We start from the raw sequence: 144,179 nt of genomic DNA, 5'->3' as shown, positions 1-144,179 counted from the left end.
TGTATGGTAAAGTCAGATCATTCGCAATTTATTGATTTCAGTTGAATTCAGTACAGCTATTTTGTATTTCAATTTGACAGTATTTTTCAAGAATAGAACATGCTATGTCATTTGGCTCTGGAAATTTTACATTTGAGAATTTATGGTGAATTAAAATTCAAATGAAAAAGAGGCTATCTCTCTATGTCTCTCTAAATGTCTGATACTAAGGAAGTGGATAAGCAAATTACAGTACACTCATCCACAAAAATATTATGTAGAAATTAAGGCAATAATTATAGGAGACATAGGAAGTGTGAGTAATGACAAGACAGAAAACAAGAGGCCAAGTACAATGTTGCATTTCTGCTGTGATTGTAACAATGTAAATATCAAGTGTGCAAATGGGAAAGTCTAGAAAAGAAAAAAATGAAGATGGTTGTGTTAGCGTGATGGGATCAGAGGTAATTTGTTTTTCCTCTTTGCTGGATTTTCTTTAATTTGTCATATTGCTTCTACAATTTAAGGGGGAAAAGTGGGTAAATGTTGATGTGTCTATAAGTATATATTACAGATAATCTAAAAAGTAGAGAGGAAAAGTAAAAACATATAAGGTAGGACAAATGCCAGTACCAGCGCCTTATGAAACAGCAGTTTCTAAAATAACAGGACTTTTTTTTTTTGGTGCAAAAGATCCAAACATTCAGAGAAAAATACCTTGGAGAAAATGGTTCTGCAGACACACTTGTGTTTTTTTATCTTTATGGGTAAGGGAAAAGAAAAGATCTTTGAAAAAGTAACAATATATTTCTGAATTTTGCCTTTCCAACTGGGCTTAGGTTTCTCTGAAGAATATCAAAAACAACTTTGCCAGACAAAAGCTTGAGACAATCAACATCGCCCTCAGGACTTGTTAACAAACGGCCCAGTTGAGGGAAGTCAACATTTTAGGTTCAGACTAGAACATTTCCACCAGAGAAGGCTCCCATGAGGTGCAGAATCCTGCCCTAAGTACAGACATGCAAGGGTCTTTGATGTTGGGCTAAGTTTTGCAAATAGGTTGGGAACCACTGAAGAACTGTGATAGGCTGGGAATTGCATTACCAAAAGAGACTTCATTTCATGTGCATTCATGCCCAGAATGAAAAATTAAAGGAATAATACAGGCATTTCAGATGAAAAAAAAGAAAGATTTGCAATATCCAAATAATTTAGATAGTGAGTTATTTGCTTAAATTACTAGCATAATCACCTAAAATAATTTTTAGTGTGTGCATAGTCATGGTCTGTGTTGTTCATTTCAATGTACAAATGCAACTGTCTAATTTGAAAGCCAAATCCAACAGCTTTCAAAGCTACCCTTCTCCCAGATCCATCCCCTCTTCATTGTCTGTACACTCGGCCATGACGCTGAACTTCTATGTACTCACTAACCAGAACGTAACCCTTTGATATCAGAGGAGGAAAAATAATGACAAGAACCACTGACTGAGTTCGTTTTTACTACAGCAATGTTTGGCCTTTCTAAGGCATTTTCGTCAGGATGGCTTATGTTCACATGGCAGTTATTTACAAACAATCACAAAATTGTTGATAGAGGTGAGAGTACCTTCATCTAGTGGCTAAGAGTCCGAGAGGTGAAAGAAAACATGGTGTGCACTGGCTTCCTTAAGAAAATAATGTGACATATCTTGTAAATTTGCAAACTCCTAAAAATGTCTAGATTCTTCTGTAACTAGGAAAAAACCCCAAATCTTCAGAAAAATAATTTCTTTGAATTTTCTGTTCTAAAATAACGAGTTCACTTAGTTAGTGTTCTTCCAAATGCTTTTAGACGGAGAATCATGTCTTCACACAAAATCTTATGTGAAAGTCTCGCATATGTAAGAAACGAAATCTTGTTGATTACTTAATATCCGTTGGGAAATTCAGAGCTCCCTCATTTCTATGCCCAGAAACACCTCTGTAGAAATTCCAGAGTTCCCAATATCACACAGTGTAAAGATTACTGAACCTGACTCTATTCCTCCAGCAGGTAGAAAGCAGAATAATCTTAATCGTTTACATTTGTTTTGGAAAGTGATTTGAAGTTGCCCCTACAGGTGAGTTAGCACCCATCCAAAGTAAATCTTCAAGAATCCTTTTATACGTAACTGTCAAAAATTGTTTTATTTTCAAAAATAGCTTAAATTCATTTTCATCTTTTAGATCGTGAAGAGTATTCGTTTCATCAAAAAGAGGACTACTTAATCTTTTGACATATTTTCCAATGTTTTATCTCTCTGGAAGGAAGGAAGGAAGAAAAAAGAGAGGAAGGAAGGAACGGGAAAGGAAAAAGCAAGCAAGAAAGAAAGGGTTCAGGACCAAATAATTCATCTTCAAGTCTTTGAGATTTTTTTCTATTAGTTCCTGCTTGTACAAATCTTCAATATTTTCTCTCAAAATACGAGCTCTTCTGACAGCCCTCTGCGCTGTAAGGTCACTTTAACAGGTGCCTTTCTCTTCTATTTCCCGGTGAGAGACGTCAGAAGTGAGTTCTGATACCTCCCTATTAAGGGCAGGGCTCATTGAAAACCAACGTGCCATCCGGACGCAACCTGAATTGCAACATGATTATCATTTCTGAGAGGGTATCTGTTCTAAATACATGATGTTCTCTTTATTAAGCATAAGGGACAAGACTCCAATTGAAGCATCTCAAGAGAATGTGCTCCTATTGGACTCCCTTTCCTTTCCCCATCCCTGTCTTCCTGTGCAAATTAAAATGTGTCTCATTTATCTCAGACTTCAGAAATGAAGTTTAGTCTATCTGCCCTTGTGTGCCTGTGTAAAGATTTTCCTTATATTGTTCCATTCCAAATAAGTCTTTTCAAATGTTCTTGACACTTTTACCTTGTCTGGTTAAATAATTGTGATAAGAGATACTTTAATTTTTGTTTATTCTAATACAAGCACCCCTAGGCATGAAAGAAAATCATGTCAAAACACTTGTTAACCTTCCCCTGCCATAGGGACAGTAATTTAGAAAGATAAATTGTGCACCATGTGAAGTTTTTTTTCCACTCATTTTTATGAGAAGCTTTGCAGGAATTTGGGACGTGGGGTAGAAAATGTAGTCTCTGGCCAAGATTTCAGGGTTTTTTTCCTCCAGAGATTCTTTTGTGGGTAGGGTGGGTATATTTCCTGAGTGTAAACAAAACCATGTTAGATACAAGCAAGTTTGCTGATGACTAAATATAAATTTTGGAAATAATCCTTGATCATTAAAAAATGTTTTAAACCTTTGGCAAATTTTGATCGGTGAGTCAGAGGCTTCTTGTCCTCCTCTACTGGAGTAAGAGGGCAGCTCTTTGCTCAGCGATTATTCCTACTAGCACCAAAAAAAAATTACCCACTAGAAAACATTCAAAATATGCAATTGCATCTGGCTTGGTCCTCTTGAATCAATAAAAGTTATTCTTCTACTCACTGAACCTAGAAAATTTTCACATGCTTGGGTAATGATGCTACAGAAATGTTTAATTACCACTCTCCCCCTGACCTGAAGCTGTTCACGAGGTTTTGCAAAGAAAAAGAGACTCAAAAAGTCAGCAAGCATTGGTCTATGATATCTTTCCAATGTGGAGATCATATAACACTATACAGAAAGGATCTCTGTCTCCAGCCAGTGACACTTTGATGAAAACCTACACATGAGGATCACTTACTTTTTTCACAAGGACAAGTAAACATTGGCAATTTACTTATCCAAGTAACAATGTGTAGGTACAAGACAAGAAGTTTGATCTCATCAGTCTTTTGGTACATACCTGTAGGAAAATTGGACAGAGTTAAAGCACGGCACTGGGGGGCCGGCCCGTGGCGCGGTGGTTAAGTGCGCACGTTTTGCTTCAGCAGCCCGGGGTTCACCGGTTTGGATCCTGGGTGCGGACGTGGCACTGCTTGGCACGCCATGCTGTGGTAGGCATCCCACATATAAAGTAGAGGAAGATGTGCACGGATGTTAGCTCAGGGCCAGGCTTCCTCACCAAAAAGAGGAGGATTGGCAGTAGTTAGCTCGGGGCTCATCTTCCTCCAAAAAAAAAACAAAAGCACAGCACTGGAATGAGATGCCACGGGAAAATATTCAATTATTTACAATGTGGGTATTAGGGATACAGTTCGTATTTTTCACCGAAATTTCAGTGATTGTTTGGAAGACAATAAGACTGGCATGGTATCCATCAGCAATAATTATAGGTGATCTTGGCTCCCCAGAGTGTATGATGTGGTTTTTAGCTTTCAGCTTTTGGTTTTTAATTAGTTAATTATTTTGTTCAGAGAAGCACATAACTTCCCTTTGTATTATGTGAAAAAGTGAATGATTAAAAGAAGGGCTCTTCAATGAAATGAAGTAGGGCACTGATCAATTAAAAAAGAGCATTTTTATACTGTAAAGATAAACAGAACACTGAGTGTAGTTTTAGAAATTGGACTTTTCGATGTCTCCTCTTAGTATTTAAACCAAATTGGCGTTTTCCTTTATAAGGATACTCTATCCTATATTTTCTTCATGCTTTAGTGGCTCCAGTTTTGTCCATAGGTTATTTTATTTGACCCTGTGTGGTAGACAGAATAATGCTCGCTACCAAAGATATCCACATCCTAATCTCCCAAACGAGTGAATTTGTCACTTCTTGTGGTGGCACAATGGACTTGGCAATCTTTTTTTTTTTTTTGAGGAAGATTAGCCCTGAGCTAACTGCCACCAATCCTCCTCTTTTTGCTGAGGAAGACTGGCCCTGAGCTAACATCATGCCCATCTTCCTCTACTTTTTTATATGTGGGACACCTGCCACAGCATGATGTGCCAAGTGGTGCCATGTCCGAACCTGGGATCCGAACCGGCGAACCCTGAGCCGCCAAAGCAGAACGTGCACACTTAACCGTTGCGCCACAGGGCTGGCCCCAAGTTGGGAATCTTAAGATGGGAAAATTACCAGGGATTATTTGGGTGAGCCCAATGCAATCACAATGGTCCTTGTAAGACAGAGGCAAGAGGAGTCAAAGTCAGAAAAGGCAATGTGACAGAGGAAAGAGAGAGAGATTTGAAAATGCTACGCTGCAGGCTTTGAAGACAGGAAGGGACTGAGCTGAGGAATTCAGGTGGCCTCTTGAGGTGGAAAAGGCAAGGAAAGGCATTCTCCGCTAGAGATTCTAGCAAGCACACAGCCCTGTCAGTGCTTTGAGTTTAGTCCAGTAAGGCCAGTTTTGGACATATGACCTCTAAAAATGTAAGAAAATAAATTTGTGTTACTTTAAGCCACTAAGACTGTAGTAGATTATTACAGCAGCAATAGAAAACTAATGTATGTATTAATAATTCTGAGATTTGAAAAGGTGAGACATTAGCTCCACTTTACAGAAATGTCATGATTTTTCCAGCATCATACATACATAATATGGCAGAGCTGGAAGCAGAAACCCAGGTTTTATGACATCAAGTCCAGTGCTTTTGTTCTTCTAGAATTTAGATTAGTTATTTTACAATATTTATTAGGCAGCTCTGTATTAGCTCCTGATTGCTGATGTAACAAATTATTGCAAACAATATGCCTTAAAACAACACAAATTTATCCTCTTACAGTTCTGGAGATCAGATATCCAGCATGGGTTTCACTGAGCCAGGATCAAGGTGTCAGCGGGTCTGCATTCCTTCTGGAAGATCTAGGGGAGAATCTGTTTCCTAGACTTTTCTAGTTTCTAGAGGCCACCTGCATTCCTTGATTTATGGCCCCTTCCTCCATCTTCAAGCCAACAATGTAGCTTATGCAAATCTCTATTTTACTAGGAGTCCTGTTTCTTTGTCACAATGTCTTTCTTGATTTTGGCCCTCTTACCTCTCTCTTATAAGGACCCTTGTGATTATATTGGGCCTTTAGAGATAATCCAGGATAATTTCCCCATCTCAAGATTATTAATTTAATCACATATGAAAGTCCCCTTCCATGTGAGGGCACATTCACAGGTTCTGGGGATTGGGATATGGACGTCATTGGGGAGCCATTATTCTGTCCAGCAGGGTCTCCTATGGATCAAATAATTTCTGACAATAAATTAAAATGCCCAAGACTGATGAGAAATATTGCACAGTTAAGAGATATAGTCTGATTTATGTCTTAAAAAAATCTCTGACTCTTTGAATAAAATACAGTGGAGATGGGGAAAAAGAGAAGGATGGAAACAGCCGTCTAATCAGAGGGATTGGTGAGAAAGTCTCTATCTTATTTTTCCTTGTCAGTTGTTGGCTTGAAAAACTAGATGAGTAATAATACCATTTAAAAAATTGAGAAAAACTGGATGAGTAGCATGTTTTGGTTTAGTTGGGGCTGGAGGGGAGAATTAAGAATTCGTTTCAAACATGTACAATTTGAGATTTCTATTAGGCATACAAGAAAAGCTGTCAAATCAGCAGGTGGACAAGTGGATCTGAGTCAGGGTAGTGGAAGGAGTGAAAATTGAGGAATTTGGAAAGCAGTGTATGGATAGTATTTCAATCCATGAGAATTGATGACGCTCAAAGAGTGAGTGAAGATAAATAGAAGAGATCCAAAGGCTTATGTTTGCAGATTGCAAAATCAAGAAGTCTGAGGGAAAAGAAGGCAATGGCAAATGAAACAGAGCAGGAGATATGAGGAAAGCCCAGAGAGAGTAGTGTCCAGGAAAATAAATGAATGCAGTATGTAAAAGGAAGGGATAACCAGTGATACCAAATGTCTCTGCTAGGCAACACATCAGACAAGGACATTCTCACCAACACATATGCATTCTATCTATGAGTTCTACCTTTAAAATATATCAGTCCTAACTTTAAAATATATCTAAATTTGACTTTCTACCACCTCCACTGTTTTGTACCACATTCTGTTACCCTCACTTTGAATTCAAATCATCATCCTAGCTTCTCTTAGGGCTACCAGTGGGGTTTCCAGACCCTTGTTATTCTCTTTAAGATCTGCTAGAATATTTGTATTGTATCCAGTCACTTTTTTGAAATGATTTACTCTAAGATTTTTCCGTTATTTTTAAAAATTTTCTTTGGATATATAATGATTCATTTATTCATTCATTCAACAATTACTTATCAAGCACATTCCATGAGCCAAGCACTGTTTTAGTTACTAAGGATATAGCATTGAACAAAACAGATAAAAATATCTACCACCTTGGGGATAATATATTATTTTGTGGGAGAAGACAGACTCTATTTACATATAAATATATATGTAAATGAAATACTATATTTAAAAAAATTGTAAGTTCTGTGGAGGAAAGTAAACAGCCAAATAGATAATTGTGTCTCTTCCTGTCTAATAAATATGATTTTAGTTACTTTTTCCGTTATATTGTCTTGGCAGGAAAAAAATAAACCTAAAATGCCATCAGGTATCTTTAACCTGTTTATTATTTTAGTGATTATGCTGATTTAAGAGAGGGCGTGGAGGGAGGAATGAATTCCTGGAGTAACAGAGGCCAACTGACAGAACCAAATTTCCAAGATGGATAGCAAAGACAGTGTCCCTTAAAATGTTTTGTCCTAAATATCATGGTGTCCTTAGGAATGAAATAGTTGGGAAGCCTGAAAAAGTCTTACTTCTACATAAGAGGTAAAACTTCAGAACTGGAAAATACAAATCTTAATTGAGTCATCATAATGGTGAGTCACAGCATCTCTTCCGCTTTCCAGACGTAAGCAAGTCCAAATATCTAGAGCCTCTTGCTTGAAGAGAAGGCTAGGGGCTCTTGAGGAAGAGCTTAAAATGCTGCTACAAGCCTATATTGTGCATATTGTAACCCTTACTTCAAGCCTTCCCCCAGAGGACTTACAACTCTATAGTGTCTATACACTGTTGAAAAGAAAATAGCCAGAAACTTGAGAGTTATAGGACATCATGTTTCTTAATTGACACTAATCACTGAGAATCCCAAAAGCCACTGTAGTTTATTCGTCAAATTAAAGTCTAGTGGAGGCTAGGTGATAAATAAACAGAGAATTGGCCAAAGTTTGAATCACAGTTGGCCCAGTAAGTCCACGGTAACTTGTTACTTCCTCAATTCTTGAATATTTGATTGAAATAAACAAATTTGACAATGGGAAGAATTCCTACTTGACTGTTATAGTAGGAAGGGCCAACTGGAAGCCCTCGGTACTTGCCTCCTAACTAAATTAGCGAAGCATAAGCAATACCAAATCCCCAGGGGAAATGCAGACACCACAAAGACTTGAAAAATTCACCTACCCATTTAACTCTCCCCTTTGCCTGTGCGGAAGATGGATGGGTCTTGGATTATTGTGATCTTGATAAGGTGTTGACTCCGATTGTAGCTGCTGTTCCGATGCGGCATCTTCCCCTGAAGTAAATCAACCCAGCTCCTTGGAATCTGGTATGCAGCTGTTGATCTGGAAATTGCTTTGCTCTCTGTACCAATTTATAAGGGCCATAGAATAGCATACTTTTACCTGAAAAGGGCAACATCACAGTCTTGCCTCAGGGCTATGTTAGCTGTCCTGCTCTCTGATGAAATATGGTCCTAGTCCACAGATATTTTGATCATCTTGACATTAGAATGTCACATTATTCACTGTATTTTTGACATGAGGATCTTTGGACTGGGATTAACAGAGAGCCTCCAATACTTTAAACACCTTAGTAAGATATGAGCAAGTCAGAGATATGCTCCAAGAAGATTCAAACGCTCACCACCTCAGTGAAGTTTTAGGGGTTCAGTAGTCTGCAACATATCACCATATCCCCCTCAATGGAAAAATAAGTTGACAAACCTTGTGCATTTGCCATTATAAATGAAGCACGTTGCTTTTTGAGGCTTTTTGATTTTGAAAACAACATATTCCGTATTTTTGTGGGCTAATATGACCCATGTACTGAATAACACAATGGCTGCCATATTCGAGTAGGAACAGGGCAAGAGAAAGTTCTGCAGTAAGTCTAAGCTGCAACGCAAGCTGCTCTTCTACTTGTGTGTTATGAGCCAGTAGATCCAACAATACGCGAAGTGTCTATGACAAACATAGGTGCTATATGGAGTCTCTGACAAGCCCCGGTAGCAGAATCATGGCACAGACATCCAAGATTTTAGAGTGAATCCATGCTTTCTTATGAAAATATCTATTTCTTTTTGAGAAACAGCTCCTGGTTTGCTAGTGGGCCATCATAGGAAATGAAGGCCTAATTTGGGGAACACCAAGAGACTATGAAAGTTAAGCTGCTCATTAGAAACAGTGTTATCTTATCTTCTAGGACATAAGGCTGAGTTAGCAGAGCAGCACTTTATCCCCAAGTTGAAATGGTATATAAGAAACCAGGCTCCAGAAGGTCGAAGAAGCACAAGTAAGTTGCGTGAACAGATGGTCCAGATTCGTTTGACAATTTCTTCCGTATTGTCTCCTATCTCCTAACCATCACCTATACTCCCACAGTGGTTCCTCATGGCCAGCTAACTGAAGAGTAAAAACCTTGAACCTGCTTTACAGATGGTTTCACATGATTTGCTGGCATCCACTTGAAATGGATACCTGCAGAATTTCAGCCTCACTTAGTTTGGGCCTTGAATAACAACGATGATGGGAAATTCCCCAAGTGGGCAGAACTTCAAGCAGTACATTTGGCTTTTACTTCGGTTCAAATGAGAGATACTTAGAAATTGCACTGATTCATGAACAGTCACTAATAGTTTGGAACCGGATAGTCAGGGACTTCAAAAGAACAGTGTTGAAAAATGGTGGCAAGGAAGTCTGAGGAAGAGTTATATAGATTGACCTCTTGGATTGAGCAGAGAGTGTGAAGACATTTGTGGACCACGTGTATGCTCACCAAGAGCATGTATTTTCAGGGAGGCTTTCAATGACTGGGTGGGTAAAATGACATGTTCTCTGGATACCGGTTAGTCTTTTTCCCTAGCCTGACTAGAGGGTCCACATACAAACTGGCCTTGGGCACCAGAATGAAGGTTATATATGGATGCGATAATATGGACTTCTCTTCACTAACACTGCTATTGCTGAGTACTTCATTTTCCAAAAACAGAGACTGATGTTGAACCCTCAATGTGGTGTAAGCTTTGTTCCAATGGACCCCTTCCCTCATGGAGGGGGCAATGATTTATTCTCAGTGAAATAGAAGTGATTCCAGAAGAAAAGAAAGTTAAACACGGGTTCTCTTAATTAGTTCTGGATTATTTGCTAGTTCTTTGAACTGATTAAATTTAAAGGCATTGATTTGATTTGTACAGGAAACACGAATTGCCCTTGGCATGTAGTGGTGAAAAGTTACTTAAATTATTACTTGCAGATGCCTATAATCAAATACCTACAGAAGGCAAGGCTTTGGATGACCAAGTAATTGCTGCCAAGGAACACTTTCATGGAAATATTTGACTGTTTATATTAACATAAACTGGGAAACAAATATGGCAACTAATCCTAAGGGCGTGGGTAGAGTTAAAAGAATATAAAGTCAGAGAGAACAAATGCATTGAGAGGGGTTAATTAAGCAAAGATTTTCAATTCAACATGTTAGCTTGAGGAAATGAGAGGAGCTCTAACAGGTTGCTTTCCTGGCTGACTGAAACCTTTACAAATATGGCTAACACTAAATGAAGTTGACTTGTCAGAACTTCCTTGGTATACTGGAGAGGAAGCCATCTAAAAGGCTTAGGGAGATTGGAATAATAGAATGGACTATTATGTTAAGACCTGCTCACCCACCTGCTTAAATATGCCCAGTAGAGGGCACTGCAGAAGACATTTCCTTCACTAAGGCCAAGGGAACTTCACGTATAATTTATTAAAATACAGTATAATTTTACTAATGAATATCACTGACAACGCCTGAAATCAACGTATTTGGTTCTACACTATCCTACCCGCTGTCTCACTCTCACTCCACCCAAGTTAACCATTTGCCTGATGTGCAGATTATCCCATTCATCTTCTAAATAATGACATTCCTAACAGGTATCATATTATTTGAAATACTTCAGTACTTACTCTTTTATATCAATATTATATTTGTAAGAGGATTCCTGCTATTGTTGTATTAATTCATTCTGACTGTTGTATGTAATATTCCTTTGTGTGAATAAATGGTACACAATGTATTTAACCATTCTCTCATCCATAGTACTTTGTTGTGTCCAGGGCTTTGTGATGTGAACACTGTTGCCTCAACTGCTAACGGACAGAGCTCCTCATATACGTTTGTAAGTGTTTTGCTTGGGTATACACTCAGAAGAATAATTTTAATTTTGAGAAGTGAATAGTCAACTTTAGATAACGCAACTATGCCAAAGTGGCTGTACGACCACAAGCCTGAGTACATCCCACTGACTTATATCCAACCCATCACTTGGAATGTAACACTTCTTGATTTTTCCCACTCAAATTGATGTAAAAATCATCTCTTAGCACTTCTTTGCATTCTCTCAATTATGAATGAAGTTGACTGTCTTTTCAAATAGTTAGTGGCAAAAACTGTTAACCCTTTTCGTGAAATCTCTGCTTTTACATTTGTCCATTTTTATTGTTTTGTTTGTCTTTTTAATATTAATTTATGGAAGATATTTATGTATTCTCAATAATAGCCCTTTATTGATTATGTGTGATATTTTGTGATTGTTTTAAATTCAGGAAATTATATTTAATCTTGCCATTTGTGACAACACGGATGGACCTTGAGGGTATTACATTAAGTGAAATACGTCAGACAGAGAAAGACACATGCTGTATGATTTCAGTGATATGTGAAATCTAAAAAAAGAAAACCAGCTAATAGATACAGAGAACAGATTGGTGGGTGCCAGAGGTAGGGGGTGGGGGTTGGGTACAATGGCGGAGCGGGGGGACGAAGTTATACTTAAATAAAATAACATGGAATTTTTGCCATAACCTAGTAAATTATCTATTATTTTAGTATTTCCTGAACATTTAAATTGAAATATTTATTCTGTTTAGGATACAGCAGCATATATTTGGATTTCATTTTTCACCCAATCCAAGGGTCTTTGAATTAATACAGTAATTTAACCATTTGCATTTATTTTGTAAATTACATACACAGAGAGAAAATTAACTATTTATGTTTATTTTGTACACAATTAATACAAAAATCTTGTTTCTAATCAAGTTTTTATGTTTCACGGTATTTCTTTTCTTTTTTTATTCTATATAATTTTTCCCCTAGTGATTTAGAAGAAATAATCTTAGTTTGAATTCTACTGATAGCTATTGCTAACTTTTCAATAACATACTGGAATTCACATTTCCCCTAAATATTTACTGAAACAATTTCAAAATATATGCCAAATAACTAATCTTAACTAAAAAATTTAGCTTACTTTTATTTCCCCTAACAGAATCTCCGAGGAGTCTCATAACAATGACCTTGAGTCATCAAGATAAAATTAAATTATTTTAATACCATCTGCTTAAGGAAGTAAAGAGTTTCATTACATAAAAAATATTATCAGAAAAACAAAACATTGAAGCTTAAAATTCACCTTTGAGTAATACCTCATTCCGGGATAATGATGAAAAAAATTAGTTATGTTAATAAACTTCCCACGTCCATATTCGCTTAGCAAAACAAATTTCTGCAGTCTTTGCAAGTTTTCCATTAATAATACTAGTGAATTCCATGAAATCTTTTGTAAACTATGGATATTTTTGTTTAGTTTCAGAGTTCTGGGCTTGAGTAAAGCTGTCTCATGTGATAATGTGGGCTTCTAGGGTAAATGTTAAACTTGGCAGCCCAGACACTCCATGAAGACTAAATATGTCATTTGACCTCTTGGTGACTCTGTGGCTTCATTTATAAATTGGCGTTTATGTTGAAACACTGCTGGAAGTATGGTGATGTAATTGGCTCCAGAGCTCTCCAGAGCACCCTCCAAACAGAATATGAGGGATGCCTGGTGCCTGAACCAAAGCATCAGAAAGTGACAGTGACAAATCTGAAGAATTAAAAATAGCTGATAGAATCTAGCAACTGCAAAAATAGCTGATAGAATCTAGCAACTGCCTGCATGGTATCTTGAGATAAGAGATCTAAAAGAAAGGCCAGCCTGATTCTACATAAAATTAGTTCTTCTAGGGAAGTCTATGAACCTCTACTGCATCTCTTTGCATCACTATTCTCTGCCCTCGAATTTAAGCATAAAAAGAAACTTTGGGCTTATTGGCAACTAACTTAGACATTGTCACGCAAACATCAACTTTTCTTGCAAATCTGTCTTAAATATTTTACTGTAAGTTAATTTGAGAAGCAAAACTGGATACCACATCTAAAACTACTTCAGTCAGTATCTTAGTAATTGAATTGTTTATTATTGTTTTTCCAAATATAGATAGACCTGTAACAAGCAGCATGAATACACATCCTTCAAACTGATTCGTCAAAAGTACTGGATTGGCCCAGAGTCTTTTAATCAAATTTCATACACCTGAAGCGTCAATATATGTGTGTAAGAAAATTATTACCAGTGATTTTTAACACATTTTTAATTCCCTTTTACGAGAGCTGAAAAACAGCTGGAAGACCGAGCTAGTAAGATGAATTTAGAACTAGTCTCATCTCATCTAAGAATTTTCATTTCTATCTGAGGTAGTTTTCTTGTTAGCCAATTTCTTAATCCATTTTGAAAGTTTCAAGGAGTCTTTAAAATGTTAGGAATTCGAGATCCTTTGTGAGAGCGGCCTTCTGAGGGCGTGAAAGCTCTGTGATTGCTTTCTCTTTAGGTCTAGAGAGTAACAGAACACTTTGGAGTCAGAGCTGAGAAAGAAAACATGGTGCCTGACTTGGAATGTAGTGGAAAGGGTGTTTAGAAAGTGAATAAACTGGAATTTCTAAGCTGCACAAAATTAGCTGCTGTGACTGTTTACATTGAATGTCTCTTGCCTCTTTCAGTTCAGGTGACATCCTCCAGCTCCAGCAGTTAAAGGAAGACGCACGTCATTCTTGACAAGTCTGATTACAAAACATAATCCCAATTGCTTTGTAAAAGTAAAATAACAAGATTACAAAACAAAATGAAACCCCTCAAATAGAAACCTTGAGAATAATAATTTTAAAAGTATCTTTCCTTTTTTATTAAAGAAAAACATTTTGGGAATTGGTGAACTAAGAATAGCTAGGAGTGAGATTAAGAAAGAAAGAGAAACAGGCCACAGAGATGCTCATTTTCTGCTGATGCTTGGTCAATATTACCCGGTGGGGATGGCTGATAATTTCCTCTAGTGGGAGGGCTCGGTGCTTTGGGAGTAAGGGGCCCAGAGGGTAATACTTACTTCCTAAGTAGTAGCAATTCAGTCAAAGTGCCCTTCTTAGGGATTTCTGTTACATTGTTACAGATTTCCCATTCTTTTTAGTGTTGTGGTCACAGAGAGAGGATGGAACACTTGCTTTACCATGAGCATACTTTGTACCGCTTCTGGTGTTCTCGAATAAAGCTGCAAGTCAGACAAACATTCAGTGACCTCCCAATTGTCTCTAAGCTCATGTTACAAATAAAGGGAGAGTGATGAAAAATAAAAAGATATGGTCCTTATCTTTAAGGATATGACAGTCTAATAGGGAGGAGTACATATAAAACATTCCAAAGAAACAAATGAAGTTAGTGTATTTTTGTGTGTTTCACGGCTGGTGGGCGTTGAAAGAAAAGCTCAGGTTGATTCCAGTCTAGTCTAGCGTTTTAGTGTGTGCGGGTGTGGGGCTGGCTGGGAGTGGAATCGGATATCTGTTCCATCCCCTCCCTAGGTGTCCCCACATATTCTCTGCCTTGAGTGAGGATTTGCCTTGGTGAAAGGGCACTGGGTTAGGCATGAGAGGAGTTGAATGGGGCCTGACTTAGGCATCACTCCTGTTGATCAACAAGAGATGTACTGACTGTTCTCAAGGGGAGCTTTCCTCTGGACCACAGTGGGAAATACAACTATTAGAGCTCTTTGTTGCTGGTGACATACTGGGCCCTCTTACATGGAGATTGGACCTCAAAGTGCTGGTCTGACCCCCTGGTGGTATTGACAGAGAGAACTTTCTGTGAAGTTAGGCACTTCTTTGAGCAGGTTTTGTTCCCGTCTACTTGATCCGTCCGTGTGGGAGGCCCTAGTCCCACGGCTCCAGCTCCTCTTCCTGGTCATGCTCCTTCCTCCTCACCCTAGAGGGCGTTATGCTAAGTGAAATAATTCAGATAGAGAAAGACATATACTGTATGATCTCATATAAATGTGGAATCTAAAAAAAACAAACTCATAGAAACAAGAGTTGATTAGTGCCAGGGGCAGGCAGTGGGGTAGGGGAAAGTGGTGAAGGATACAAACTTTGAGTTATAAGATGAATAAGTCCTGGGGATGTAATGTACAGCACGGTGACTGTAGATAGCAATACTGTATCATATATTTGAAAGTTGCTAAGAGAGTATATTTTAAAAGTTCTTGTCAAATTCACAAAACAAAAAAATGTAACTATGTAAGATTTTGGATGTTAACTAACCTTATTGTGGTAATCATTTTGCGATATACTCATATATCAAATCATTACTTTGTACACCTTAAATTTATGCAATTTTATACATCAATTATATTTCAATAAAGTTGGGGAAGAAATAAAAAGAAATGTCTTCCCCTTTGCAGTTGAACTGTCAATTGTTCCTTTCCAGGGCTGTCCTTATATTTATCTCTGATGGCTAGAACCACTCTTTTTAGCTTGCCACCTCCAATATAATATGTTTTGGAAAGTCAGATGATTGACTTGTTTTAGAATTGTGTATTAAGAAAGAATAATAATCCCTGGGTGGAGATAAAGATTAAGGTCTGCCTTTTATTTGAGGGATTTTTTTTTTCTGTTTGTTTGTTTGAAGAAGCTGTACTATTTTCTTTGGTTTTCTTATAGACTGACCCCAGATTGATGACTTAATCATCATAACAGGTTGTTGAAACAGGACTCTTTACATCTTGGTTTGAGTTGTATCATGAAGAACATAGTTGGCAAGGACTTAATATTCCAAATTAAGGGGCTAGTTTACACATGCTAAAAATAAGTTTGTAATTGTTTTCTTTTAAGCTGAGATTAAAGAGATTGAGAGAGAAGTTATAACAAGTAGAGAGAATTTTCTTCCGTGGAAGTTGTTAGTCAGGCAGGAGAGAGAATTTCTCTATTCTTGCCTTAGATCTGGTAAGGGTGCTCTGATACCAGCCCCATAGAGCATGGGGGACACAGCGAGCGACTCACACTGGAAAAAGGTGGAGGGCAAGTATGTAACTGAATCAGGCTGAACAAATGAAGTAGAAAATTGCAGTGAAGAAGTCACTCCACTTCCATCTACAATGGACCAAAGATGTGTGTTTCAGGAAGGTATAATACTAGTGAGGCACCTTGGGATTGTCCTAAATCTTGCCTAAGAGGGCCACCTTGAGGGTGAGGAGACCTCAGCAGAAATAGTCTAATGGCATCTTAATGGCTGCTCCAGGGTTGAGGGAGCAGTCTTCTGAAGGAGCTTCATTCATCCGCATCAGAGCTTATTGCAGTTCAAGGATTCTCAGTTGTATTACTTTCTGATTGCTTCTGCAACAAATTACCACAAATTTAGTGGCTTAAACCACACAGATTTATTCTCTTACAGTTCTAGAAGTCAAAAGTCTAAAATCCAGGTGCGGTCAAGCTGTATTCCTTCTGGAAACTTCCAAGGCATAATCTGTTTCTTTGTCTTTTCCAGCTCCGAGAGGCCACCTACGTTCCTTGGCTGTGGCTCCTCCCTCCATCTTCAAGGCCGGCAGCATAACATCTTCAAATCACTCTTGTGTCTTGGATCCTCCTGCATCCTCCTCTTCTAAGGACCCTTGTGATGACATTGGGTCCCCCCAGATAATCATGTCAAGCTCCTCTCAAGATCCTTAATGTAATCACATCTTGAAAGTCCCTTTTGCCATGTTCGTAACACATTCACAGGTCCTGGGGATTAGGACATAGATATCTTTGAGGGGCTATTCTTCTGTCTACCATACTATTGAAGGAAAGTAGCTCAAGAACCCACCAAATTACCAGGAGAGGAAAAATCAACTTTAAACAAAGCCAAGCTAAAAGAAGGCTGGCAACAGCTCAAAAGAGTAAAAATCAAGAAGATATTTTCTGCCTCTTACTGCCCCTTACTTCTTTTTCTATGACCCCAAGGATAAGAAATGTCTTGTCAAGCTGGGGAGGAGAGGAGAAGTACAGACTGAACAACCAGGAAAGAAGTGAATCATTTCCTCCTGCTTTCAAATTCTAAAATTCCCATGTAGACCATGTCGAGTTGAGGGAGAGGGGAAGTTTTTACTTTAAATGAAGTTCAGAGTTGATCATTACTGTGGAATGGACATTATAGTTGCTGACTCAGGGTTGCCTAGTATTTTTTTTTTTTTTTTTTTTTGGTGTTATCTGGGAGTGACCAGACAAATCATGTCCAGGACTCATTTAAGGATGCCAACAAACTGGCCCAACAAAGTGGATTTGAATAGGCAGTGCCAGTGGGGAAGGAGATGGGAGAATTAAGCTGTTTCCTTATTGAACTTTGAAGGTTATGCTGCTTCAACATGATGGTTATATAATATAATCTTAACTTTAATTGTTTTATGCACATGAAAGCTCTGACGACTGAAAGATGACAAAGGTTAGCATGTGATGGGACAGTTAAGAAGGCATTAACCTGAACTGGGGTTGGAAATTTTAATTCCTACATTTTCTAAGACTGAAAAATGGTTTAAGTGCCAACAGAGGAGAACGAAGTGAACATAGAAGCTGTAGTAAGTGCTGATACTGCAAGCAGAAATAGAAAGAACTGAAGTGGCAAGATCTGGAACCACGGATAGCCATAGAAAGGGACAGCAATGCACAGAAATTGCCACTGGGGAGAAGAGAAGAAAATGTATTAATAGAAACAGAAATATAGTTTGGGGGCATTTAGTGAAAGGGCACACTTAAAGACCCTCTTGATATCAAGGTCATGTAACAAAGGCACATTGCTTAAATAGCATACCTCTTTTGACTATTCCATGAAGGACCACTTGTCCCTTCATATCTCAATTATCTCTGAAATCTTCATTGTTCTACAGCACAATACTACACTCATGTTCATTATATCTTGACCTCATAAAAAAGAAATGTTACTTTTTTAAAAGTATACCATTCTGTATGGCGGGAACATGAATAGCACATTTTAGAAAGATTGCCATAAAAATAGTTCAAATAAAAGGACTGTTTCACTGTACTAACCAGCCTCCACTATTGCCCCTAGCGACCCTCCTGTCCTGGCATTTTTGCCCTCCTTCACTGAATCAGGGCTTGCCCTGAGTGACCAATAGAATAAAGAGATAGTGATGACGTATGATTTTGGAGGCTAAAGGCATTACAACTTCTGTCTTGGTCTCTTAGATCACTTGCTCTGGGAAAAGCCAGCCACTGTGCCATGAGAATACTCAGGTGGCCCTCTGAAGCAAACCCTGCAGAGAGGAACTGTGGTCCCCAGCCAACAGCCAGCACCAATTTGCCAGGCCCCTGAACAAGTCACATTGGAAATGGAGCTTCCAGCCCCAGTCAAGCCCTCTGATAACTACAACCCCACTCAATATCTAACCACAATCTCATACTGGACCTCGGGGCATACCACCAACTGAGTCACTACCGAATTCCTCATCCACAGAACTGTGAGAGAGTATAAATGATTGTTTGTTGTTTTAAACCACTATATTTTGATGGTGATTTATTATATAGCAATAAGTAATGCATATCTTCACCCTTAAAAAGTAAAGTATCAATCGGTTGCACAACCAATAGATATTATAAAATTTGTTCTTCAAATATTTCAAGTAACTAAGCTGGTAATATAATTATGTTTTATTTAATTTAATACTGATTTTATTGCATGACTTAATCTATTCTATTAAAAAATTGAATGATAGCCAATGAAAGAAAACTATTGCAAGTTCTCAGACTGTTACCAATGGTCATCAAACTGTTTGACATATCATTGAGCATTTCTAATTTATTTAAATAAGTGCTTCATTTCAGCAGAAAAAAAATTTTAAATGGGAAAAGGGACGGGTTGAAAGAAAGTATTTCAATTCCTGCAAAAGAGATAGTGAGATACACATGCACGTACATTATGGTGTGTGTGTGTGTGTATACAAGATGTATGTAATATACGTTATGGTATACTAATATATCCTCATTTATCTCCGTTGGCCTCTCTTCACAAGGATTTGGACTGCACCTGACATAGTATGAGAAGAAAAGAAAAGCAGGTAGTTCACTTAAGCACAATGCAGAGCAAGTAATTCATCACTATGAAGCAATTGCCCTTTAATTTTTTCCATCCCTCTAAGGTGGAACACAAATCAGTTCATTCTGAGAGTAGAACACCCTGATTTTATTATATTAGATCTTTTCTTTTGTGTGTGCTTTTTTTTTTTTTTTTTTTTTTGAGGAAGATTAGTCCTGAGCTAACTACTGCCAGTCCTCCTCTTTTTTGCTGAGGAAGCCTGGCCCTGAGCTAACATCCGTGCCCATCTTCCTCTACTTCATACATGGGATGCCTACCACAGCGTGGCCTGCCAAGCGGTGCCATGTCTGCACCCGGGATCCGAACTCGCGAACCCTGGGCCGCCTAGACACAGAACGTGCAAACTTAACCACTGTGCCACCTGGCCAGCCCCTGTGTGTGCTTTTTTTAAGTAAACAGACATAGTGTCCTTCCACCTCCCTCCCCATTTATAAACACCTTTCATATTCTCCTTCTATGTTTCTCTCTCCAAAATTCTGATGCCAGACCAAGAGATCCATAGCAGTGGATGGGTCCAAAGTGATTGCATCCATTTTCTAAAATTTATGGATAGTTCTGATAAGTATTTCACAAATATCTTCCCCCAGCTCAGGAATACATGGCCGAGTCATTTATTTTCAACTCATCACTTGTAGTCATAAACAACTATTCAGCAAATACTTCTTTGAATAAGAGATATAACCTTTAGTCAACTACCTTATTGAATTCCTATAACACACAAGGACCTATCTAAGTATTTTGAGAAATGCAGCATATGTAACATTTGGCTCTTGCCTTCTGCCAGCACACATTCTAATAGTTGACAGTAGATACATCTATAAGGCAAGTTAAGTAACATCATAAATTTTATTTCGGCTTGTAGCAACCATACAAAAGATGTTAAAGGTCATGCATGGTTATTTTAAAAAGGAATGATAGACTTAAAAAGAAAACTGCATGACAGTCTAGACCTTGAAATTTTTCTTTAGTTTCTCATGTGATCTGTTTTTGAATATATTTTTAGAAAACTAGATAAACACTAATAAATATATTATAGCAAGTGTTTTGTTCCCAGTGGTTGAAACTATGTTTTAGTTAATTTTACAATATTCACACTTTTGTTTAGAGAAAATGTTTTCATTTTGCCCACAGTGAATGATGTCTCAACTGGATTTTGATGTTATTTAATATATCAATGGAACAATGATTGGCAGTAGTGTTCAGCTTGGGTCCAGAGAAAGGACCCAGAGGCCACTTGGGAGAGCAGTGAGAGAAATCAGGGAAGCTGAAAAGAGCCCAATCAGTCGAGTAGCTTTGGAGAAACTTAGCTGTAGACAAATTCATCAGCAACTGAATTCACTCCTCTGGTTAAAACTTACTATAAACTCCTAGTGCTAAACTTGCATCCTTATTTCACGTCTGGCACTAACTGGCTGCTTGATTTAGAGCACATTTCTTTACTGTTTTGCAGGGGTTTTTTCCATCTGTAAAATGGGTTAGTGATATCAACCTAACTGTTTGTTGAGAGGACTAAATAGGCAACATATTTAAAGCCTTCTGCATGACACAGAGAAGGTTGTCAGAAAATGTTTGTTTCTTTATTTTTGCTCCTTCTGAAACTTTTAGATTAATAAAGTCTCAGTTATAGAGGCTGCACATTGAGTAAAATAATTTACGATATTGTTTTAAAAATTTTCCAAAGAATATCTTGACAGCCAGAAGCTTTATATTTTCTTAATACATCTAAAAAAGGCTTTTGGGTGAGATGGATTTGTCACGTCTCCACAGTGCTCTCGAGTGCCAAATTCTTGAGTGCCAAATTCTATTTATTAATAATTGCTATTTGGAGAGCTATGTGGATTCAGAAGACATTTTTGTATTAATTCCAAGGGTTGAGAGAAAATTTTCTCAATGTAGCTAAAAATGTTTAGAGGAGTGTTACAAAACAAGAGAAAACTATCACTATTAAAATGATAATGCGTTCCATTTTGAAACACAATGGTTTGATTAAAGGAAAGCAGGGAGGGAGAGAAGGACTAAGCTGTGTTGAAATCTACCCACATCCATGAGAGATGTAGCCCCCACGAAGGATTTAGGGATCTTTATGATTAAGATCTTGAGGCTGCTGTGGAAATTAGACCTTAACCTGCTGGTTTTCACCTTTTGTAGAGAATCTCTCTAAATTCATTCTCACCCTTGTTTTGCAGCGTACATTATAAAATGTGCATTTCCAAATAGTTGGCAGGCTGTAGGTCTCTCTCTTAACCTGTACTTTCTCAATCTTTGTGTTTGCTAGGTTCCTAGAGTCATTCTAAGAATTTTAGTTCCAAGGTAGGCTCCAAAGGATTTAGGTTTGGCCGGACTGAGGTGAGAAACCCTGTCCAATCCAGGACTGGCCCTGGCGAATCCCCGTAAGTTGGATTTGGTGCTACATGGGTTCTGCCATATTGAATGGTACCCTACAATTTTCCCCACCTTTTGGATTCAGCAGCTCAGGAACACAAAGACCACCTGCAGCACGTATAATCTGAACTTTCCTGAAATAGGAGATTTTTAAACTATCAAACCAAAAGGGAATCAAAAGGCTAGAGAGAATTTATGCAATTTATTTTATTCCTAAGTATTCATATCTGCTATCTCCTGCATGGATTCACTTTTATATTCTAAATAATTATGCCTCTGCTCTTTTCAAATCACCTCTAGAAGCCCTGACAGTTGACAATGCATATTCAATATATATATTTATATGCACATTAAATATATATTTATATATAAATCTTTATTATAATTTTTATGTATTTATATTTAAAATATATAGTTATATATTTAACATATAAAATATAAATATAAATATGTTTAAATGTAAATACATATTTTTTTATCAACTTAAATATTAAGGTTAAAAGAAAATTATAAATTGGCACTGTCCAATATGGCAGCCATAAGCCACATGTAAATAATTAAATTAAATTAAATTGAATCAATTAAAAATTCAAACCCTAAATTTCACTAGTCTCACTTCAGATGCTTACTAGCGGCAACTCACAGGCAGTGCAGATTTAGAACATTTCTATCGTTACAGCAAGTTCTATTAGCTGTCTCTACTCTAGAGCCTTGAAACCGCACTCTGAAGAGTGCCTCAATCTTGGTGTTGTAGTCTATGCCTCCTGGAGGAGACAGTCAGATGAAGGCAATGACACCTCCAACAAAGACTTCTAAATAATAATATGACAAGGGTAGTGTAGAGAGTAATTTAATAGACAAAAGGCAAAGGGAAGGAGGGCGGGAAAAAGGAAAAAGGAAGGAAGGAAAGGAGGAAGGAAGAAAATTTCTGTGTTAGAGCCTTTCTCACATATCGTACCATATTAAACTTGAATGACAAACACTGGGATTAAGCTTACTTGAATGCAAGTAAGATACTCCATCCTCCCATATTCAGCATCCTCCTTTGGGATAACTTAACTAATTGTTCTCCTGAATTGGTCTGTTAGGCTGTGACTATGTAATCATAACATCACTTCATTGGGAAAAAAAGAAAAAAACCCAAAAGTGGTTAAGTCTCCTTGTTGGGTTACATCTTTGTGGCTGTGCCAAGGGCAGTGACCTGGTGACACTACTCGTGGAGGGTTAGTTAAGATGGCCCATCGATACGATAAAATTTTCCCTGTCCTTATGGTCATATAGATACGACCTAAAAGTGCATTTCTCTAAGTGGACATTTCGGTGTAAGAGTATAACTCTAAAATAATATTATTACTGCACATTAGATACAGAAGGATGACATGATTTTGTGAAATTCATGACGAATTAACAGCCCAGGGAAATTTTCACTTCAAGCTTCCCTTGATAAGCATAGTCTGAGTCTCACATAAGAGGCTCAGTTTTCATAAACTGAACATTATGATAAATTTCCTTTACTTTAGCTTTTATACTAGTATCATTATTCTACAATTTTAATACACCTGAGGTCAAAGATCTGTTTGCAGGACTTGAGACAAGGTTAGAGGACGTCAGCTTACAGAAAGCCCAACTAAATGTGCTGTGCGATGTTTGTAATACTCAAAGGACAATATAACAAGAAGAAGATGATGTTTTAAAAATCATTGCTTCCTAAAACATAAGGAATGACTTTGTGTGGATTATGTTTCTGAACAGTCTTAGGTCTGGGCAGAATTTTGATAAAGGTGGATTCTATTTTCGAGTCTATTCTTTCTTTTTACCCTTTTTCTGAATCCTCCTATTTTCCTTAACTAATCTCTCCTCCTCTGCCAAAAGATGATAAGTTTTTCAGCCTGCTCATATGTGACCCAGATCTTTTCACTTCTGTGCCCACCATAATGGACACTGCCTCAGGCTCTGGATCTTCAATTCTCCCCAATCCCAAAATCGTGTATCTGTCTCAGGAAGCTGATCATTTAATTTAAAGAAATGTTTACTCCTTCCAGATAATGGTGAAATGTTAACATGTGTCTTCAATTCCAATTAATAGTGATAATTTCAGGTGTTGTAGAAAAACTATTGGGGTCTTTCTTGCCTTGAATGCATTGCTGGGGTGCCTATTCTTTATTAGTGTTTTATTGATATTTAAATCACATACCATAAAATTTATTCTTTTAAGGTATAAAATTCAATAGTTTTAGTATATTCTCAAAGGTTTAAAACTATCACCATTATCGGATTCTGAAACATTTTAATAGCCCAAAAAAGAAACTCTATACCCATTAGCATTTTCCCTATTCTCCCTCAACTCGTCCCTTAACAATCATTAATCTACGTTCTGTCTCACTGAATTTACCTATTCTAGACATTTCTTATAAATAGAATCATGCACTTTGTTTGTGTTTGGCTTCTTTTGCTTAGCAAGCATGCTGTTTCCAAGATTTATCCATGTTGTAGCTTGTATTGGTACTTCAATCTTTTTTATGGCTGAATAATATTCCATTGTACGCCTATATCACATTTGTTTCTCCAGTCATCATTTGGGTTCATCATTTGTGTTGTTCTTACTTTTTAGTTATTATGGATAATGCTACAATGGAACATTCATGTATAGTTATTTTGTGAACATAATTTTCCATTTTGGAGGCTATATACTTAGCATTGAAATTACTGTATAATATAGTAACTTTTTAGGAACTGCCCAATTGTTTTCCAAAGATTTTGATGGTTTCAATTTATCCATATCCTCAAGAATACTTCTTATTGTCCTTTTTGGTTTTTTTATTTTAAACGTAATAGTGGGTATCTCATTATGATTTTGATTTGCATTAACCTAGATGCTGAGCATGTGCTTATTGACCATTTGTATATCTGCTTTGTAGAAATCTCTATTCAAACACTATGATCATTTTTTAATTGGGTTATTTGTCTTCTTATGTTTAAGTTATAACGTTTCTTTACATATTCTGGTTACTAAATTCTTTAAGATTATGTGATTTGTAAATATTTTCTCTCATTCTGTGGGTTTTCTTCATTTTCTTGATGGTAACCTTTGAAACACAAAATTTTTTATTTTGATAAAGTCCAATTAATTTTTTCTTTTGTCTTGTCTTTGTGCTTTTGGTATCTTATCTACGTAACATTGCCTAAACCAAGTTAAAGAAGATTTATACTTAGGTTTTCTATTAAGATTTTTATAATTTTGACTCTTACATTTACATCTTTATTTTGAATTAATTCTTGTATGTAGTTTGGGGTAGAGGTTCAACTTTCTTTCTTTTATATGTAGGTATGAAATAGTCCCAGCATCATTTATAGAAAAGACTTTTCCTTCTTCTTTGAATTGCCTTGGCATCCTTGTCAAAAATTAACTAACCATAGGGGCTGGTTCTGTGGCTGAGTGGTAAGGTCTGTGTGCTCCACTTTGGCGGCCCAGGGTTTTGCCAGTTCAGATCCTGAGCCTGGAAGTGGCAGCGCTTATCAGGCCATGCTGAGGTGGCATCCCACATGGCACAACCAGAAGGACCTACAACTAGAATATACAACTATGTACTGGGGGGCTTTGGAGAGAAGAAGAAGAAGAAAGAAAAAAAAAAAAAGAGAAGAAGATTGGCACCAGGTGTTAGCTCAGATGCCAATCTAGAACAAACAAACAAAATAATTAACCATCAATGTAAGACTTTTCTGAGATTTCAAGTCTGTTTAGTTAACCTGTATGTCTCTCCTTATGCCAGTACCACATTGTCTTGATTACTATAGCTTTGTAGTAAGTTTTGAAATTGGGAAGTGTGAGTCCTCCAACTTTATTCTTCTTTTTAAAAACTGTTTTGTTTAGGGGCTGGCCCCGTGGCTGAGTGGTTAAGTTCTCGCGCTCCGCTGCAGGCGGCCCAGTGTTTCGTTGGTTCGAATCCTGGGCGCGGACATGGCACTGCTCATCAAACCACGCTGAGGCAGCGTCCCACATACCACAACGAAGAATACACAACTATGTACCGGGGGGCTTTGGGGAGAAAATGGAAAAAATAAAATCTTAAAAAAAAAAAAAACTGTTTTGTTTACTCTGAATCTCTTGCTATTTCATATGAATTTTAGGATCAGTTTGTCAATTTTTCAAAAGAAAGAAGCCAACTTAGATTTTGAAATAGATTGCATTGAATCTGCCATCTTAAGAATATTAAGCCTTCTAATCTATGAACGTAGAATGCCTTTTGATTTATTTAGGTCCTCTTTAATTTCTTTCAACAATGTTTTGTACTTTTCAGTGTACAAATCTTGTACTTTTTTCTTACATTTATTCTTAAATATTATATCCTTTTTGATGCTATTCTATAAATTGACTTGTTTTCTTAATTTCATTTTTGCATTGTTCATTGCTAGTGATAGCAATACAATTGATTTTGTATATGATCTTGTATCTTGCAATGCTGCTGAAATTGTTTATTAGTCCTAATTAGATTTTACTAGCACATGTACATTAATAATATTCTTTTTAACATTGCATTTTGGTACAGAGTATTACCAACGTGTTTTAGTAGTCATTAACCAAAAAGATACTTAGGATAATCTCATGACCTAGTTAGGTCTATAATATCTCCACAATTATAGTGATAAATTTGGAGAGATTAAGTTTCTCACCTAAGTTCTCATGTATAATAAACAGTTGATCCAAAATGGCAACACAGATGTGTTTCGGCTACATGTCCTTTCAGTTATCTCTTCACGTGTGTTGGGCCCCAACAATCAGTGTGGAAAGGCCATAGGACTGGAATATGTTGGAATAGTCAGTTTTGCTGCTGTTTCTACATCTCTGCTAATTTAGAAGTGATGTGATAAAATTTCTCTTCCAATAGTCCAATAACATGACAACGACCTAGAGATCACAGAAGGGCACTGGGAGCAAATTCCCAAATCTCCAGTTCACCTGATGCTATCAAAACTTGAGCCAGTTCGACTTTCTTTGGCTTAAGGTGCTGTCTGTTTATTTAATGCCAGAAACAAATTGATTTAATGCATGGAGAGAAAGAGATACAATTTCTAAACATATATGTGTATTGTATAAAGATCCTATTTTCAATCGTTCTGTAAAACTTACATCGTTTCCTGATTGAATACATGTTGTACCAAAAAAAATCATTAACATTTGTCAGAAAGGATAAACTCAAACTGTATGTCTATGGATTGTTAGACACTAACTTTCCTAACAGAATTTTACCTGGTCAATATTTTCATAACATCTTTAGCAACAAAACCCATGGTTTTACTGAAGCTAGGCAATTCTTACCTTTGCTGCAAAACTACAAATACGATTCTGACTTCAATATTTGCTAATAACTATTCCCTGTTTATGGATATTAGATTCATGCTTAACACTAAAATTAGTTCAGCCTGAGGCATAAATGGACTAAATTTGCTCCTTGTGTCTGTCGTGCTAATTACTACCAATCTCTATAGACTAGTCAAGCATTCAAAATGCCATTATAATCAGACTAAACATTATACACACACACACACACACACACACACACAAACTCAACCCAAGAACTGCATTTTTGTTTCTCAGTATTACAACTTTACTGAATGATAATGGATGTAACAAAAACTAAATACATAAAATATTATATGTTCAAGTCTTTAGAATGCTGATTTTTAAATTTATATTGCGTTATCCTAGAACATGTATATGGTTATATTTCTAGATAAAATCAGACATTTTCTGTTCCAATAATAAGCCTATTAATGAAGCCCAGGGAGACTGTGTATGATATGAAGTGTTTGTCTAAGGATCGAACTCTGGGGTTTTATTCTTTCCTATCCTTGCTCCTCCATTTTCTGTGTAACCCTGGGCAAATCTGTCTCAGACTTTGTACCTCAAGTTTTACATATGTAAAATTGAAGTAATAATTGCCATTTATATATGATTTTTTCTGAAAAGATATCATGAGAATTAATGAGATTATTAGTCAGTAGACCTCCAGGCCATTGTCACTGCAAGGAAAAGATTATTGGCCTCTGGAGGAAAAAGGATGGGAGCGTTTGGGAGGAGAGAAGGACACTTTGATGAAATGAGAGAGAGATTGGAAATGGAGCCGGGGAATGACATCAGCCTTCTAAAAATCAGGTAAAGGGGGTGAGTGAGAAAGGGAGAGGGAAGTCCTTTCATTTCCTCTTGTTCTGATACACTGACCTTCTCTAATTCTACCCAATCCAGACTAGGTTATACACATATCTTCTGTTCTCCCGTTGTAATCACCAACGCTCACTTTTTCCTTCCATCATTAATCATAGGAGTTTGTCAATGTGACTTTCTCATCCAGTACACTGCGATGCTTAGAGAAACCTATTTGTCCCCAGATCCACAGAGTAGGGTACAAGGTCAGGCACTTACTAGTGCTCCAAAAAAAAAAAAAAAAGAATGACAACATGGATTTGGATGGAGGGAGATTTTGATATGGTTGAAAGGTGCCATTTTGTTTGGAAAGGTGAAGTGGCTTCATATTCTGTAATGAAAACCTTGTGACCAACATTTTTTGGCACTCGGAAATGGATGTCAGTAAAGGCCTTAATGTAATATTCATTCATTCATTTCTTTAATTGCCCAATTGCCAAACCTTGTTTTCTGTCATGACAGAGATGCAAAAAGAACTTCCTGTTAAGCTGAAATTGATGTTCAAAGTAAAGGTACTCAGCACTAAATCTGAATTACTAATCAACTAATTAGATCAGTCCATATGCTTGATGGTGATGTTTTAGTTAACATTTTCTTTAATCAGCTAATGATGTGATCCACTAAGCTTGCCTTTTTCACTTTAAACTTCTTAAATGTGAAGTCATCTAATCATTTTTTAGCAAAATATATACCTAAAAATAGAGAAACCTTTTTTATTTTTAGATCCAAGCCTAATTTTTATTTTAGTAAAGACAATCAACCTAGCCCCCTCACTCACTCCTCTCTCTTATCTTCTGTACTAATATGACAAGCAGTTAAAACCACTTTGTTTCCCAATGACCTACATTTAAAAGCAAATGCCATTTCTAAATAATCGCAAATGATACCATATGCTGAATAGTTCATGGTAACATGTCTCTCTATCACCACAAGGTGCAGGCAACTCATTCCAAAATGGCTGGAGAGACACCGGAGGTCTCAGTGTTACAGGGTTTTATACGGTGTGCCTGCTCACATAGTTTATAGAGGTGGAAGACTGTCAGGGCTGCCTAATTCATCTCTCCAAGCATAGGCGGAGACACTGAGAAACAGCTGCCTAGCAATGCCCAGGCTGGCGCTGAGCTCTCAATGCTGGTGCCCTGCTCTGCCATCCAGGTTGTTTCCCATTATGTCATGCTCCTTGCCTGAATTCAACATTGTATTTCTCCAGTTTAACTCTGTGAAGTAACTTGATTTCTCCATTCTCTCCCTCTGCCACTCCTGCTCACTACTTTATCTAATGAACGTGTGGTAAGGAAACTTTCAGGCCCTACCGCCACTTTTATAGCGACTTGGAGTTAACTCAAGTCAAGTGTTGGAGCTTAAATACACTTGAAAAACAAAGAAATGAAAAAAGTGGTTTAAAAAACATCTGTGTTTATAAACATACTACCATAAAGAATTTCCATAATGTTAAGAACCAGAGTCCAGGTTTTGTTTAAATGACAAAAGATTTCTAATTTATAACAACATTTAACTATGAAATATGGCATGTATTTAAGAAAACAAAAAGGAAAGCATAGCAATTGCCTTAGAAAGAGAATTCATCTTTTTTTTTGAGAAAAAATGTAATATCTTAAGTATATAGCTTTAATTTCCCTTTCATAATTCCCAGACCTTTCCTATCAGTTTTTTTATAGCATCAATGCACTGCTGGATATATATTAAGGTTCCAAAAAATACGTACTCATTATGCAAAATTAAGGGCCTTAAATATGGGTGGTTGTGTACAAAGGTTTGTCCTATGTCAGTAAATGGAAACTTAGAGCACAGTTTTCCATGGAAATAATATAAATGGCACTTAATTTTGCAGGCCAGTTCATGAAAGGCTGGCTTTTAATATTCCAGGACAGAACTTAAAAAAGGAGAAACACATCTCTTATGATGGCAGCATAGAGGAAAAGTCCGCCTCCTCCCCCAGCAGTTGCAAAACAGCTACATCGCAGCTCCCAGAGGGGGCCACTTCTAAAGAATATTTGTAAAACAGAAGTTCATAGCTTGTAGTCTGTTCACGGAAGAAATAAATGATGTGCTAATCTTCTTTAGTGTTCAACAGTAGTAATGAGGTGGGCATACAAATACATATTCACAGACATGCAATAGAAAAATGAAAGGTTAAATAATGCCTGTGTGCACCGCACCCCCACCCCCCGCCAACATAGAAAGAAAAGAAAACTAAATTCATGAGCTGTTTCCTCCATCAGGGTAATAGTCACATACAAACCATTTAAAATTTATTTCAACCCCGTTAGGAAGGTATTATTATGTCCAGTTAACAAATGAGAAAATTGAGCACAATAAGCCCAGTTCCTTGTCCCCAATCTCTCAGCATCTAGTGGAAGAACTCTAATTCAAACTCTGCCTGACTCCCATAGCCGAGACTGGTTCTTCTGCCAAGCCAAATGGCTGCTATCAACTCTGTCTGGGAGCGAAAAGGTTCAAGGATACATTTTCAACCAAAAGCCAAACAAAACACTGTGAAAGCCTCTCCTTGTATAGATTTAAGTGTCTTTAGCAACAAAAAAGGAAAAGAAACCAACTTTAAATGATAATTACATTAATTCCTCAGGGGGTATAAACCGAATTTTTAAAACCACATAATTAAAGACATCAGTATAACTATCTGGCCTAGGTTTCAGATCTAACCACCAGAGTGGAGCTTAAACCAATTTATTCATTCTCCAAAGCAGAGGCTGCCAGCCAATAATGTCTCAAAGGAATGGAACAAATACTCAATTTTAGCACAAACATCGTAGTTTTGAGATAGCGGTGCTGATGTGGATTCTTAAAAAAAGCAAACCTCAGAATAATTTACATTTTTCTTTTTGACAAATGACAGTTATTTTGTAACATTAATGTTTACTTAACTTGCACTAAAAGAAATTTCAGGGGTCTGAAAACAAATTCAATACTTGACATTATGCTCCGTTACAGCCGCATTTTTGTGCCAGCACACCTGTTTTCTATCATTGTGATGCATATATTGTTTAAATGTTTTTAAGTTCAGAGGATAAATGTACATCTGTAAAACTATTGCTTCCTTTAAACTCTAAATTATAGTACCCATCAAATTATCATTGTAATATATCAATTTCAAGACCAGAAAAAGTAGACATTTATTTGAGTTATTGTTTCCTATCTTTTATCAGTATCTGCATTCAGAACCCTTTGACTTCCTTATTTTCTAAGTGTTTTATTCAGTGTTGACAATTACTCTCCAGGCCCAGTTTCTTAAATTTCCAGTAAATAAAGAAAAAAAAGAAGATGAACTTATTAATAAAATCCCCAATATCTTACTAAGTCCATGAAAAAAATAGAAAGGAATGTTTACTTTTTCCTAAAAAGATCCTATTTCAAACATTAGACTATTTTGAAAAACAATAATAATAAATGTTTTTACATGTGTTGAGAGATTTTACTAATGTGCATACTTGTAGGAACTGAGTAAGAAAAAAGTAAAAAATATTTAGGAATGATTTGAAATACGACAAAAGTAAAATCACTTAAAATTATTTCTGGGGTTTGCATGTTGTTTGATCTCATTCACTACATCTATACATTTACAGACCATGACATAAAGTGGGAGTAGGACAGTCTCCCCTGAGAAACGGGAAGAAGCCTCTTCAAAATACTCGATTTTAAATCTATTCCACACCAATTAAAACACATCATAGATGTAGTGAAAATATCTGTACTTCAAAACCAGCCAGCCTTGGGTTTGAATCCTGATTCTACCTTTCCCTGGCTGGGAGATGCTGAGCAGGTTACGTAATCTGTTCAAACATTTGTTTCCTCATCCATAAGTGAAGACAATAGCATTGTGACGTATGGTATTGTGAGGGTTAAACAAGTTAATGCATATAGAAAACATACTATCTGGCAAAAGATAAGCACCAAAAAAATATTAACTCTCTCACTCTATACTCATGTTTCAAATTTATCCTTTATTGAGTGTTCTGTATATTTGTGTTGGAGTCATATTGGAGTTAACTACACACATCTCACAACTATGACAATATTCTCCTATGATACTGGGGTTGAAAGAGATCATAGACTTGACTCAGTACAACCCCGATAGACAAAGAACTGTCAGAATTACCCAGCCCAACCCTTGTTGGACTTTGTATTCTCTGAGATACTAATGAAATTTTTGAGTTAGATGATTAAACAGACCTGTTGAAACCTTTCCAAGACATAGATGCAAAAGGATTGCTACAACATCACTGGGTTCCAGCTAACTCAATTTCCTACACATGACTATTTGCATAACCAGAAAAATGTAAACTGTTGTCCTTCTGTGTTAGTTTTCTATTGCTGTGGAACAAATGATCATAAACTTAGCAGCTTAAAACAACACAAATTTGTTGTCTTGTCCCATCTATAGTTCAGAAGTCTAGGTATGGCATGACTAGTCCCTCTGCTCAGAGTCTCCCAGGGTTGAAATCAGTGTCGGCGGGGACTGTCATCTCATCTGGAGCTCACGTTTCCTCTCCTAAGATCACTGGTTGTTAGCAAAATTCAGTTCCTTGCAGCTTAAGATTGAAGTTCCCATGCTCTTGCTAGCTGTCAACTGGGGATCATTCCCAGCAACTAGAGACTGGCTGCGGTTCCTTGCCACCTGGCCTCCATTAGACGGTTCACAACACGGATGTTTTCTTTCTTCCATGCGAGCCTGAACATGTCTCTTTGAGTTCTTCTTCTGTGACTAGCCAGAGAAAATGCTCTACTTTTACAGGCCTCACCTGATTAGACTAGGCTCGCCCAGCCTAATCCCCCTTTGCCATATAACATCACGTAATCATGGGAGTGAAACCTCAACATGTTAACAGGCCACCACACTCATGAAGATCATACAGAGCATGTGCACCAGGAGATAAAAATCATGGGGGCCATCTTAAGGTCCTGCCTACCACACTCTCCTGACAAAAGGGACAGTAAACTAAGAGGAAAAGAAAAAAACAAAGGTCTTTGACAGCACTGACATAGCTTGGTTGGGTATTCTGACCATGGGCATGTGCAAGTTGCAGAAGTACCTGAAGCCTATGCCACCAGCTCTAAGGAACTTGTTTATTCCCTTAACTTCACAAAATAAATGCTGGTATATGTTTAAATATTGTTTGTTTGAAGGGGTACGAAATCATTAGCCTACTCCAGATACTCACATTTGTCTATCAGGTACTTTGTCATTATTCTGATATTCTCTCATTTCAATGCTTCTACTGAGGACAGAACCCACGACTGACCTGACAGGTTTTGGCATTGGGATAATGGAGAGATGCTACTTTAAATATATTTGGCTATATGATGAATTCCCATTTCATGAAAGTTAAAATGTAAATAAGAAATAATCAAGTTTTAGGATCTAGGAGATATGATGTCATTATTAGAGATAAGGTCCAAAGATACAGAGAAGTCAAGGGCCTTTCTCAAAGCCATAGTCTAATACGGTCAAGATCAATGTGGGAGGGCTGTGCTTGGCCAAAAGCAGGTCAGCTAGCCCATGGGAATGCAGACTTTACTCCAGGCAGCTCCAATGTCAGATCTCTGCTAAGTGCAGGTTTCCCATGCTACCAGGGGTTAGGGTTTTACTGAGCGCCCTCCTAGGTCAGAACCAATGCAGGAACAGCATAGGGCTGCAGAGCAGTGGAAAGCCCCTACTGGGACTAAAGCTGAGAGTGGCCAGGAAATTCTGCAGCAAATGGCTAGTGAAGTGAATGCTTCACGTGGAATCACTAATTTAGAGTTGTTTTGAAATGACTCCCTACAATCAGCAGATTCTTATTCCTTTTATTTCCTTCTGGAAGCTAATGAAGCAGGAGATCCCCCTTCTCCACAATTCCTACCAAGGAATAATTAAGTAAGTGAAAGAATGGCAACCATTTGAATGATTGATGTTTGGAAGAAGTGATTTGAAGTATTGAATCTTTGGAACCAGAGGAGAAAACTTGAGGAGAAACTATGCTTTCTCAAATCAAGAACCTTGCAAGTAGGGGGCTGGCCCAGTGGCATAGTGGTTGAGTTTGTGCACTCCACTTGGGCTGTCCAGGGTTTGCCAGTTCTGATTCTGGGCGCGGACCTATGCACCGCTTATCAAGCCATGCTGTGGTAGGTGTCCAACATATAAAGTAGAGGAATATGGCACAGATGTTAGCTCAGGGCCAGTCTTCCTTGGCAAAAAGAGGAGGATTGGCAGCAGATGTTAGTTCAGGGCTAATCTTCCTCAAAAAAAAAAAATCCTTATGAGAGGGTTTGTCGTGCGTATCCTACAGTCTTTGTGAGAGGCTTCTGTGCCTATGGGATAGTAGTGGAAGACAATCCTATGAAGATGTGCACATCCCGTAAAGGTGGCAGATAAGTTTATACATGTAGCAATGGAGGCCTCACAGGACCATTTTATTCGCCAGCTTCTTTGGGAAGGTTCTTTGGAGAAGGCTCTACCTACACTATTCTGTCGTGTCAAAGCAACTTGAAATTTGAAGACTGCCGGAGAATGATAGGAGTCGAGGAAAGGAAATAGGAATACACGTGTGATAGAGATGGAAATCAAAGATGGAGTAGTCATTGCAAAGAGCACCGTTTCTAGGTTAGTGGGAAAACGGAAGCGCTGCTTGGCAAGGGTTACTCAACATGGAACACGAGAGAGTGAAGGCATGGAGAGAGGTAAGCAGCCTGAACAAAAACCACTGCCTCCCAGAACTTCTTGATTAATGTTATAATTTATGGGAAGTTATTAAAAAAATTGTTTGGCTAAGTGGCTTTCTGTTAAGATACTTTATACTAGATTATCAAGGGTTATGTTGCAGCCCTATTCTGCTATTTGTCACTAGTTTGATACTTGGCTGCCTTGGAATAAATTTAAAACTATGTCCTCTCATCCTATCTGAGAATGAATAGTAGGGCACTTTAGATAGACATTATATTTTCATGTTAATGTCATGGATATAAAAACTTTTAAAAAATGAATCAGTTCCAAAGAATCCCACTTAACTTCTATTTACCTACAAGAAGCTCTACGTATCAAGATAGAGCTGTATCTAAAATAGATACGGCCATTTTAAAGAAGATATGAAATACCTTCATGTTCTGAGAATGACAGAGGTTTAAAAGGATCTTCGTGGTCTCAGCAGAGGGAGTGAGCTGGCCAAATTGAGTTACAGAAGGATAGGTGACACACTTGAGAGCTTCAGATGGATTAAATTCACAACACCCAATAAATTACATTCTCAGGAGAAAAGCGAGGGTCAATGAGCCCTCTAAGAATATTCCAATCACAGAATTTCACCCTCACACTCTCAGCATAGACACATCTCAAGTTGAAACTTAACTTTTGCTCTACTATTTTTTGTGATACACACCTATGAAATGTACAAAGGTGTTGGTCTCTGGCGTCACCTTTTCACCTTGGGGTACATGTGGATCACTCTTTTCCTCTGAGTTACTTTAGCATATCCAATTTATATTCTTAATTTTCACTTACTGATTAGTTACTATGCATATTAGGGAATCATCTTAGATTGTCAAATCTTGATTCTAACATTTTTGAATTTAAGAATTTGCTATGTAGGAGCACTCAACCTGTTACATAGATATCTATAAAACCAAAAAAGAGTGAACAGTTTGAGGTACAGCTGGAAAACTGTCCAACAGATAGCTAAGAATGTCCAGACTTTTCTCTTAAAATCTAGAAGTCTTTCTACATCACTCAGCCGAAGGTTTCCTAGACTTCTCTGTACAGCCATGTTTATCCAACTTCTTGGATCAAGCTTGCAAACCAAAATAAAATGGTTAGATAACAGAAAGACATAATTGATCTAGTCATATTTCTCAGTACATAAAACTTAAAATTAAAAAATCTGGGAAGCTGGCCTGGTGGCAAAGTGGTTAAGTTTGCATGTTCTGCTTTGGCAGCCTAGGGTTCACCAGTTTGGATCCTGGGCATGGACCTATATACTGCTCATCAAGCCATGCTGTGGTGGCATCCCACATGAAAGAACTAGAAGGACTTACAACTAGGATATACAACTATGTACTGGGGCTTCGAGATGAAAAAAAAGGGGAAGATTGGCAACAGATATTAGTCAAGGCCAATCTTCCTCACACACACAAAAAAACAGAAAAACAAAGAAAAGCTTACCTTAAAGAAAAATCTGATCATTTTATAGATTTTTAAAAATTATAGATTATAATTCTGAAGGAAGAGGAGAGCCTATCTGAATGTCAGGAATTCTCCTTCCAATATAAAATAGTTTTTTTCACTTCCTCCTTACTCATAATATTAATCTGAACAAATTTCTATATTATGAATCAGTTCCCAAACATATTTGATTAATGCCACTCAACGATTCATTTAAAACTTACAACTCTACTTCCTCACAAAGAGCGTAAAACCTGCAAAGTTCACGTGAGAAACCAGTGTCCCCTATCAGCATTGACAATAATATTAGTATGAAACATTTTTCAGATACTCTCATTTCTTTCTTGCATGTAATAGAAATCCTATCATCAACTCAGCCTCTAAGTAAACATCACAATATGTGGTCTCAACATGGGAGCCATTCATCGCTTTGAAGACAGTGTCAATTATTGCTTAAATATCCCAAACTGGCTCCGCATCCCAACAGTCAGCAGTAGCACATTCACTCAGCAACAGCTCTTTTATGTAGTATGAGGGTTTTAAAAAACCTGCTGTTCTCATCTAGTCATATGTACTACATCTCTTTTAAAACTCACGTTCATGCTCACCCAACTCAGTTTGAATTATATTATTACATTATCACAGTTTCAGATGTAGCAGGCCTATATTATCTCTGAATAGATAATGAGCATTATGTACAGAAGAGACAGGGGACGGCTCCGTGGCTGAGTGGTTAAGTTCGTGCGCTCCACTGCTGTGGCCCAGGGTTCGGATCCTGGGCGCGGACATGGCACTGCTCGTCAGGCCACGTTGAGGCGGCGTCCCGTATCCCACAACTAGAAGGACCTGCAACTGAGATATACAACTGTGTACAGGAGGGTTTGGGGAGGTAAAGCAGAAAAAAAAAAAGATTGGCAACAGTTGTTAGCCCAGGTGCCAATCCTTAAAAAAAAAAAAAAAAGAAGAGACAGTGCCCCAATCCGTATCTTATCTGGAGTCATCCTAGACTAGGGGCCACTCCGAGTCTAGCTGAAACATGTTAAGCTGCCTCTAAGAGCAGAAACTCACATGGCATTATGGTTGACATTTCTGATCTCCCCTTGGCACATGATCACCCAGATTATTTCACTTCCATCTTGGTTTCTAGTGATGCTTTGTCCTGAGCTGTGTTCTTCCCCAGGACAGTGATTACTGTTCACCGCCATATCAGCTACCTATGTCTCAGATACATGTGCCCAAATTCCCACTTTTTGTAGATCCAGCCACGTGACTTAACTCTAAATATAATGAAGTGAAGATGAGGTCATGCTGTGGCATTTTGGACAGATCCAGAATAGCCCAGGAATACTTTTTAACCTGGAATATATTGGCCCAGCCAGAAATGATAGGGTTCATTCCAGAGCCCAAGAGCTCTTTCCCACCAACAATCTTGAGATCTAACATTTTTTTTTTCTTTGAGGAAGATTAGCCCTGAGCTAACTGCTGCCAATCCTCCTCTTTTTGCTGAGGAAGACTGGCCCTGAGCTAACATCCGTGCCCATCTTCCTCTACTTTATACGTGGGATGCCTACCACAGCATGGCTTTTTGCCAAAGGGTGCCATGTGCACACCCGGGATCCGAACTAGTGAACCCGGGGCAACTGAGAAGCAGAACGTGTGAACTTAACCGCTGTGCCACCGGGCCGGCCCGAGATCTAACATTTAATGTCCCACAGTGGAGGCTGGGAGCCCCAAGCGGGGTAGGTCACAATACCTGTTAATCTCCACTCAACCCATATTCCCTTGCTTATTGAACATGCCTCCAATTTCCAGTTGTACTGGATATTTCAATGCCAATATTTTAGAATTAAGATGTAATCTGTGAGCCAAACTCCATGGAGAATATATCTAGTCTTTCATTGTGGCCTTTTGCATTAGGTTCTGAAGGCATGGAAACGTTTCCCAGGCCTGACTGTGCCCCCACTTGGTTCCTGCATTAGCTCCATTGGTTTGGCAACCATCCTCTGTACTGGTCTCATTTTGGGGGGACCTTCATGCCTCAGACCCCAGACCCATTTTCAGCATTGTTCCCTTATCTTTTGAATTACTTTCTTACATTCTTTTCTTACACAGTAATGCACCATCACTGCATGCCTGTAACTCTACCACAGATGGCCATATATTTATTTTTAAGGAGGAGTGACTAGAATTACCAAGAGGAAGAAGCACAAAGCTTGTAGATGAAGAAATTACTTTTGTAATAAAATTATCCAGAGAATATATAATTACTGGACAATTTTCCAGTCTTTTCAAAACCTCTGATATAAAATTTACTGTGATAATTATTTGGGCACTGCAATGAATACAGAGGAGATTTGCTAAAACTTTATAATCAGAAAATCTATAATTCATAATTTTCAGCTTTCCTATTCCACAATAGCAGAGATTTAGCCTTGAATTTTCCTACACAATTTGCCCTTTGCTCTGATTTCTTTTTCCTATAATATTATGCCCAATAACAGAAACCTCAAATTTCTCAAACAGGGGGAACTTGCAACAGCAAATATTATTTATATGAGCAGCCAAACTTGCTGCTGAAAACAAATGAGCAAAGAGTTGCCAAGAGTATTGACCTTCAGCATTCACTGTCAAGTTTTAATAACTTTCAAGTTATTGAATAAATGATCCTAGGTGATGAGGCTGCAATTTTAGCTGAACAGAATATTTCTATAGCTATCCTTCTCCGCAATAACTGAAATTGTACAAATATTGATTGATGGTGTGTATAGAAAATATTCTGGAATATTTTTTAGGATTACAGAGGATGAAATTTGGACTGAGACTTTGGTAACTGAGTACAGAAGAGCGCATGATTCGCCTGAAGCACCCTGATTGCATTCACAAGTGAAGGGGGAGGTAAAGAAATTTTGCATCTATTCTTTCCTGGCTTGGTTAACTCTCAGTAATGAGGATATTTGACCAATAGGCTAATCTATCAAGGCCGTTTTAAATTGGCAAATAGAATGTGGTCCCAAGGTGTTAGTGAGTGTGCAATTGCTTTCACAGGCCTAGAACCAGAATTAAATATATCTAGGACTCCATTTACCAAACTTTAGTCATTTGTACACTATTGTCCTTTTTTAAAATTTTCTTCTCTGTATCACTTTTGTTTGTATTTACTTAATATTATTCTTTAAGTAATCATATGTTATTTAAATGTATTTTATGAGGAAATTTTACATCACTTTCATGAATGGAAGACCAAGTACACTGTGCCGTAATGAGACAGTGACTATAAACCAAACTTCATGGAAATGGAACAATGCTATTACATTTTAGCTACATAGTGATGCTTAACAAAGGCTCTTAGCCTAAAATGCATCTCAGTTTGTTGCAAGTTTTAGAGAGCTGTTTAAGACATGCTAGCGCTAAACTGAGACTTTCCTCCTTGAAGTAATCAAGACTGAATGATCTGATCTGAAATGAAATGATAGCTTTTCTAACCACGTCATTTAATATTAACTGAAATTGTCTCCGCTCGTAAGAGTGCCACATTATAAGACAGTGAGAAGCAGTCACTTATAATGACCCATTGGCTGTTGTGTCACATAGGGATGTGTTCAGTTGCATATAACAAAAATCCAACTCTAGTGACTTAAACAAATAGGGGATTTTATTTGTTTTCACATTAATCAAAATCTGGAGGTAGAGAGTGCAGTGCTGGGGCAGGTGCCCAAGAAACTCATCAACCATCCAGCTTTCTAACCCTCTGCACCACCACCATTAGCATGGCATCCATCCTCCATAGAAGGAGAAAAGGGAAAGGGCAGCCAGCCAAGTCTTGTTTCTTTTCTTTTTTCTTTTTTGGTGAGGAAGATTCACCCTGAGCCAAGATCCATTGCCAATCCTCCTTTTACTTTGCTTTAGGAAGATTAGCCCTGAGCTAACATCTGTGCCAATCTTCCTCCATTTTTTGTATGCAGGACGCCTCCACAGCATGGCTGATGAGTGGAGTAGGTCTGCACCCAGGATCCGAACCAGAGAACCCAGGGTGCTGAAGCAGAGCATGGGGAACTTTAACCACTTGGTCACAGGCAGGCCCCACCAAGTCTTTCTTTTTAACGTGAAAACATACAGCTTATCCTCCAGGTAGACTTCCATTCCCATCTCATCAGTCAGTACGAGTCACATGATGGCTTTTAGCTGTGAGAGCTTCTGGGCATATTTTTCCTGGGCATTCGCTCTCTGAACAAAACTGGGATCCTATTAATAAAGATGACGGGGATAAAGGAGTGTCTAGCAACAACGATGCTAAACTTGTCTCCTTGGAATTGCAAATTATTATCCTTGATACATCTTGTTATCAAGAGAAATTTGTAACAGTTACTCCTCAGGGTCACAGGAAGCATAACTCTGGGTACCATCAATGACACCATATTCCTGCCACTGATGCCATCACATGAGAACGGGCCCACTTACACGGCAATGCAAGCTATAAGAAATCTTAGGTTGGTATTTCCTTGATATATTATAACCTAGGTTTATTGCCAACCACAATTAGTTCAATAGCCCCTCTCTCCCTAGGCCTGTTTTCTTTTATTTCTGACTCTCTAATTGTCTCTACATTATCATTCAAGCACAAATAACAATTCTATCTAAAATATATCAGTGACATCAGCAAAAACGGAATATGTTTTGCTAATCATTTTACTAAATGCCTCACTTCTTCAGAATGTTGGTTTGTTTGTTCAGACATAGCCACCAAATACATATATATATATATATATTTCCCCCCTAATGCTTGGTAGTTGCTGATCTAACTGCATTCTGGTAGCACCTGCTTACATGAGTGATTTATCTCACTCAAACGCACAGAACTATCTCCCCTCCAAAGCAGCTTGAAAATTTAGAAAAAAAATGTAATTGTGAAAAATTGTAGCTCCCATGAGTCTAAGGTTTTAGAAACCTCTCTTATATTTTCCATTTTTCTACAAAATCTAAGGCTTAATGTGAATAATCATTGTGGTTACATTTTATACAGAGAGATTACACATCTGTCAAGATGCTAACTGCCCAAGTCTGCTCTAGTGGAATGAAATGCAGAGGAGAAACACTGTATTTGATAAATCAAGACTTCCTATTTTTGTTTAAACTAACCAGAAGAAAAGCCTACATAGAAGAGAGTCTTAAGAATTGCCATTTTCCTAATGCATGCGTTCAATCTTGACTGTGTCGTTTACATCTGACAATGTTAATAATAGTTGATATTTTTTATTATGCTTGAAAGATCCAAAAGTATTTAAACCTACATAATCATATTTGATTCTAATTTTTATAAAGTAGGTCTAAAATATATTATTTACACTTTATTTTTAAAATTGAAAGTGTTTAAATGTCGGCTATAGAATCTGTATTTCTTATTGCTAGACCATTGGGAAAATTTTCCTTTTCTTAACAAAAACTAACCTGAACTGTTGTATATATTAACAGTGAGCAAAAAGCCCCATAACCAGATATTCCATTCTTGCACTTGCCCTGTACCATGGGTAAATCTGCCAAGTTCCAGCATGAGGACAAGTGTCCCTCTTTTCTACTTGACTGATAGGCTTGAATGACGGAAGTCTGAGAGGAAGAGGAGCTAAAACGGATTATTTTTTCTTTCATGGTTTATAACTTTAGCCATCTTATTTAAGCAGATTTTTCCTACCCTGAAATCTTAAAGATACTCTCCTATACTTTTTCTAAGAATTTTCCAATTCTTTTGGAAATTGTTGTCTCATTTATATTCTTTAAATTACTTGGTATTGACTTTCATGAATGATCTGAGGTGGGGATCAATTTTTTCCCACGTGTATAAGAAATTGTCCTGGAATTGTTTACCGGAGTGTCAATCCTCTCTCCACTAATTTGTGATGCTACTTTTGTCATATATCATTTTTGTCTATTTTTTACAGGATCTGCCTCTGAACCAGCAAAGAGATCACTGTGGCTGTAACAGTTGATATTGCATTGGTTCAGATGTAAAACTTTACATCAGTGCAACACTCTATTAATTTCCAGAGTTTATAATAAGTCAATATTTGTAAAGTTCTCCAATGTTTTGAGGTTGGAGGTATCAGAGAAAATGAGGGAAAGTGTGAAGTCTAGTTGAATTAAGAAATGAAAGAAGAGTGATGATCTGGAGATGAATTGAAGAAAACAATCTCACCAGAGTATTGCAATAATTTATTAGTCTCCGTGCTTTTGTTCTTGTCCTCTTCACATCAGTTTTCTTCTCAACAGCCTAAATAAAATAATTAAAACTCAAGTCGGATCATAGAGCTCCTCTCATCAAATTCTCCAATAACTTCCCAACTCACTTGAAGAAAAATTCAAAGCCTTTAATGTGACCTACACAGTCTAAATAATCTCAGGCTATGTTAACTCTGACTTCATCACCTACCACCTTCCATTTTTGGCAAATTGCTTCAAATACAAGGGCCTCGTTTCAGTTCCAGAAACATGATAGCCATACTTCTGCTGCAGGGCCTTTGCACATGTCTGCATGGAAAACTCCTCTGCTAAATATTGTCATGGCTGCTCCCTCCTTTTATTCTCATCTCTGCTAGAAAGGCATCTCATTGGAGGGCCTTTCCAAAGCCACTCTATATAATAGAGCACTCACCCCACCATCAATCTTTAACCTTTTACTATGCTTTATTTTTTCTCATAGCAATTAATACCCCTAGAAATATATAAATTTACTTTCTTATTGTCTGATCTCTCTCTCTCCCTAACATTTGTAAGCCCCATTTCAACAAGGCCTCAGCTATATTTTGTTCATTGCTATAGCTCAGAAAGTTAGAGCAACTCCTGTTCATTGCAAGCACTGCATCACTCAGTATAAGTTAAATATATAGAGAGAGAAAATTCCATTTACCTTCAAAAAATAATTCAGAACTCAAGGAAGAAGACTAGCAAAAATCATGAACTTTGAGGTCAGAGAGAACAGGAGTTTAAAACCCTGATCAAACATTTATTAAATATGAGATGAGTTACTTTAAGCCTTGATCTTATCATCTGTTCTATGGGATAATGGTACCAACCTCACAAGACTGACTTTATGATTAAATGCCAGTCTTTGAGTGATATAAGTATGTTCCATAATTATCTGTTTGGTTTCCTCAATTGGCATTACTATTTTGTTTAAGGATCAATTCAGAATTTAAAAGTAAAAGCTGAGAAGACCTAGAATGAGATGCAAGGACAGAAACATAATTAACCTGGTTTTGGTGAGACATTTTTGAGTATATTTGCTTTTCAGAAAGGGAGGCAAAATGGAGCCAATATTTATTGAGAATTGGCAATGTGATGATAATTTCATTTATAGTATTTTATTTATTCTCTTTTAATTTTATGTTATATATAAACCTTCTGTTTTACAGATGAGAAAACTGAGAATCAAAGGATTTAAATAACTTGTTCGAAGCCACTCAGGTAGAAGCAGAAGGGCAGAATCCCATTTAAGAGCTGTCTGACACCTCCACCCACCCTTTTCACTACGCTAAGTTTTTTCCACTCAGTAACAAGAAGGTACTAATAAGGTACTTAGCGCCTCTGCTCTAACAGCTGGAATAAATTGAACCAGATTGGGGTTATTAAAACCAACGATAATGGTCTGGTACCACCAGTAAGAGGGAGAAAGATAACTCAAGTTTTAACTTTAAGTTTTTAAAGAGCAGCACTCAAAAATACAACTTTAAGAACTTTTTGCGTTCTACATTGTTTCATAATAAGAAAAACAAAGGCATGTATTTTTTGATGGCTAAAAGCAAACTAGGAACTATAAAAAAAGGGGGCACCTGTTTCTCTAGATTTCCCATGCAAAAAAATTCCCAGTTATAAAAGAACATTCAATGAAATTTTGGGGGTGTTGTGGCACAAGGGAATGTCCAGGGTCTTTTCTAAGAAACCTCCTGGAATGGCGATAAATTAGAAAATTTTTCATTGTCTATCCTTCTTTGTAGACTTCCTAGATTTGTTTCTACTCCTAAAGTAGATCCTTCTACTAGACACCTACTTATTTTAACCAACGACTTTCATCCCTAAAACCCACACACATAATTTCTTTAGATATATTGCTACATCCGCTCTGGTCATAAGTTAGTTTTCCCGGCCAGGAATGATGATGATGATGATGATGATGATGATAACAACAGTAATAATAATAATAATAGCCATAAATGAGGAAAAAGATATCTTATCACTTACTATGTGCCAGGCACTCCTGAAAGCATTTTTCATGTAGTAACCAATGTAGCCCCAAAACCCCATGATACAGGTACTATTATTTTCATCTCCATTTTAGAGGTGAGAAAATAGGGGCACAAGTACATTAACTAAGTTGCCCAAGTGCACACAACCAAAAGGGATGGGGCCTTGAACACACACCCAGCAGCCTGGGACTGCTGCTGGTGTTCTTATCCACTACACTGGGCTGTTGCATAAAGGTGGCTGTGCGTCTTTGATGGGGTGTGAGCCGATCTTTGCGGATTCTGCTGTTTCAGTACTCAAAGAGCACTCTCATTTCCTTATTTCCTAATTATAATGAGGGTGAGAAGAGGCACAACTTTTTGTAGGCTCCAGATAGTGACAATATAATGACCACATTTTCAGAAACACATAGCAGGGACACATGATGTGTTAATGGATGTTTGTGTCAATTTCAGAGTTAAAAGACAGTGTAGAATTCTGCATGACATGGTTTAGAAGCACGAAATGCGGGACTATTTTGGACATTTTGTTGGCATGTGGAATGAGGGGCAAGAGTGTTTGAGATTATATAAGATTAGAAAGTCTGAAATAGGTAAATACTGTCCAGATTTGAAGTAAATCTTTCTGTCAACCAAGAGCTGCCCTAAAAATCTGGCAACTGATCTGGGAGTTAAAAGTAAAAGACCTTAGGAGAATTAACAAAACTTTCTAGTGTACATCCCGAAATGTCAGCATTTATGAGTGATAGATAGAATTCTGTTTACACGGTGAATTTGGGGCCTGTCCCCCCCATAACATCAATGTAAAAACTTTGCACTGTATTTTCTAGTGAAGTTTCATTTTATTATTTCTTATACTTTGTTTTTCCCTTAGGGAAGAAAAAAATAAAACAGAAAATGAAGGAGCAGCTTTTATTCCTGTATTATCCTAATACAATTTCCCTATTAAGTTATGTGGAATTGAAATATATCTGCCCAAAGAAAATTGAAGAAAATGAGAAACTCATTACAAAGAATGTGAATATTAAAAACTAGAATAATGATGCTAACCTGGAACTGCAGAAACAATGGACCTCATAATCATTAATTTCCTGCGTTTCAAGTAGCATGCACTATTGCCTTTCTGAGGCAGAACCTCATGAGATATAATGATGGAGCTGATTGATGAGTCTTTCTGAATGGTTTACATGTAAACCTCTTCCTTCAGTTTATGGCTGTGGTCACTGTTTACAGAGACATTCTTTATCTCCCTGCTGGCTTTAGGTTTTAGCTTTTTACTCCAAAACTTATTGCATTAATTTTTTAAATTGCTACTTGCCATGTTGATCTTTTTGTTATTGATTTCAAGCACTTTTACCAATGGACATTTTTATTTTTCAAAGCTGATTCTTTGTGTACTTTATAATTATGTCTGAACTTTATAATTATGGGTAAGTTTAGAAAATTATCCTCTAAATAAAACTATATCAATTATATAGTCTTTAAACTTCACAATCCCAACCTCCTAAATAAAAAATGTATTGCTCTATCACACTGGCTCACCATGGGTTTAGAAATATAGTCACTTCCTTTATCAAGCAAAAGTACCAATTGCGTATGCCTGAGCAATATCCTTCAGATCCTTCATGGTGTTGAATTTTCAGTTATAATTAAAGGTTAACATAATTGGCTTTTATTGAGGGTGATTATAAGAGATGACCTAATATTAGAAGTCTTCAAAGTGTTGGAAGCTTTATTTTCAAAGTCACAATTTATCATATAGTTTAGTTTCCTTTGCAGACAGCTAGTGGACATGCACAGAAAATTGGTCTGATTCTGCAGGATTGGGAGAAAGCACACAAACTTGAGCACTCAGCACCACAATAGGGAAAGCAAAGGGGAGGCTGTCGGCACCTGCCCTGGCTTTGCAGGATCAAGAAAAAGCATACATTCTCAAGAATTCCCCCCTTAGAAGAAACAAGCACTGTTGAGCAGGAGTATCCATAGAAAAGGTCACAGAAAGCCTCTGAATCTCTAGCAGGGCTGGCAGGTAAAGGTATTTCTCTCCTGAAGCCAGTCAGTAAAGAAGACTAGAAGAGGTGACTGCTTCTTCATAGGTGAAGACAGCAACTCTAGACTTCAAGGAACACAAAAAATCAACAAAACAGGACCCCACCAAAGCAACACAATAATTTTTCAGTAACTGACCCCAAATCTACAATTTATCTGCCAAAAAATTCAAGATAGTCATTTTAAGGAGCTACAAGAAAACACAAAAAGACAGCTCAACAAAGTCAGGTTAACAACATAAGCACAAAATGAGAAGTTTAACAGAGAGATAGAAATAATAAAAAGGGACCAAACAAAGGCTGGAGCTGAAGAATACAACAAATAAAATCAGAAAAATGCAATAGAGAACACCAACAGCAGACTTGATCAGGCAACAGAAAGGGTCTGTGAACTCAAAGACAAGTCTCTTGTAATCATCCAGGCAGAGCACAAAGAAAAAAAATGAGGAAGGGTGAAGACAGCCTATGTGATTTATAGAACACTATCAAACAAAATACTTCATGCATTATGGGAATTCCAGAAGGAGAAGAGAAGAATAAACGGGCAGAAAGATTATATAGAGAAATAATAGCTGAAAACTTCCCAAATCTGGGGAGACATATAGATATCCAAGTTCATTAGCTTTCCTTTTATAAGGAGGAGAAAACAAGGCTAGAAAGAAGCAGATGTGGGATGAGCAGGTGGCGTGATTGTAAAGTTAAGCAGAAAATGGTTTGTCTCTACAGTCAGCCAATTCTCAGAAGGGTCCATTAAGGAGAATTGTTCCACGTTTCAATGTTTGCTTAAATTTAGGGGCAAGACAAAGTTCAGGGACCTGAAAGAAGGAAAGAAGCATGACTAAAGTCAAGTTAGTGGGCATTTTGTTCAGATTAGTCGTGGAGACAAACAGTTCAGCTAATTGTTTATGAGATGAGAATGGGAATTTGGAGGGTCTATGTCAGGCTTTGTCACAGATAAAGGAGGAGGACATCTGTGAGTTTTCTATAAGTCATACAGGAAAGGGTGATTCTTTGCAGTAAGCTGTTTCCCAGAATGCAAACAGGTGGGGGATTTGTTAAACATCACTGTTTTTCAGGAGCACAGGCCTCAGGTAGAATTCAACGTTGTCAGGTTTTACTAGAATATGGAATTCTCTACAAGGAAATGAATCAGAGTTCTACTAAATTGTGGAAGAAATGGTATTGCCAATGAGACAAGTCTAATCTTTTAAAAATCCCCTTTGACTCGTCAAACTTTAAAACATCTCTTGATATCCCACATTTGTATGAGTAAGAAACAGCCTACAGAAGTTGTATATCCTCCAAGTTGGGCATTTGTCCCAATTTCACTTCAAATATGGCCGTGGAGGATAATGGACGAGGAAGAACCTCAGCTATCTCTGAGCCTGGGGTCATAGAGCACAATGAATAAGGGTTACATGCAAGAATCCTGGGCTATTTAAGGAACGTCCTCGCCTCAAGGTAGGGGGCATTCACTTTTGCTATGGCTGAAATCTTGCCTTAAAGAAGAACATTTTCATTGTGAATATCCTGCATCCTTTAATGGTAAATCCATAGAAACTTGAAGATAGATTGTTCTTTTAGATCTTAGGCCACTGGACCTTGAGAAGCCAGGTCTGGATATGATGGTAAAGATTGTGAAACTCCTGGAGATTCTGGAATTTTGAGTTGGATGGAAGGAGCAGGGTGGATGTTTTTTTTGCCTCCCTTGGGGAAATGGGGAGTGTCTACTGTGTTTGGGAGGAAGGGCTGGAGATTCTTGCTCCCACTAATCTCTTTGCACATAATTAGTCTTATAGGACTAGCTGTGACCAATGGAATGTGAGTATATATATATATGGAAGAGCAATTTCCTCCCCCAAAAATAGAAGGTATGAATCTCAATGTCCAAAATTTAAAAGCAAATAAGATAAAACAAGCTGCTCCGGATATGTATGCTGATGGCAGAAGGAGGAACGGGTTAACATATATCCAGAATATACTAGATGTCAGTAGTTGGAGCACATACTTTAGTGACATCTCCTTAAAGCAGCACCAAAATTTATACAGATGAGAAAATCTAGGCTCAAAGAAATTAATAACTTGCTGAGGGTCAAGATATGACTAACAATTGGAAACAGTTTTCAAACTCAAATACATTGGATTTTTTTGACCACACTGTACTGCTTCCAACTAAAATTTGCCAGCTATCGTATCCAGCATTTTCTTCTCTATCTTTGTCAACTTCTTTGTTATTGTCATCATCACTATCAATAGCAACAATATTATGATGATTATCATCACTATCATTATCATCCCACTTAGCATTTATAGTGCTGTATAACCAGAACTGGACTAGGTACTTGCCATCACTATCTCTAACCCTCATTATCAAGTATATCTTTATCGCACTTATCATTTGTGGAGCCTAAGTTATGTGCCATAACCTAGGCCAGATACTGGGCATACATTATCTCCAGGCTTCACGACAACTTTCTGAGTGAAGTAGTTACTATTACTATTTTCCTGGAGCAGAAACTCAGGCTTTGAGAGATTAAGAAACCAGAATTCACACACTTTGAAATAGAGTTCATCTTGGTTACCTGGCATACAGCCAAGATAGTATACAAACTCCTCAATATATGCAGTGCATTATGTTTTTTCTGAAATCTTTCTCACATATTGCATTATTTGATCCCCATAAGAATTCTTAATGTGGGTAATTCTTAGAGATGAAAAAATTGAGAAGCATAGCAGTGACGATGCAAGGCTCAAATGTCTTGGGGGAAGAGCTGAAGCTTGAATGTGTCTCATTGTGATGCTCTTTCCACCCCTTCACAAGGCCTACTTTCAATGGTAGCTTCCACCACCATTGTTCATACACAAGTGAAAATGGTAACCAACAAGTCCCCCTGACCAGACTTTTGAAGCTCTGTCTTGCTTCTCTGGTTTGGAGGAGATAAATTTTTTTAAAAACATCATCATTTTACTACCTTTTCTATAGCAGACATAGCTCAAGGGAGTTTTTAATTAGAGATTTTTAATTTTGCTTAGATGTGAGAGGTGGAGAGAAACTAAATATGAAACACAACAAAAGACAAGTATGCTTTTCACTCTCACAAAACACCTTTTTTCTTTTTGCTATTGACTTCTACTCCTCACAACCATAGACAATGATTCGCAGAACCGGAGCAGGCTGTGGGGTAAGCACAGTGTGTACTACTGGCTAGGAGTGTACAAGAGAGAAGGGTTCTACCTCACCTTTGCTCCCAACCATCTCTGAGACAAAGCATTGCTTCCTCAGACCATTGCTTATGGTTTTATAGTACTGAAATTCTCTGCATTGCTCATCAGCAAAAGGATAGAACTTAAATGGTATGGTGGTGGAGGGGGCAATTATGCATCCTTACTTGCTATTGCATACATATGTGCATTTGCATATGGAAATTCTGAGCCAAGGAGGGCTTCCTCCTGCCCCCAAGTTTGGCGAGGTTGGACAGAAGAACCAACTTAAAGTCACTTTTCAGGGTCTTTGGAATAGGATAGGTAGATAATAAATCTTTGGAAGACTGCTGGCTGCATTTTTAATCCCTCAAAATGTGTGTATCTGTTTGGAATGCACATATTCCCAACCACATTTGAGCCAGCCCCGTGGTATGAAACCATGAGGCCAAGTCCAGAAAATCCATTTTATGATGGCCAGCTCAGAATGTATGAGCTGGGTGATCAAGGACATCAGAGGAACCCATAATTCTTGCATGTATTGTTGAAAAATGTTGTGTATGGCAACAACAATTCTGGGGCAAAGAATCTCCTATTGGAGCAAATTGGTATTAATTTTGTAGCCTCTCCCACTAAGACAGAAAATGTGGCATTGAAAATCTTCACTTTCCCCTCCACCTGTGCCACAGAGGAGGCTGGATAAAGGAGGGATGGACATCATACATGGGCATGGGGGAGACACAAGATGTGTACCCAGAAAAGGTAGCCCATGGTCTGGAACACGAATGCTATAAATTCACCAGGAAAGCATTATTAAAAATTTCCAGCCCCATAAATGCTGCCATTAATCACTTTCAAATTAACCTGATGTGAGTTAAATTATTGCAAGTTCCTGTGTAAATTAAATCATTATTAGTTGCAGGCTTTTTTTCTTTTTGGTAGAGGCAGCAGCTGAGAAGGGAGGGATGGGGAGACCTACTGGTTTCAATTTACAAAAGAAGGTTTGGGGGGAAAAAGATTTTTGCTTGATTACAAGAGCAAAACCACTTCACAGTATAATATCACAATAATTGTAGCCATATATCATAACATGTCATAAGTCCAGGTGAAAGCTCAGCCGCCTTTCGTCAGCAGCAGCCAAGAAGGCAAGAAAAGCGAGAGTGAAGTAATGGTTTTCTTTCCCCTTATTCCACTAGAGAGCAGTGTTCTTTTGTACAAATCAGGTAGGTTGTTTTCTGCAAAGAACCTGGGAGGAAAATCTTCTACATAAGAGAAGTTTTAGTAGCAACAGAAAGGCCCCTCCCTTGCTGTAAAGCTAAGCGTTCTGAATAAAAGATGACAGTATTTTCCAGCAAACTTCGCTTTCATTTTAGTAGGTGTACTTCTGATGCTATCTTCTTTTCATATGGAAAAGGTGTTGGCTATCCAAAAATAGATAGTGTAAACTATAGTCTACCTGCTACAGTAAACTTTCTTGGATGGCAGTCTCCTGCCCAAACAGATCAGTCAGTAATCAACCATTAGTTATCTTTCTAGGTAAAACAAGGACGTTAATAAGAATTTTTAAAACTACCTAAAACAATTCAGGAGACAATAAACAATTGTGTCACGAATAGGAATAAAGGCAGATAAAAGGGAAAAGTAAAGAGAAGGAATACAAATGTGTCCTGAAAATTTTCCGACCCCCTCTTTTTTAACTCATTATACTGCGGGTACCTTTACTGCTATTGTTGAGAACAGCAAGTTTGCATTGTAGGTTATTTGTCAGCTTCTCTAAGAGAAAATATTCTGTCACAGGCAATTTGGCTACGAACTCCTTGACGGATCACTTGACATTCCAAGAAGCCCAAGGCCACGCTAACAATAGCTGAAGTTTGTCTCCTCATTTCATGTTGTGTCAATATATTTCTAACCCTTCAGTCTCCAGCAGATGGAAACAGGCAAAGCAAGACCAGTTGAGTTTATGAGTGTGTGTGTATGTAACTGACTGCCTTTCTTGTTCAATAAGAATTAAATTACTGGGTAATTTTGGTTTCTTCTGGAAGGAAATGAATATGCTCTTAAGTATTTAGAATCACTAGAGAGCCTTTTAGGCATTCCTGGATACAAATCAATGTCACCCGAAGTGTGGTTTCCTTATGGAGTCAGCCCCATTTTTCTCCATTTGCTCTTGGTATTATTTGTTTGAAGGGCCGCACCACTTTGCTATTTCCTTTTCCTAAACACACTGAACAATATAGTTGTAGGCAAAAATATCTTGGGAGAAAATAAATGGGGAAAAATCTGAGGGCTGACAAAGAACAATAGCAAAGGCTCTTCAGAATATTTACCATGTTAAGTTAGAGAAATTGGAACATATAAAGCGTCAAGCTTGACATCAGCAGATCCTGGGATTTATCTGGGTCTGCTCATCTTTGCCAGGGTGCTGCCCCCTTGACGCAGTAGATGTAGAGAATTTAATATTCCTTGACCAAAATAAATATGGGCTTCCTGTATAACAAATCCGGGTATCCTGAAGAGCAGTGTTTCACATAAGAACTGACACATAGATGATGCTGAATAAACAGGACTGAAGACGTGAAAGATTGAATGGTAAACAATTCCTCCATTCCAATCTGGACTAATACCAAATACTTGGGCTCCAACTACAACAAGAGCTCTGCTCATATCACAAAAATCCATAAATCTATGAATTAGATATCAAGAATAGTACAGAGGACTTCACAGAGGCCCTATAAACACACAGACCTGGGTCTGAATCACGGCTTTACCACGTATTTTGTGTGTCACATGCTGCAAAGCTCTCTGAGCATCACCTTCAGCATTTATACAAACAACGGGATTAACAATTCTTCCCTTCCAGAATTGCGTGGATGACAGGGAACTTTGTTTTGTTCAAAACAGATGCTTGAAATAGAAGAAAATATTTCTAAATAAGTGAGGTCACCCAGCCAGAGGAGTAACCTCTCGCTTTTAAATGAAATCTTTTATGAGGTCAAATTATCTTAATAATCCAGGGGAAATGCTAAAAGACTAGAATTTCTTGGCTGCAATCACATTTTGCATCCTTCTGGGAAGACCAGTCAGCTAAATAAATAATTAAAGTGAACCATCTAATTTGAAACCTCTCGAATATTTCAGCCTTAGAGCAGAGGAGAACAGAGACCTTCCAAAGTTTTTTGGATTTGGAATCAATGCTTTGAAAGGCATTTAAACTGTAATTCATATACCCATTTGAGAGGGCAAGTTGGCGATATGTTCAAAAGCCTTAGAATTATTCTTAAAGTTTGAAGTAGTAATTCTATTCCAAGAAATCCATCCCAGAGAAATAACAATCAGAGATATGCAGTCAAAATTTACAGACATGACTGTTTATAACTTTTTTTATAATCGTGAAAAATGGGATACAATAGGAGATTAGTTAAATATATTATGATATTTCCTTACAATAGTCTATTACAAAGCCATTAAAACTGTATTTTCAAATAATGTTTAATGACATGGAAAATGCTCAAATATAAATTTAAGTGAGAAAGGAGGATATAAAACTGAATTTACAATGTGATGCCAATTTTGTAAAACTGAGCATTTCACATAATTATTTTTATTCAACATGTTTTAAGTAGTCAGCTAAAATATTGTCAAAGCATACAGAGTTAAGACAAATGAATTTCAAGTTTAAGAATAAAATACTGGTCTCTCTTCTCTACATCTATCTCAAGCTCAGATTAATAATCATGAGCATAGTATGATACAGTCCACATTTTCTTCTTCACACATTTTGTTGTTCTCCAAATTCTGACATAAGGATATATAACATTTACTGACAGAAACAAAAACAATAAGTTTTGTTTAGATTTAAGTACAGAGGGATTGCAGTCTAAGATATTGTCATTTACTGTGCACCACTACACTGAAGGAATTTGTGACATATTTGGCAACTTTTGGGTGGGCCCAAATGAATGAGATTTGTACTTCATCTGAATCTCCAGGGAGGAAGAGCATGTTGTGATGAAATCTACACAGCTACATCTGACCAACTAGTTAAGGAGACTCTACAGAAGTTTGTTTGCAAGGAGATTGCAGAAAACCAACGGGAGTATAACAAAACTAAGTGAAGAGGCAGAATCTGGATACTTTTAGTGACTTTCAGAGAAAGATATTGTCCGCAGGTTGCCTCAACTCAAAGCTAGCCTTGCCCAACCCTATGGAATCCTGTTAGAGGCAAAAGGAGAGGCAGAGAGAATTCTGGGTGAAACCTAAACACACCGCTTCCCTGAACTCTGTAACACATTTGGGTCCAAACAACATTTCTTTGGGATCTCTACCACAGATTGTTATATGAAAAACAAAAATAGGCATTCTTCGTTCCTCTATACCCTGAAGACTTATAGACTCTGCAGAGAAATTGCAGGCTAAGTTTATCAATGAGAGAGACTTTGCACTTGGCCCAGCAGCCACTGGCAGGAACATCACTATTGCTAACGGAGCAGCTCTGAGAAGCACTGTGCCTGAAAGAAAGTGAACATTGTCTTGAAGACATGTGAGGTACCACTAGGTGCTCCCAGATAGGATGAGGAGAGAGGTGATTTGTATGCAGCTGGAGTTTCTGAGTGAGAAAGAGAGACAGACAGAGCCAGGAAAATGAAATACGTTTTCGTTCTATTTCCCTAGAAGCTATTTATTTTCAGATCAAAAGCTTAAGTTGTTTACTGAATCAAGAGTTTCACACCCTTCCACCTGTGGGGACAGTGAACTAGATCAAAGTCCTCAGGACTGATCCAGAGCAAAATCAGTGCTGAGTTGGATTTATAAGGAACATTGTAATGAATATGATCAAAATGGAACACCAGAATGTTAGCCCCAATGTTGTACAGAATGTAGAATGACGGACGGTACGTTTCAACAGGCAAATATACACTGCTAATTTCTGCTGTTAAAAAGTATTTGTTATATATCTGGCTAACTCAATACACTATCAGGGTTCATCTGACCCAGCTTTATGAATTCTTTTTAGAATAGTTCTATTTGTAAGTATTAATATTTAATGACTTTTATTCTTTCTTGGGTATCTTCCAAAGCATTAAAAGAAAGAGTCACATTATTTTGTTAAACTAGAATAAAACTCATTCTGTTTTGTAATTATGGTTTGGATCCAGTGGAAGCTTTTATACATCTAAGATACATTCTAAGTTCTTAGTGATTTTGTTTTTTTCCTCTGTCTTGAAAATTTTGTTATTTAGTCATCCTAGGAATTATTTTCTCATTACTTATCAATTATTCCCAGATATACTTTAGAAAAACAATAAGAAAACAGAAGAATAATTAACTTACCTAGAAGAAGAATAAAATATTGAAATAAATACTCACTAGTGTACCACCCTTCAGTTCTCTTCTTGGCTGTTCAAAGTATTACATCATCTTTTGGGAAGGTATAAAAGGAGACTGGAGGCATCCTCTTTGTAGTCTACTTTCAGTTCCCATTGAACATAATTTTGAACTCAGAATTTTTCATGTTCTTCCCATAATGGCAAACAGAAGAAAATAGAGAAAGAAAGATATTTCACAACTGCAAGATGATTCAGAAACCAAATGCAAACAGATGGATAGACGCACTTTATACTCTAATGATGATAGTGAAATTCATCACATAAGCAAAATGTCACATTACAAACATTAAGATTATAATATCCTCGTTGAATTTTCTCAAATTCAAAAATCAATATATATTTTGACACATGTGTTTCTAAGAATGAAAAAAAAAATATGGTTTTCCCATATGGTTAGTCATTCAACAGAAAGCACTATGCAATATTTGTGACAAAAACTGGACCACCCCTTTTTGTTAAAAGGATGAGTGGCAGTATTCATTCAGCCATTATGATGTCTGTGCACCAAATTTTACTTGATACAGTTTGTAAGCAGGCAAAGGCTGAAGACAGATGTGTATAAAATGGTGGTTGGAAAAAAATGTCATGTAGAAATGAAAAAAAAATCATTGATCATTCTGAATGGTGTTTATAAATGTAAAACTGAAAACGGTTTGTAATTACAGAGCAAAGAAGATGCAACCAAACTTAGGTCAACCAAAAGTTTCAAAAATTATTTTTACATATTACATTTTGATAATGCAAATGCAATAAGAACAAGAATTAACAAGAAGCTAGAACCTATTATATATGTATGTGAAATATAGACTATGTGTTACAAGATGGATATGTCCCAGGTTCTTGCCTGACCGCTCATGAACAATTATTTGCATTCAGAGGATGTTGCCCATTGTGGGCAAATAGAACGTCAAAATCGGGAAAATAGGAACTAAGATTTTGTTTATGTTCAAATTCTTATTAAAATTCCTAAATGGTTTTCACTACCCCCCTATTCTTACTGTTGTGAAGTTTTTGTAAAATAACTTAAAAATATAAAGAATTAATAAGAAGAATACATTGGATCCAGATGGTAAATGGCAATGGCTGTTTTTTCTGGCATACTAGAATGAGGCTTTAGCGTGAGGACTAGAAGTGGTTAGGTTCTTGAACTGGACCCAGGTGTGATGCTGAACTAGGAACATTTCATGGCACAGTTCTGGGAGTTGTTTAAACCAAGGCACATGTGGTAAAAATAAAATTTGGGGCCAAAATTACAATTACATAAAAGGCGCTAATGTCTTAAGACAAACACAGCAGTGGATTTCTTGGCCAATCTTCCCCTCTCTCCCTTCCCCTAGCCTTCTTTCTGCTTCTATCTTCTCCTTCACTTTCCTCCCTGTCTCTTCCTCCTCCTCCTTTTGTGAGTCTGGATTAATTTAGGAACTACTGAAAGAACATCTAAATGGCTGTCCTCACTTTATTCCAATTACGGATCAAAAGAGAAAATGTTGGCTGCCTCTCAAGGAAAGCCAATCCACTGAACTCTTCCAGACAATTTTTTCAAACCCAAGGGATTTATATGGTTTCAGAGGAAAGACTCTAAATAAAGAATAATTACTTTAATCTCAACAAATATAGTTTGCAGGACATCCTTTTCATAATCTTGATTGCTTCAAAGTAATGATTTAGTCTGCGCATATTTATTAAGCAGCTACTATCTGCCAGACACTGTAAATACAAAAACAAATAAGACATGGTCCCTTATCTCAATGAGAAATGGATGCAAATAGTAAGCAATTATAATAATTTAAGAGCAAAGTAAGCAATAAAATGTACAAGGAGAGCAACTCACAGAAAAAAAGGTAATGCATCCCCAGGGGAGAGACCTGTTGAAGCAATACAAAAAAAATGTAGGCTGACTTTTTTTTAAGCATTCTCTATAGTTTTTGTTTATTTCATAGGTAAGCAAACAAGATTTGTTTACTCTGTGACAATAAAGTGTCTGACATAGCCGTCACAAGCTTAAGTTTCCTATGTCACCTTCTCATTGTTTCAAGGTCTATATGATTGAAGAGTCCCTTTGGCAATCCAGCTATGTGAGAATGATGCCTTAACTTTGAACTGACCTTTGCCCAACCAAACTAATGTTTCTTGCCAATGGCCTAGATCTCATTCCAAAAGGGCCATAATGTCATAAAATGGATGAAATGGATTTTTTCGGCTTACCCATTAGGGTAATAAAACACTGTAAAATCTACATCCAAATACACACAATAAATTTCCATTGCTTTAGGGGCAAAATTAAAGCATTTCCATTTCCTTTTTATTCTGGATCACAGCCCTGACTGTTTTGGGTCTTTTATCCCCACTGCCCCTCCCCCCACCCCCGTGCACTTCCAACTCTCAAGGTCATTTTCTTTTTAAAAGCTAGCCTCTTAACTTCTAGAATAGCTGCTCTCTGGGAATGCTCATTTTTTTCTCCCATTTAATTTGCCCCTTCTACACCCACCCCTCAGGTCCCATATTTTCAGCAATGCAAATTGGGCAATTATTTACTTTTTGCTTGAGTTTAAAAAGCACATCCACAGGCACACCAATGCATTTTGGATTGGAATCGTGCAGAAAAATTACTGGTAACTTGATGAATCTGCAAGTAATTTTACAAAAATGTTTAGCGAGTTTTGCCAAGGATGTCTGACCCCTGGCCTTGCTTCAACTGATGTAAGTTTTTGAATGTTTGGCCTGGTCTGATCAGCACCAGCTGTGAGTGCTTCGGTTGTGCACATCAGACGCTAAGTGAAGGAGAAAGGACGGCATACTCCAATGCAGGTTTGACAGCTTGTGAACTAGGATAGAAATAAGACTTCAGTTGAAACTGAAGCATGCCTTTCAGTTCTGCTAAGCTCTCCTTTGCTCAGTTAAGCTATTTGATTGTACCCTGGTGTCACTTAAAATCTCTCTCAGTCAGATGCTGCTTGGACCAGAGAGAGTGGATATCTCTAACAAAAGCTAAGAGAATTCATTAAAAAATAGTTTTGCTTAATAAGGATCTTTAAAATTATGTTTTTGGTCCAAACTTCTTTATAGAATTCTCAGAGAGAAAATCTAAACAATATAATATTAATAATGTGTTGTAATTTCCTCAGCCATCAATAAGAAACTATTCCAGGACATATAGTTTTAGTAGAAGTTAAAATGGGTTAGCTTTTTTATTTTTGCTTTGAAAGATCATGGGGCTTGTGAAAGTATGAAATGCCAACATGGAGATGCCCCTAAAATCCATTTATAAAAGTGGAATTGGGTATTGTATATTTCATTATATCTAATCATAAACTATCTAGGACAAGGTTTATAGTAACAGAACAATATGCATTTGAGGTTGAGAATGGCAGACACAGTAGCTAAAGACTAGTGTTGGGAGAAAGGTGTTAGAGGTTGGTGGTGGAATGTCCATCAGAAAAAACAAAACAGTATCATCATTCAGTAGCCAAAAAGTTTAAACAACCCAAATGATGAACCCCACTGATGAACAGAGAAATAAAACATGGTATATCCATACAATGGAATATTATTCAACAATAAAAGGGAATGAAGTACTGATGCTTGCTACAACATGGATGAACTTTGTAAACCTTGTTATAAGAGACAGAAGCCAGAAACAAAAGGCCACATATTGGAGGATCCCATTTATATGAAATATGCAAAATAGGCAATCCCATAGAGACAGAAAGTGGAATGAAGAGTGACTCCTAATGGCTATGGGATTTACTTAGGAGTGATAAAATGTTCTGGAACTAGATAGTGACGATAACTGCACGACTTTGTAAATATAGTAAAGACCACTGAATTGGATACTTTTAAGAGGAAATTTTATGTGATATGTATTATATCTTATAGCTTTTTTAATTTTAATTTTTTTTAAAAAATTGTATGAGGAAGGAAAAACAAGCCAACTTGTAATTTTGAAATGTGAGATGCACATGTTGCATTTTTATGTGCTCTCTATTCTCTCCCTCTGGAACTCAGTATGTTAGAAAATCTCATTGCATTATCTAGATCTCTTAACATTTCTTTCACATTCTCTACTTCTTTATCCTTCTCTTCACCATTCTAGGTCACTTTTTAAAATCTAATTTTCTGCTTATGAATTTTGCAATTTCAATTTTTCAACTGTCTCCTTTCTTCTTAAGCCTACATATTGAGATTTGAGTTTTAATTATTATAATTTTTCATTTTTAGATATTATGTTTGTCTTTTTCAAATCTGTCTGTTTTTGTTTTCCCCTCTTGTTTCTTAGTCATGTATTCAATACCCTCTTTGATTTCTTCAATCATAATAAACAGGCTTTTTAACGATCTCTATCTGATAATCCCAATATCTTCAACTTTGTGAGACGAATTCTTCAGTTTGTTGTTTCTATCAACTCTCATTCACAGTATCTTGCTTCCTCAAGTATGTCCTTTGTGTGTGGGGGTGGGGGGAAGGTGAGAGATGTGCTCCTTACAACTTTATGGTGAGTTTTGAGAGTTACTCTTAAACATCACTTTTCCATTAAGGATTTGGTTTGGCTTCTGTTAGGTTCCTGGATAAAGACGGATCCAATATACTTTAAAACTAAAATCCCAGTTTGGGGATTTTCAGAATACCAGGTGAGCATCAGTTATAACCCAAAACTTGTGTGAGAGCTAGAGGTGGTTCTAAATCCTCAAGAGAGAATTTTTTCTTTCTTTTTGCTAAATCCTTACCAGGGAAAAGTCTGAAACAGACACGCTATCTTCAACGTTTCTCTTTTTTTTAAAGTAATTCCTATTTCAGTGGAAAATAGGAGGTCTCCTCTCAAGGACTTTGGCTTTATCTGGGATTTTATGACCTCATTTTGTGCAGGCCCTAATTTTTGTCTCCTTCTCCCTACAAACATATCATACATTGAAGTCAATTAAAATGAAGAATCTCATTTGTATAGGAATGTATATTGTAGCTTTATTTTTACCATCCCCAAGGTGAAAACAATCCAAACATCAATCCACAAGAGAGAATGGATGGATAGTGGGATATATTTTTATAATGGAATCCTCCTCAGCACTAATAAAAAAATAAACCAACTGATACACAAAATGATATGGATAAATCTCAAAACATTCTGTTGGAAAGAAGCCAGACCAAGTAAGTTTGAAATCAGGCAAAACTAATCTAAAGTGATAAAAATCATTCTGATTACAAATAGGGAGTTGCAACTAACAAAGAGGTATGAGAAAACTTCCTTTATCTGAAAAAATTTTTTATCTTAAGTGGGGTTATGTGGAGATATTTGTATAGTTGACAAGACATCAAATTGTACACTTATGGTCTGTGTGTTTCAGTTTATATAAATTTTATCTCCATAAAAATGATAAAGAATCTCTGGAAGAGGTAACAAACCAAATATTTGACAGTTTTGTAGATAAATGAAAGCAAAATAGGGTGAGTGATGACCTTTTAGAACAGAAGAAGGCAGAAAAATCATATGGATCAGTGAATAAAAATAAATTTTAGTTTATTTAGTCTCATCTAAGGATCACAAGTACATAGCATGTATCCCAGTATATTCTCCCCCTCCACACATGGTCAACATCACCAATTGTTTCAACAATTTTTAGTTTTACTTTGACTCAAAATTTTCTCTTCAAAAACATTTCTAGGAAATCATTGCCAACTCACAAAAGAGATGGAAATTATTCCCCACTAGCATTTTAAACAGCCATAAGTAAAATGTATTAATTCCTCTTTCGCTCTCTTATCGTGCATTGAGTCTATCCTTAAATGCTGTTAACGTTAGCTAAAACTTATATTTAAATTCTGAATATATCTGTCCGCCTCCATTACCACCATCCTCGCCCAGCCACCACCATCTCTTAACTGGACCAGTACTCCTTAGTTGTTCTGTGTCTCCTTTTTCCATTCTGCCTTTCTACCTAAGAGCAGAAAGATTTTTTTTAAAATATGTCAGGTAGGGGGCCCCCACATCCTTTAGAGCAAAGGCCCCGTCCTTATCACGGCCTAACTCCCCTGTTAGTCCTAGCTCCAACTAACTTTCCTGTCTTTTCTTCTACTATGCTCCCCCTTGATCTCTGTACCAGGGCCAGGCTGAACTCTGTCGTTCCTTCAACACAGCGTGCGTGCCTCTGCATGTTCGCTGTCCTAGCACTCATCGTCTCTTCTGCTGAAAACACGTTCCAAGTTATCTTCATGGCATGTCACCACACTTTATTCAAGTATCTACTCAAACGTCAACTCACCAGGGAAGCATTTCCAGACCATTCAATTTAAAACATTACACAGTCCTCTCTCCCCTGCGCACACTATATCTCCTTTCGACACTTGACCTTTTTTTAAAGCACTTATCATCACACATGCACGCACATACATGTCCCACCCTTCCAGACACAAACACAATTTTATTTTCTGTCTCTTTCTACTTGAAAGTGAAATTCATGCACATGGAGAGTTTATTTCTTTCACTGCCCTATCTCCAGATCCTAGAATGTAGTCCTTTTCATTGATAGATCTCCACGACCTGGGACACAGTAGGAATTTCATAAATATTGGTTCAATGAATACACTCAAGGAATTTATATTTGGGAGAAAAAAAAATACTGTTACATCTCTCTCCTTGAGGTCAAAAGAGAAAAACAAAACACTGCTCTTCTCTCTTCCCATATTATCATATATCTGGAGACAACATTTTTGAAAGGAAAAATATGCGTTCTACCCATACTACAAATTATATGCATGTAGGGCAAGTTACTTGATGCTTTAATTTTTTTATTCTTTTTATTTCTGTGCTTCGATTTTTCTAACTTATATTGACCCGAACTCAAATTCACTGATGCTTCAATCTACTTTGTCAATCTACCGTTAAGTCCATCCAAAAATTCTTAATTTCAGACCTTTTATTTTCCAGTTATATAATGTCCATTTGATTTTCTTTTTAGAGTTTCTATTTCTTTGTTAAATTGTTACTTTTCAATTATTGTATTCATCATTGCCTCTATTTTCTTTAACATATTTATGGTAACCATTTTAAATTCTTTTTCTACTAATTCTAAAATCTGAGGCTATGTGTCTACCTCTACTCCTTATTTTTGTTCTTGATTTTGGGTGATGTTTCCCTGATTCTTCATATGTCTTGCAATTTGTAGATACATGTCAGATATTATATATTAAAAATAAAAAAAATAAAGAGACTTAAATATCTGCCCTGTCCCCAAAGAGAGCATACCTTTTCCTTTCTCTGGCAGGTAGGGCAAGAAGCTGAATATATATTGATTTATTCAGGAGATGTCCTATGTCAGCAAGGGGTTGCAATTTCAGTTTAATTCATGTCTTGTTTCAAACCTTTTGAGGATAAGATCCACGCTATCTGTATTATAGGCACATTATTCTACCAGGACTTTGGGACCCAAGTGCAAGACTATGAAGATCTCTCTCCTTTTCCAATCTAGCCCCCAGCATCCTACAATGCCACAAGCTTGATAAATGTTTCATGACCTCACTCATGGCGGCCAATCATGCCACCTACATGGCTACTAAAAACTCCATTATTTTCTGTTTATCCCAGCAGATTGCCTCTGCCTATGGTAGATTTGATCTTCCACCTACACACCTATATACAGCAAATGCCCCCGGAGGAGAAAGAGCCAACAGCCTGCAGCCTGCATTTACTCAAGATCTCACTCTTCTCTAGAACTTAGTTTAGACTTTATTACACCCACAACTCTTGAATGTCTTAAAAAATCATATATATACATATATATGAACTCTACATTTTTTCGCTATTGTTATACAAGGAGCAATGGTTTTTCATGAATGTCTGCATTCTAACAAAAGTTAAACTCTGATAAATTATTGGAAATCAGTATAGTCCTGAGAAATTTGAGATATTACACCTACTGAAGCAGATATGTCTCTCTTACCTGTTGTTTAGGCAGCAATTGCTAGAAAGAAAGGTGATAAGTAATGATTAGGAAGCAAATCATCAAGAGTTATAGACCAGGCTTTCAAATCTTTCCTGAAATGTTCAAGACAATCGTTCCTGAAATCAACTCTTTGCAAATTAGAAATTTCTTTTGTGGAATAAAAGGCTCATTTTTAAATTGAGTAGTCTAAGAATAGAGCAGTCGGAAGAGAATAAATAGATAAGGATCATAAGAATTTCTTATACTGTAGAGCTAATAACACCAAAAGGATCTCAAATACAGTTATAAATAATCCTTTTGGGATTCTCTTCAATGAGCCCTTGAATGGGAAGATATTGGACCTCTGCTACTAAGATTATGTCATTAAGGACATTGCCTTTATGGACTTTTGTTTCTGCATATTAAAATGGCATCATCTTTAATATCTCTTCTAGTTCTAACATTCTTTGATACCTTGCTGATGCCCACTAGGAATATCCGGATAGCCTTTAGGAGTTAGTAAAGTAAAGAACCTATGAACTTGGGCTGTGGAATAAAGCAGATTTGAGTTTGATTCTCAGCTCTCTCCATTGTGATCTTGAGCAGTTACCGAGACCTTTCGAGGCTCAACTTTCTTATCTGTAAATAGGAATACAAACACTCACTTCAAACTGTTCTTGTAGGAATTAGATAATAAGGACTCACTATATTACATTTCCTCACTTCTAAGCCACCATTAACTGAATAACATTTTGTGAGGGTAAATAAGGAAAGTACTTTCTTATTAAATATACACATTAACTGTAAGTTGTTTCCCAACTCAGGAATCTAAATGAGAAAGAAATAGCACTTCAATAAAGAAATTACTCTCATACATTCTTCCATTTTTGGCTACAATTTGCTATGTGTGAATAATGGTGGGCTTTCTGCAAGAGGGCAAAAAGAAAGCAATATGGTTTCAAAGAAGCAATTAGCACTCAGAGAGCTAAAGGTAAATAGAACTCTGCCACCTTTCCCACCAGTGGAAGAAGAGAGGAGAGTTCTACTGTGAACTCAAACTTAGGTCAGGGAAAAGCTGAAGGCCCACTTTCCTTTACAAATTCTACCCTATTTATGCTTGTACGCGAATTCCACAATACTCTTTTAGAGAGTAAATAGGGTAAACAACATAGTGGTTGTCAAAGTTACTTGGTTACTAACATGATTTTTCAGCTTACATTATGAACTGTATTTCTCAGAAGAAGAGTGACAACTTGGGGAAAAGCAATGTAAGTAAGACAGAGAACAAAGAGGAGAAAATGATGGGTCTAATCTGAGGAATAACCATAAAATTGCTGATATACTGAATGGAAAAATCAGGTTAAACTCTTTCCCAAAAATTCCATTTTGTGGAGCTATTCAGTATTTAATATTTTCAAAGAGATTCGTCCATGAACTAGAATGAAAACTTATCAAACACTTAATGAATTGTTCACTTTCATTTCTAATGTCTTAAATTCCAGTTTTACTAAAAATATAATGTAGTCTATGTTACTGAAGGTACAAACTAGTGGAGGTACAAATTCTCTCTCTCTCTCTCTCTCTGTCTATATCTATTTATCTATTTTGACCTTTCAGATATACCCTTTACCAAAAGTCTAATCTGGAAAAAAATTTTTAACTAACGTTTTCCCTATCCTATTTAGTATGAAGGATAATGAGCTAGAAAAATCTGAAAGAAATAAACCAGGAAAACTGAAATGGCATTGACCAAAGAAAACATGGCCGAACAGAAGGAAAAACATTTCATTACTCCTCCCACAGAACTGGTCAAAACCAAATGGCTGGAGTTTTAAAATCTGGAAAGTAGAATTGTGAAGGAACTTTTTAAAGAAAAAATACGGAAAAACTTACAGAATGGCTTTAAACTACCCTAGTTATTAGAACCTCTGATTCTATTCCAGTAACGTTGAATCAAGTGTTGGTAAACTCTGGAAAACTCCATTATCTCTTTTCGATTTTATGGTTCATGGTAGAGAATAGCAATGCTTTATCTACTATATCCCAGTCTTTGGAAAACAAGACAACACAAAAGTTCCTGTCAGGTAAATCATTTGGCTTTTTGTATGGAAGTGGTTCAGCATTATAAAATCTCTAATCTATCCCACACGCCAACCCAAAGTAGGACCCGCATTTGAGACCATTAAGTATAGAGGAAATGACTGGATGAATTACACATTGTTATTATTATCTATAGGGGAAATGGATGGAAAATCATTTATTAAGTAACCTCAGGGAAGAGATGGGCCATCTCTGTGGCCCTTCTTGGGTCAAAAGGCAATAACAAAGCTTGAGGAGAGGGTTTAATGAAACAAGTTTCCTTTAGAAACATATCCTTCACAAGAGGCTTTCCATAACATGGGAGCCAATTTATTGAGACACTGGAAAGAAATCTTGAAATCAGGGGTATGCTTTATTGTTTTCAAATAAAGGGAAAAAAAGAATTGCTCATTTTACCATGATTTTACCATTAAGAGTCTCTTGAGAAAAGTGAATGAGAAGTTATTCATTTCTGATAAAGGAACTCTTTATTTGCCCATACATTTCAAGGGTTATGATTATGGCAACAGTAACTGGCTTGAGAAGAGATTGTACTGAGGCAGATAACACAGCTCATTGAACTACGTGATCCAAGCAGTACACACAGCTGGTTATGCTCTTTCTGGGATTACAGACCTGACATTTTGGGCTCACTAGTTAAGAAGAGACTTTTGAGAAAAGCAAACAAAAGTTAAAACAACAAAACCACATTAATTTTTTCTCTTAAACTATAAAACCACCTTCTAAATCCTAGTGTCTCTTCTCTACATATAGTACTTACTAAAGCATTTTCCATGGCTTCCTGGAGTTGATAACATCAGAAGTAGAATAGTAAGTATACCACTAGGTGCTATACCTAGGACTAAGTAAGTAGAATAATAAGAATAATTATTTATAACAATGTTGACTAATGAATAATAATTCCTTTCATACTATCCAGGTATAGCTAATGAAAATACTCAAAATCTGGAATAATGTTTTTACTAATGAATATGTTCGCAATAGGATCTGATACTTGATAATCATAAAACAAATAACTGTACCACATTTTGGAAATACAAAAAACCATAAGTTGCAACAATTTTTATATTTTATAAATCTGAAAATTTAAAAATTACTGGAAGAAATTAGTACAGCCATCAATTTTCCTGTGATTTATCAAAATCATACTAAACATGAACACAAGCGTAATTTACCAGAGAATTTAACTTTAAACAAATTTCACAATGTTTAATTGCACAATTTTCTTTTTATGCTGGTGAACTTCTACATGTATCAAATATACCTGATTATACGTTTGTAAATATAGATAAGTTAGGAGACAAGAATGAAAAAGAATAAAACACGCCAGAAACAACAAGAACAAAATGATCCTTATAGTCTACACATACCTTAAAGAGAACCTCAGTAACCTTCCTGCTAATGAATGGAGTGTATCTGATGAAATGCCCCTTTGGACATTTTTCAGATATTACATTTTGAAATGACATATCTTGCAAACAAAGGTAGAAGCAATTTTATCCCATTAAGGGCTTGAAATTCCACACAATAAAGATGGAAAGAGAAAGTAAAATGAGGTTAAAGAGAAAGCTAATTAGAATTTGCAGGTTTGCTGGGTTAATGTCCAGACTGAGGAGGCCTAGGTTTGACGATTTACATACCTTGCAGCTCAGCCCGAAGAACCACCTGCTCTTAAACAGCTTGATGAATAAACCTCTGTCTCAGAGTGCTACAGACCCACATTGCAATGTCACAACATTGTACTAGGAAAAAAATGCAGAACTTTAATAAATCCTATGTGCTCATATTGTACTCAAAATTAAAATAAGGGGAGAAGCTACAGAAAAGGAAGAAATACTTCCAAGAATTGGCCACCCATAGACTAGCCTCCCAGACAACACTCGTTTGCTTACCTGGCAAGACAGAGCCCAGAAATAGTCTCCACTGTACTTGTTGAACTGTTTTTGTTTGCTATACTCTGAAATTTCAAACCAATTATAAATTGATTTGGATTGAAACTTTCTCCATTAGGATGCAAATTCCCCTGGTATAAACAATTAGACGGTCTCTTCTAAATGACTAAGATCAGGTCACTGGGGAAAAAAAATGGAACAAGAAGAAATCATGACCTGATGGCAGAGGGGAGAGCCAGCTCTTTTGAACACTGAAGAGCTTTGTTGGGTAAGGCAGGTAGAAGAAATAGAAAGAGGAGAGGGACTCAGCAAGCCATGTGATGACCTCAGTTAATGGAGGATTGAAAAGGACTGGAAGGAAGGAAGACATCATGTGACAAAGATAAAATGATGCCCCCAGCAACCCCAGGGCCATCAACGTGGTGTGTGTGCTATATATTGATGTACTATTTCAATTAGGAGGTTCACTTGCAAATACTAACACGAAGTCCAGCTCAAACCGTCATGGATGATCAACAAGGCCATGAGGGAAAACCAGCACAGGTGGCAGATTGCTTTTGCCATCTCACCTCCAGAAATGCCATAGAATACAAAGGAAAGTATAGGAATCTGAAGAACTAATGAAAAACTCATGAGAAGCCACCAAGAGAGAGATATTGAATGTAATCACACGTGCATATACAGGGGTTGGAATATAGGGGTGCAGAAGGGCAGGGCCAAGATATGAAGGTATTATAAAGTATTGAAGAATTTAACTAATTAAGGATGTTCAAGATTTTGCAGGAAAAGTTTTAATCTCTAGCATATTAGATAGGATATTATTTGAATAATTGGGCAGAGGTAGCATGTTTAGAAATGAAAAAACTTAATTTGCAAAGATACAGATCTCCCAAATTAATCTACAAGCTCAAATCAAATTGCAGTTAACATATTTTGGGCATTCAACAAACAAATTCTAAAATTGAGATAAAAGAACATAGTTCATAGTAGCAAAATCTGTGTTGATAAGGGAAATTGAAATGGAACAGCAAACTCTACCAGATATTAGGGCATACAGTGAAAATATAATAACAAGAGTATGGGACTGGCAGAGGAAGAAAAAGACTAAAGAGTCACAGAAGGAAACTCAGCCTCAGACCTATATGTATAAGAGAACTTGATATGTGATTAAGGAGACAATAGAAAGCAGAAGGGTAGGAAGTCTAGTAACAGTGTCAGAACAATTGGTTTACTAAAAATAAAGCTGGGTCCCTAATCTACGCCGTATTCAAATATATACTCAAAGGAGATTAATGACCTATTGTGAAACACAAAACAAAAAAGCTGATATGTACATATCAAGTAGCTTTATAAACATGGGATGGAAAAAAGATCCCACAAACTGCCAATCATTAATCAAAGCATTGACAGATTTGATTTAAGCAAAATTAATAATGTTTATTCCTCAAAGGACAGATAGGCAAAATTAACAGACAGATAGCAGTGAGAGAATATTTTGTAATGTCTATAATTGACAAATAAAAGTCATATTGTAGATACAAAGAAAACTACTGTAAGTAAGTAAGAAGGGATTGGAAAACCAAACACAGGCATACTTTGTATTATTGTGCTTCACTATATTGTGCTTGACAGATAATTGCATTTTTTTACAAATTGAAGGTTTGTGACAATCCTGAGTCCAACAAGTCTATCAGTGCCATTTTTTTAACAGTATTTGCTCACTTCATGTCTCTGTGTCACATTTTGGTATTTCTCACAATATTTCAAACTTTTTCATTATTATTATATTTGTTATGGTGCCCTGTGATCAGTGATCTTTGATGTTACTGTTGTAATTGTTTTGGGGCACCACAAACCACACCTATGTAAGACAGCAAACTTAATCAATAAATGTTATGTATATTCTGACTGCTCCACCAACTGGTTGCTCCCCTGTCTCTCTCCCTCTCCTCTGGCCTTCCTGTTCCCTGAGCCACAACAGTGTTTAAATTAGGCCAATTCATAACCCTACAACTGCCTCTAAGTGTTGAAGTCAAAGGAAGAATTGCACATCTCTCACTTTAAATCAAAAGTGAGAAATGATTAAGTTTAGTGAGGAAGGCAGGTCAAAACCCAACAGGCTGAAAGCTAGGCCTCTTGCACCAGTTAGCCAAGTTTTGAATGCAAAGGAAAAGTTCCTGAAGGAAATTAACAGTGCTACTCCAGTGAACACATGAATAATAAGAAAGTGAAATGGACTTATCGCTGACACGAAGAAAGTTTTAGTGGTCTGGATAGAAGATCAAACCAGCCACAACCTTCCCTGAAGCCAAAGCCTAATCCAGAGCAAGGCCCTAACTCTTTTCACTTCTGTGGAGGCTGAGAGAGGTGAGGAAGCTGCAGAAGAAAAGTTTGAAGCAGGCAGAGATTAATTAGTTCATGAGGTTTAAGGAAGGAAGCCGTCTCCATAACATAAAAGTGCAGGTGAAGCAGCAAGTTCTGATGTAGAAACTGCAGCAAGTTATCCAGAAGATTCAGCTAAGATGCTTAATGAGGGTGGCTACACTAAATAACAGATTTTCAATGTAGATAAAACAGCCCTATATTGAAAGAAGATGCCATCTAGGACTTACATAGCTAGAGAGGAGAAGTCAATGCCTGGCTTCAAAGCTGCAAAGGACAGGCTGACTCTCTTGTTAGGGGCTAATGCAGCTGGTGACTGTAAGTTGAAGCCACTGCTCATTTACCATTCTGAAAATCCTAGGACCCTTAAGAATTATGCTAAATCAACTCTGCCTGTGCTCTATAAGTGGAACAACAAAGCCTGGATGACAGCACATCTGTTTACAACATGGTTTACTGAATATTTTAGGCCCACTGTTGAGACCTACTGCTGAAAATAAAGAAAACCCTCTCAAAATATTACTGCTCATTGACAATGTACCTGGTGAGCCAAAAGCTTTGATGGAGATGTATGAGATTAACATTGTTTTCATGCCTGCTAACACAACATCCATTCTGCAGCCCGTGATCAAGGAGCCATTTTGTTCAATTCTTATTATTTAAGACATACATTTTGTAAGGCTATAGCTCCCATAGATGGTGATTCACCTGATGAGTATGGGCAAAGTCGATTGAAATCTTCTGGAAAGGATTCAGCAATCTAGATGCCATTAAGAACATTCATGATTCATGGAAAAAGGTCAAAATATCAACATTAATAGGAGTTTGGAAGAAGTTGATTCTAACCCTCATGGATGACTTTGAGGGGTTCAAGACTTCAGCGGAGGAAGTAACTGCAGATGGGGTGAAAGTAGCAAAAGAACTAGAATTAGAAGTAGAGCCTGAAGATGTGACTGAATTGCTGCAATCTCATGATAAAACTTTAATAGGTGAGGAAGTTTCTTCCTATGGATGAGCAAAGAAAGTGGTTTCTAAGATGAAATTTGCTCCTGGTGGCGATGCTGTGAAGATTGTTGAAATGACAAGAAAGGATTTAGAATATTTCATAAACTCTGTTGATAAATCAGTGGCAGCGTTTGAGAGGATTGACTCCAATTCTGAAAGAATAACTATTGTGGGTAAAATGCTATCAAACAGCATTACATGTTACAGAAACGTCATTCAAGAAACGAAGAGTCTATCAACACGGCAAACTTCAATGTTGTCTTATTTTAAGAAATTGTCCTGGCCACCCCAACTTTCAGCAGCCACCACTCTGACCATTCAGCAGCCATCAAATCGAGGCAAGACCCTCCAGCAGCAAAAGGATTATTACTCACTGAAGGCTTAGATGATGGTTACCATTTCTTAACAATAAAATATTTTTTAATTAAGGTGTGAACGTTGTTTTTTTAGACATAATGCTATTGCACACTTAATAGATTACAGTATAGTGTAAAAATAACTTTTATATGCACTGGGAAACCAAAAAATCCATATGACTTGCTTTATTGTGACATTTGCTTCAGTTCAGTGGTCTGGAGCTGAAGCTGCAATATCTCCAAGGTCTGCATGTAGAAAAATGTGCAAAGAATTTGAATAGATAAATCAAAGAAAAGGAAGCCAAGGGGCTGGCCCCATGGCCTAGTGGTTAAGTTTGGCATGCTCTACTTTGGTGGCCCAGGTTCTGTTCCTGGGTGCAGATCTATACCTCTCATCAGCAGCCATGCTGGGGTGGCGACCCACATACAAAATAGAAGAAGATTGTTACAGATGTTAGCTCAGGGTAAATCTTCCTCAGCAAAAAAAAAAAAAAAAAGAAAGAAAGAAAGTAAAAAGGAAGCAATATGTCTAACAAGTATTTGAAGAGGTGATTGAAACCAATAATTAAATAAATGCAATCCAAAATAATAATGTGATAGTAAATATACATAAGAATAGCAACAATTCCTAGAGCAGGTAATACAAAAGGTTGGCCAGAATGTGGGAGAATGTCTATTAACTTTTGCTGGAAGTGTAAACTGGTTAAGTCATTCACAAAACCAAGCTGGCAGTATTCAGCTAAATGTACAATGTATATGCTCTCTAAGAGTCTACTCTTGGATATGTGTCAGGAGAAATATTTACATAGTTCCAAAAGAGGTCACTACAGTAACAATAGTATTTTGCCTCCAACTGGTTCCACAAACACAGCATGTGGGTGGAAGCAGGGATGTCTGCAGCTCTGCAGCAGTGTGATGCAACTAGATGTACAGACAGTGTCGTAAAGAGACCTTGAGGGCACTGTACTAAGTATAAACGACGAAATCAACACAATTTATAGCAAAACACCGTTAATGTAAATTAAAAACATACACAAAGAAAACATGTCATTATAGAAGGATGCATGCATAAATAGATTCATAGCAAAGATTTTCAGAGTGGAAGCTTATAGTAGGAAGGGGTAAGTGAGTGGGGATCAGCATGAAAGGGAGAAGTTCATATACAATGGAGGGCTCTTGTCTAGGCAGATGATGATCGTGTGCTCTGGACTGGGGCGTGTTTTTAACTCAGTCCTCTAACCTTGACATCACAAGAAGGAAGTGGAGGAGGAGAAGAAGGCAATATCCTCTGACCTGATCTGTTGGCTCAACATGTGAGCAGAACACGCTCTTTATTTTTTGTGTCTGACTTTTTTGGTATTGGCTTCTTTCTTGGCAGATTTCTTTTCCTGTGATCCCATGCTGCCCGCCAGGGGGTATTGGGCTGCATGCTTCTCTTTTCTATTCCGCAAGAAAGAGCATGTTTCACTCCTGAACCATCAGAGAAAGTCCTGGTCTTCTGTATAATTGGCTTCGCTCTTCCTTAGAGCCTGATGTCTACCTTTCCACCTTATGCAGACTGAGGCTGATTCTCCTCCAGGTCTCTTGTTTTAAAGGACTAAATCTGTTTTATTTCCCCAGGGAGAGGTTCTGTTTCAGCTTTCTCTCACTGCTCCAACTTTGACATCACTCTTCCTTTTCTAGAATGTACAGATGTCAATTTTGAGATTTCCGATTTTTCTGTTGTTTTGTTCATGCAATGTTTCATGCAGAATTTCTATATGTTTGTGGGAGAATTGTTTTTCCTGTATTAATGCAGACCACCTTTCAACGGGAAGTTTATTCTGGGTTCTAAAGACAGCTTACAAGCAGACTTTTGAAATATGAATTGTTAAAGAACTGGGAGCTATCTGCATATTTAAATAACTCCATAACATGGTCTAATAACTTGTGAAACATTTCTACCAACCAAGACCATAACGTTGAAATTTAAAGAAACATGCTTTTAAAAAAAAATTTACGAAATAATTGTAAAATAATTACTATTTAGGATAAAAAATTCAACTTTCCAGGAAAAATGCCTCATAATAGAGTGCAGAAAATAAGAGTGTGCCTAGGTGTATGATCTCTCTGTGTTTGACAGGACTATTTACCCCCTTCAAGTGATTCTTAAGCCAAACGAGTAAAAACCATTGAAAGAACCTGTGTCGCTAATATGGCCAAACATATTTATTGTCCAAAAATAAGCTTTACTTTGGGAAAAATTAATCTTTATTCATAGTCCTCCTTCCCAAGTGTTTTAAGTTGCTTCCAAATGTGATTGTTATCTTCTGGAGGGCATTTGATGAAATCTAGGGTTAACGTCTGCATTTTGTAGATGATAAGGCCAAAGTGACTTGGCCAAGGCAAATAATCAAGTCAACTCTTGAACATCCATGAGTGCGGTAACCACTCCTTTTTGCTGTCTGAGTCATTCTCTTCCTGCTGCCTACAGCACTGTAGTTCATAAGCCAGAAACACTGAGACCAAATGGGATTGGAAATATGAGTGCTGACGTGTCACTGTTGGAATCACTGCTCAAAATCAAATTTAATGGAAGAGGCCTTTCATATCTCTATAGACAGAAAAGAACACTTAATTCATTAGCAAGTACCCTAGTATAGTAGAGACTTTCAGATTTAAGAATGAATCTAGCTCAATACATCATTTTCTTATTTATTTCTTTATTATACTAAATGATGAGATCCATCACTTGGTAGCCTCTGAGTTATTTCATAAACTTGATGGAAAAACATTCTTCTAGTTTAAATCTATTACCCAGAACAATACAAAATTCAATACAAATTCTGCAGGAAATACACACATACACATACACAGAGAGCCATTTTTGAGAAAGTGTTTAAAAAGCTCTTTCAAAGAATATTTCTGGTTTATATATTTCACTAATTTTTTAAAATAATTGTTGTATCATTCACTGATGAACCCTGAAATGTCTTGCTATCTTACCCTCAAGTACATTTTAACATTTTTCTTTGAATTTGTTTTTCCTGATAGACAAGATGTTGGTTTTTAACAAAATTCAACAGAGCACTTGAAATTATTATATGACTCGTGAATATTTCAATGAAACCCATCATACTTCCAGAGAAACTAGAAACAAAAAGATCCATCATGGCATCAGGAAAATTACAAAGAAAGGGGGTAACTTTGTCTATGCTTAATAAGCTAGTGAAATACTAAATAGTAGGCAAATAATCTAAAGAGTTAATGTCATTTTCAAGGTCTTTAATTTGCTCTTGAAAAAGGGCTTTATTCTGGGAATAATCTGGCATAATTCATCCCATTTTCGTTTTGTTCATTATGTGTAGAATCACTGAAAAGCACAGTGAAGCATAGTTATTATCTGATAGTTAATTATTTGTCTCCCACAGTGCAATGGTCTAACAATAACTAAAACAGCGTTGGTCCTCATGTCTGCTTTCAAACAGACAAGAACAAATGTGATGATACAGGCTCAATAGTCAATCTCAAAACAAAGCCATTTGGCTATTTCATATATGCCCAGCGAATTCGAAGAGGGACTTTGTTAGATTTTAGGAAGTGCAATAATGGAAACAAAAATTAGGAATGACATTCCCTTGAAGACTAAGCAGTCTCACTAAGCCCCATTATTTCGTCTTATATAGCTTTATAGCATAGTAAAATACCTTAGAACAGGAGTGAAAAATCTGGGATTCATGACGGGGCTTCAAGAAGTACTGATAAATTTCTGAAACAGTATGAAAAATTACGTGTATTTTTTTTTAAGAAAAGCATTCAACGTTTTTATTGGATTCTCCAAGGTGTTTGTAACTGGAAAAATTCAAGAATCACCATTTAGAAAAGGATTACAAATAATTTCTAAAATGAAAACCAAGGATTATCAAGTTTGTTTGTTTGTTTTCTGTGACTAAAGCAAACAATACCATTGATCCATTCTCAGGGGCCTTGAGTTCTCATTTCCTGTCTATTCTAAAACTTCAACCTCTTTGCTATTCCAGACTAATTACTGCTACTTCCACTCATGGAAACTCCAGCCTAAGTGATTGCTAACTTTACCATTGTAAAGATACTCTATGTAGGGATATTTGGAACACTATTGAGAAACAAAGGCAAAATTTAGCAGATTTTTGTTTTGTTTTGTTTTTTAAGCAGCAGAAATGTGTACTGTAAAGGACAATGCTTTCGATCTGTCTTCAGCCATAATCTAAGATTTTTCAGGTATGATGTCCTACTTGTTGGTTTTTTTTAAATATTTTTTTCTTTTTTTGGTGAGGAAGATTGGCCCCGAGCTATCATCTGTTGCCAATCTTCCTCTTTTTTGCTTGAGGAGGATTGTCACTGAGCTAATATCTGTGCCAATCTTCCTCTATTTTGAATGTGGGATGCTGCCACAGCATGGCTTGATGTGTGGTATGCAGGTCTGTGCCCAGGATCTGAACCCATGAACCCGAGGCCACCAAAGCAGAGTGTGTGAACTTATCACTGTGCTACCAGGCTGCCCCCTTAAATAATTTTTAGTTTTAGATTTATAGAAAAGTTGTGATGATATTACAAAGATTTCCCATACACCCTGCATCCATTTTCCCAGATTATTAACATCTTACATTAGTCTAATACATTTTCCACAATTAATTAAACAATTTGGTACACTATTCTTAACTAAAATCAATATTTATTCAGATATCCTTAGTTTTTATCTAATTCTCTTTTTCTATTCCGGGATCCCATCTGGGAGACCACAGTACATTTAATCATCATATTTCCTCGGGCTCCTCTGTACTGTGATGTTTCCCCAGACTTTCTTTGTTTTCAATAAACTTGGCAGTTTTAAGATTACTTGTCAGGTGTTTGGTAGAATCTCCCTCAGTTGAGGCTTGTCTGATGCTTTTCTCATGATTAGACTGGGCTTATAGGTTTGTGGGAGGAAAACCACAGAGGTAAAGTGCCATTCTCATTATATCATATCAAGGCCACGTACTATCAAAATTGACTTGTTGATGTTAATACTGATAACTGGCTGGATTAGTGCTTGTCAGGTTTCTCCACTGTCAAGTCGGTCTTTGTTACCTCCTTTGTTTATTGTACTCTCTGGAAGGAAGACACAATGCACAGCCCACACTTCAGGGGAAGGGAGTTAACGTTCCACCTCCTTTAGGGCAGAGTATCTATATAAATTATTTGGATTTTATCTGTATGGGAAATTTTTCTATCTTATCCTATTTAATGTATATACGTGATATATATAAAATAAATATACATAGACTCATAAATATTTATTTTTTACTTTGGGTTGTAAACCAATACAATTTTTTTTCAGCACAAATTGTTCTAGCTTTGGCTATTGACAACTATTTTGGATGATTCTGGTGTCCCTTTGAGCTATTTCCTCATATTGTGGGCTCTTTTGAGCACCTCCTTACTTTTTAACAATATATAATGTTCCAGGCTCAATGTAATTCTATTTTCCCTTCATGTATTTCTTCTCTAATTCTCTTCCTTGTTTTAAGTGTAGTTCTGAGTTTCTAACCTATATCATTTTCCTCCTCCCTGAAGAACTCCTTGGAATGCTTCTTGTGGGACAGGTCTGCTGGTAATGAATCCTCTCAATTTTTGTTTGTCTGAGAAAGTTTTTATTTCTCCTTCAATTTTGAAGGATCATTTTAATGGATATTGAATTCTAGGTTAGTGTTTCTTTTTCTTTCTTTCAACACCTTAAACATTTCACAGCACTTTCTTCTTGCTTGCATGGTTTCTGGTGAGAAATCTGCTGTAATTCTTGTCCTTGTTCCTCCCAGATAAAGTTATCATTTTTGTTTTTGTTCTTTTCTTCTGACTTCTTGTAGGATTTTCTCTTTGTCTCTGGTTTCCTTGAGTTTGAATGTGATATGCCTAGACGTAGTATTCTGGTATTTATCCTACTTAGTATTCTCCAGATTTCCAGATCTGTGGGTTGGTGTCATTAATTTTGGAATGTTCTCAGCCATTATTACTTCAAATATTTCTTCTGCTCTCCTCTTTCTTCTCCTGCTGGTACTCTAATTATGAATATTTTACGCATTTTGAAATTGTCCCATAGTTCTTGGATGTTCTGTTCTATTTCACTTTTTTCTATGCATTTCAGTTTGGTAAGTTCCTATTAACCTATCTTTACACTCAGTAATTCATTCCTCAGCTGTGTCCAATCTACTGATGAGCCCATCAAAATTATTCATCATTTGTGTTACTGTTTTTTATTTCTAATATTTACTTTTGATTCTTTCCTAGAATCCCTATTCTCTCTGCTTACACTACCCATCTCTTCTTGAGTGTTGCTTATATTCTTCATTAGATTCCTTAACCTACTAATTACAGTTATTTTAAATTTCCTAACTGATAATTTCAACATCTGTGAAATATCTGAGACTTTTTAATGCTTCCTCTTCAGACTGCACTTCTTCTTGCCTTTGTGTATGCCTTGTAATTTTTCTTTAATGGAAAACTGGACACAATACATCAGGTAATAAGAATTGAGGTAAATAATCCTTTAGTGTGACATTTTATGTTAGTACGGCTAGGAGTTGAGCTGTGTTTAATGTTTTCTGTTGCTGCCAGATGCTTCAAACTCCTCTACCGTCCTTATTTTTGTCTCCCCTATTGACTTTGGGCTTCCCTAAATTGTCCCCCTAAGAGAAAGTCTGGATCATAGTTATTTCAGCTGTAATCCACTCCCATTATGCAGGAGAACTGTTGGTGTTATAGTAAAGTGTAGGGAAAGGAAGAATGCTACAATATTATAATTAAATCTCAGGTTTCTAGTTGGCCTGTGTTCCTGGCCTGTGATCTTCACAAGTATTTCTTAGCTTTCTCTTCTCCACACCCCCACTTAGGTAAGAAAGAAAGGCTACAGGGGGCTGCAGTGGGAGAAATGTCTTTCCCTGAATGGGATAAATCTTTGGTAAAATCTTTTTGCTGGAGAGTAGGCCTTTGTTATAGAAAAATCTCTGGGTATATTTCATAATGATTACTTTTCCTCTGCCCTCGACAGAGCCATGAAGGGATCTTTCTCAACTATTCCCTATGAGAGGCTGGTGAGGTTCCCAGAGGTAACACCCATGAAAGTATGGGGGCTCCACTGACCAGTAGTTTCTCATTCTCACACCATTTCACACTCAGCCTACAGCAATTCATCAAAATTACCATTTAAGTGTTCCTTCCAGTTATGACTCCAGTGGCTTCTGCTCCAGATAAGCAGATCTGAGTTGTAACTCTGTATTCACCAGTCTCTCCTGATTTCAGAGTGATGATTTGTCTTTAACCTCAGTTTCTGATGGGTCCAAGGAAAGTGATTGATTTTCATCTTGTTTAGCTTTTTTCTTATTGTAAAGACAGGAATGGTGACTCCCAACCTGTTTCCATGATGGAGCTAAAATTGGAAGTTCTAAGTATCTTAATGTGGTTCTGTGATCGAATATATTCAGGAAAAACTTGCTAAACAAGCTAAGATTTTTTTTTATTCTAGAATTATTTTTTTTGCTCCCGAAACCCCCCCCCCCAGTACATAGTTGTATACTTTTTAGTTTTGGGTCCTTCTAGTTGTGGTATGTGTGATGCTGCTTCAACACGGCCTGATGTGTGGTGCCATGTCTGTGCCCAGGATCCGAACCAGGGAAACCCTGGGCCGCTGAAGCGGAGCGTGCAAACTTAACCACTTGACCATAGGGCCCGCCTCAATTCTAGAATTTTTTTAAGACTTTATTATATTTTCATTTATGCTGTAAGTCTCCAATTTAGTCAAACTCCAACCAACTTCTGGGATCACCTCACTATTGTGATCACAAGAATATGAACATTGCAACATTCTCTTATTTATGTCACCTATATTTTTGTATAAACTTTCTGACTGAGACAAATTCTTGCAAATCCAGTAATTTGTAATATCTATTATGCAAGTATAACATTCAGTATATTTCCAAGCATATTTACCCATGTGATTATATGTTTAAAACCTCTCTAAACAAATATGTATTATATAATTTAGCTTTATCTAATATACTTCCAACACCTAAAACAACAGACTTCTGTTCTGATTAATTTTTCACGTTTCTTTCAATGCACACATAACATAGCAGTTTAAAAGAATCAATCAGGCTTTCCAGGTCATAAGAAAATCTTCTTTTTCTAAATTCCACTTAAGAAATAGGCTCTGAAATTTTCTCCTCTCTAGCCACACAAAATGAATGAATGTGCTATTTGTAAAATAATTGAAATGAAAGTGATACCAGATAATGTGAAACACTGTTATTGTGTTGCATGAAATCTCACCACCTAAAAAAATTTAGGATGCCAAGAAACCCAATAAAAGTGCCAGTGAAAAAGCATAGATACCCATAAATATGTCATACATTATATATTTTATACTGTGCATAAGAAACATCTGGAATAAATAAACTAGAATGGACCACTGAATTAAGGTGTAAGAATCAACTTAAAAGGAAACATTTTCTACATAAATTGTAAGGTGAGGAAAAGAGAAACAAAAGCCAAGAAAGGACTAATTCTCCGGCCAAGATCTATGAGTCTTGCCAAAGTGTGGAGGGTGAAGGGAGACTGAAGTAAGCACATATCACCCGTACGTATTTCCTTAAACCTCTACTCACTGACACAAATTAAAAGACCTACACATTTCATGTTGGCAACAGCAAAGATACATAATCCATTTGCACACATTACTAACTGTTCCAAATTTACATTTCATGTGAAACTACAGAACAGGCACAGTATGTGTGTTTAGATTATATTACACCTGGGTTTTTGAAATTTTAGCTCTCTCCACAAGCACAATCCCAACCCCAGGTTGATTTTTTTGGCTGTTCTGTTTCAGAGTTTAGAGTTTCTGCAAATGGGTGAAAGGAGTACACATCCAATGCGTAGGGAACAAAGTAAAGAAGACTTAGGAAATTGAAAGAATGATAATACGGCATATGTGTAGTCCATGTGTAGCCTATGTGTGGTAGAAAGCTGTACCATATTCCTCAATCTAGAAGGTTCTACTTGAATTCTTCTCCCCCATACCTTTACCTTTATTATCCTAAAAGAAAAAGCCATATGTGCCAATGCCATGTCATTACAGGCCACATATAGTAACTACGGAATTGTTAAACTATAAAAACCTCAGGGGGCTGAATCCAAAGGGCTATGCTTGGGGAAGGGATGTAACAGGATGTCATGGCTTCTGCAAAGGTTGTGTGGGATAGGGAGGGGGATAAGTTGGTGACGTGGATTCAAGGAGGAATAGCCTGCCAAAAAACTAGAGTGTTGATGAAATTCCGCAGACTACCTTCAGTAGAAAAGAGGAATAGAGAGCATAGGTCAGAGAGAGATAGAGACAGAGAGGGACAAAGAAAAGATGAGATGCCTGTTGTCATGTCGGTAACGTACCTTAAAAATTCTTGAGCGTACAGTGGGATATGAATGTATGCATTAGTGGTTTTCACTTCACTTTAGGACTGTCAGACTGTTATTTTTTCCAATTAAAAACCCACACTCCATGGGTGGTCAGCCAGTGTTACAGCAGAAAAGCCACACTTCAGAGGTCTCTACAACATGAGCTTCATCTATCTTTATATTTAATGAAACATCAGATAAATGGCTAATTAGCATAATTAATGTCAGAAATGGATTTTCATTGGTGAATTTAGCGGCTTGTAAATAAGCATAACAGGTGTTAGAAATGGATTCTCATTGTGAAATTAGTAGAACTCAAGACATGTGAATTGGTTAAAGTATTTTGGAAACATACAACTCTTCCATAAAATGGGGAATTAGAATGTGTGAGATCTGTTGCTTATACCCATTGGGATGTGACTTAGCATGACACAAGAAAACCATGGGCCGAGTGGATTAAACAACAGACATTTCTCACAGCTTCTGGAACTGGGAAGTCCAAGATCAAGGTGTCAATGGATTCAGTTCTGGGCTCGCTTTCTGGCTTGTAGACAGCTGCCTTCTTGCTGTGTCCTCACATGGCCTTTCCTCAGTGCTTGTCATGGAGTGCGCCTCATGGAGAGAAAGAGATCTCTCTGTATTCCTCTTCTTATAGGGACACTAACCTCATGAAGGCCCCACTCTCATGACCTAATCTAACCCTAATTACTTCCCAAAGGCCTCACTTTCAAATATCACCACAGTGAGGGTTAAGGCTTCAACATATGAATTTTGAGGAAGACCTAGACATTTGGCCCATAACAGGTTGGCACCTAAGACTAGATTGCTGAGTGGACTTGTCCGGTCTTTGGGTGACAGAATTTCTTATTGCCTGATGATGATTTATAAAAGTAACAAAATATGCCTCCGACATATGTCGTGTCTGTTTCTAGTGAATCGTTCATGTAAAGTACTGTTATTTTTTTAAAGGGCCGTGAACTTGTCTTTATCAAACATCGATAACATTGTATTAACTCTTTTATATCTGCCTGTTAACACATGTTTAATTAGTGTATATCTGTGTGAATATAAAATTTGGGCTAAGACTTACTCTCATTACAACTGGTAACGAAGTTATGAGGGAGCAACAAACACTCGTCCTTATCAAAATTTTCAGCTTTTTCTGCAGAAACAACCTCTGAGTCGTGCAGACCCAAATGGGTTTGCATCAGTTCAGAAGTTTGCGATCATGTGCTGCAGAGAAACAAATATCTTCTGTTCCAGCATCGCAGTGTCTTCTCCAGTGTTTGAGACCTACTGTCCAGTAAGACTATCTGTGTTCCTTGAGAGAAATACCCTGATGGCCGAACAATATCGTTGTCAGTTCTGAATAACTGGCATGTTCCGATTCCTGTTTTACAAAGGTCAGAGAAGTCAAGTACCTTGTCAATTCTAACATGCAGGAAGGGACAGAGCAAGTAGTTGATTCCAAATATCATATTTTTTACCACTGTACTCTTTTCTTTCATTCATGGTTCTATATCTGGGAACGCAAGGAATTGAAAACAAGTTCCAATAAACACAGCCAAAAGAGAAGTTTTATGGAAAAAAGACACACACTCATCCCTTAACCTCAGGTGCCTAAGAGGGTCTCTTATTTTTTAGGGATCACAATAAAATCCTCTCTGTGTAAATTCTAGTTGTTGCTTGATGTTAAGTTAAATGTTGACTAAGCGCTGGAGTTCATTTCATAGAGTGGGCTCCATCCTTCTCAGCTAATCTTTTTTGCTGTTATAAAATCTTGAGTAGAAAAAAACCTCTTCAGCTACTGTTAAGAAAGGCAATGTGAACAGGATGAGGCTGCTTGAAAATTATAGTCAAGATTACATTTCTCAGATTTGAAAAGAAACACTTCTTAGCAAACACTGATTTAGCAAGTCTTATTTCTAATAAGATGTACTGTTCTACACAATCAAATGACTTTTAACTTGGAATCACTTGATTTTGAAATAAAAGTCACACGTTTACACATACATGCCACACATACAAACGCACACCCCCACCACACTCAGACACAAACAAAGATATGTTGACCACGTCAACGTAACTCCACACAGCCCTGATTGAATGTTTGTTTCAGCTTTGTAAACAGCAAGATTCACAGTCACTTCTGTGAAATAATCATTTCACCAAGACCGGAAAACTGGCAAAGCTTTTTCCTCTCCTCCAGCTGTAACCATTTCCTTTCTTTCTGGGATCCCCTGTTCTCCCTCCTTGGAGAAGCACCTTCCGTAACATTCTGAGAGCAAAGAGTGCAGTGCTCTTGTGAAAGCAGAATAAAAACTTGGAGGTACTTACTGAGAACACTAGAGCTGGACGGAGAGCTCCATGAATGGCAACAACAGAGTAGGCCACTTCAATCAGATAAAGCTACATTAGTGCTCTTAGATTTGTCCTTGGGAATACGCTCGGCTGAAACAATGATTGCAGAGACCAATCAGATGAATACTGCTTTCAGAAATAAATGAATGCTCCAAGAGAACAGCGCTGAGAGGAATACATTTAAAGAGTCTGGGGAGTAATTTCATGGAAAACAAATTGGATGCCCAGTTTATCTGGAAAAAAAAAAAAAAAGATGAGAGTAGAAAAAGAAAAGAGAGAAAATTATCTTAAAGGCTATTTGAACATGCTACAAATTATGCCTACGCAATATGTTTTATGCATAAGTTTGATATCTGACAAAGAATTAGTGATCACAGACATTTTTATATAAAGGATGTAGTTCTGAATTGGGAATCTCTACCCAATAAACCTACACAGTTCAAATATTATTCTCATTTCAGATATAATTTATATATGCAAATTACATAATTCGAACACTAAAGCACATTATAAATAAAAATCTAGCCAAATGACTGACAGGAATTTAGGATATATACATTGAATTTGAAAACAAACAAAAAATCACTGCTTCTCTAAATGGCATTCTCTGAATGGGTTCTGTTTCCCATGTATTTAGGTCCCTGATGGATAGATACTTAAATGCTTAGACAACTATCTCTATGTTACCATCCAGACTCGGGCGCCGGGGCTGCCAAGTGCTATTTCACCCCAGTGTGACCCGGAATGGGGAGCATAACCTAGGATGATCCCTGGCAGCAGAGTGGGTCTGGATCACGAATGACGATGCATTTTTCCTTGAACTTCTCTTCAAGGGAGAGGACCTGGCACCTCGTCTTCAGGAAAATGAGTACTTGTCTATGGAAAACTCAACTTTTTCTAGGTACCAGAGCTCAGAAAAGTTTGAAAGGCTTGAAACTTAAAAACACACAATAGGAAACTTATTTAAGATTCTTTAACTTTCTCCCTTAACAGAGCGTTATTTTACCCCGAGGATATCTGGGAACCTACAGAGAACAAAGGCGTGGCCCCTGGTTTCTTTGACAAGATGTAAGCTGATTTTCACTTTCCTGGAGCCCAAGAGGGACGGAGTTAAAACCATGCACAGGTTCTTGGTTTGCTTGGCCTGTCTGACGAAGGAGCATCTCAATGGTGACAGTGCTCCTCTGGGCAGCTTTTACTGCTCAGACAGGAGGTAGAAACAGTTTGCAAAGCTTCTGCTTCTTGGGGTGACTTGTTCAAAGTTTTAATTCACTTAATGGTTTGCAACTAGGAAATGAGAAGTGATGGCCAGAAACAGAACCTCTTCTCCAGGGAAGATGCTCCATATGTTAGTGTCACCATGCTCAAATTTTTGAGGGAGTGAGGGCCTCTTGATTTGACAAAACATACTTACTTAGTATTTCAGATAATTCTTCAAACTCAGTGGTACCTTCCCAGTGTTTTAATCTAATGGAGCAAGATAAGTAAATATAATAATATGTACAATTTCTCTAAAGAAGTGCATGTAATTAAAATATCTTTGACTCCAATCCACATCATGAAAAGCCAATGGAATCCCAAATCCTCAAGGCTTCTTCCTCTCCTGTTAGACTTCTTGGTATCTGATGTCTTCTCCTTGGCCATTTTAAACTTTCTCTGGGTGTGTTACTGGCCATTCTATTGTCTGGTCAGTAACTGGTGCTTTGCTGGTATTGCTCCTTTAGCACCTGATCCTTGTCTTTGTTGGCATCAGTCTAGCTCTTCTCACAAGCTCAAGTGCTGCCACCTTCATATCAGATTCCCAAATGGGAGGTCACGTTCGGTTTTCTTTTATTATGTGACTTTTCCCTTGGATCTTGAGGAAACATTCTCTAGCACTATATCAGAGAATATTCTAGTGGTGTCACTCATTGTCAGAGCCAAAAACATTGGATTCCATAACTGGAATTGTCTCAGGATTCTAGTCAAGTGCCTGATTTTGCTCCACCTGAATACTCAGTGTCCAGAACATTCACGACAGTGTTTTTATGTGGAATGTTGTGGCATCTCTTGATGCCTTCTTTGCTCAAAACCAGAGTTTCAAAAACTCTCACTAGGAGGGGGCCAACCTGGTGGCCTAGCAGTTGGGTTCACGTGCTCTGCTTTTGGGGCCCAGGGTTCACCAGTTCAGATCCCGGGCACAGACCTACATACCACTTGTCAAGCCATGCTGTGGCAGGTGTCCCAAATATAAAATAGAGGAATATGGGTACTCAGGATGTTAGCTCAGGGACAGTCTTCCTCAGCAAAAAGAGAATTGGTGGTGGATGTTAACTCACGGCCAATCTTCCTCAAAAAAAAAAAAAAGAAGAAGAAAAGAAATCCTCTCACTAGGAGCTCACTGAATTTTTATTTAATTAGGAGAAGTGAGATAAACTGGCCTTTCAGCCAGGTAGAGGATACAGATGAGTGACATTTCAATTTTGATTACTAGTAGACCCTGTTAAGAATTGCACATGTGTATGAGGATAGTAAGTCCAATTTATTTTTTTCTATTAGCTGATGGTTTCTCAGTTTTTCTATGCTGAACAACTAGGAGTCTTTACAGGAATTAAGGACTGGTATGTCTATACAGAATGTTCTTAATATAAATACTTTATAAAACATTACGTGCTTAACTTTAATGTAGATTTATTTTCATTTATAATAATTCAAAATTCATCAAATAAAGAAAACATCTATAAGTAAAATTTTTACATGCCATTTTCAGCCTTTCATATTCTGATATTAACTTTAATTAACTGATGCATTAGGTGGCTATTTTCAAATGTCTGGGTAATTGATGTGTAATAACAACTAACGATGTAGATTTCTGATCAGCAGTAGGAGGCACAGACTTCGAGACACTGTTACAATATCTCTACTTGAGACTGCCTGCTGTTCTGTCTAAAATGAATACATAATAATAAATTGTACCCAAAATGGTATATTAATTTCTTCAGGGAAAAGATTTTTATTATTAACTGGTTCAGGACCATTTCCACAACGTCTTTGTCATTCCCATGAGGGCCAGCTTAATACAAAGTAGGCAAATGCAAGATATTGGAGTTGATTTTATTTTATTAGATCCATATACAGCTCAAGAAAATTAAGGCTGACTTTCAGGATGTGTCACATTAAGTTTGAAGGATAAACTCTCAGGCTAGGTAACTTCTAGAATTATCACCGAGAAAATATTATTTGCAATATAAACTTACAATAATGTACTGGTGTTATAGAAAGAAAAGTAGATTATTTTCTTAATTTCAATTAGTATCATAACAATTTTAGTCACTCACACCATCAAAAGGCAACTGTTGCCAAAATTATTGTGCTTGCTTTCTTGTTTCTTTTAATTGATTTTTTAAAAAATTGTATTTACTTTAGGTGTGCAATGTGATGACTTGATATACATATACACTGAAACAATTACTATAGTCAAACTAATTAACATATCATCTTCTCTCATGGTTACTATGTTTTTTGTGATGAGAGCTCCTGAAATCTACTCTCTTGGCATATTTCCTGTGTTCAACACAGTATTATTATCTACAGTCATTATGTTATACATTAGATCTCTAGACTTATTTGTCTTGCATAACTCCAACTTTGTACCCTTTATCAACATTTCCCCATTGCTCCCTTTCTCTCATCCCTCCAGACCCTGGTAAATCATCATATCACCATTCTACTCTCTGCTTCTGTGAGCCTTTTTTTCTTTTTTGATTCTACATATAAATGAAATCATACAGTGTTTCACTGGCTTTTTTCACTTAGCATGATATCCTTCAGGTTCATCCATGTTGCCAATAATGGCAAGATTTTCTTCTTTTTTTAAAGTAGGTTAATATTCTTTTGTATATTATTGTGACTTTGTTAAATTAACATTTGTTAAGTAGAGCTCTGGGGTATCTATGGTGAACCACAGTTCAACAAAAGACCACAAGGGAAAGTGAAATAGAAAAGCGTATTACTCAAGGTCCTGGAGGAGGTACACTGGCACACCTTGAGGAGTCATGAGGGGAGGTCAAGGCAGAGTGTAGGCAGAGAGGATGTAGCAGGACCTGGGACACATGCCTTTATTAGGGTCCTCAAGTGAAGTGTTTTTGGGTTCCTGGGCTAAGGCTGGATTGGTCAATTCAAACCGAAAGAGTGGCATTTGGGTAAGCTCCATGGAAGTCTTATCTAAGGGCACACAAGAGGAAGGCCCTGGTAGGCAGAGGAGAGGTTTTATCACAAGGGTCATTGTGGGAGTCAAATGAAGAACTTACATTTATCTGTGAATCTGCAGGCTATTTTCCAGGACATGACCTGAAACATTAAAACTCCTAGAAAAAATATAGGGGAAAAGCTCCTTGACATTGGTCCTGGCAACAAATTTTTAGATTTGACACCTAAAGCACAGGTACCAAAACCAAAAATAAACAAGTGGGACTATATCAAACTAAAAAGTTTCTTTACAACAAAGGAAACAAACAACAAAATGAAATGGCGATTTATAGAATGGGAGAAAATATTTGCAAATCATGTATCTTAAAATGGGTTAATACCTAAACTATATAAGGAACTCATATAACACAATAGCAAAAAAACCCACCCCAAGTAATCTTAAAAAATGGGCAAAGGACCTGAATAGACATTTTTCCAAAGAAGATATATAAGTGACCAACAGGTATGTGAAAAGATGCTCAACATCACTAGTCACTAGGAAATGCAAATCAAAATCATAATGAGGGGCTGGCCCGGTGGCGCAGTGGTTAAGTTTGCACGTTCAGCTTCTCGGTGGCTGGGGTTTCATCAGTTTAGATCCCAGGTGTGGACATGGCACTGCTTGGCAAAAGCTATGCTGTGTTAGGTGTCCCACGTATAAAGTAGAGGAAGATGGGCATGGATGTTAGCTCAGGGCCAGTCTTCCTCAGTAAAAAGAGGAGGATTGGCAGTAGTTAGCTCAGGGCTAATCTTCCTCAAAAAAAAAAAAAAAAAACCATAATGAGATATCATCTCACATCTGTTAGAATGTTCATTTTCAAAAAGTCCAAAGATTACAAGTGTTGGTGAGGATGTGGAGAAAAGAACCCTTGTGTGCTGTTGGTGGGAATGTAAGTGGGTGCAGCCACTATGGAAAACAGTATGTAAGATCCTCAAAAAATTAAAAATAGAACCACCCTATGATCCAGCAATTTTACTTCTGAACTTTTCTTTTTAAATGAAAATCCAGATTGTCAGAGAGAAAAGCAAGTTTAGACTGTAGAATTGAAGATACTTAAAATCAACTATTTGGCTGGATTTTGCTGTAAGCCGATACCAGATGATATCTATGTGAATATCTGGCTTTCAGTCAAATAAATAATAGAAAGATGCTGTGGACCACTGCAAAGCAGAAAAACATAACTTTAAATGTAAGTGACTTGGCCAAACTACACAATTAGTAAGCAGCAAAGCTCAGATTCCCTAACTCCTGAGACGGTCTTCCTTCCACCTCATTTCACAAATATATTGAGTATTTTTCTCATCTGAACAAAGCCATGATGAGGATAGTATTGGCTCCATTACCATTAATATTAAGGTGGTTCCAAAACTCTGTCTGTAGATCTGTCTGTCTGTCGGTCTCTCTCACACGCACACATCTACACGTTTACATAAAACTATAAACGGAAAATACAAAGCTTGAAAGAAGAGAGTCCTCTTTTCCTTGAATTATCTATGTAAGTCCCTTGATTTTCTCTTTGTTGACAGTCAATGTGTCCTGCAAATTCAATTAAATGTCTTAGTTTTCTTACTCTCCTCAGTTTCCTTCTCCCATTTGATAATCCTGTGACAATCCATTCTTTCCAAGATAATAAATTCGATGATCCTCTGAGGCATCCTGTCATTTGTGGCACAATGTTTTTCTTTGTCAATTATCCACTTTAGGCCCTATGATCTACTTTCTGCACGGCAGGAGACGTCCTTAGCTTAGCTAACCGTGGCTATGTACAGTCAGAGAAGACACAGAGCAGTGCTGGTGCTGGTAGCCGATTTCTTCCCCTGTGGTGTGCATGGTCCTGATAGAGTCATATGGTAGAGCATCCTCTTGGTTCTGCTCAGCTGTGTGAATTCTAGTTGCCCAAGAGTTTAAAGTGCTATTATCATAGAGTGAATTCCAGAGATTTATAGCATTGTTTGCTACTTTCCTGTCTCACCCAATAATTGAAAAGGATACAATCCCTCATTTAAAATAAAGTACACAATAGTGGTAAGAATTATATTTGTTTCCCAGGTAACGACTATTCACTCTTGATCAACTTCAGACATGGTTCTCCTTTACAAAATTGATAGGTTTTTTTTAAGATTTTACTTTTTCCTTTTTCTCCCCAAAGCCCCCCAGTACATAGTTGTATATTCTTCGTTGTGGGTCCTTCTAGTTGTGGCATGTGGGACGCTGCCTCAGCGTGGTTTGATGAGTAGTGCCATGTCCGCACCCAGGATTCGAACCAACGAAACAATGGGCCGCCTGCAGCGGAGCGCGCGAACTTAACCACTCGGCCACGGGGCCAGCCCCCACAATTGATAGGTTTTAATAGGCAGAACCATAAATAAGATGCACTTGACATCACAGTCTCAGGAAGAATATATGTTTGGAGGAAGTAAGCTTCTCAGTAGTTTTCTTTCTTTCTTTTTTTTTTTTAAAGACTGTATTTGAGTTTTGTCTCTTGGTGCTTTTTTTTTTTTTTTTTTTTTCTGCTTTATCTCCCTAAACCCGCTCTGTACACAGCTGTATATCTTAGTTGCATGTCCTTCCAGTTGTGGGATGTGGGATGCCACCTCAACGTGGCCTGACGAGCGGTGCCATGTCCGCTCCCAGGATCCAAACCCTGGACTGCCGCAGTGGAGCGCGCGAACTTAACCACTCGGCCACGGAGCCGGCCCCTTCTCAGTAGTTTTCTAATCATTCATTTATAGCAGAAAAACACCATACCACTTATGTAGCTTATTTATTTTTCTCCTTAACTTTAATCAGGCCTGAATCACTGCCAATAGCTTTACCCATGACCACACTCTGACATTATGGTGTTCATTTCTTGTATTACATTCTTCTCTTTTTATTTTTTGACAAATCCAGGAAATTAAAATTGTTGCCAGCAATCCAGATGCACATCGTAATCAGAGTTTTTTAGATAAAAAGTATTTCTTTGGTTTGCCTTCTTGAACTTTGAATATTTCAAGCCTTCACCTCTGGGATATAGATGATGGTCTTTGTCACACTGCAGTAAATTAGCCAGAGTCCCATGTGTTTCATTATACCTCGCATATTGCACTTGTAAGATCAGCATTAATCCAAAATGACTTGCCTGCTGCAGTCCTAGAGACTCTCGCCTTCTTTGGGCATATAATTCAATATGTATAAGAAAAACTTTAGATTACAATTAGCAATTACCATGGTAAAAGCTCAAAATAAGGGGAAAGTGTACAGAAATATCCCCAATATGGGAAAGGAGGAGGTAAATTAGAGAGATCATAAACTATTCTTCAAGCAGTTTATTGTCTTTTTGTAACTCCTCTAAAATAACAAAAACAGGAAATGGCTAAATGAGAGAAAACTACAAGCTCTGTTGCTTCTTTCACTTCACTCATATTACAGAAAAAAGCATGCATTTACATAATTGAGCTTTCACTTCATGGCCACAAACTCAGTTTTAAAAGTTACCAGTGGGGGTGAGATTTGTTTTTATCAGCTGTACAAATCATAGGTTACATCAAACTAGGGGTGCTTAAAGCAAAATTCCACGTGGTCAAAGAAACCATATGTCTCTTACCAGAAACACCAAGAGGCAATAAACCATTATCTGCTGTCAAATCATTTACATTCTAATTACGCTTTCCAAGGAATTCAGGAGTGGATCACTGAGGCTTAGAGCAGACCAGAGGTAAGGATTCAGAATTTCCATTTGAAAAAGTTGCTCCATTGGGACCAAAATGAGTAAATTTGAGGAATGCTCCAGTTCCCAACTGAAATGCAGGAAGCGCAAGCCAGCAGGGCTTCCTCTGCCAAGGGCTTAGTCACCAAAAAAACACTTTATGGGAATCCACCAGCCGGCCAAGGCCAACCGTCTGTAACGGGGAGGAGAAGGGCTCAGAGCTGGTGGATCCGTCATGCCTCTGTCCAGATAAACCTGTGTCAGCAGTAGAGGGAGGTGAGGGTTGGGCAACTGGGATCCCAAGTGTTATAATTTATAACTGGCTTTTATAATCGTAGCAGCATTAAAAAGAGACAAGAATGAGCTTGCAGTGTAGGGAGAAAGGAGCTAGAGATAAAGTAAACTTTGGCAGATAAAATAGGTGATGGTCTCAGAGGTCGAAAAGACAGATGGCTCATTTCTTACCCTCTGTCTTGGCTTGACCAAAATTTAGTCAGACTTCTCTCCTCCCAACAGGGCCCAGAACTTTGGTTTGCCCCCAACTCTTAGCAAGCACTAAAATGCAGAACATCCCTCTTAACAGATCATCTTGAGAATCAGCTGACCGTAGCCAGAAATATTTCACATCAGACCTCCTATATCAGGTGGTCTGCTCACTCCCTCACTTGCTGACTTTCTCTTTAAAAGATCCCGCTGGCCCCTCTTACCTCTCCCTTTAAAAGAAGAGCCTTTTTTCCTGTGATTTTTTAAACCCCTTTATTCATGTATGATTGACATCTGTTTGATTTTTGAGACACTCGTGGATCTCAAGATCAGAATGTTTTTCCTATGGCAAGAGGCTTTTTGAATAAGATCTATTCTTATCTAAGCCCGGATTTGTTTTCATCTGACACCCTGAAGATGGGAAATAGGCTCTTTTGATTAGGAAACAGAGCACTTTTACCTGAGTAGCTTTTTCTGTTTGTTACTCTTAACATCTATGCCTATTCCATTTTCTCTGGTTTTCCAATGCTGGAGGCTGAGTTCTCTTCTACCTTTTAGTGTCAATCAATCTTTTTATGTATCATTACTTTCTTTTGGTTGGTTTGGCTTTCTTGAGGAATTTACATTCCAACAGGAGAAATCTCCCAGTGTCTCGAGATCCAAGCATTCTTCAGGGTCTGATCATCCCCTGGGATGACAACATCAATGTACCGAGGACTTGAGCTTTGCTGAGAAATTTGAAGGGAGGCAAAGCAATTCAGTAAAAGTTCAGAGGAATAAGATCCTGTTTTGCAAAGCATCCTTTCTGAATTTTCAAGTGGGATGACCTTGGAAATATCACTTACTCCCTCTAATCTGCCATAAAATAGGAATAAGAATACCTATATGTTAAGAGTTTTATGCAGATTAAACGGGGGAAAATCACTGTCATATCTACCGTATGTACTAGTACTAAGAGACGCTCAGGCAGTGATAGATATATTTTATCAGTCATCAGCTCTTCTTGACTTAATGTCATAGATATCACTCCAAGCAGTCCCCATCTCTCCATTTCCTGTGGCTGCCTTACTTCTCCACTCTACTAGACTGAGGTAACCTCCTTGAGGACATACCTTATTTGTCTTCTTTACTCCCAGGGCCTGGATCAGAGGAATCACTCGACAAAGGCTTTTTGGATAAAGTTTTATGCATGTTTATAACCTAAAACCAGAGATGAAAGGTTCATTTTTCCTGATATCAAACAGATTTTTCTGGAGTCTCCTTGGTTTACTTGCAAAGACACCACAAATGCATTATGAGGAAGTTGATTTAGATGTCCTTGAAAGCCCATTTCAAGGCTAAGATTATCTAATACTTTAGAAAAAAAAGTGCTGATTTGTGACAATGTTTTATATTTTCTTAGTCTTAAGCATCTACACAATGGCTTGTGTGATGTGATGCCAAAAAGCCAGAGGAAACAGTGAGAAACACTGTCATGCCTCTAGATATTTTACTTACTTGGTGCCAAACATCTGGATGTTTAGAAACACTGACTGAATTTTTCACTTTTCACCTGGGCGTTTGGCATTGTATAGACAGAACAAATGGCAAGCAGACATCCTGGCAGAGCATACACTGAGACATATGGATGTGGGTGGTAGTGTCTTAACATTCAAGCTGTTTGTCACAGAAGGAGAGGTTCACAATGGCGTTTTCATCAAGATGATACGTTCTGTCGTTGAAGGGACTCTTTCCCCAACAGAGGCTTTTAGCCATGTTTTGAGTTACAGCAACTCTTTGCCTTCCTGTGGTATATCCTTGTAGCCCTCAATGGTGGAGCTAATTAACTACTCTAGAAAAAAGATCTGTCAAAGATACTGGGAGTCAGGAGGAACTCAATAACCCACTACTCAGGCTGAGCCAGTTTTGATGAGTGACCAGTTCTTACCTTATTTCCATTTTCAAGGCAATGTATTCTGGCCTTGCCTGCAGCTTTGCTGTAACAAACCCTCTATAATTATTTCATTAATTCTATTAATTAGTCTTTGTCTTATAGTTTGGTTCTTAATAATTGGGTTATTGCTTCTTCCTCAGACTCCTGAGGCCCTAGAAAAAGTTCCCTAGTCTTATGGGTTTTCTTTCCTCCTATATGCTACACACGTGTCTTTATGTCTGCCTCTGTTCTACTGTTTGTGCCTCCGCCATCACCTCAGGCATCCTAGCTTAAACGCTGCATTAGTTAGGACATGTTAGATGCTGCTGCTATGATAAACAACTTCATAATTTCTATGAGTTAAAACAAAGTTTTCTCATTCACAATGTCTATTAAAAATACAGGAAACTCCAGAGCAGCTGTCTTTTTTCTCACACTATGGCTCCTTATACTAAGGTATGCTTCTAAGATTACTTTAGCAGAATCAGAGTAGGCTGGAGGGTTAAGTACTGGCAACTAAACACTTGCCAATATTTCACTTCAGCTAATATTACATTGACCATTTCTGGCTTAGCTCAAAGGTGTGAAAAGCTGGAAGGAAGGTTTCTGTCAGCCTTGCAGTAAAAATTAGTCAGCTTAACTTCAAACTCATAACCTTTTTTAATCCATTGCAGAGCTGATGTTGCACAGCAACTAACTGAACCCAAATCTGAGGGGAAATGCTAGGATGAGTGATGCAGGCACACACTAAGCTGGGGTAGAAACAACCTAAGAGTTTAGCTGTAATAGTTGAAAGATTGATAGTAGTCAAATTCAAACTGATGGGGTATCAAACATTTATTTTGCTGGTAAAACCAGCCTGTCATAATCACATGGTATCTCTACAGGAATTTAAAGCCCATGTTGCCCTGAGGGTAACCATAGCTACAGCCAATCTCAAATCCAGCCCAATTACTAACTAGATTAATTCAATCTCCTTGATGAAGGATCTAGCAGAAGGAAAGGTGTGGTCAGGCATAAATAAATATATTTATCTCAGTCAACTATCCTACATACAATGTCTGACTTTCAACAAAAAGTATATGAGGCATATAAATAAGCAAGAAAAAAACCCTCTTAGAGGAGACAAATCAAGTATCAGAATCAGACTTGGATATGGCACAGACGTTGAAACTATATGACAGAGAACATAAATTACCATGATTAATATGTTAAAAATTCTGGAAAAGGTATATAAAATGCAAGATCTGATGGGTAATTTCAGTAAAGAGGTGAAAACTGTAAGAATCCAATGAAAATGCTAGAAATCAACAACACAGTAACAGAGATGAAGAATGCTCTAAATGACCTCATAAGAAAACTAAACATAGCTGAAGAAAGAATCAGTGAATGTGAAGATAGTTCAATAGAAATCAAACTGCATGTGTATGTGCAAGCACACACACACATAAAGTGAAAAAAAAAGTTTGAAAAAGCTGTGGAACAACCTCAAATTTTCTAACACATGCATAATTGGTATCCCAGAAGAAAAGAGATAAACTAGTGCAGAAGAAATAGGTGAAAAAATAATGACGATAATTTTCCAAATTAAAGGACAAACAACAGAGCATAGAACGAGGAAGCTTAGAGAGCACCAAGGAGGATAAATACATAAAATAAAACAAAACAACAACAAAAATATAAGCACATTCTGTACAAACTGATGAATATAAAGGACAGAAAATCTCATTGCTATTCAGAGCAAAAAAGAGATGTTTTTGTACCCAAAGGGTTAACTCAGCAGGTTTGGGATGTTCAAACTCTGAATATTTCAAAGAAACTTGCCCTTGACCAGATCCTGGGAGATAAACTCTAAATCCTTGAGATACCCTGCCTGATAAGAGTTTCTTTGTATATCTGGGGCCTCAGGTCGTGCCAGATATTTTACACTAACAGTATGAATTATTGCGGGGTCCTTGGACCATGCCATCATCAGTTTGACTTTAATAACCAAGTAAAAATGGGGAATCTAAATCTAAAGCAAGGAGAAAGAAAGAAATAATGAAGATAAGAGTAAAATACAATGGAGTTAAAAACAGGAAAGCAATAGAGAAAAATCAGTGAAACAAAAGCTGATTCTTAAAAAAAAAATAAACCATTAAATGATCTAGTGAGACTGACCATGAAAAAAAAAACAACAGAGAAGACACTATTTCCCATTGACAGGAATGAAAGAGGGGATATCACTGCAGACTCTAAGAAGAAAAGGATTAAAAAGAATACCATGAATAATCTTATGCCCATAAATTTGACAACTTAGATGAAATAAAATGATTTCTTGAAGCAGAAACCATTAAAACCCACTCAGGAAAAAATATGTAACCTGAGTAGCCCCATAACTATGACAAGAATTGAGTTTGTAAAGTTTGTATTTGAAAACCTCAGATGAAAACAGAACTCCTGGTTCTCACGGGTTTGCTTGTGAATTGTACCAAGCATTTAAAGAAGAAGGAATAACATGCAATCTCTTCCAGAAAATATAAGAGAAGAGAGTGCTTCCAAATTCATTTTGTGAGACTAGTATTGCCTAATACCAAAACGAGATAAAGACCCTACAACAAAAGAAAACTATAGATTAATCTCTCTCCTAAACGTAGACACAAACATTTTTAACAAAATATTATCAAGTTTATTCCAGCAATATGTAAAATAATAATACATCATCATCAAATAAGATTTATCCAAAGAATGCAAGAGAGGTTCAGCATTCAAAAGTCAATGTAATTCACCACATTAACTGATTAAAGAAAGAAAATCATGTTACCATCTAAGTAGATGCAGAAGAATACATTTGTCAAAATTCCACGTCCATTTGTGATGAAAACTCTGAACAAACTAGGACTAGAAGGGAACTTTCTTAACCTGGTAAAGCCATTTACAAATTTCCATGTAGCTAACTTCATACTTAATGGTGAAAGATTGAATGATTTCCTGTTAATATTGAGAAGAGGGTACTCATGTTCTCTCTCACTACTCCTATTCAACATCCTATGGAAGTTCTAGCCTGTGTAATAAAGTAAGAAAACAAAAGGATACGGATTGGAAAATAAAAGAATCTATTTATAGAGAACTTAATTATCTACACAGATAATACCCAAAGAAAAAAGTTGCTAGAATTAACAACTTAGTTTGGCAAGATTGCAGAATGCAAAGTCAATATACAAAAATCAATTGTATTTCTTTCTTTTTTTTTGAGGAAGATTAGCCCTGAGCTAACTACTGCCAGTCCTCTTTTTGCTGAGGAAGCCTGGCCCTGAGCTAACATCGTGCCCATCTTCATCTACTTTGTATGCCTGATGCCTACCACAGCATGGTGTGCCAAGCGGTGCCATGTCTGCACCCGGGATCTGAACCTGTGAACCCCAGGCCGCGGAGAAACGGAACATGTGAACTTAACTGCTGCGCCACTGGGCCGGCCCCTCAACTGTATTTCTATGCACTAGTGATAAACAGTTGGAATGCAAAGTTTTAACTATACATTATATTACACATATTTCATACTATATATATATAATATATCATATATCACATATGTTATTTATCTCAGATAATTTACAATAGCAACAAGTAAAATTAAATACTTAGGCATAATTCTGACAAAATATGTGCAGGATATATATGCTGAAAACTACAAAATATTGATAAAAGTAATTGTAGAAGACCTAAATAAATGGAGAGATAGATCTGTATTCATGGATTGAAACACTCAATATGATTAAGATATCAATTCCTCCCAATTTGATTACAGATTCAAAAAAATTTTCATCTTTTTATAGATATTGACAAGCTGATTCTAAAACGCATATGCACGGGTAAAAGTAGTAGAAACGTCAAGATATTTTGAAAGGAATGAAGAACCCACAATGCCTGATTTCAAGACCTATTATAAAACTATAAAAATAAACTTTTATGAACTATACGAGTAATCAAGACAGTGTGATTTGGTGAAAAGATAACTACATGAGTCAATGGAACAGACTAGAAAGCCCAGAGGAAGAATATTCAACAGATGTTTAAAGAAGACTCAACGCCAGTTTAATAGAGGAAAAGATGATCTTTCAACAAATGATGCTGGAGCAGTTGTACACGCAGAGGCATCAAAAAAAAAGATTGTTGACCTATATCTCGCGTATTATACAAAATTAACTCAAAATGATCCAAATGTAAAACTAAACTATAAATCTTTTAGAAGAAAATAGGATCAGATCTACATTTTTATGTCTATTTAGATAATATAACGCCAAAAGAAATTTCGTTCACCAGAGCAAGTGGGGGCCATCTTTCTACAGGTTCAAAAGATGCAATGGAGCAGGATGGGCTGGAGAATGTTACCGTCACATAGACATGACTCTTAGTGGTGTTCTGCATTTCTTTTTCATAGCGTGTGCACCTCATGTGCTTCCTGCCTCCAATGGACTCTGTTGACTGGCGTAGTATGAGATCTGTCTTTAGACATTCACTCTCAAATATGTCCTTTTAAAACTACTAAGTCCATGACCTTTTCACCATGATCAGACATTCTACTTTTCATTGTCTATTTGTTAAATTACCATATGTTTATTTAATGTCTTTATGGGGTGTTACACACCCCATATTTCCAACTCTTATTCAGTCACAGACTTACAAGATCTTAGGTCTTTATCTAATTTCACCCAAAATAGTCAAGAAGACCCATACTCTTTTCTCCTTTTCTTTGTTCACCTCATTGCTGAGGTAGAAAATGCAGTGATGTTGTTTCCCTGCTCTGAGATTCAGAGAAAAAGTTAGAATATACTTATCTCACATATTTCCTATCTACAAAACTATGGTTTGTTTTGAGATTTCCTCATTTATATCAGATCTTAGAAAGTTTTCCCATATATCTCTACCCTTAGTATATGAATGGACATAGTAAAATCATGCTTTTTCTATTACCAGGTATATTTGAGTATTTCAGTCAATTCAACAAACATGCAAACGTCCTTCTGTCAAACATTATATAACACATTGAAGATCTTTATTTAGCCTTGCTTTGAAGCTGTATATTATTTACTGGGGGTCTACCCACTGATCCTGGGGTATAAAGACCCAAAGGCTGTTCAGAAATGGGCCAGTCAATGAACTTTAAAATTATATAAACATTTGTGAATTTATGTATTCAATGTGTGTGTGACTCTTTTTTTTGGGCTGAGACAAGGTGTTGTAGAAAAAAACATGTACCTTTATTCAGTCTCTCAAAGGGATCTGTGATCCATTAAAATTTGGAATCCACTAGTCTAGAGGGAGATCAACATGCTAAACTAGCAGAATGTTTTCTTTCTTTTAAAAAAAATTACAGGCTACTTTATTCATGCAGGAAGGTGCAAAAAGTACACAAAATAAGCACTGATTTTTTTCGCCACTCAGATATATCAAATGCCACCACGTAGCCATGTTTTCCCCCAAATTTTCTTAAGCAATAGTACATTAAGGGTAGAGTTAGTCATAGAAAGCTGCACTTTCTCATCTAATTTCATTTCAAGGAGCAAAAAGATAAATATTCCTTCTCTCCTCCCTCCATGTGCCATCCTGTGTGTGGGTGGAAGTGGGACTGGATCGCTTCTCCATGCTCAACAAGCCAGTCGTTTTTCTAGTTCTACAAAAGTAATGTCATTCTGAGGCTCATTTGCAGACTTAACATCCATTTTTAAAAGTGACTTACCACATAAGCGTGATGATTATTCTCTTATTGCTCCCACCTCCACCGCATATCCGTGTTCCTCCATTCCTTCCTGCCTTGTGCCCCAGGACGCTATCTTCTGTAGATTGTATCTTCTAAGCTCCCTTGCCAACTGGCTTCTCTTTGGGTTCAGACAATGGGAGGTGCCCGCAGGTGATCAAGCAGGTGGGAAAAGATGGAGATCAGGATATTTCCTCTCTCTTCTCTCCGTGCTTTTGAAAGATCTCCAGATGAACTTATCCGTCCACTCCGTGACAACAGTATCTACTGGATGGCCTCTTCTCCAGAGTTGCAACTCTCACGAAGCTACTGATACTCTGTCCTTTCTTCATCTTCTCACCTATTGGGTTGTAATGCCATCCTACCGTTGCTAGTCAGTTGGGTGTTTTACAATAACTTGTTTGTTCTCTTAACCCTGACATACGTCTATAAGTAGATTTCATTTAAGTATATTCATGCAAAGCATCTGGAGTGAATTCTGTTTCCTGTTAGCACCCTGACTGACGCATATATATGCAATGATAAACAGCTAGCTTCCTTTTTTATAAAACTTTCTGTACTGCATTGTTTTCATGATTTGTGACTTTTGACCCTGAGCTCTTCTTCAATGGGTATTTTCAGAGGGCATCTCATATGCACTATATTATGGAACTATCCTTTATAGTGGAGGTTTGCTGTATGTCTGCCCCTTGCTAATTTCTTTCCACGTTCTTCTTTAGCTATACTATATTTCCGTTTCCAGATTATGTTCTGTTTTTACTCCAGGCATGTGCACATATTATTCTCTCTGTCTTTCTTCCTCCTTCTTCATTTAGTTAATTTCAACTAATTCTTTGGGTCTAAACTTAAAACCATTTCCTTCAAGAAAGGCTTCTATGTCCCTTTCCCAGATCCAGGGGATCTGCATATGGGCAGCCTGCATCTCTCCTGTCATATTTATCACACTATTCTCTAATTTTCAATTTTATGCTATGTATCCCACACTAAAATCTGATATCTGTGAGAATAGGAACTATGTCTGCCCTCTCTACTCTGCCCAGCACAATATCTGTTACATAGTAAATGCTTAATAAATAATTATTGAATAAATAAATAATGAATGCTGTTTCCCATTATCTCACCTTAATAACACAGGACTGGCAAAATAAAATATTTAAGTCTCCAACTTCAGCGTAGGAGTTTCTAGGAAGAAATTAGTACATGTGAGATTCAACATTTCTATATACTTAATGTAGATTAAGCCCATGGTTCTGCCTTGATAGGCGCTAACATCATTAAATTGAAGAGCCTAGAGAAGGATGGTGAGAGCTCTTAAAACTTAGCGATACACCAAGAATCAAGTTCCTTGTAGGTTACTAAGCAGAGGTGCATGTTTTTACATTAGCATTTTGCTACAAGTCTTTTAGTGGCATTTTGTTAGTGGTTACTTACAGAATTAAATGATTATTTGATGAACATATACTGGCTACTAAATATATCCAAGAGATTAATCGATCAAGCAGAAGACACCTAACGCTAGTTTTTTAAGGTCAGTTTTCTTGGTCCCTAAGATAGCCAAATCCTCTTTATATCATACATATTATTATCATAACGTTAATTATATCTTCATCGTAATCACCATTATCATCATCTTTGCCACAACTAAAATATTTTGTGCTTAGTGCTAAGCACTTTGGTATTTTTCTTGGATTTTCACAATTGCATTCCTACAACAGTACTGTGGTGTAGGGGCTATTATCACTATTTTATAAATAGTGACACTCAGACTCAGCTAGTTTATGTAACTTTTATAATATGAGACATCGAGTGAATGACAGAACTGAAAATAGAACCACAGAAAATCTAATTCTGTAGATCTTAAGCACTATGCTAAAGTTGAATTGTAGAAAATTCTGAAAATATAGATAATCAAAATAAGCCTTGATTCCTACCATTTTGATGCATCTACTGTGAATATTTTGGCATACATTAGACTATGTTGTACATGTTTTTGCGTGGTTGCTTGCATAGATGGATATGCTGTACATCTTTTATCTACCTTGCGAATTAAATTTTCATTCTTACCATTTTTCTGCTTTGTTCATGTGGAAAATATTTGCATCATCTCTAATGAACACGTACTGACCCAGGAAATGAAATTACCGTTGGTTTTAAAACAAAATATGTTTATATCCTTATTACAAAAGTAATTAATATCACTTTAGGCATTTACAAATATACAGGTATGCGAAAATTCTAAAAGATCATAGTTTTTAAAGGAATGGAAAGGATGAATCTTTTTAATTTTTTTAAACTAGAAAGAATATACTAGGCATCATAATGACCAAAAACTCATAATTGCATTGCTCTTTTAAAACTTTTATCCCCTTTGGAATTGTTATTTAGACAAAGCACTGGTCTCTTTTTCTAGTAGACGGTGCTTCAGGGTCTATGTAGGACTCTTTCTATTTACTATGAGAAAGTGTGTGTGTAATATTTTCTATGGTGTTAAAGTTATATTCCTGTACTAGTATTTTGTGAATGCCCTAGAGTATTTTACACTTAAATTTATAGGTAAATAGTAAAGATTTATATATAAAGTCTTTGCACTTGTTACGTATATAGTGTTCTTTCTTTGTTTAGATGGATAGATTTTGCTTCATATCTTAGTACTTCTTCATTTTTTATATGTCCTTATCAATATTGGGCATTCCAAACCTTAACTCTTAGAATGAAGTGTTTTCCTCTGTTTAAATAACTTTATGTAGCACTTAATTCTACGGTATGCACAGACGTATATAAGTGATTTAAGGTAATGGTAATATTATTATAAATTATTATAGAATATATGTTGGTTCTACTAGCTTTTTCCCTCTGCTAGATTCAGTCCAAGAGAATCAGTAAAGATTTTCCTGGGTCTGAAGGCAGCACAATTAATTGGGAAGCATCTGTTCTGTGTTAATTATATGTAGTATAATGAAAGTCCAAATTGATCTGGTCCTCCATCTCTCAAATTTTTTTCCACTTACCTCTTCAATGTGCAGAATTTGGAGACATTTGAAACCTGATTTGTAATTGAACAATTGACATTAGGTAACGATGGAGTCTTAAGGGGGCTTTCAAGAGGATTTAAGTCATAATTGACCATCTGAGGGAGAGGGGTGAGACACTTCATCCCACTGGAGCTGACAACATTAGGAATGCTTACGTGGCATTATCTGAAATTCTAATTCCAAACCCATCTGGATTTTTTTAAGGAAAAATCACGTAGAAAATGTTCTCATTTTCAATAAATGTTATATTTAATTTCTTGCCTTAGGACAAAGATTTGTCTTTGAGGCAAGGTTAGCTAATGCATCTTTTCCCCTTGCTTAACACTATTAACATTGCTGCATATTCATAGATTCCTACCACAAGTATTTATCAGGAATTTACAGGCATATGTTAATCTTTAAAGATTTCTTTTTTCCCTCAGCCTCTGGAAACGGTGGTGGTTGGAGATTGGATCTCCGCATACACAGTGCCCTGTCTTTTCCTCTCCCACAGTGCAATTCCAGGGACAAAGCTACTCAGTAGCTCCTCTGAAGAACTGAACGGGGCTGAGAACTTGGTTCTAGGTGGGGATACACAGGAAGGAGGAAGAAGTGTTTACTTACAAGCATGATGAGGATTTCATTATGTAGGTGCTGGTGTTCATTTGGAGGAGGTGGTTGGATAACATAATTCTAGCAAGAGAGAAGTACCCATGTAAAGGCCTGGAGATGATTAGCATGGTGTAACTGAGGAAGTAAAAGAAGACCTGCCCCTAGAAAGAAAAGCAAACAGAAGGAGAAGGTGGGGTCTGATATGTCCCCAAGTTGAGAGACATCAAATGGCTTACGTAGGAGAGGCACCTGATGAGATTCCTCTTTTAGCAGGAACACTCTGGTTACTATACAGAGAATAGTTTGGAGGCAGGAGGAACTAGGGGCCAGCCCAACACTTGGAAGACTGCAGCACTAGTCCTATTAAAAGATGACCTGTAGGGCTGGCCCTGTGGCCTACTGGTTAAGTTCGCGCGCGCCGCTGCAGGCAGCCCAGTGTTTCGTTGGGTCGAATCCTGGGCGCAGACATGGCACTGCTCATCAAGCCATGCTGAGGCAGCGTCCCACAGGCCACAACTAGAAGGACCCACAACGAAGAATATACAACTATGTACCAGGGGGCTTTGCGGAGATAAAGGAAAAAAATAAAATCTTTATAAAAAAAAAGAAGATGACCTGTGAATTCTATCAAGGGTATCCAGATTAAAATGGAGACAGAGCTCACTCTGTATAGGAACTCTAGTTTTCCGATAATCTTTACAACTTTGAAACTCACATGCAAGAGATTTCTAGTCCTAAAACAATATACTTCATCAACAAGAATAAACTCAATGGCACACCCTTCTTTCTCCAGTGTTTGCCATTTATGGATATTTCCAAGGAATTACTCTCTCTTCATCTGAAAATAATATTATAATTGAACAATAGAAGAACAATGGCTTTGGAGAGAAAAGATGAAATATATTTTTTTTCTTAGTGGGAATTTTTTTTGATCATCCAGAAGTCTCAGTGTGACAACTCTACTTGTCCCAGCCCCCAGGTCCAGGGATACCAACATGAATAAGTGGTAAGTCTTACTAATTTGGGGGATATGTAAAACCTTAATGATATTATTCTTGAAAATCCTTCCCCTGGAGGAAATGAGGAAAAATGTTATCAAAAAGAACTTTAAGAAGTGAATGGAATTAGGCAACCTGAGCCAGTCTGGTCATTCAGTGGGGTCAGAGCACATCAGTCATTTCTCCTTTGTAAATTGTCTGACAGTTGAAGCAGATGATCATATAAAAAATTGGAACTGAATAGATAGCCCACCAGGAATCAGAAACTTGAAAACAGAATCAGAGCCTTTAAAACAGGTAAAGAAAAGGTGTCAAGAAAGCTGAAGCAGTCATGACATCATGAAGGTCCTTTGGCCCCATAGCCAATAATGAGAACTTGCTTCAAAAGGAAAGACACAGAGTCAGGTGTCGCCTAAACTGTGTCTGTCAATCTACACTCAGGCCAGACTTAGATTAAAATAGAATCAGAGACTCTCACCTTGTGAACTAATCTATTTCTCTGCATTTGCATGTATTTTATACCTCACCTTGAATTTAAATTCATCCTTTTTGGCTGAACTAAATGAAGACATTTTCATGCTGTTGGTAAGATTGGCAAGGCCTCAGGTCACTCCTAGAAAGTAGGGTAATGGCTTTGAGATGAGATTCCAAATGGAGAGAAAGTCAGAGTTAGATCAACTGAACAGGGACAGAACAAAGGTGTTAATCCAAGAGAAAAAGGAATAGCTACCCATAGACACCAGAGCTCCTTTCATCTGGGCTACCATTCAAGTATAATAACATTTCCAGATGAAAAGAGATTAGATTTCATAGAATTGTTGATAAATGGAGAATTAATAAAACCTAGATGAAGTGTGTATCACTGACTTTGTAAGTGTTAATGGAGTTACATTGCTTTAGGACTGGGTTTAATGTTGTATGCAAGTTTCAAATTTACATAAATTATTATAGGATTGCACCAACCTACATAAAATTGTTTTCTTTCATATTTTTTTTTGAATGGGAGGGAGTGAGAATAACATATGATGAGAGTAGCCACTTGCCTGTGACTCTTGTAAATCAGATGGCTTCTTATTTACAATTGGGAATAAAAATTAACTAAAATCTTAATCTCACTATCCCCAAGAAGGCCATCTACTGTGATGCCTGGCTCTACAGTTACACTTTTCATAAACTACCCTGGGCATATGAAGAGGATGCAAGTTTGGTTTTACAATTTTTGAAGATCCCAGAACTTGCTGTTGATAACATTTCAGTGCCAAACAAACCTATTACTTGTAGCAAATGCACTTAGCATTCAATTGAATCTAATGGCTTTCAAAATGACTCAGTGTAGTCATATAGCAATTATCCCTACTAATGGAGCAGAACAGTAGCATCAATAATTCCAAAATACGGGTTATATAAAGATCTTTTCCATTTGGCCTAGAATTACATTGTGCTGGCATCTATCCTTGAGCATTAACCTTCAATGCAACATTTCAAATGATAGAGCTCTCATCTAGGAATCAGGAAAAGTAGATTTGAATTCTTAGACTAGCTAACATCTTTGTGCCTCAATTTCCTTATTTGTATTAAAGAGTGAAATTATTAACCATTTAAGACTGAGTTCCAATGTTACCTACTAAGGTAGGAGCTAGCACACGGGAGAGTGGAGGTCTCATGAGGTGGCCTTTAGGCCACAATCACCTAGAGTGGCCTCTCTTGACTGTGTTTTACGTTTAGTGAAATACATAAAAATGTATTTTTTTAAGTTTTTTTCTTTAAAAAGAAAGAAAAGAAAATCATTGCGGTAGACAGTCTCTAAGACCCTTTCTTACTTGAAATTTTTGTTGCTATATGTTTATTGAATATCTAATATTTTTTAACGGAATATTCTTCCCCAAGCAATTGCCACCAAGTGAGGGACTCTGACTGTGTCAGGTTGCATGACAGTAGACAAAGATCTTTTATTACTCACCTACTCTTCTAGAGTATAGCTACTTTACTAACCAAGAGCAAAAGTGTAGCATTTTATGTTGTCCAATTATTATATGACATCCATTGGCTCATAAAATGAATCGAGTACTTATTTCTCTGAAAGACATGTTATCTTTGTTAAGTAAAAGGTCTGTGTATTTTTAAGGCTGTCAATGGTGTATAACAAATCATAACTTCTTCTGCTAGTGAAGGATAATCTAATTTCCTTTTTGATTACACACAAAGCTAGTACTGAAAGTCATCATTTTTCAGGTTTTCAACAATGATAATTCATATGGGTTTTGTTGTTGTTATTCTTTAATCAAATTGCCCTTAGCTCATGGACTGGCAAGAACATTCATGAACATTATAATGAAAATATCTTGCATATGTTACATGAATTAAAACTTTATTTTCTATATTCTCTCCAACAACACTGAAAAGATAGGCCCGCAGGTCAATGGCTTCTTTAGAGACTTCAGTACCTGAAGTGGGTTTAGACTTTTAAAAGCTGAACAGTGTAGATTTGAGAGCTGTTGTCTAACTGGTATTTTGATGGTGGATATTCCCCCTAACAACGTTACTGGGCTGTCCCAAGTTGCTCGGTTTACAAAGACTGGAATTTCTAGTACACATTAAGGCCACATCTGTACATTCTATAGGAATGAACAATAATCAAAGACTTCATCTGACTTATGCTTTATTTGTAGCAAGGCCTTTACTTATCCTGCCAAAAAAGAACCAAAACTCAGATGGATGAGGTTAGACTAATTAGAGAGAAAAAATGTAATTGTAAAACTTGGCGAAAAAACTAGGGCCCATGTGCATTTCAAGGTCCTTTACTGAACCACTTAGTATGTTATAAAATTGATTTAATGACACATGCACACACAGATGTAGGTCACAAATGTCTCCACCACAAGCATGTATATACTTTTTAAATGTTTTAAGAGAAAATATCTAGGGATTTAGTGACTACAAGTTGAACAGTTGAGTATAAAACAATCATATAATACAACTTGGCAAAAATTGCCAGGTAGAAACAGACTTTATTTGTAGAAGCATAGCAGTGTAGCATAGTATTTAAGAAGAGCTTGACTCTGGAGCCAGATTACCTAAATTCAAATTCCAGAAGAGCCACTCACTAGCTGTGTCATATTAAGCAAGGGTTTGCCAGCTCTGAGACTCACTTTCCTCATTTTTAAATGCAGATATTACTAGAACTTACATCTGAGGTTTAAAGTGAGGTTAACTGGATTATTCCATGTCAAGCACTTACTTGATGAAAGCTGCCACATCATAAGTTGTCCACAAATATTATATTTTTTACGCACTATTTGGTATTATGCATATTATGCATTATTTAAGTGTATTATTATATAATTATACTGTCATTTTTATTGTGGCATTTAGATCAAAGGCAATAATAAGTTGATCAAGATGTATCTATATCATTTCCACACAACACACTTCAAAAGGACATTTTAGAAACGGCATAATTTTCAGAAGCAAGGGCTAGGTAATAAAATATGGGTAAATAATGCTATAAGAGGAGTTTTTAAAGAGTCTAGAATATTAAGAAGGCAGACTGGAAGGTAACATAGCTTCAAATATTATACGGGTAATCCATCTGAGAGAATTAGGCTCATTAAGAAAAAAATCCAGGATTCACTATCCTGCCACTATGAGGACAAAAGCCACAGAGTAGAAGGGAAAAATGAGTTGGGTCATTGATGACTTCATTTAAACCAACATAGCTGGATGGCCCCCTGATTTTTTTTTGGGTGACACAATTAAGCATTTTTCTCTTTTAAGCCACTAAAGGTGGTAAGGTTTTCTGTTACTCTCAGATGAACACAATCTTAACCCATACATTATGGAGGCAAGGAGAATACAGAGCTGATTGGATTATCCAAACCAAGAGAAGGCCACCCAGAATTGTGTACATGTTATTCCTTTCCTCGATGTGTCCAGCCTGTTTCAAAGTGTGTTTTGATATATAAACGGGTCCTCAGCCCCGTTCCCAAACTTAGCAAATGGCCAGTGCTCATAGCGCATTTGGCCATAGTGCAGTCCAGTTTGGTATAATGAAACAGCTATCAGCAAGCAACAAAATCTTCTTCCAGTGAAGAATGTGATTAAGAAATGTGCCATCTGGTATTACAAATCCGAGAATTTACGCAATTCACTGGTACCTAATATCCTCCCATTGATGTGGTATTGAAGGTCTTGGCAATCAGGCAGGACATCTGGACTCCAATGAGACTCTAGGAAAAGATGTGGATTGTAAACTGCTTTTGTGAGAATTCACAACAATGGGTAAAGTCTAATAACAAAAACAGAATTTCACACTAGCAATTCTAAGGGCATGAGTAGGACAATTTCTACCTTTACCATACCCACATACTGTCTGACTTATTCAAATTCACTTTTTTTTCCACCATACAACTGAGTTTTTGAGTGGTAAGGAATTTTACAGATCATGTATTTTAGATATTGAATAACATTGCCTTTTCTCATCAGTGGCAGATCGAGACATGACCTCAAATCAACTAATTAATTTTTATTAATTTTTCTAAATTTTGGAGATATATACATATAAAAACTATTTCAGTAGAAACCCTTAGTAGAACTATTTCATAAATAAAATTTATCTATTCCATTTTTTTGAATAATTCTCTGTGATAAGAATTATTCAGGGTGCTTAGAGACATAACTATTAATCTTTAATTAAATGGAAATTGGAGACAGACTCATTCATGTATAAGAACTTATTATATAAGTGAGGAGAAAGAAATGAGAATGGAATTATAAGATGATATTGTCTCACTAAGTAGAAAAATATAAAACAGTTTCCTCATTTAGTAATATCTACAAACATAAGCTTCAGAAAGATTAAAGGCCTAGATATGAAAGGTAAATTATAAATAATAGAATTTCATGTATTAGAATTTCTTTGTGATCTATGGTTGGGAAAGGACTTCTTGACCTAATCCTCCACAGCACAAAAGACAAGAGGAAAAATTCTGTTTGTTTTCATCAAAATTAAAGATTTTTATCAATAAATATCATTGACAAAGTTATAACATATTGAAAGAAAACATTTATAATGTCTAAAAGTAAAAAGGATTTCATATCTGGAAAATATAAAGAACACTTAAAAATCAATAAGTAAAAGGCAACCAAGTAGAGAAATTGACAAAGATTACAATACCATAATCCCCACAAGGAGAAATCTATTATTACTAGTAACCATATGGAAGAATGCTTGAACTTATTAGTACATACAGACATGCAAAAAACAAAGAAACGAAAAATAGGAAAAACAAAAAGAGAGAGAATTTTAAACCCTTAAAATTAAAAAACACGTATAAAACTGATTGATGCCAAGGGCTGGTAGGAATGTAGAGATACAGGGATCCTTGGGCACTACTGGTTGAAGCGTTTTTTGTTGGATTGAGTTATGTATAACTTGTGACCCAACAATCTCACTCAAGAGCATATGGTCCAGAAGCCTGCTCACCCTGCACTTCCACCCCACATCGCTGCAGGGAAATGCGTGAGAATGTTCACGGCACCATGATTTCCAGTAGTGGGAAATTGATGGCAATCTAAGTACTTATCACAGGAAAATGCATATTATGGAATACTCTTCAGAAGTTAGAAGCAATTCTCTAGATATTCAAAAAACACCAGTAGATCTTAAAAACATATGAAAAAGCGTAAAACAGAATAGGATGAATATTGTAAGACCTTTTGTGTATTTTTGGAATACAAGAACAAAAGCCCCACATGTAAAAGACATATACGAATAAAAAGAATAGACATGAAACAATTGGAATAGTCGCCCACGGGGTGGGGTGGGGGATGACAGCAGGGAACAGTGAGAAAATAAAGGAATTTTTAAAATACATAAAACAGTTTAGGGGCTATGCAGGATGGAATGTCAACATGTCATGAAGAAAGCAGTATGAGTAATTCAATTTTCAGCATCTGGGGGTGTCCTCACAAAAAATAAACAAACATAATAAACAAACAGCAAAAAGATCATTTAATGATAGATCACAATAACCTGGATCACAATGTTTATCATAGGAAACCAAGACTAAAAATTTATAATGCTCAGAATAAAGCAGAAAAACAAATTGCAGCATAAGCAGTACACACAGCCCAAGTAAAATACATAGGATTACATCTAATGATGCTAGAGTTTATTAGTTTAAGGCTACATGAAGCTTGGGGAGGGAGCAAACTCCAAGGAGGCCTAATGCTATGTCTTGTAGGAGAAGTAATGGAGGAAAGTGACAAGACCGCAGCTTTGCGTTCCGATGTCCCTGTTTTCTAATTTGGATTCTACCTCTTTCGAATTGTGTGATTTAAGGAAGATTATTTTAATTAATTCCAACCCACAGTTTCTTCCTCTTTTAGATGGGAATAATATTAGTTACATAGCAAATGTGTTGGGAATATTTCAGATACTGTATGTAAAACAAAAATAAAATTAGAAAGAAATAAAAATCTCACCCGACCTTCAGTGAGACAAGATTAGAGTAAGAAACAGGAGCAAAGTTAAGTCAATTAGTATTGAATCTTTAAATCCTTAAACAAGGGTCAGAATCCACATTTAAATGGCCAGAACTTAAAGGTTTCGGAAGAGATAGTCCTACTGATCCCTTAATGATATTTTTAAAAGAGGTGGGGTAAGAAAAGCCAATGATATTTCCAGGACTTAGGGACCACATTACACTCCTGTGCAGTGCCTTTTTAGCCTGAATTATGGCAGGTTCCTACCCCATGATGCGTACTTTTGTAGGAGACTCTTGACTTTAAAATTTCTTAACAAATGCCTGAAATCATTCAGTAATAACTTTAAAGCTTTATTCATTAATAACTTTTATGTTTACCTGTTAGATGGATCTTGGTTCTCCACTATTCTAGTTTTATTTCTATAACTCAAGTAAACTACATATCCTCCTGGAAAGGTAAAATAATTTATCATTTATTTGTCTTATTGTGATTTTTTGATTAATTCAGTTGGGTTCCCAATTCTTTGTTTGTACCACTAAATTAAAAAAAATCAGAGGAGACCCTGAGGATATTAGAGCCTTTAGGTAGGAGGAGTACATACTATCAAAGGGTATCAAAGTGGAAAAGAAATCTGTTTCACAATATTCTCTTCAGCTTGCTCTCTTTCTCTCTCTAATGCTTTAATAGAAAAATAACACGACTAATGTTAAAAATCTAAGCACTTTACAGTTCAAAAGAACAGTATGTCATAATCTCTCACTTTGATTTAAAAAAGTTCTTGTTGGGATGTTCCATTTATTGATAACATTATAAATTCTAATTGGTCAATACAAGTCATATAGATAGATAAGATAAATTCTTAAAATTTTTTCAAGAGACAGATAGCTCTTAACTTAGAACTAAAATCCTTCGTATAAACCAAAGATTATCTCATCAAGAATTGATTACAGTACCTTTGTAAAATACTTTGAAGTCAGGAACTCTTATGCCTCTAGCTTTGTTTTTCTTTCTTAAGATTAGTTTGGATAATCAGGGTCATTAGTGGTTCTATGTGAATTTTAGGATTGTTTTTTCCATTTGTGTGAAAAATGCCATTGAGATTTTGATAGGAATTGCATTGAATTGGTAAATTGTTTTGAGTAGTATGGACATTTCACATTATTATACTTTTAATCCATGAACGCAAGATGCATTCTCATTTATTTATATCTTCTTTAATTAAATTCATCAATGTTTTGTATTCTTATGTGTACAAGTCTTTCCCCTTCTTAGTTAAGTTTATCCTTAAGCATTTTATTTTTTTTATGCTATTGTAAATGAGATTGTTTTCTTAAATTCCTTTTCGGGTAGTTTATCGTTTGTGTATTGAAATACAACCCATTTTTGTATGTTAATTTTATATCCTGCAACTTTACTGAATTGATTTATTAGTTCTAAAGGGTTTTTTTTTTTGAGTCTAGATTTTCTAAAGAGCATGTCATCCGCTAATAGATATTTTTACTCCTTCCCTTCTATTTGGATGCCTTCTGTTTCTTTTTCTTGCCTAATTGCTCTGGTTAGGACTTCCAGTACCATGTTAAATAAAAGTTGTAAGAGTGGGCACCCTTGCCCCCTGTTCTGATCTTAAAGAGAAAGCTTGCAGCTTTTTACCACTGAGTATGATATTACCTGTGGGCTTTTCATATATGGCCTTTATTTTGCCAAAGTAACTTTCTTCTATTTCCAGATTATTGACAGTTTTCATCATGAAAGGGTGTTGAACTTCATCAAATGATTTTTCTGTAACCATTGAGATGATCACGGGATTTTATCCTTTACTCTGTTAACGTGGTGTGTCACATTAATCAATTTTCATTTGTTGAACCATCCTTGCATCCCAGGGATAAATCCTACTTGGTCATGGTGTATGATTCTTTTATTGTGCTGTTGAATTCAGTTTGCTAGGAGAATTCTTGAAGCTGGTATAGAGACAGACATCTAGACCAATGGAACAGAATAGACATCCTGGAAATAAACTCACACAAGTATAGTCAATTGATGTTTGAAGGGGTGCAAGGAATACACAATGGGGAATGGATAGTCTCTTCAACAAAGGGTGATGGGAAAAATGGATATCCACCTACAAAATAATGAATTGTATTGTTATCTTATACCATACACAAAAATGTCAACTCAAAATTGATTAAAGACTTAACTGTAAGACCTAAAACTGTAAAACTCCTAGAAGAAAATGTAGGGGGAAATCTCCTTGACATTGGTCTTAGCAATGATATCTTAGGTATGATACCAAAAGTGCAGGCAACAAAAGCAAAAATAGACAAATTGGACTACATCAAACTTAAAAGCTTCTGCAGAGCAATGAAAACAATTAATAAAGTGAAAAGGCAATCTATGAAATGGGAGAAAAAATTTGTAAGCCATATATCTGATAAGAGGTTAATATCCAAAATATGTAAGGAACTACTTCTACTCAAGAGCAAAACAACCCCCAAATAATCCAATTAAAAATGAGCTAAGGACTTGAATAGACATTTTTCCAAAGACATACAAATGGCCAACAAGTATAGGACTAGCTATTCAACATCTCTAATCATCAGGGAAGTGCAAATCAGAACCACAATGAGATATCACCTCACATATATTAGGATGGCTATTAGCATAAAAACAGAAGACAACAAATGATTAGGATGTAAAGAAATTAGAATCCTTGGACACTGTTGGTGGGAATATAAGATGGTGCAGCTGCTATGGAAAATAGTATGCATATTCCTCGAAAATTAAAAATAGAAATTCCGTATGATCCAGCAATCTCACTTCTGGATATACATCCAAAGCAATTGATCTTGAAGGGATATTTGCACTCCCATGTTTGTGGAGCACTAATCACAACAGCCAAGAGACTGTGGTATATACATACAATGGAATATTATTTAGCCTTTAAAAAAGAAGGAAATCCTGCCATGGATGAATCTTGAGCCTTGAGGATGCTATACTAGGTGAGATAAGTCAGTCACAGAAGGACAAATACTGCATGGTACCACTTACATAAGGTATATAAAATGGTCAAACATAGAAGCAGAGTGGAATGGTGGTTACCAAGGACTGTGGAGGGGAATGGGGATTTGCTATTCAACAGGTATACAGTTTCACTTATGCAAGATGATTAAGTTCAAGAGATCTGCTGGAAACCCTGTGCCTATTAACATCACTATATTGTACTCTTAAAAATTTCTTAAGAGGGGATATCTCATGTTAAGTGTTCTTAACACAATAAGAAAATTAAAGGAATGTCTTTAAAATAAAGAAGAATTGATAAGAAGGTAAGAATTGTGTCTTCAATTATCTCAATCTACTCATCAGGCCTTATGAATCTGAATCTCAGTCATCTTCAATTATCTCAATCTACTCATCAGGCCTTATGAATCTGAATCTCAGTCAATGCAAATGAACTAACTAAAACGTTCCTTTGTCATATACCAATTCCACAAAAATTTGTGGACTATGTTGATTCCATTAGTTATACAGATCAAGAATACTATAATTTTTGAAATTTTTACTTTTCTCAGTATTCTATCTTTTCCACAAATGTGGGATTGGAATATGTATTTTCACATCAAATTAGCATATACCCATCAGCTCTTTTATGTTTGAGGGCTTTCTAACAAAAGTTAGAAAAAGGCAATTTCCATCTAGAAGTAATAGTAGACAATATAATTAAATCAAATTAAATTCTATCACACTTTTTAATGACAAAGCTTTACATTTTCTTTTTGTTTGACAATTTTTAAAGAAAGGTTGTATATACTTTTTAGAAAATAAAGATATGAATCATGATTAGGAATAACAATTATAAATATATATAAATAGTTGTATACATGAAGCTGCAAAACAGAGCTTTGCTTTTATTAAATGGATCCTGTTTGATGTGGTTTTATGGTATTTCTACCATCTTCTACTGTTGTCAGGCTGTCAGCTGTCTCATTTCAATTTTGTCAAACTTCTTAGCATTTCATTACTCTCTTTATGATAGTGTCCTCTTTATTTGGGAATTCTAACCTAATTTGCTTAAAAAATTGAGTAAGTGTTGAAGTCTTTTGGATATGGATAGATGATTCTTTGATGGACACTCCTCTTGTTCCACATTCCTGTTGAATACACTGAGAATCATTTCTCCATTTTTGCCTCATTTCTGCACTCATCAGTGTTACCAACACAGCTACCACAATTCTAACCATAATATACAGTGATCTGTCATCAATGAAAAAATTCTTCTTAATAGTGTCTATAGGCTACATTCCTAGAATACAGAAAAATAAATATATTGCAATGAACTTTCCATTCTTTCTTGAAAATCTAGTTGAAGTGATTTTTATGTCTAAAGACTTGTCTGATTTCTCCAGGCATATATACTAGCTTCAGATTTACTGCCATTTAAATTTCCTGTACCATGCTGTACTTAATTAATATACATTTATATACATAACATATTATATATAATATGTAATATAAATATATTGATTATTCATCATTACATAATTACATAATATATGATACATTATATATAAATATATTAAATATATATAATATAGAAATATAGATAAAGACATATGTCCTATGAAACAAAATTGAAAAATCTATGTCATCAGAATGTTTTTAAAAGAGTAAGACATTAAATCAGAGACTGAATTTTTTATGGCAGCTGATGTCACCTGCTTCCCCCGCCTCATCACACCTCCAAATCAGATGTACTTCTGGTGATTCAACTTGAGATTCACTTTCTTCTTAAGCCACTGTTTGAGCACTTAGGCTCATGACTTGGTATCTTTCTTTTCATTCCCAGCGAAATTATGGTTAGCATTGCTCATCTAGAAATTATCACTTACTATAAATTCAATCAAAGAAATGACTTGGGAATAAAATCTGGAAAGCCAAATCTTGCCATTAGTATGATCCTGAATATCCACAGTTACAACCTATCCCTGGATCATTCTAGATACTTTGCCCAATAGCTATGTCTGTATAATATTAAAGCATCACAAAGAGAAGCAAAAAATTACTTAACTATCCAAGTCAGATTAATGCTCTTAACAAGTATTCTAACATAGCTATTGCTTCTTGAGTAATATGTATACAGGACTCTAAGAATAACCCGATGGCAAAGTTGACCATAGAGATAAGAGGATAATAGGGAGGGGCCGGTCCAGTGGTGCAGCAGTTAAGTTTGCACATTCTGCTTCGGCGGTCCAGGGTTCGCTGTTTCGGATCCCGGGTGCAGACATGGCATCGCTTGGCAAGCCATGCTGTGGTAGGCGGTCCACATATAAAGTAGAGGGAGATGGGCACAGATGCTGGCTCAGGGCCAGTCTTCCTCAGCAAAAAGAGGAGGATTGGCAGCTGATGTTAGCTCAGGGCTAATCTTCTTCTTCAAAAAAAGAGGATAATAGGGAGGTGATCCAGCTGGGCCTAATCTGATCATATGAGTCCCTTACAGGCAGAAAGTTTTGTCATGCTGGTAGCAGAAGCACCACACAGAGAATCTAAGTATGAGGAAGACTTCATGCACTGTTGATGGCTTTGAATGTAGAGGGCTCCCCTGAGAAGGAATGTGGGAGGCTATTATGAGCAGACAGCAGCCGCCCGACAGCTATCCAGAGAATGTGGAATTCAAACCTCCAGTCACATGGAAGTGGATTCTGCAAACAGCCTGAAAGAACTTGGAAGTAAATTTTCCCCCCAAGCCTTCTGATAACAGCCCAGCCCAGTCAACACCTTGATTTTGACCTTGTGATACCCTGAAGAGAGAACCCAGAATTTTGACCTACAAAACCGTGAGATAATAAATAGGTATTGCTTTAAACCACTCAATTTATAGTACATTCTTATTACAGGAATATAAAATTAATACAAGTCAGGAATTCGACAAGACAGGAATTCTATAAGGCAGTAATTCTCAAATCTGCCTTGAAGCATTTGCACGCAGGTATATAAGGGAGCAAATGTTTTCATTTCTCTTGAATAAATACCTAGGAATGGCACTGCTGCAGCATATGGTAAGTGTAAGTTTAACTTTATATACAAGTCCTGAACTCCTGTTTTACAAAATGGCTACTAGTACCATTCCTGCTGGCCATGTATGAGAGCTGTAGTCTTTCACATTCTTGCCTTTTGTACCGTATTATGAGTTTGGAAATGCTATCTTGTTTTCTATTTTATGCAAGAGTTTGTTTAGAATCCCTGCTAAAATTCTTTGTTTTTAAGACTATTTTGTTTAACATTACTGTAGCCATTCTGTCTTTCTGTCGCCTACTGTTTTCGTTTTATATCTCCTTCCATCCTTTTACTTTTAACCTACATACCTGCTTTCTTTTAAACTGGTTTTCTAGTTGACAGCACATAGTTGGGCTTTGCCTTCTTATCCAATCTTGCAATTTTTGCCATTTATATTTTCTGTTTAGATCATTTATATTTAATATAATTATTGATAGGGCTGGTTTTAAATTCACTGTCTTACTAGTTGTTTCCTATTTTTCCCATCTGTTCTGTGGTCTTTTCTGCCTCTTATGCCTTTTAAAAATTGAGTATTTCTATGATCGCATTTTACCTATAGTATGACTTAATTAGTTGTGTTGGTTTTCTAATTCCCATTGTGACAGACTACCACGAACTTAGTGGCTTAAAACAATGAAAATTTATTCTCCTACGGATCTGGAGGTCAAAAGTCTAAAATCAAGGCGTTGGCAGGGCTGCATTCCTTCTGAAGGCTTCCATTTCCTTGCCTTTTTCAGCTTTTAGAGGCTGCCTGCATTCCTAGTCTTGTGGCCCCTTCCTTGCATGACTCCAACCTCTCCCTTTCATTGTCACATACACACTACTGATTGTGTTATCCTGGCTTCTTCTTTTAAGGACCCTTATGATTACATCAGGCCTCCCCAGATTCCAGAATAACCTCCTTATCTCCATATCCTTAATCACATCTTCAAAGTCCCTTTTGCCATATAAGGTAACATTCACAGGTTCGTAATATATATATATACATATATATAAATGGTTGCTTTAAAGTTTATAATAGAAACAATTTATGAAAGTCTATCTTCAAATAGTATACCACTTCACAGTGTAAGAACTTTGCAGCAGAATAATGTTTTTTTTTTGTAGGGGAAGATTCGCCCTAAGCTATTATCTGTTGCCAATCTTCCTCCTTTTTTCTTCCCTTTTTCCCCTTCAAAGCCCCAGCACATAGTTGTGTATAGTTATATGTTCTTCTGGTTCCTCCAAGTCAGCCACCACCACAGCATGCTTATCGACAGACAAGTGGTATTGTTCCACTCCTGGGAGCCAAATTCAGGCCACTGAAGCAAAGCATGGTGAACTCAAGCACTAGGCCATTAGGACTGGCTCAAATAAATTTTAAATATATTTTCTCCTTTCCATTCTTTTTGCTTTCCTTGTACATTTCACTTCTCCTTACGTTGTAAACTTGACGATATATTGTTAGTGTTTTTCATTAAATACTGAATTATCTTTTACATTTGCCCATTGAAAAATAAGAAAAATAATAGTTTATATTTACTTGTATTTGCACTGTTTCTGGTGTTCTTCTTTATATAGATCCAAATTTCTATCCATGCTATATTCTCTTTGCCTAAAAAACTTCCTTTAATATTTCTTGTAATGAAAATCTGCTAGCGATGAAATTTTTCAGCTTTTCTCTGTCTGAAAAAGTCTATACCTTTATTTCTATAAAACATTTTGCTGGGCATAAACTTCCGGGTTGATGGTTTTGTTGTAGTCTTGTCAGTACTTTAACGATGTCCCTCCATTTTTTTTCTGGCTAGCATAATTAATGAAGAGAAGTCATCTGTACTTCTTGTCTTTGTTCTTCTGTTTATATTTTTTTGTTCTTTGAGATTTTCATTTTATGCGTGGCTTTCCAAAGTTTGACTATGATGTGCCTACATTTTTGCTTACTTGTTTACATGTCTTTTTGTTTGTATTTATCCTGCTTAGTGTTCTCTGATCTTTGTGGATCTGTGGGTTGTTGTATTGCATTAGTTTGGGGAAATTCTTAGCCTACATCTCATCAAATATTTCTTCAATCTCCTATTTTTTTCTTCTGGAATTTCACTTACCTGTATGTTACATTATTTGATGTTGTCCCATAACTCTAGCACAATCAGCCTTTTTCAATTTTTCTCTTTTGTTTTATTTCATTTTGACCAATTTCAGGTCCACTGTTTCTTTCCTCAGCTGTTTCCAGTCTGTAGATAAGGCTACTAAAGGAACTCCTGATAATAAATTCCACACACTTGTATTTGACATTTTTGATAGTTTCCATCTCTGCTGAAAGACCCCATTTGTTCCTGTATGATGTTCATCTTTTCCATTGGATTCTTTAATATATTACTCATAGTTATTTTAAGGCCTCTGATTTTTTTCAACATCTGAATCCTGAGTCAGCTTTTGTTAATTGCTTTATCTTTTTAGAATGGATTTTTTTCCCTTGCTTTGTTTGCACATCTCCTAACTTCAGTTGAATAGTAAACATTGTATTTCATGGAAATGAGTTGAAGTTGAAATACATTGTATTTATGCCTAGAAATGGGTGTGTCTCTTCTTCTGTCATGCTGTTAGCGTGGAAGATTGAGCCAATCTATTCAGTAGTTGAGGTAACTATACATCTTGTGGTTGCTATTGTTATCTTCAATACACCACATGTTTTAAATTCCTCCAATTGTAGGCTTCTGTCATCTTGCACTTGGTGTGGGTCCCGGGGTGTCAGAAGTTTTTCTTTGTTCCTCCTCCCCCTGCAGTTTTCAATAGATCCTAGATATGTATACCACATTGAGGATCTTTCTCTACATTCCCAATGACTGGCCACACCTCTTCAATGCCCACACTGTGGTGCATTGTTCTTGTTCAGCAGACTGTACTAACCTTATGATGGAAGCAGTGAATCTCTCTATTCTCCCAGTGCAGATTCAGTCTTAAGCAGGGTCTTTGTGTCTGAGCTTAGAAAATTATGTCTCTTCATCTTTCCTGCCTGTTCCTCCTATGACAGCCAAACTCTGTGAACTATCTTTGATAAATCTTGGGCAGAAAAGAGTTTTATGCCCCGTTCTCAGCAGAAAGGGTTGATATCCATCAGGATTCTGAGGCCTGTGAGGATTTCTTGCCCTTACCCTAAGGGGCAGAGATCTTTAATTTCTACCCTTCGCCCAGAGGCAGTGAATCTTTGCCTGGTTGCTCAAGCAGAAAGGAGGATTTCCTATCCTTTCTCCAGTGGCTTTACTTGTATCTCTCTCCAGTAGCCCTAGGAGCAGAAGGATTTCTTGCCCCTTACTCAATGGCTTAAGGATTTTGCTTCTCATGGAAACAGGACCTGGGGAATAAGTGTTGCATGCATGTCCCTCAGTGGCAGCCAATCATCTCTTTGGTGTGTGTGCCACTGAGGGGATCTCACTCTATTCTCCTGCTTTTCACTCATCTTTCTTATAACCATCTGGTAGAGGCTCATGAGAAGATTTTGTGTGTGAGTGAGTACTACTGCTGTGTATGGGCCTCTCAGTTATTCGAAACCCATGTGCTAACTTATACCATTCTTGTATGGTTGGCTCCTTCTTCATTCAGTTCAAATCTGAAATGCCCGCTCTCCATCAGCTATTCCCTGATCTCGAATCCCATTTTTTAATATGACAACATTATGACAATTTTTTTTGTCTATTTCTCTCACTCCCAGAAGAAAATAAGAACAATGAAAGAAGAATTTTCTCTAGTATTTATCTCAATATTCCTAGCACCTAAAACATTACTGGGCATGACTAGAAACTTGGCAACTACTTGCTGAAAGAAGGTTGGATGAATGAACATCATAACCCAGTGTGTGTGTGTGTGTGTGTGTGTTTGCGTGTGTATGCACATGTGTTTGCATGTTTGATATCACCAGAGCCTAGAACAATGGCTTGTGCATAGTAAAAACTCAATAGATGTTCATTCAGTAAAAAATATACACAATAGTAAAGACCTTAGCTCAATGTGATACAGATTCAAGAGGTCTAGCCCATGGGTAAAATTACATATATATATATGTTTGTTTGTTACAAATTCCTTTAGGTTTTACTTTTCTTTTCTTATTCTTTTGGTAGCACACTCTCTGCTGGAGCCATCCTTTTCTTTCTTGCCAAAATAAAATTTTGAGTTCTTCTCTTACATTATAAGTGATTAAAACAGCATAAGAGGTTCCCATCCTAGGGGAAGTTGTTTTACGAAAGAACAACAGCTTCAAGTGAAAGGATAAATCTTAACATGGAATTTCAGGTTCCAGCTGATGCCAAGGATAGGGCGATTTGCAGAGGACCGTTCTCCAGTTCTTAGAACTTTCCCAAAGGGTCTGACTCACAAACACAACAATATTCAATCCTCCTCTAGGAGCAGGAGAGTCCAGGTTTCAGGCATATCAAAATTAGTACAATTTTTACAAGTACATTCCAAAGATCAAATCTCATTACAGTATCTTTGGGTTCCATTTTCAATGAAAGGGAGAGGAAAGTCTTTTCTTTCCTTGCCTGTCTGGCTATCTTTCCCTCCTTCCTTCCTTGTTTTCCTTCCTTCCTGAACAAAATCCTTGGAAAATTTTCCATACACACTAAAACTGTAATTGCTTCCTTTCCCCTTTTCATTTTAAAAGGAAGCTGAGCCAGAGAGCCTCCAGCTACATTTCATAAAGGACCAACCCACTGGTTCTCACATCTATAATCAGTGTGGTAACAATACAGGGTCACAAATGATTTCACATTGTAGTGGTCTAAAGAGTTGAACAGGATTTTTCTTTTTTTTCTTCTCTAGATAAAATCTTTAGATCAGTTCTTGAAGAATAATGGAGAGAGAGAGAATTAATAGCAATTGCGTTACATTATTTCTAGTTTGCAAATAGAATATCTTGACTAATGTAACATGCAAATCTATTAATAACTTTTCTGAGTCAATGTGACTAATTAATTCAATATTCCTTTTTACGATTTGCTATTATATTGTTTTTCTATACTTTTGCATGTTATAAACTTCTATTGTCCTTTATACCACCAGATCTCTATCTTAATTATAACCCAGTTTAAATAAACACATGAGACTGGTAAGGACGGATTTTATAAAATTATTAAGCTGCTTTACTTTACAATTCGATGGAAGGGGTTGCAGTGAAATTTTTGCAGGGCTAAGGAAATTATTTATATTGCTCAGATAAGAAGCAATATAATATAAATGCACATTTCATATTTGCCATTGTTTCTTGTTAATGTTTTCATATCAAAGTTTTATTTTTTTGCTTTAAGCCTTGAATACGTATTTATTAAGACTCATTTAAGCACTAGAGCACAGCTAAAATTCCCTGATTTAAAACATCCAAGCTTCTGATCACGTAAGAAAACCTCAAATATTTGGCACCTATACAACTGGCACCTTTCAACAAATGGAATTCTAAAGAATGCAAAATTACAGGCAGAAGTGAGGAAGAGCTATTGAGAAAAGCCAAAGGCATTGAGTTCAAAGAAATGCCATGGTTGGTCAGGTCTCCGTAAGATCAAAGAGTTCTGGGATTGGTTGGAAAGACAAGCATGCAACTGAGCACACTCCAGCTTAGAGGGTCACAGTGCAAATGAGTGCTGAAGCTGAGCAAAAGAGAAGACGGAGAGCAGTGATGAGCAGGCCAGAGAAAGAGCGGCAGGCGGAAGGAGAAATATCAATGTTTAAAAGAGGGGAAGGAGGGCAAAAGCATGACTAATATAAGATGGACCAGTATGAAACTAGGTGATAAAACATCAAGAAGGGAAAACAGAAAGACAATGGTGTAAAAAAGTGCAAATAAAATTATAGAAGATCCAAACCAAGAAAAAAAGGAAACTTTTCAGAAAATCTTATTATGTTACAAGGCCTGAAAATTAAGAAGTAACTCTATTTAATTTTTATTAGTCCATTTAGCAAATGAAAATGCTTACTTTGACAAAAGGAAAACTAAAATTGCCTACTCAGTTGCAAGACACTTTCTCACATGGCCTATGCATTGCTCATTAGGGGAGCTCTGTTGATCACTGTTAGGGCTGTGCTTATAGATTAGAAAACTGAGCCACAGACATTTTAAGTAACTGGCTTAAGATGTTAGCCTGATGAAATGAGAAATTGGATTAATATATAGCTGTCCTCAAAGATCATGTTTCAGTTATGCCATTTTCCTCCTCTAGTTTTTGTGATAGATGAAAATATAGTCAAGCTTCCTTCCCATTAATTCCCTCATATTCTATAGGTAATAAATAGAACTACATTTACTATTAGAAATATCTCTCCTCTTTCCTCACACTTCTCCAGAAATAAACAAGACTATTACCCAGGCAATAACACTCCATGCTTATTAACAATCTTGGCTTTGGTTCTGGGATCACTTCCTTGATGAGGGAACGGCTGTTGATTTCAGCCAAGAAGTAAAAATTGAAGTGCCCCCTCCATTAACCCAGTCCTGTGGGTTTCCAAAACTGTAGGTGGATGTTAAAAGTTCATATCACACCTAAACACTTTGGTTGCATCTTCATGGTAAATGTCATGCAATTTACCTTTTAATGCCCAAGTCATATTACACTAGCCATATTAGCTAACTTACGTTTCTTATGACTGCTTCCTTCAAATATTAAGATGCTAACATTGCTGTTGGAAATGGTTAACAGTAGATTTACGAGAACTGATTCTCATTAGGTTGATTCTGATGGATTTTATTGGGTTAATATATATGGCTCATGCTTGTCTTTAGGGCTAGATGCATGAATAAAAATATATTTTTTGAGATCAGAGAGACGATAATTCTGTTTTCACATTTTCTTTTCATTTGCAATGGAGATCCTTGGTCCAGATTTCCCCCTCTAAATGGCTACTTGCATTATTTATTAAAAAATTACCTTAAAAGGAATGATTGTTGGAAGTGGAAAACTGGATATTTGTACAAAACTTACTGAAAATAAACAAAATATTAAAGAAACGGAGGAAGAAATGGTGGAGTATCTCAGAGACAAAACTCAAAACTAACATTTCCCCATTCCATACATATTTCTGTGAAAGTTCTTAAGTCTGTCGAAACAGTTAGAACTCTTCTTCAATGTACAATATAATCAACCAAACACAATAACCATGAGCAATGCACCCTATTGTGATATCAATAGTGTGAAGAGATTTATCTCATTTTATTTAGTCTGTTTAGTTTTTCACAGAAAAGTAGCATCATAAAAGTAGTGGATATGAAAGAGTTATACTTTAGTCTATAGTATAAGTGGGGAAATAGGTGAGTCATGTAACTTGTCAAAGGCTGTCAAATAACTGAGAAGAAGATCCAAGACCAAAACCCAGGACTTTTCATTTCTAGTCGTATTTTTGTCATTGTTTCTATTGTTTCTGAGAGGATAATAGAAAGTGTTTTTGAATATAAACCAAAGCTAATGATGTAAATACTATTTATTTAAAAATATTTTTAAAGCAATAATTGATGCACAGAGTAGTAAAGCCCTGGTTTGATTGCCTGTTCATATCTGACATCTACATTTTGACACTGGATTACGTTGGTACTGATGTCTTCATGACAGAAGCCGACTGAAAGTGAAGTCAGGCTATCTAGGCAACTGAAAAATCTCTATAGAGTTCAAAGATTCTTTCTAGGGATAGAAATGGTATAGCCATTCTAAACTTGAGCTCCCTAGAAAGGGCTCAACGAAAGAAGAAAACAGTGTAAAGTGAGGGGACCAGAGTCATGACCATATACGTGGCCAGTGGCCTATGGAATAATTAATCAAGGTTTTTTTCCCCAGCAGCATTATTAGTGATAAATTGTCTTGTACATGAATCAGAATGACCAAGTGAAAACTTCTGTTCATAGAAATCATTTACACAGTGTCTTCACCTGGAGTTCAGGGATCTGTGAATTTATATAGGAAAACTCACATCTCTATTTTCATACAACTCTAATTAAAAGTTAGCATTTTCTATAACCATGAATGTACCATCCACAGTGATATAATCAGTACATTTTCGTCAATATAGATCACAGATATTTTCATATCATATTACAGTTTGTGTAGATATTTCAAAATATTTTTGCTAATCTTATTTAATGGATTAATCACATATCAAAAATATTATGATAATTATACTTTAACATACTATTTTCCTTTTTGATTTTTTAAAATTGGCACCTGAGCTAGCATCAGTTGCCAATTTTTTTTTTCTCCTCCCCAAAGCCCCCCCAGTACATAGTTGTATATTCTAGCTGTGAGCGCCTCTGGTTGTGCTATGTGGGATGCCACCTCAGCGGGACCTGATGATTGGTGCAATGTCAGCGACCAGGATCTGAACCAGCGAAGCTCTGGGCCATTGAAGCGGAGCGCACAAACTTAACCACTGGGCCACGGAGCCAGCCCCCTAGTTTTCCTTTTGAATTCTCTGTTTTATTTTATGTACTTAAAAAAATCAGCCTGTCCACAGACCAGCAAAGTGATCCATTACACAAGAAATTGAGAATTTCTGATCTAGTCTAAGCGCCCAATCTAAACCATCTAATCTCCCTCCTGGGTAACTATTACCTTCCTCATTGGTCTCACTCCCTCTATTCTTGCTATTCTGAGATCCAGTCTATATTCAAATACAAGAGGGTATCTTTAGACTATGTAAACACCATCTTACTCTCCTGATCAAAACTCGCTTGTGCTTTCCCAATACATTTAAACTCAAATCAAAATTCTATATCCTGGTCTAAATGCCAGGTATCTAGTTTCTTCCTCTTTCTCTGACCTAACCACTGCTCATATTTTGCTTTATTCTCCATTCTGAAAGATGACATGAGTGGAGCCATATTAAAATAGAGCCAGAACAGCCATTTCAGAGGAATTGTTTTGCTTGTCTCATTTTCTTTATCTTCTAAACTGGACCAAACCATCACATTCCAAGAAGGTAAGGACAAGAATATCCTATCTGTAAAGACGATGAATTGGACTTTGCCGGTGACCAAATCCCTAGCCAGTCAATTACAAGTGTAGCCTTTTGACTGATGACTGAATCTCAAGTCAATCTATGAAACACAAACCTAGCCTTACCCCATCTAGCACCAGTGAACTCTTCTTTAATATAGCTTACCTCATCTTCCTTTTTCCCATAAAAATCCTGAGCCCCTCTCCTGTAATCTGGACACTATTTGGGTTTCTGCCTGAATCTATGCTCCCCTAATTGCAATTTTTTGATCCCAAATAAACGCTTTGCCTCTTAAACTGGTTTCTGTTTCTATAGGTTGACAGTATTCTCTGTCATGCTGGCTTTCTTGCTATTCTATTACACCAAGTTCTATCCTGATTAAGGCCTTCAGTTTGACTTTGGCTGTTAGTGCTGCCTGGAATTCTTTCCTTCCCCCACACCACATCTTTGCAAGGCTTTTTCTCCCACAGAAGGTCTCAGCTTAAATAACACCTTTAAGATTATTCCTGACTACTCAAACTAAGTGCTGCTTCTTTCCTCTCCAAGTCACTGTCGTATCATCTTATATTATTTGCTTCAGAGTTTTTTATCACTATCTGAAATTATCTCGACATTTATTCATATGTTTATTATCTGTCTTTCCCTTACCAGAGTGTAAGTTCTAAAGAGGGCAAAGACTTCATCTGGTTCACTACTTTAAGTCCTGTGGCACATAGTGGGAACCCTAAAAACAGTTTTGAGTGAATGAGCCTCATCATTTTATTGATGAGGAAACCAGGGCACAGAATGCTGAATTAGTTTCCTTGTCATTCCAGACAGTGATATAGACACTGAAAACATCCGTAATTAAACTTTTAATAGTCTGTTGGTATTTTATTTTTGAATACAGTTAACAAATTTATCCAGTATTGAAAAATATAAGCTTGCTTGTATCGAATGAGTTTTTTAGTGATTTGTCATACTCCCTCCTGAAAAGATTAATCATCTAAACACAAAGCCTAGATCCTTTTTACAGCACTGGTTGACTTTCTCTAAAATTACCTTGAAGTCTTAATTTTAAAATTATCCCTTCTTAGGTCTGTATTGGTCCTTGGATTTTTTTTGAAGGTGAAGATCAGCCCTGAGCTAACATCTGTTACAAATCTTCCTCTTTTTGCTTGAGGAAGAAGTTCCCTGAGCTAACACCTCTGCCAATCTTCTTCTACTTTGTATATGGGACACTGCCACAGTATGGCTTCATGAGCAGTGCATAGGTCCACACCTGGGATCCGAAACTGTGAACCCTGGGCTGCTGAAGTGGAGCACACGAACTTAACCACTACACCACCAGGCCAGCCCATTTGGATGGTTTTTATACAACAGTGCCCTCTGAGTTCAACCAACATTAGATAGTCGACCCAATGCTTCTTAGCTTATTTAAAGATAGTTCATTGTTTTATTTATCTGGTTGTTAAATAAAAAATATAATCATATACTATAATTAGTAGCTTAATTTCAAGAGCACGGATTCATTTAGTTGTCAGTATTTTGGAAATTTTTGAATGCGGGTTAAATATCATGTTTCATTAGCTTTCATGCAGATTTACAAAAATTAATATTTCCTCTCCATAAAAAGACTCGACTCTAATAGATCTAGTTGGCTTATTTTCATGAAATAGCTGAGCATCCACTGATACAAATAAACAATCCAGCTGAAAACAAGACATTGGCTGGTCTTTCAAACCAGCTGAACTAATAAACCAACTTGTCAGTGCTGTTCTCCCCGGAGCATTTTTCCCTTTGATGCTGCTAACCTGTAGGTACCCTCATTTATTATAGGATTTGCATTTGCGATACTGGTCAAACCATGTGAAAACCTAGATGTTTTGGATAAAACAATAAACAGATGACCTAAGTGGGGATTAAACTTTTACAAAAGAGCTTTCTCTGCTTTCGTCCTAGAATCTGTTGGTGTTCAGCCTGGCAGTGTGATCAAAGCCAGAGATGTCTGGAACAGAGTAAAGACAAATTATGACTGCCTCACAGAATAAGCACTAAGCAAGTTAGGCAGGTATGCAGAATTCTCGTGGAAGCAGTGATGTTTATGTTTCATGTTATGACAATAGTGAGAGTGAATCTGGATGGTAAAAAACCGAGTCATGCCAGACCACTGAGTCCGCTATGTGTGTGCCTGCTGGGGAGTTTGCCTTTGTTCTTTTTAGGGGCACTTGGCTTATTTTAATGGCTTTTCCTTGCCTGGCATAATCACCAGCTATGTGATTAACCATGTCTAGTTAAGTTATTTCATCACATCAAAAGTAGTGTAAAATAGCTTTTCTGTTGACTGGAAAGCTGAGTTTGGTGGTTATGAATGTACCCGACATCAAAGAGCTCTATTATCCACAGACTGCATGGAAGCCGGCCAGCAGCATTGAAAATTTCCCCTCTATTGCTCCTTCCCTTAAGTGGAGTCATCACCCACTAGACTGGAGGGAAGGAGGTGATTTCTATAATAAGCCATTCTTGCACTCTTTATCCAAATAGCAAAGATGGTGACCAGCTGTTTTGTGTCCCTACTGAAGGCAGATAAAGGGAAAAAAAAATGTTCATGCTGTAGCAGGAAAACACCACTCTGTACTGCTTAGAAAAAGCACTGAAGAAGTCTCTCATTCCAGCTTTTACTCCTAGCCAATTGTGCAATTATGGCTAAACTGTTTAATTTCTCTTGAAGCATCTATAAAAGACTAAAACTAGTTTAGATGGTCTGAAATTCTTTAGGTCACTAAATTGTAGGCAATTTTATAACCTAAACTTGGAACAAACGAATGAGAAATACCCGAATATCAGTCCAGAAAAATTTCCATATAGAGAACATTGATTATGTAATATGTCTTGACAGCGCCAAAACAGAATAGGTGCTTCACAAGGTCTAATTAGATTATCCCGACAATCAAAAGTTTTCATATTTTTATGGTATCCTTATCTCAGTTTGGGTTCCCCAAAAGCAGATCCTGAGATGAGGATTCATGTGAAAGTGATTTATTAGGAAGTGTTCCCAGGAAACACAGGTGGGGAAATGAGAAAGTGGGGCGAGGAAAAGAAGGAAGTTAAGGAAGGGTGCAATATCAAGCCAAGGGCTGCAAAATACAACATTAGGCCAGTCATCCAGAGGACCAGAGTTGAGATTCAAGCCATGTTTGAGAAAAAAGTGGTAGGGAAATCCAAGAGAGCTGAGATACAGAAAAAAAAAAATATGTTTCCTTAAAAGAATAGTTTCTTCCAAGATTTCTTCAGGTGAGATGATTCTGACAAGTGAGGGAGTCTTCAGCTTGGAGGGTGCCTGGAGAGTGTATTATCTCACTAATGTCTACTTTATCATCATTCAGCAGGAATTATATTCTGATGGCAGCATCGTACTTGGATTACCATTACTGGATAAAAGCAAGATGGCAACATCATTGTAGAATTCCTAAGAACCCAGTGTGGTCTGGTTAGGTTCACATAGTGTTCAAATAAAAAAGATAGCATCATGTGACAAATGAAATTAGCATTTTGTATGTCATTCTTCCTCTGTGAATCTTTATGAAAATCTGGCATCCAAATTCTGAGGAATTTAAGGTTAAGTCCATAAAACGATGGTCTGATTCATCACATTTTTTTTCTTTCCTGATTTATCATACAAGAATGGCTGAAATAAACCATTCTTCACTTTTTAATAGCATTTATGTACCAAAATACACTTAAGAATAATTCCTTGATTAAAGTTATGTCAGACTATTAGAAGCTTTCCTGAGTATTATGGCCAAGGGCAAAAGAACGAACAGAGAATTATATTGCACTGATGATACCGGCCCTGATATCAGTTTCCCTACATTAAACCCAGCATATATGGGGTTAGATTAAAATCAAAATACTCATTCCCTGCTTACTCCCTGGCTTTCTGGCTCCAGAATCCACTATCCACCATAGAGACAAATGGCCAGGATAACTACCTGGATTCATTATCTCCTCTTCCTCCTCTCTGTAAGTAGTCTCAAGGCCAAACACAAGCTGGTGGCAAAGCTCCCACCAGCAAGGTCATATGCTCCCTCTCCCCTACCTAAAACCCCAAATAAAAGCCCTTCCTTTTAGCTTTCCGGGGAGATTGGGCTTTCAGTGTTAGCTGCACTTTATCGTTGCTCAGTGCTGTGCAATAATAAAATTCCTACTTTCTTCCACTACACCCGGTGTCACAGATTGGCTTGCTGCACAATGGGTGAGCAAACTCACTTCAGGTTCGATATCACTTATATCCTCATGATGGGAACCCAAACCCTTATTCATTCAATTTATCCTAAAATTTGATTTAGAACCAATTATCTTCACATTTGTATTATGGCTTTGAATCATTGAAAAGAATCTCTTTCCCTTGACTTTTCCCCATATTTATTTTAACATTCAACTCTTCACCTGGCCACTGACACGAAAATGTCCTTCTCTAAAATCCTTCAAGAATAGCATAAGCAGTTAAGTTGAAAAGCAGAAGTAGCAAGTCAAATGAGTATGGCAAGGTGGCAGGCGAATCCTGAGAGGAGGAAATAAAATGAGAAATTGACAGCATCTGGGATTCAAAGGATGCAAAAAGATCCTACTACATATAGAGGGGGAGAGAAATTTGCCGCGACACTGTTTTCAGATGGATGCAGCAAAAGAGGGGCTGGATGGTTGTTGTTACAGTTATTTTGTTGTTCGTTTGCATCCAAATATATATACAAATGGCCCATTTTAACTTGAGAAAGCTACCTATCTCTAAGCACTGGTAGAGAATCATCCTATAAGACAGGGCTAAAAATACCCTGAAGAGTTTCCATTAGAATTAAATAAAATAACGCGCACGAAGTAGTTAGCACATTTGAAATACTCATCAAGTGGTAGCTTCTATTTTTATCTCTCAGCCACGGCATAAGTGCCTGGTACCTGATTTGTCAGGATTTGTTGGTTTTTTGTAGTTTTCCTATTATTGAATAGTGTAAGAATAAGAAAGTTACCTTATTGGGCAAAAAGAAGAATTGCACACTCATTACCTACAACTCAATGCCTACAAGGTGGATGTGGCACAAATTTTGGAACTTACTCTGAAAAGATATTTAAAAGGATGGTAATCCAGGGAAATCAACATCTGAAAAAACTATTATTAGATCACCAAGATGTGAATTTTTACTTTGTCAAATACCTATTGCATGACAATGTCTTCCGGAAGTGGTCATCATTCTATAGATCCATAAATCAAATTGATCAGCTATATCCTATTAATTAAAGCATATAATTGTATCTAACAGTGTTTTCACAATCGCTCTACTAAGTAACCTTCCAGATTTGTTCTGCAAGTTCTGTGGAATATAAAATAGCATTTGTTAATGGATAGTGGAAGCATTATTTTTATTAATGTAAGAAAGATGAAAGATTCCAATTTGAAAAAGCATGCAAATACAAAATTTAAAAGCTTATTTATAGCTTTCTCTTCTCTTTGTGTTTGGCGGTTGGATCCTAGTCACCGTAAGACTTTTGCTCAGAAAGAATATCAATTTGGATGGGCTGAGACAGAGCAGAATTGCTAAAGGGTTAGGGGATATTTAGGAGTGAGGTAAACCAAGTCTTAGTTGTTGGTGAGGCCAGAGAGATTGGGGGAAGAAACATGTTGGTTGTGCTAAGAGTTTAGTTATTCTGTCTCATATAATCCTCACAACTTGCAGAAGATGAAAGGGATACTCAAGCAATAAAGTAACTTGCTAAGGTAAATGGCTGTCCGGATTCAACGCCAGGAGTGTCTGACTCCAAATCCATGTTCTTTCCTCTATATCTTTCTGGGCACTTCCATTTTTAAAGAATTTCTTACTTTAAAATGTAGTTAGCTCTGCGTTTTTAGATATGTTTGTATCCCTGGAAACCAAATGACACAGGGTTTGTCTTCTTGAAGGTACTGTTTTATTCTAAGATATCAAGGGAGCACCCTGCTCGTATATTACTGTCATATGTCTTTGGCAGGTATGCCAAGTTATCTTCCTTTTCCTAAAGCACAGGGGGGAAAACGCAACGCTGTGGCAGGTTAAACAGAGGCAAGAGAGCCAGAAAAGAGAAAGTAACTGTCAGAAGCAGGATAAGACTGGCAAATGAGAAGAATTACATAGCAGTTGAACAGAAAGAGTTGAAAGAACATAAATTGATGCTAATAGGAAGTATAGACAAGCAGGGGTTATGAGACCTTTGGTACTTTTTAAAACGCAATGATATTTTGATTTTTTGGTGGAGAGAATTGTTGTAAAATGGTCTTTCAATGACTTTGCGAGTGAGTTGTGTCTCAATTTCTGCAGACCATTGGTTTATACTGACATATGAGGACTCTCAACATTGCCATGTGATATTTCACCCCGAGTTTATTCTATGCTAACTGAAAAAGCCAATCCAAAAAGTGTTGTCATCTGTATTAGCAAACTTTTACCACCATCATGCTACATAACCAACCACCTCAAAACTCAGAGGCTTAAAACAATAAGCACCTATTTAGTTCACAAATCTGTGGGTTAATTGGATGATTTTGCTTATCTTGTGGGGACTGTGCACATATTATGAGGGATGGCTGGCTTTTGGCTGATCTCGGATGGCTTGATGGAATGGCGGCTCTGACTGGGCTCTGTTCCTCTTGCCTCTCACCCTCAAGCAGGTTTGTGCTCTCTCAGGGAGGACAGAATGCAGAAGCAGGAAAGCCCAATTATCAAGCATCTCCCAAGTCTCTGCTCATGACATGTTTGTTAATATTCCATTGCCAAAGTAAGTCACATGCCAGAGCCAGAGCCAGAGTAGGAGGCTCTGCACGGACAGGACATACTGCAAAGACGTGTACTCAGAGAGGGGGTGGAATCTGGGTCAGTCGTGTAAACTACTGCATGACCTGTGTCTATACGGTTTAGGTTTCTGCCAAGACAAACAAACAAAGAAGCCAAACACACATTTTTAAGGGGAAAAATATATGCAAACCAAGAATTTCAGCAAATATAAGACATAGTTTCCCAAACCACATTAGTTCTAACACCAGGGGCACTGCAATTACTTTTTGCCTTTTCTTAACAGCAAAAGGGAGAGGGAGCTGAGTAGCTGTGACTTGAAATAAATGAGTCAGCTGCATTTATATTTATTGTGGTTACTGACATATTTGGACTTTTTCTATCATCACATATTCTGATTTTGTTTACTGCTCCATATTTTCGTTATTCATTTTCTCTTTCTTGACCAACTTTTTAATATTCTCTACTGTTTTCATCTCAAGTTTGGAAGGTATACATTCTATTTATTTTCTTTTACTAACTGCTTGAAAAGTTTTCGCAAACATGCTTAACTTAATATTTCAACCAAGAGAGAATTAAACCACATCCTTCTTCTTAAGTCCACTTCTTCAGCGAATTCACCTTCATTATCTTATTACTTTTATTTTCTAAAGTTTTATACTATGTTTTTAAACATTCCTAAAGTTTTCATTTTCAGGCAATACTGGGTTACTTATATTTTTGAAACTCACCTGCTTAAGGTATTTCAATAGTTTCCAATTGTATTAGTAGTTTAAAATATTTCTTTAAAATTTTTCAAAAGGAAAACATGAATATGGTATAAAAGAAAATATAAATATGGTATAAAATTCAAGACATTCCAAAAAAGTGTAAGTGAAAAGGCTGTCCTCATCCCATTCTGCCGTAGAACACAAGCCCTATTTCAGAAGCAAACAATTAGCATCTTAATATATTTTACGCAAATGCAAGCATAAATACATATTTGTGTGTGTGTGTGTATATGTATACTTGCTTTTTCATTTTGATTCAGAGACTATTATATACAATGTTCTGAGTCTTGAGCAGCCTTTTTTGTATTATTACTTTACAGTATTTCTCTTTGCAACATTACCTCCTCTTTAAATTTTTATGACAAAATTTTCTTTTAGCACATTTCAAAGCTGCGGATGAAATCAGTTCCTGCTTTTTATTGGCTACTTTGTGTTCCGCTGTAATAACACACCATATTTTATTTAACAAAGTATCCTATTAATGGGTATTCTATTTGTTTCCCATCTTTCACTCATATACTGCAATGTATAATCTCTGACCTCCAACAGTGTTTTATCAAACTTTTTGACCTTTGCCAATTTGATGAGTGAAATTTGGAGTTTCATGGTTTTAATTTGCATTTTTAAACATGGCTAATATTGAGTAACTCTGTAATCTTTTTTTAACAAATGGTCTGTTCATAATCTTGGTCCATTTTTACATTGGGTGATTGGTCTTATTCACTCTGAATGGTGATTATTGACTAGCAATAAAAGTAATTAGCCATTTCCTGTAATATAAATGGCAATATCACTTTTCACTTAACATTTGTCTTTGGCCTTTGTTTGTAAATGCTTTGTAATGGATTTTTTAAAATATTAAGTAGCAAAATTGATAGATACAATCTATAATAATTTCTATATTTTGTGTCATATTTAGAAAGGCTTTACCCATTTCAAAATTATTATTTTTTAATTGTCAAATTTTTTGTATTTTTTAATTTTTTATAACAAATTTATAGTTCACTTTTTTGTATTTAGATATTTGATCTTCCTGAACTTTTCTTGGTATAAAATATAAGATACAGAGCCAACTTTTTCCCCCAGTTATAACAATACATGTATTAAATAATCCATTTGTTTCTGAATTAATGTGAAATCCTATCATTATTAAACACATACACAGAGTTATCTATGGATTTTCTATTCTGTTCCACGAATCTATTATCAGCAAACACCCTTTTATCCTCACTTCCTTTCCTAAATGTTCACTCTCCCTTCTTAAATCTGAAAGAAACCCAACTCTGCCACGAAGGCACTTCTTCCCCAGGAGCCCTCTCAAGTGATGACAGTTTTTACTCCACCATCACTTCTAACTCTGTTTGGCAGGTATTCTCCCTGCCCCTCACTGCTACTTACTGCCACCAAGCTGACTGGTTTCACTTAAAATTCATGACCACTATCCTCACACGAGCCTTTAGTGCTGCCTAGGGTTCATACCTGCATTTCTCTCCTCAAGCCTCCAATAATTCCTACACTATTCTCACTCTCACCCCATGAACTTGTTTTATATTCCGCCAAGCATAGAAGCAATCAAAAGAGAATTTCTCTGCAAGTTTACACTATCCTATCTATCCATTTGAAGACATCTATGCCCATACTCTCTCTTCTCTTCTGCTACTACGGAAGCACTGTCTGTGTTCTTTTCCCAGGCCAGTTCCTATAGTTATGCACCTAATCCACTGCCTTCCTTATGCTCAAGGACATTGTCCAGACATAATTCCTACTATGTCCTACGACATCCGTATTTTCCTTTCAATGGATTATTTCCATCAGCATAAACTTTCTATAAAATCTCCCATTTTAAAAAAGAAAAAAATATCCTTGATTCCATATCTACCTCCAGCTAAAGCCACAAATTCCTCCTTCCACTGACAGCAAAACTCCTCAAAAGGGTAGTCTACACTTACTGCCTACAATTCCTCTCCTCTATTCTAGATAGAACGCTCTGCAATCAAGATTTCACTCCCTTAACTCTATGGAACATTTTCTTTCCAACGTCATGCATAATGTCCATGTTGTTGAATAGACACATCAATTCTCAGTTCCCATATAACCTGATTCAGATAATCATTATCTGCTCCCTGAAATATTTTCTCCTCTAGGCTTCTGCAATGACTTCTGATAGGAACTATTTAGAGTCAGGCCAAACTTCACAAGTTGAGGGCATAGTCCTCCATAACTCTGCCTTCACGTCAGACACCAGCCACTACTCTGGGGTTTCCCAGATCAACCTCACTTCTGATCTGTTGTCTACAAATTCAGGGGTTCCCACTGCCCCCTCAGGTTCAATAATTTGCTAGAATGACTCATAGAACTCAGAAAAGTGCTATACTTACAATTATAATTTTAATAGCAAAAGTATACAAACCAGTACCAGTGAAAGGTCAAGGTCTGGGAGGGTCCCAAACATGAAGCATCCTTGTCCTCAGGACTCTTTACCCTCCTGACATGTTGATGTGCCACAATATGCAGAGTACTGTCAACCAAAGAAGTTCACTTGCGCTTTGGTGTCCAGAACCTTTACTGAGGTTTCATTACATAGGCATACTTGGTTGAATCATTGGCCACTCAGTTGAACTCAATATCCAACCTCCCTTATCTCATCAGAGGTTGGTCAGATTGATGATGCATGACTCAAAACTTCCCAACTCTCTAATCCCATCGGACCACCAATCCAACTATGTGGTTAGTGTTTCTGGCATGGCTAGACCCCATCTGAGTCATCTCATTATCATAAACAATCTAGCAGCCCTCCAGCAATAACAAATACATTCCTATCACTCAGGAAATTCCAAAGATTTAGAAATTACCTCCCAGGAACTGGGGATAAAGGTCAGCCAAAAGCATTATTACTCAGCCTCCCACATTATCTTGGTTGTCCTCTTACTTCACTGGCAACGCCTTCTCCATCCCCTTTCCTGGTTCTTTCTAATCTCCCCCATCTCTTATAGGCTGACGAAGGATTTAGTCCTTGTTTCTCTAAGGTACTCTCTGAGTGATCTCATCAGTTTTATGTCTTCAAATATCATCTATATGCTGAAACGTACCCAAATTTATATGTGCAGCCTGGAATTTCCCTTTCAAATGTAGAATCATGCATGAAAGTACCTATGTGATATTTCACTTGAACATCTAATAGGCATCTCAAATTTTATAAGCCCCAAATTTAACTTCTGATCTTTTCCCTATAAACTTACTCAGTTTGCTTTCTCAATACCTCCTCTTCACACTGCTTCTACTGTTACCACCCTTGTCTATATAAAATCGTCTTGTATCCCTACTATTGTAATATTATCCTAACTTACTTCTTTGCTTCTTACTTCCCCTGTCAGCAGTTTATTCACAACACACAAGCCAGAGGAGTCCTTTTCATGCTTGTCAGATTATGTCACTGTTCTATTCAAAGCCCTCCAATGGGTTCCCGTCAACTCAGACGAAAAGCTAAAATCCTTATCATGACCTACAGAACTTTACATGAGCTTGAACTCATTACCTCGTACTCTCACGGTGGTTCTGTTAAATCCTAGTTCTCTTTCAAGTTACTATGAAACACTGAGTATGCTTTGACCTCATAACCTTTTCACATAGTGTTTTCTGTTCTTAGAGAATTTCCCCAAGTATCTACAAAGCACACTCCATGACTAGCTTCACATCTTTACTCAACGATCACTTTATCAGTAAAGCTTCCCTTAAGCACACTATTTAATATTTACCATCCCCTCTCAAGCATTGCTCCTTCATATTTATTTTTTCTCCATCGCTTCCTGCTTTATTTTTTCTCTATCCCACTTGTCATCATCTCATATATTTGGTATTTTGTATTTTAACTTTTTCTGTTTTTTTCCTTTGTTTTCCCCTACTAGAATATAAACTCCTTGAGAGCAAATAACTTTTTTTCTTATTTTTTCACTACTCTACCCAAACCGCTTAGAATAGTGTCTGACTTACTATAGGTACACATTAAATATTTATTAAATGAGTGAATAATTCTGTATTCTATCTTGTTATTTTATTTATTGTATTTTTGTTATGATGTTTTAAAATATGGTAGATCTTGTTACACTAATTAAACAGGGAGACCATTAGACTGATGTGGCTCTAATGCCCTTGCAGCCTACCTAAGCAAATCAAAATCTAAGCCTGTAAATGCCTGAAGGTTACGAAATTGAAACCTGAGGACGACCAATCACAAACACCACCCAGGCTTTAAGCTATAACCAACCAATAATTTCCTTACTTTGCTTCTGCCTTGTCTTTATAAAAGTCTCTCTGAGCTCCTGCTGGTGGTGCACTCCTAACGACTTCCAGTTTGATCCTGCCCTATTTGAATAGATTTTTCCTGGAGTGAACTCTTGAAATTTTTAATATGCTCAGTTTATCTTTTAACAATCTAGATTCACCTCCTTAAGTAAGCCACATGCCAGAACAGCTGGGTAACGTAAGCAGGGAGATGGGAATTCTGAGAAGGAATTCAAAGGAAGTAGCAGAAATAAAATCACTATAACAGAAATGAAGATTGCCTTTTATGGGCTCGTCAGTAGATCGGACATGGTCAAGGAAAGAATCAGTGAGCTTGAAGATAGGTCAACAGAAACTTCCAAGCTGAAATGCATAGAGAAAAAAAAGAACACGTAAACACACACACACACACAACAGAACGTCCAAGAATTATGGAAAAATTGCAAAAAGTATAACTGGGATACCATAAGGAGAAGGAAGGGTGAAATATTTGAAGCAATAATGGCTGAGAACATATGACAGTCCCCAAACCAGAGAGCCAAGAAATTCAGAAATCTCTAAGCATAATACATATAAAACAAAACCTAAACCGATGCCTATCACTTTCAAATTGCAGAAAACCAAAGGCAAAGGGAAAATCTTGAAAGAAACCAGAGAGGGGAAGTCACCTTACTTATAAAAGAAGGAGAGTCAGAATTTCAGAGGACTTTTCATTAGAAACCAAGCAAGCAAGAAGACAGCGGAGTGAAATACTTAAAGCATTGAAAGAAAAAGACCACCAGCCTGGAATTTTATATCCAGTGAAATTAATCTTCAAAGGTGATGAAAAAATAAAAACTGTTGAGCTCTATGTATTATCTGCATTCCCAGCTGCATTTATATACATTTTCACTTAATTGTTTTGGATTTTCCAGATCAATCAATCAAATCATCAGCCATTGATTGTGCTTCTCCTCCAACCCTAATTTTATGTCTCTTTCCATTTTTAATAGCATTGTCAAAAAACTGTAGTAGAATGATAAATAATATTAGTGATAAAGGACATCTTTATCTTGTTTCTACCTTCAGTAAGATTATTTTTAGTATTTAATGATTGAATATGATTCTAGCTTTGAAAATAAAAGATGTATACTTTATCTCTGGGTACAGGTATATGTATATGTGTATCTATATATGATTTTCAGCTTTGCTTCTTGTAGAGTTTGTCTCTCACGTGGTTGATAAAGCAACCAGAAATTGCTGTACTTAATCCTGAGCAATGAGGAAGTGTTAGTTGGCAAAATATGGGGATCTCATGGAAAGTGATGGCAATATTATTTAAGAACGTCTAATTGCCATGGAAGGGACAATGTTGGTGTCAGATATCAAGAAATTGAAAAACTATATGTAAAAGAGGAAGAAGGCTGAGAGTCCTTAAAATTAAGTTTCTGCAAACAATTACTTATGCTGCTGAGAAAACAAAGGGCACCCGAAACCAATGTGGCTGCATAGGAGAAGGACCAGCTACGTCTTCAAAGGGCACAGGTAGAAGACAAAGGAAATTGAATAATCCAGGAAAGACACCAGACCTAGAATCTACATCCAGATAAATTAGAATAAGGGAAAGTTCAGCTTTGTCACTTGAGGTAGATGAGAAAATGTTGATAAAAGAAAGAGGGAACTCAGAACTACTCATTTGCAACTTTCCTTTTTAAATTCTCTATCAGAAAAAAAGACATTTAATCTAGAATGGATGGAATAAAATTATGAAAATAGAAACAACTATAGAAGAAAATGGTAAAAATGTTCTTGCTACTTTAAATTTATCCAATCATTCATTTGCCAAAATATCTATCATTTATTATGTTCAAAGCAGTGTCCTAGGCCACAGAAAAATAAAATAAGTAAATCAGAATGAATTCTGATATCAGGGAACTTATCATCTATGAATGATAAGTCCTTTTTCTGGATAACTATAACACATGGCAATAAGTGATTAGTTCTAGAAGAGAGGAATTAAGTCATGGCAATTCAAAAGATTGTCTTCTGGCTGGAAATAAGCAGAGTCTTCTAAATGGAGCAGATAACATGAGGAATAACTAATAGGGTGAAAGAAAGAATCAGAACTCAAAATGATTTCTATAAATTACATTGATATGCTGAGGTTGCACAACCATATAAATTCTCTGCATTATGTTAAAATAATACAGCTACTTAAATATAAGTTAGAGGAGAACTCTTTTAATGAAGTATAGTTTTAGGATTTTAGGCTACAGCAAAGTCAAAATAGCACTAACCACAGTACAATATAACTGGCAGAAAAGAATGAGAGGAAGGGAAGAAGGAAGAAAGAAAAGAAGGAAGGAATGAACGTATTGTTCAAATGAAGGGAACAAAGGAATGGAACAAAAGGTCAAAGGAACACAGTGGGAAAAAGAAGATCGTGCAAGCTCAGGCTTTCCTACTACAAGTGTAGTCTTCAGAACAAAGGAGCTGGTTCTTCTAGGCGGTACACTGGCTAGCCTGCATCTGAATCATATGGGCCACTGCATTTTTAAGACAAGTATTTACACATAAGTATATTCAGAAATGGGTGGTCAAGATGGAGAGGTATCTAGAAAGCATGTCATTTAAGAAATAATTAAGGAATTGGGTTTGTTTTTACATGGAAAAAAGATGAAGATGTGAGGATGAAAAAGGCAGAGGTATACTAACATCAGAAAGACTGTCATATGGAAGATTGGTTTATTTTTTATAGTTCCAGCAGGAGGAATGGAGATCAAGCATGAGGGATGCAGGTTTCAACTTCATATAAGCATTTTCAAAAATAGATTGGCTATCCTATGGAATGAGGAGTGAGTTCATGCTGAAAATAGCCAAATTAAATGTAGTCGACTATTTCTTTTCGACTATCACCACATCCTATTAGTTGCAAAATTCTGCAAATTCTATATCCTTAATAAAATGAACGCTATCTATTCTCTTTCTGGAAACTTTTTCAGCTTTGATCAGTTTTCACCTGAATTGCTTCCTGCGTCCCTACTTGGTAATCATCATTCTGTGACTCTACCCAAATCCCACACTGCAGCTTGAGCCAACCTTCTAATATTACATCTGACACTAAACTCCCCTGCTCATAATGCTTTAACAGTCCTCAGGAAAATCTCTAAATTCCTTAGCTCTGCTTCATGATGTGTCTCCTTCCTACAGCCATAAACCCTTCTATCACAATTCCACTACAAATATACGTAATGCAGCATCCTTTCTCCAGCCACACAGACATACTTTTAAACCTAGTATTCTGTGCCACGTGTTTGTCTTTACACATCTTGTTCCCTGTGCCTAGAATGACTTCTACGTATTTCACCAGGCTAGTTTCCACCTGTTTTTTCAAAACACAGATATCTAGTGTCACTTTCCCAAGGAATCTTCCCCTGATCTCAGTCTAATTTTGATAATTAACAAATAAGACTGAGTGTCTACTATGTGATAGACAGATATAGGCACAATTTCCCATTGTGCCAATGCCTGTATTTTATTGTTTATTCTATACTTTTATACTTATATTATAAATATTTAATATGTTATAAATATTTTATATTTATATTATGAATACGCACACAATCACAGTGCAAAAATAATTTTGTATCTGCTACCTTCCTTACTAGACTATAAAATCCCAAGTGGAGGAACTATCCCTCCCAGTTTCCTCACTGTCTTATTCATCGCTTGCTTGTGGAATGACAGAATGGATGAATAAATGAGCAAACAAATGGGCGAACACAGTGATTATAGATTTCCAGAAGTGATTGAGTGGTTAGAGCAGAGGTCAAAGATTCTTTCCAATGTCAAGAGTCTAAGTCACCCTTCTATTTATGAAATACATTCTAGCGAAGTAGTCATTTCCAGGATAAGCACATACAATGATTAAGGCTATTGAGTAACTGTATTTAGAAAAATAAAATATAATATTTATCATAATGGAATCTTCATGAAGATATAGAGTAGTCACTTAATATGATGAACAAAATAGACCTTTGTCCTTTGTCCTTTTCAGAGTTTATTTAACTCTATTGCAAACTGTATTACCTCTTTTGTTTAAATTTTTAAAATAAAAAAATTTTGTTGTGGTAAAATATACATAAGACAAAATTTACTATTTTAATCATTTTTAAATGTACAGTTCAGGAGTATTGAGACACTCACAATGTCGTGTAATCATCACCATTATCCAGCTCCAGAATTTTTCATCATCCCCAAGTAAATCTCTGTCCCCATTAGACAATAACTGTCCATCATCCCCTCCCCACAGCCCCTGGCGACCACTAGTCGACTTTCTGTCTCTATGAATTTGCCTATTCTGAGTACCTCAGCGAAGTGGAAGCCTACAATATTTGTCCCATTGTGTCTGGCTTATTTCACTCAGCATAATGTCGTCAAGGTTGACTCATGTTGTGGTATGTTGTCAGAATTTCCTTGCTTTTTAAGGCTGAATAATGCTCCATTGTATGTATTACCATATTTTGTTTATCCATCCATCCATCCAAGGATATTTGGGTTGTTTCCACCTTTTGCCTACTGTGAATAACGCTGCTATCAACACGGGGGTACGGATATCTGTTCAAGTCCCCACTTTCAATTCCCTTGGTACATACCCAGAATGTATCACCTCTTTTTAAGGAATAGAGTTCAATTATACCACCAAATATCATAAACTCTCTATAGTGTCTCGCCAAAATTCAAAAATTCTCCCACCCAGGATCTCAGATTATGACCTTATTTGGAAATGGCATCTTTGCAGATGTGATTAGTTAAGGTGAAGTCATACTGGATTAGGATGAGGCCTAAATTCAATAACTAGTGTCCTTTTAAGAATAAGAAAGGAAACACAAAGAGATACACTGGGAAGAAGTCCAGGTGACAACAGAAGCAGAGATTACAGTGATTCAGCTACAATCCCCACAAATTCCAGAATGAAGCAATCATGCTGACACGTTGGTTTTGGACTTCTGGCCTCCTCAACTGTGAGCGAATAAATTTCTGTTACATTAAGCCATCCAGTTTGTGATAATTTGTTACCACAGCCCCAGACAACTAAAATACTCTACAATTTACAGTAAAAAAAAAAAAAAAGCCAGAACTCCTGATAAAGAGTAAAAGGGCTATTTAGCTCATTAAATGGTTTCATGATTTTCAAGCAACACCGACAAACAAATAATGCTGTGAATAAATGTAGCAACAAGTGGTGGCGGCATTGAAGCCAAAACCCACCCACTTTGTGTGGTACAGTTCAATTCATTCTGAGGTTTCCTGTTACTGTGGATAACCATCCCCCTCCACACACACATTATTCCCCACTGGACTTCTTTTTAGTCCTTTACTCACTCCAATTGGGCTTTCTGTATGGGAAAGCTCTTGTCCTCTGCACTTCACAAGGGGATCAGGACCAACAATGAAAAGAAGAGATATTTGTGATATTTGAATACTCAGAGGCTATTAAAAAACAAGAGGAGAGATTAATAATGAGACAACTTATAAAGATTTGGGTGGAATGCAGGGAAACTACAAGCGACAATACATTAGGAGTAAGGATGCTTTTTCCACTCCAATCCCAAAGAAGGCAATGGAAGAGAGTGATTCCAGGGACCTGGGAAGAGAGAATTGTGTGGAGTTCACCATGAGACTGGATGATGGCATCTATGACATTTAGTTCATGGATGCAGCCTGGCATGGGGGGTAGGATCTATAAACACTTTGACTTCACTCTCCTCCTTCATTGGCCCAGAGCAAAGGGAAGTCAATGCTGGAGGCACAGAGCAAAGCAGAGAACAGTGAAAAGTAGTGAATATGTGAAACGACAAATAAAGATCCCCAGGGAAGTGGAATCACTCTCATGGCAGACCCTCTATGTAGTAGGTAAGAATTTTATAGATTAATGAAGCCAATCTATTTGCCTTTCATGGGACTGTGAAAACATATAACCCTTAGAGCCATGGGTTACTCTGCATGTGACATTCACTTTTCTGGAGATATTAATTTGAACTAAGACTTGTTCTCACTTTCCTGGGGGTGTAGGATGGACTATGTGAAGACATACCTGGCTGAGAATAAATTTTCTTTGTGGGACACAAAGATCTCCTGGGGGAAGAATCGCCTGGTACAAGACTAAACAACAGAATATTTATTTTCAGCTGCACCTACTGCCAACCTTGTAATTCTTGCATTTGGGCAAGTGGTTGTGAAGTCTGCAGATCTGCAGTGCATGGTAAAAGTAGAGAACAAAATAATTGAGTCGGACAAAAAGACTGATTCAATGATTAGACAGAAATATTGGGAAGAAAACAAATGATTTCCAGTAATTTCTTATTCTGGGAAAGTCTGTTTTACTGGGATGGGTTTCAGAGACAGGATGTTATAAACTTCTAGACTCCAAAGAAATCTTTGATATCTAGTCAACTCACTCAATTAACAACAGTGAAAAGGGCATTTTTCTTGCCTCCCATTCAAATAAAGTCCCTCTGGTCTCTAAAATCAGAGTCAAACAGAAAGCAAGAGTGAGTAAAGGTTTTGGAGGAAGGACATTAGCTCAGTTTGCACACTCCAGGGCTAGTTCTGAAAGCAGGCACTCTTTACAAGGGGGTATGAAAGAGCACAAATAAAATCTTTTATATCCCAAGCCTTGTTGCCCCATTAGTCCCCAGACACTGTGACTCAATCCATTATATTGCTCTGGGGCTTCTCAGAGATTTTATATTAATTTCACAGATTCATCAATATCGCTCTCACCCCTGCGGTACCGCTGAGGTTTAGTTACGAGAAGGGAGCCTGTAGCCCAAGTTATTTCTCCATCTCGTCAGGAAGTGTGGGTCTCCTTTTCCTCCCTATTGTCTTTTGGTTTAAATCATTTTCAGTGGTTTTGTTTGTTTGTTTTCCAGAATCATCCAGTATTTGTTTTTCCATGAACTCAGCCTTCTGGATGTTAATAGTTGGAAAAAGTAGAGAAAACTTTGCTGACACTCATTAACTGGTGACTATACTTGAAAAGCTGCAACTTGAGTGCAACTTTTTTGCTCTTTTCAGAAATTCTGGGGGAAATCCCAAGGAAATCTTTGGGTCTCCTGGATGTTATTGTCCAAGTTTTTTACCATCTTTGTCTTTTTATACTACAGTTTTCCAAGTGTCAACACAGTAAAACAGACAGTAACATTCAAGCTTTGCTGCTTCATCCCAAAATCTAATATTTTGAAAGCATATTTGTCTACTTATTGTTAATGGTAACTGATTGCCCAAAAATGTTGCAAGGAACAGACTTCAGATCATCTGAAATGACACTTCAGTGAGCAGAAAAAGATAAACGGATTTATTCAATCTTCAAGTTTTGGCCAGATGATTCAAGATAGCTACCTCAAATAATCTTTCTTTTGTCCAAGAACAACAACAGAAAAGCCACCTTGTACTGAAAGCAAATATCCAGCTTTGTGATAAAAGATCAACTAAGCATTTTAGAGTAGTCATTGTTAGGGCACTATGCAAAATTAACATCACATAAAACTGGAATGGCGTCTATTAATTGCCGAAAGCCCATTAAGTCTTGCAGATCAGGGAGAGCAATGCCATGCTTGCGAGCCAAGCTGTACAGGCTCCTCTCTCTGGCTCTTTAACGACCACCACCGTCTCTTACAAAACGCTTCTTCCAACTTAAAGAATTGAAACAAGAATAACTCTTTTTTTCTCCCCAGCTGAGTTTTGGCAAGTAGACTCTAAGTTACTTGC

The 144,179-nt window shown here is 36.9% G+C and overlaps 1 long non-coding RNA gene across 3 annotated transcripts; it reads right to left on the bottom strand.

Annotated features, from left to right (window-relative positions):
- Positions 1 to 39,927: 39,927 nt before the first annotated feature.
- LOC139078792 (uncharacterized) lies at positions 39,928 to 134,716 on the bottom strand. Of its 3 annotated transcripts, none has more exons than XR_011531907.1 (5): positions 134,563 to 134,716; positions 99,597 to 99,657; positions 82,400 to 82,660; positions 54,955 to 55,102; positions 39,928 to 42,366 (listed from the first exon to the last, which is right to left on the bottom strand). It is a non-coding gene; the product is annotated as an uncharacterized lncRNA (long non-coding RNA). The 3 variants fall into 3 exon arrangements; XR_011531905.1 differs by having other exon boundaries at positions 82,404 to 82,660; XR_011531906.1 differs by lacking the exon at positions 99,597 to 99,657 and having other exon boundaries at positions 82,404 to 82,660.
- Between the last annotated feature and the right edge of the window lie 9,463 nt (positions 134,717 to 144,179).

The sequence above is a fragment of the Equus przewalskii genome, chromosome 22, assembly GCF_037783145.1.
Source record: "Equus przewalskii isolate Varuska chromosome 22, EquPr2, whole genome shotgun sequence".
NCBI lineage: Eukaryota > Metazoa > Chordata > Mammalia > Perissodactyla > Equidae > Equus > Equus przewalskii.
Note: the sequence above shows the minus strand (reverse complement) of the source record. Positions and strands in the feature narration are given on the sequence as shown.